The sequence below is a fragment of the Marmota flaviventris genome, chromosome 9, assembly GCF_047511675.1.
Source record: "Marmota flaviventris isolate mMarFla1 chromosome 9, mMarFla1.hap1, whole genome shotgun sequence".
Taxonomy (NCBI): domain Eukaryota; kingdom Metazoa; phylum Chordata; class Mammalia; order Rodentia; family Sciuridae; genus Marmota; species Marmota flaviventris.
The window spans coordinates 95,174,267-95,318,445 of record NC_092506.1 but is presented as its reverse complement, the minus strand read 5'-3'; the positions used below and the strand labels follow the sequence as shown (position 1 = coordinate 95,318,445).

General features: G+C 35.7%; 1 protein-coding gene and 1 pseudogene across 2 annotated transcripts; one reads left to right on the top strand and one right to left on the bottom strand.

Moving 5' to 3' along the window:
- The first annotated feature begins 51,247 nt into the window (after nucleotides 1–51,247).
- On the top strand, nucleotides 51,248–133,627 carry Rdx (radixin). 2 transcript variants are annotated; one of them, XM_071616686.1, is made up of 16 exons: nucleotides 51,248–51,434; nucleotides 67,338–67,413; nucleotides 75,657–75,740; nucleotides 79,976–80,071; nucleotides 80,617–80,891; nucleotides 87,734–87,817; nucleotides 88,021–88,167; nucleotides 90,698–90,794; nucleotides 91,508–91,671; nucleotides 96,840–96,970; nucleotides 108,471–108,631; nucleotides 109,527–109,619; nucleotides 112,479–112,721; nucleotides 113,344–113,504; nucleotides 131,157–131,246; nucleotides 133,082–133,627. In XM_071616686.1, the coding sequence occupies exons 2-15, from the start codon at nucleotides 67,402–67,404 to the stop codon at nucleotides 131,221–131,223; spliced, it is 1,815 nt and encodes a 604-aa protein (XP_071472787.1). In that variant the 5' UTR covers nucleotides 51,248–51,434; nucleotides 67,338–67,401; the 3' UTR covers nucleotides 131,224–131,246; nucleotides 133,082–133,627. The 2 variants fall into 2 exon arrangements, with proteins under 2 accessions (XP_071472787.1, XP_071472786.1); XM_071616685.1 differs by lacking the exons at nucleotides 131,157–131,246; nucleotides 133,082–133,627 and having other exon boundaries at nucleotides 51,249–51,434; nucleotides 113,344–115,844.
- Nucleotides 102,488–103,479, bottom strand: LOC114088784 (small acidic protein pseudogene; annotated as a pseudogene).
- Nucleotides 133,628–144,179: the final 10,552 nt, after the last annotated feature.

Here is a 144,179-nt window from a genome sequence, read left to right as displayed (position 1 = left end):
TTCCCACCACTTGCTCTAAACATTTTTCTAATTTTTTTTGTACTATATCATTAAGCCCAGTGGTATCTTACCACTGAGCCATATTTCTGGCTTTTTTATTTTTTATTTTTGAGACAGAGTTTATTTCTGGCCTAGATGAATTGCTGAGGCTGGTATAGATTTTGTGATCCTCTTGCATCAGCCTCATTGGGATTATAGGTGTGCACCACCAAACCCAGAAATTCTTTAAATATTCTTTTGTGAGATACTCTATTCCATGATTTGAGGGGGTTCTGAGGGTATACCCAAAAGCTCTCCATGGAACTAAATTCTCTAGCTCATATTTTGTTCCCCAGTCAGCATACTTTGGATGTTCAAACCATTGTAGAATTGTTGACTAGAAGTAGGTTTTATGGAGAGGTAAAAACCCTCCCTGTTTCTTTATTCATAGAGTAGTTGAGGGCAAATTTTTTAGAGTTATTTCTGGTGGCTAGCAAAAAGGGTATTCTTATCTTATGTAGAGACCACAAAAAAAAGTCCTCTTGTCCCCAGAAAGCTCTTGGGACAGGTAAGCAGATCCTGCCAGATCATCACATGGTACATTGGAAGTTGGCTGTGTGCTGGACTGAAGAAAAAGAATTTGACTCCCCTCTGAAAAGATGCATCAGCATATTTATCTGTAAAACTGAGAAGACAACAAATAAGACACATGGTATTTTAGTCAGCTTTTTTGCTGCTGTGACTGAAGGACCTGATCAGAACAACAGTAGAGGAGGAAAAGTTTATTTAGGGGCTCACTGTTTCAGAGGTCTCAATCCATAGACAGCAGGCTCCATTCCTTGGGGCCCCAGGTGAGGCTAAACAACATGGAGGAACAGTGTGGCAGAGGGAAGCAGCTCACATGATGATCAGAAAGCAGAGAGAGGTCTCCACTTGCCAGAAACAAATATATACCCCAAAGCCATTCCCCCAATTCCCACCTCCTCCAGCCACACCCTACTACTTCAGTTACCACTTAGTTAATCCATATGCCAGGGGATTAATTCATTGATTGAGTTAAGACTATCACAATCCAATAATTTCTTCTCTGAACCTTTTTGCATTGTCTTACAGGTGAACTTTTGGGGGACACCTTCCAACCTAACCAACACATGGTTTATAAATCCCTCACACAAAAATGCACAGAAATCCCAAACACAAAAATGCAAAACCAAATGAGAAGAATGAAACTTAAAAAAATAAGTCCTATATGATGTAGCAATTCTACTTCTGGATATGCACCATAAAGATGAAAACAGAGACTTGAACAAATATTTCTACACCCATGTTCATAGAAGCATCATTTACAATATTCACAATAGCCAAAGGTGGAAGCAACCAAGTACACGTGGGACGGATGACTGGAAAAGCAATATGTGGCATATTCATATAATGGAATATTATTCAGTCTTTAAAAATGAATGAAATTCTGACATATGCAAGAAGAATCTTGAAGACATTACACCAAGTGAAATAAGACTGTCACAATAGAACAAATACAATATGATTCCACATATATGAGTTATCTAGAGTAGGCAGATTCATAAAGACAGGAAGTAGAGTGGTGGCTGCCAGAGGCTGTGGGCAGGAAGAAACAGGGAGACATTGTTTAAAGGACACAGAGGTAGACAGTGGTGATGGTTGCACAACACTGTGAATGTATGTAATGTCGTTGAACTTTACACCTAAAAATGGTTAACGTGGTAAGTATTGTATGTATCTCACTACTATAAAAAGGGTGCCCCCAAAAGACTATCCAGATGGAACCAGGAAGAAAGGAACATTTCCCTTTGTTTTACCAATGTCTTAACAAGACAGGATTGGATGCTTATTCTAGAATCATTCTATAATATAGATGTTGATTACTTGTGTGCCGCAGTCCGGCTGCAGCAAAATAACCGGGGGGTGACGAACAACTTGTGTAGATTGATGCAGCAGGAATAGGAGCCATTTATTGTAGGACCGGAGTGGTATTTATACATTTCACACAGCTGATCTTAATTAGCATAAACTAGATACATCAGTCAACCAATAAGGAATCTCCACACTTAATGGCTCGCTGGCATTACTTCACAAACTACTCCCTCTGGCATTTTGCCAGGCACCATCCAGACTTGTTTACAGACTCTAACATTTCTCTGGCAAAATGCCAGGCACCATCCTGACTTGTTTACAGACTCTAACACTTGTGGATATTGATAATAATTTTAAACATCTCTTAAAGAGACCCTCACTATGTTCGAGAGACCGTGCTAAATTAATTTTCAGAACCATCCTATGAAATAGATATTATTATGGTCATTCTAAGGTTCAATAAACTGAGGCTTAAAACACATGTCCGAAGTTTGTGTGTGATTGAGCCCAATTTGTCTTGAGATTCATTTCAGAATTCAGTTCCTAAAAATTTTTGTGGTTGCTTTTTTGCCTTAAGCAAGATGCTTCTTTAAGGAATGTCTAATGATAGAAATCTGAATGAGAAGCATCTAAACGACACTTAGGAGCTAGGATATAGCTCAGTGATAGAGTTTGTGCTTAGCACAAGCAAGACCCTGCATCTAGATGTGAGTGATGGGCAGCATGTCTTACAAAATAGTGCCTAAAACAAGGCCTTGGCAGGTAGGCTTTCATATTTTCCTCTGGAATTGTGTTGCTCAAGTCTAAATCCCAAGGTAGAACAAGAAAAGTACTAGTAACAGTGACAAATCTTTCTTTTCATGTACAAATAATTATAAAACCTTTTTTTTTTCCTTTGCAGTACTAAGGATTGAATGCAGCGTGCTCTACCGCATTACCAGTCCTTTTTGTGTTTTATTTTGAGACAGGGCCTGGCTAAATTGCCCAGGCTAGCCTTGAATTTGGGATCCTCCGACCTCAGCTCCTTCAAGTAGCTGGGATTACAGGTATGAGCCACCACACCCAGCCCTATAAAATACTTTTAAGTGCCCACTTGAGATGACTTTATAATGCTAATTCCTGACATTGTCCAATATTTTTTAATAATCATAAACTGGGCAAAATACAGATTTATTGATAATTTACAGGAATCCATCTTCTCCCAAAACAATTAATGGTATGCATTATGGCATTTACATTTCAAATATGTGTGCACATGAATTTATATGCGTACACACAATCACACACACACACACACACACACCCCACAGATGGTGACTGAGCACATGCATTTACCTCTCCTGCCTCCCACACTCCCATCAAAGTGACACAAAATATTCTTTAAAGAAAATGAGATAAGAACAGCAATAGGAAATAAGAAAAAGTAACATCAGCACGCAAGAAGTTTTTGAGAAATTTCTGAAAGATACAAAGCACATGGATGGATGGATGTACAAATACAAAAGAAGCTGCAGGCCAGGGCACAAGAAGTGAGAGTGTGTCTCCCAAGGGAGCCCAGGAAGTCTCCACGCTCCATCTACAATGCAGTGATGAGCTGTGGGGCAATCATCAGTGGCCTCATTACAAACTGGATTCAGTGCCTTGGGACAGCTAGGGTCTCTTTCCTTTGACCTGTGTAAACAGAGCTTGGCAGCTGAGACTTTTGCCCTCAGGCTGAAAGCCAGGGCACTGCCCTTTAGAAAGCAAGCAATCCGTTCAGAGATGGTTCCCAGTGTAGGTCTTGTGGCCTAAGAGACTTTAAAGAAACTGAATTTCTACCATAAACTCAGAAGGAAAACAAACTCAAAATGCATGTTTACCTCTCCTACTTAGGAACCTCAGGGTTCCCCAGCCTGCTTGCCTGCTCTTTTTTTTTTTTTTTCCCTTTTCTTTTTAACTGACACATACTCGTTGTACATATTTATGGGGAACAGGGTGATGATCCCACTTTTGTAAACAGTGTACAATGAACAAATCAGGATAATTATCTAACCTCAGTCTATACTCCTTCCCCTATCCTTCCTACCCTCTAACAACCACTAATCTGCTCTCTTTGAGATGAATTTCTTTTTTTTTTTTTTATTCAGGGTGAAAACTGGATCTTTAATGTCTGTAATGCCTTTTTTTTTCTCTTTTTTTTATTGGTTGTTCAAAACATAACCCACTTGAATCTAATGTATGAATTATGATATGTCAAGAGTTTTGTAATGTTTTGAGATGAATTTCTTTTGCCCACAGGAAACCCTCCAGGGAAGCCTTTCTGTTCACAAGCCCCACCCACTTGTCAGTCATTCCATTCACAGAGAAGCTTCTGGGAGACACAGACCTAAACAACTGAAGAGGAAACCCACGGATCTACTTATGCTAAATTAAGTTATCTATTTAGTTTTCAATTCATTGATAGAGATGGACAACAGTGGACATGGATTTGTGAGAAAAAATACAAAAGTGAAAGCGTCAGACAAAATAACTTGATCATCCAAATATAGGAAGAAAACTATTTTGTAAAAAACCTAATCAACATACACAGAAATCAGTGACATGCCCAACATTTATACTAGCTCATTAAGAAAATGAACATTTAAAGTTATACAGTAAAATAAGGGCTAATTAGGATCATCAGAGGACTTTATAACTTACTACCTTCTTAAGACAATTACAGTGTACCATGAAAAGCAGCAATCATGGGAGAACACAAGAGTTCTTGGAAACTAAAAATAAAAAGATCAAAGGAATTGCTAAATAATAGTTTAGACACAACTGAAGATCTATTTGGTAACCTGGAAGACAAAGAAAAGGGAGTAAAATGACAGAAAATATGAGAGAAAATTAAGACTCATAGAAATTAGTTCTAATATTATAAAAACATGGTCTTAGAAGATATAAGGGACAAAGTAGGGGGAAAAAATCCAGAAATAATAAACTAAAATTTTCCTATGGCAAAGAGCCTCCAGATTGAATATTCCCACCAAATACTACGCAGGGAGAGAGGAAAAATAAACACACACACATGTATATATCTAAAGTCATCCAAAAGAATATCCTAGGGGATTAAAAAAGAACAATATTCACATTGCCATCCAATTATGTTTTAGCAACTCTAATCACTAAAAGACAATTCATTTATTAAACTAATATATATCAAATTTATGTTGTGTGCTAGACATTGTTTTAGGTCTTTGGAATACAAAAACAGAATATTCTGTGAATCAAACAGATAGAAAGCTTGCCCTCACATATCTTACATTCTTTTGTCAGAATGTCTTCAAAGTTTTGAGGGAAAAAAAAAAAACGGATCTTGGAATTCTAAGCCTGGTCAAACTAATAGTCAAATGTGAGGATGAAATAAAGACGTATTTAAACTTTCAAAAATTCAGAAAGTTCTTATACAAAAATAAAAGGGCCGGGTGTAGCTCAGTGGAAGAGCTCTTGCCTAGAATTTGTGAGGTCCTAAGTTCAATCCCCAGTATGGAAAAAAATTTTTCAAAGAAATAGTTCAACAAATTAAAAGCAATCTCAGAAAGCAAACAAGAAATTGCCATTTGAATATATCTCAGAAAAAGTCTAGAAATCCAGAAAAGGAGGATAAAAGGAAAAGTAGGAGACAGGGAAAGGTGGGAAGGAAGAAAAGAAGGGAAGAAAGAAAGGATACTTGACCTTGAAGCCTAGAAGAATCTCATTTGAGCTGCAAATTTCCAATTAAATAACAGTACATTTTCTTCCAAATGGGGTTTATCCACACCACTCATTCAATAATTACATCTGGCAGTTATAGAAGACATATGTGTGAAGCATTATGCTGAATTCTTTCTATGGATTATCAGTTTTAATTCTCAGAGGATGTGATTATAATGACAGCAGAATGTGAACACACAAATCATGAATATACATACATAAATGCACACACAGACATACATATGTAAAATTGAGAGGTGGACCCTCTTACGCAGATGGAAATCAACAGATTCTACTATGAGAAATAAATCCAGAAATAGAAGTTTTGGTGCCTTGTTTAAAGTTATAAAGAATAATTTATAAATTTTTTTAAAATTAAAACTAACAGATTAGAAGATGAAAGGGAACAGAGAAGTTGAGGGGAAGTACACACATAAGAAATTCTTTATCTTTTATAGATGGAAGTTAGTAGATGCTTTTTAAAGTTGATTGATTAAAAAATGGAGCTGTAGGCATATTATTTTAAATTATGATGGTAACTGCTACACCATCTAACAGCAGAAGCCACAGAAGTATATGTTTATGGAGAGTGGGCCTGGACTGGAATGGGATGGAAAATTTTCATTTTTAACCCTTCTGTACTGATAAATCTTCTCTATCATGTGCATATATAATATCTATAAAATAACAACAAAATAATAACAAACAACCTTAGTAGTAATAAATACATGTGTAAATTATGAATTTTAAATAATAATTAAAGAGTGAAGACAAGTCCAATGATCTTTCCCAGAAACATACTAATGTTGAAAAAGGTGAGTTGCTTGTTCATAGCTGTTACCCATCCTCAATATTTCGCCAAAGGCTCATGTGTTTTTTAGGAAATACATCTTAGATCAAAGAGAGTTTATTTAATGTATTAATTATTCTACATTTGAAACTAAAAAGACAATGTAAAGTTCTCCAGTTTTTCTGATTTAAAATTTGGGGAAAGCTGAAAATATTGTGTCCTAACCTTTTTGACTCTAAATGACTCAAAACGACTTAACTGAACACTTTGGACTTTTCAGAAAAGGAATTTATCGTTGAGGATTACTCATCTGTCAGACTAGAATAAAATGTAGTTTTGTAGCAGGCGACCTTCTTTAGCGGTTAATATTTATTGAGCCTGGGAAGGCACAGCACTGAGGACAGAGTGCGGGTCAGCAAGCCTTTCTGACCCAGCGCTGTCTCCAGCTAGCCGAGTGACCCAAGATTAATCACTGAATCTTTTAGTTCCTTCATTTGTAGAACAGGGATAAAGGAACTTCCCTCACCACTCCATGTTGTTTCTGAAGATCAGAAAGAATAAATCAAACCAAAGTCTTTTGAAATATTACAAAGCAGTATGAGATTACAGTGTACAATTATTTAGATCATAGATTTCAAAGTTGGAAGGAACTTAGAAACAGTCAAATTTCTTTAATTCACAGATTCTTTTTCCTAGTCTCTTTCTTACTAATTAGAGCTATTCCATGTACTATTTTTATTATAATTCTCACAATAGATATTGACTTAAAATTATATTCTTCAGGACTATGTTCTCTTCTAAAGTTACAAAGAATCACAGACTACTAATGCTGCAGGGGACTTTGCCAGACATTTCATCTAATCCCCTTGTTTCAAATATGAAGCAATAGCAGCGCAAAGAGGGTGACTGGCCTAAGATAAATACGGGACAATGAACTCAGACCTTGGATTAGAACCTGGATACTCAGGTCCCCAGGAAAATAATCCTTTGCCATGTCACTGCTGAAGTAAGAGAACAGCTGTTTGTAAATACACATACTCAATATTGCCCTGACAAGATTATACTAATTATTCCAACCATTTTTGTAATATTCAAAAGATCTTTCTTCCTTCTGAAAGCAATTATACAAGATCAACTAAACAAAAATATATTTTAAAAAGAAAAAACTTTTTAAATTAAAAAAGGAAAAAGGCTTGAAAATAAGTGTATACACACACTCCAATATATTCTCTAAGTAAAATTTCATCTTTAGTCAGTCAAATTAATTACCAATATTTTAGTAAAATGTAATATCATTTAGTCCTTAATACAAACCCTTGGAAGAGAGTCAGATGAGCATAAATGCTTAAAAATGCAGGATTTTAAATCAAATAGATTTGGGTTCAAATTCCAACTAGATATGTAAATTTTGAAAATGTATTCAACCTCCTAAACCTCAATTTCCTCAGCTATATTATGGGAATAGTAATAACAATTATTTCATACAGTTGTTAAAAAAATTAGAAAGTAATTCACATAATTCTATAAATGGGACGGCTCATTGTTATCACTTGGGGATTTTACTAATGGAGAAACTACCACCCATAGTGATTATTTAAGATTGCTCAGCTGATAAGTGGTAGAGCCAAAATTGGTATCCAGGTTTTCTGACTGTGCTATTTTCCCCTCTCTACATGACCTCCCTACCCAGCACTTCATTAGCTCATCTTCACCTTCACCACTCTTCACCCCCTCCAGGGGTAAGATGCAGCTCAGGTATAGATCACTTGCCTAGCTTGTGGGAAACCCTGGGTTCAATCCCCAAGACCACAAAAGAACAAAAAACAAAAAAGTAACCACGATCTCAGGAAAGATTAAAATATATAAAACAAATCCTCCCCTACCCTGCACCCAGCTTTATGAAAAGTTCTAGCTCTTTCCACTACCAAAAGAGAGAGATTCCTTACTAAGTTGGACATCAGGACAGCTCTTTCAGTTGGTTTCAGATGATATGTCCTCTAAAAGCCCATGTCTCTTTTGGCCTGCCAAAGGTAGTCACTTGACTCCTAAATGCACAGATCCCATCCCATGTGCTGGGCCCATGCTGAGGGGTGGCCACCTCTCTGTGCTACACAACCCTCTATTGTGCTCTTATCCCTCCTTGCTGCCCCTTAGGAGTCCCATGAGGAGGCACATGCCTTCCTTCCCTTCCCCCAGCTCAGCTTTTCTGGCCAGGACTGGGGAGGCCTTTATCTTTTTTTCATCCTGGTGTCTGAGTACTGACCCTTCATGACTCAAATCCTCCTCAAGAACCATTGATTTTTCCCTGAGAGGTATCATGCGAGTTTGATCCTGTCTTTTTTTGAATTCCTCAAAGCCAAGTATGAGTTGATATATTAGCAGTACTCCATAAATGTTTGCTGAAAAGAAGTGGTCAGGAAAGAAGGAAGGAAGCAAGCAAGAGAGGGAGAGAGGGAAAAAGGAGAGAGTAAGAGAGGAATTGATGGTTTTACTCATCATTGTAGAGTTCCTGAAACAGATCTAACAATGAGGTCAGCTCCAAAAACATCTCAACAGTATTCATACATTTATCTACCTATCGCTATCTGGAAGTTGGTCCCAGAAAACACATTTAAGATTTAGGATTAAGATTTAGGAGTGTGTGTGTGTGTGTGTGTGTGTGTATGTGTGTGAGAGAGAGAGAGAGACAGACAGACAGAGAGAGAGACAGACAGAGAGAGAGACAGATAGAGAGAGAGAGAGAGACAGAATGTATGTTGAGTTTGAACCACAAAAGTCAAATTGCAACATGAATGAAATCCAATATAGGGATATGGAAAATTTTTATTTTAAATGTTTTATGTCAACTTGACTGAGCCAAGGAATGCCCAAAAGGACTGATGAAACATTTCTGAGTGTATCTATGAGGGTGTTTCTGAAGGGATTAGCATTTGAATCAGAGGTTGAGTAAAGAAGGTTGCACTCAGCAATATATGTGGGCACCATCCAATTATTTGAGGGCAGAGATGTAACAAATAATCATAAAAATGTGAATTTGCTCTCTCCTGCTGTTGTGGGTCATTGGGGATCCTGGTTCCCAGGCTATCAGATTCACTGGACTTACCCCACTGGCTTTCCTGGTTCTCAGACTTATGGATGGTATATATGGTGAGACTTCTCAGCCTCCACAACCACATCAGTCAACCCCCATAATAAATCTCCTATATATATATCATATAGGCATCCCTTGGTGTTCATGGAGGACTGATTCCAGGACACTCCTCAACCCCCAAATGTTCAAGTCCTTTTTATAAAATGGCATAATATTTGCATATAAGCTATGCACATTTTTCTGTGAAGTTTTTTTTTTTGTTGTTGTTGTTGTTTAATAAAGCAAGGTTTATTTAAAAAGGGGTAACACAGACTTCTCCCAGGAGGGAGAAGGGGCCATAGCTGGTATCCTGATATTTTCCTGTGAAGTTTAAGTAATCTCTAGACTACTTATGATACCTCATACAATGCAAATAGTTGTCATACTGCCCGGTTAAGGGATGTCCATGTTCAGTACAGACACAAATTTTTTTCAAATATTTTACTTGGATGAATCTATAAATATGCAACTTCTGGATACAGGGCACTGACTATAAATGCTATTGGTTCTGTTTCTCTGGATAATCCTAACATGGAGATTAAAGTCCTAATTTTTTTAAATAGTGGTGTCCAAGTTGCTATGTGATCCTGGGTAAATTGCTCTTGGGACTGTCAAAGTGGAGGTAATTCTAAAGGTTGTCATTCTTAAAGGCGTTGTGGACAATAATTATAATGATGCATGTATGTATGTATGTATGTATGTATTTATGTTTGGCACTGAGGATTGAACCCACTGGTGCTTTATGACTGAGCGATGTCTTCAGTCCTTTTCATTTCATTTGGTTGTATGTTCGTTTGTTTTGTGATAGGGTTCTTGCTAAGTTGCTGAGACTGGCCTTGAACTTGCATTCCTCCTGCCTCAATTTATCAAGTGTCTGTGAACACGGATGTGGGCCACTCCACCTAACCATAATGCCTTTTAAATCATCAATTTCTTAAATGATCCCTAAAAGTGGCTGCTGTACTATCTGAATTTTCAAATTTTTACAAACTTTGAAATCCAAATTCTCTTATCATTTGAATTCTTTCTATTTGAACCTTCTTCCTTGCCTCAACTAGTATCTCCAGAATTCATAACTTTTAGTTATACGACCATCAATTACCAATATTTCTATTTCTGAAATGGCTTTGAATCTGTTCCTGGCTTCTCTGTTCCTACTGTGATGCCTATACATTCACTAATTCTCACTTAAGTTCAATAACCTTCTAACACTTAATGCTTACCTCTCCAGCCAATCATTCTCCATTATGTCTGCTGAATCCTCGGACACTGAAGTTCAGACTATCCATGTCATCTATTCATGAGAGTACTTAAAAGTTTAGTTTTGGGCTGCTATCTTGGCTATATTCAATGTTCTTTCATCTCCAATGTCTTGGCTTTCTATTCAATTCCTAATACCAGTTGCAGACTCACCTTGTTTTGATTACCTGTGTAGACAAGCAACTCTTTTATGCTCTGCATTCTCTCTGACTTAACAACATTCTTGTTCATAAACTCCCCATATCTGCAACTGTGGGTAAAAGATACCTTAAAAGAGGGATGGTTCCTGCAGGAATTAATTAGGAATAGAGTATTTTGCCTAGCATGCCTAAGTCCTGGATTTGCCTCATTCTGGCCAGGATTGACTTGATCTAGATTACTAGCCACTCACCATGAGGAGACTGAGCAAAATTTGTCATTAAAGAGATGGTTCCAAAACTCAAATTATAACATGGCAGCCTCTAATTCCAGTGCCAACAGCAAAATATCATTGTGGTTATTAAGATTTTGTGATTTGAGTGGGTATACAACATAGAGACTCTTCAGCAACAGAAAGCTAGTAGAAGGAAACCAAAAGCCTAGTCATTAAGAACATCCACCACTGGAATAAAAGGTGGGCTGGAAAGAATTGACCAAGCTATGTAAGCAGCAATGGAGAAGGTTATTTGGTGAGTCAAAGGCAGGAAGCCTCGACAGTCTCAATTGCTGGTCCAGAAGTTGCTGGTACTACCATGGAGGTAGCTGAGGTAGTAGAAAGCCAGGTTAGCAGCAAATTATATTCTTCAAGTTTTTACCTTAGGAAGCATGAATGCTCAGTGATAGAGTGCTTGCCTAGGATGCACAAGATCCTAGATTCCATTTCTAGCACATGCCCCCAACCCAAAGCATACATATATATCCTTGTTGACAACTCCATTTATTCCTTTAATAAATCATTAGGCATCAGCAATATGCCAGGCATAGTGTTAGTCACTGGGTACACAATGGAAAAGCAAAGCAGGCATGCCGACCTTCTCAGCAAGCTTTGTTAAATAACTTGGCATGTACCATTCTTCTTTATTGTCTTGTCAATATTAGAATAGGTTTTTAGACCAGCAGATGTGGCTTCTAGCCAGTGCTTTTATGCAAACAATTCTCAGATGTGCCATGAATATGCGGCCAAGAGAACATTATAGCCTCCTTTCCTGCTCAAGAATAATGACACAATTTTTCAATAAATGACATCCTTCAAAGGCAAATTGCACACATTGGTGGTTTCTGGATGCTTTAAATTTGATAAGCAGTGTTTTTTAAAAAAAATTTTTTCAACTAATCATCCTTATATAGTCAGTTCAAAACAGATTGGAGTGTCAATCACCACAACACAGTATTCAGAAATATACCCATGGATTTATACTGTTAAGAGTCTTTGGTGGCCCAAAATGAAGTGATTATATTTTGTTGTACTTGCTTCTCACAGCAGGATTAGTAACAAAAATGTCTCTGGAAAAAAAAAAAACTTGTTCTTATCGCTAAGAGTCAGTGTCCATCGAGACAGAACAATTACATAAATAAAAAGGCATGTCATTTTCTTGGCTTAGAAGACATGCATTGTTAATATGCCAGTTTTCCCTGAAACTAATTGGAAATTTATCACAGCTCAATAAAAATTCTCACAAAATTCTTTTGGAACTTGGAAAAAAGTTTAAAAGTTTGTCTGGAAGAATAAAAATATGCAATCGATAACCAAGGAGATACTAATATATAAGATTATGAGGGAGACCTTTGCCAGTTACTTAAAATGCACTATTTTCTGCTTGTACACTCCTGCAAGAGTAGGCAGATGATCAATAAAACAAAATATTGAATACAGAAGTAGCTCCAAATATGAATGGGATTGGATTATATAATAAAGTGTTAAAAATAAATGTGTTATTCAGACAACTGGCTAGTCACTTGGAAAAATAATAAAATTGGATGACTGACTACCCGAACTTCCAGATGGAGTAAAGATTTAAATATTTTGAAAAATCACATAGTACCAAAACCTTTTAGATGAATTTTTTTTATGATCTTTAAGTGAAGGAGGATTTGAAACCAGACAGTTGGCTATCCAGGCATAGGATCCTCTGCCTCCAATGGAAGGATTCCCACTGCAAGGGGTCTTGGTGTGACAGGGTGCACTGTATCCTACTCGGGAAGCTGCAGGAGATCCCTTCCCCACGCTGCCCGTCCCCCCCACCCCAGAGCCTACACTGATGGCCTTGTGGGGAGCTCCCATGAGACTTGCTAACTAAAGAAGAAAATGTTCCAGACTGGACTCTTCCCCCATATACAGACACTAGCGCAATCACAATAGGGACTACTGTTGCATGTTCCTCCCACTGAGGGGAGGCTGTCAAGGACAATTGAGAAGGAAATGCTTCCAAGAGGCAGAACTCTAAATATCTTTTTGTTTACTTTCCTGGAAGGAGAAACAACCTTCAGATTTAGAATTCAAGTTGGGGAAGGTTTCAGTCAAGGGACATGTTAAAGATCCCACTGAATTGGAACATGAAACACATACTTTGCTGTCTCTTGGCAAGTAGAAAACAAAGTTTGAGTGTAGGCTGAGTGATTCATTCTGACTATAAAAGAGCAAGAGGGGTATAGCAGCCTAACAGGGGCAGAGAGGTGATGCCCAGATGCATTTTACACTCCATGATGGTGTTCAAGTCAGTAGAAGACACTAGAGACAATGCAGGCAGTACCACTCAGGGCTCAGATCCCTTGGAAATGAAAATTTGGGTCACATCAGCAAATAAATAAGGCAGACCAGCAAAAGAACAAAGTGAGAGCCAAGAATCATTTTTGATGTGGCAAAGATAATAGCAATGTATTTTGGCTTACAAATCCCAGACTGGAATCAGGAAGCAGACTGACTAATTTTAACTTGCCAATGTATCCCCATTTTAAGCACAAAGTCTGTTCACATTTCAGAGAAAATAGATCTTCTTGCCTGCTAATAGTTATACAGAGAAAGTTTATATCATCTGCTTTTTTAAATTTTTTTTTTCAATCTTGTTCCCTCATCCTCTGCCTCTTGACTCTGAAAGGGAGAGTTCTCTCTGAAACTCCCTCTGCAACTCTAGGATACGCCATCCTCCTGTACCTGGAGCACTTCCTTTCCCACCTGCTTCCATGACTATTTACCTACTGCTATTTGAGATTCAGCCTAACATACTGTCTAAGCCTCAACAGCACATGCCCATCAAAGCTGACCATTTCCTCCTTACTTGCATCAGATGATAGCCAACTCTTCATATGCACAGAGTCAGTCAATGGGGAATCAAAAAATGTTTTTAATTGCATCTGTATTGATCATGTACAAGGTTTTTTCTTGTTATTATTCACTAAACAATACAACTATTTATATAGCTTTTATATCGTATTGGGTATTATAAGTAATCTAGAGGTGATTTAAAGTATATGGGAGAATATGTATCATATAGCACATCATTTTATATGAGAACTTGAACGTCCATGGATTTTGTTTCTGTAACCAGTCCTCCATGGATACAAAGGAATAACTGTACTTATAATATTAAATCCATAGTGGCAATGAAATATTTTTCATTTCATTCACATTCATCTCTGTTTAACAAATTTCCCTTTAGCATTTCAGAACTTAGCACATAGGAGGTATTCAGTGATGCCTGTGGACTAAACCAATGAATTACTAGTGTTAGAAGCAGCAATATGTTCAGAATGAGAAAACATTCAGTCATAAAACCAAATGAAACAAAGATTCCTCTAGTTTCATCTTATCCTAAAAGCTTATATTAACAAGTACTTAAAAGGAGCCAAGAGATAATTCTGTCCTTTGGAACATGTAAAATGTTTTTCAGACCCAATATTTAAGTAGGAAGGTCAGGTCAGCATCCAGGCGTGTGGGTTCATAAAGATCAGAATAACAACCAATCATCCCTTTTCTACCTTTGGCCCTGGTCCATCTGACTCTCCCTTTCCTGTTCAAAGGGCAAGAGGAAGATGTACGCACACACAGCAGTAGTTTCTAGTGCATTTTTCAGGATCTGTAGCTACAGCAATAATTAAGGCTTGGAGGAGTTCAGTACTACTGCTCTATTTCAGTTTCCATTTTTGGTATAAACTTCAGTCATTCACAGACCAAATTCTTCTTCTTTTCCCTAAGTATAGTAAGTTGCTTGGTAAATACACTATACATTAATAGCATGTAAACTTCTGGGAGATTTCCATTTCCCTTATTTTTCCTCAAAGTTACTTTTTATTAAGGAGGCCCATTTTTATTCACCACCATTATCAGGAGTATATTGAACTTGACAGGAGTTTTGTGACTACACAAGTAGGATCACTGAGGGCTCAGATCCCTTGGAAATTTAAGTTTGAGTAAAGAACCCCAGGAGCTAAAGAACAAGTCCCTATTTCAAATGGTCCTTAATTTGTCTATGTGTGATGGAAAAAGTGTATACCAATTATCTTTGTACTTCACTGGCCAAATTTTAATTATTATTCCACTGTGCTTGGGCCTACTCACATCTAGCTTTTTGTTCTATGTAGTTACTAATTGAACCAGATTTTCAATTCACATACTCAGGGAAACTCAGAGGTACTATTGGGAAGCTACATTAAAGCCTTTGGGATAGTGAAAGCTATTTTACGCACTAAAGAAGTAATGTTCCTTAGTGATCTGAGGAAAAAATGCCATATTTTTCATGGTATTTAATTTGATTCCAGGAAGTTAGGTAAAGGGAGGGCCAGAGCTAATGTGAACAAATAGGGAATCTTAGACCTTTACCTTTCCTAAAATCAATACTGTTGCCTAATTGAGCAAGCACAGGAAATGCACTCAAAGACAGAGAGACCCAGCTCTCAAAACCCTGAAATGCTTTATTTTCTCTCTCTCTCAAGGAAATAACCTACAAGGAAATTCTGTTTCCCCCTCATGGCTTCCTTCAAAGTTAATTCTTCTCACAACAAATAATAGTTATAACGTGCGTGTATTTCTAAATTTCAAATTACCCAATATCAGCTATTTCTTGTATATGTTTACATGGCAATTATGAAACACATTCACCATTTGAAATGGTAGTCATGAAACACATTTTGAATCTTGGAAAATTGATATTTATCAAAATGAAAGAGTGGTCCTTTAATGACTTTCTAAATCACTTTCTCATTCCCTCAAAATCACTATTAAATCCCCAGATATCTTACAACCTCAAGAGAAATCTTCGAAATAATACTTAATTTGAATAGAATGGAATATTCTACAACTATGGAGCATTTGCTATGTACAGGCTCTGGGCCAAACACAGAAAATGATGACTAAAAAAGACATCAACCTTACTCTTATGAAATTTACAACCCAGAAGAAGAGATTGGCATGCAAATCTTTACATCATACATGTCTGACTAAAACTCAGAGTTTGATCTCATTCTGTTCTGAATCCATTTTTGTCAAATTCCCTGCAGGCCTTCATATGGCTGAATTCAATGTGCAGTTTTGGGCCAATCTTAGTTCTCAAAATCACTTGATACAGTTTACCACACCCTCCTTTTCTAAGCATTTCTTCAACCGTTTTCACATTCTGTGATTTTCTAAATTCATATTGTTAACCCAGCCACTTTTCTAAATTTATCACTTCTGTATCAATCTCCCTACTATAACGTTCTCTCTCTGAGAGTTAATGGGCTCCTCAAATTAAACATGTCCCAAACCAAATCCTGAATTCTTGTTCCCACTTCTCACAAATCCACCTTCCTGCTAGTTTTCTATATTTTACTAAATGAGATTCCTATTAATTTAGTTGATCAGGCCAAAAATCTTGGAATTATCAATAATCTTTTTCTTTCTTTTGATAAGTACATTTGACATACCAGGAAATCCTTTTGGATTTACTTTCAACCTACATCACAAACTTACCATCTCCCATCATCTTCATCACGACTATGTCAGATCATGACACCATCTTCTACCATCAGGATCTCTCTCAATGGATCTTTTTGTTTCTACTCTTTTGTCCTATTCACTGTGTGGCAGAGAGCCTCATCCATCAGATCATGTCATTTCCTTATTTACACTTTTTCAGTGACTTTCCATAACACATAGAGTAAAATCTTCACTATGGCATACAAGATTCTACATGATCTGGTCTTTACCTGCTTCTCAGCTCAACTTCTCTTCTATTCATCGAACTATTTCTTGTATTTTCTCTGCATATTTCCATTTCAGGACCTTGGCATTTGTTTTCCTCTGCCCAGAGTGTTGTTCACTGTACATTATCATGGATTTCTTCTTCATTTCATGCATGTCTCTGATCAAATGTCAGCTTTTCAGAGAGGCCAGTCTGAAGCAGCATTCCCTCTCCATCGATCTATCCTCCTCATCTGCCTTGTTTTCTTTTTAGTTCTTATTGCCCCTTGACACTTTGTGTCGGGGGTTGTATAAATACGGTTATTTGTCCATTATGTGTCTCTCCTATAAGGATGTAAAATTCAAGAGCACGGGAAACTTTGCCTCATTCATTCTTGTGCCCCAGAGACTTTGGACAATGAGTGCCTGGTACATTGTAGATATTCATCAGATGTAATTTGCATAAACGAATGTAATAATAGTGTAAAGGGAAGTTGCAATAAGATACCACACATAGAACTAAATTGTATTGGTATCAGTAAGGGCAGTGAAGAACACCAACATGCACTGTGGTAAGTGTCTATAAATTAAGATGTCAGCTACACAAATATAGGTAAGAGAGTTCTGTAACACTTTCTGGACAGTTGCACACCACTCTCCCTGAGTTGACCATTGGTGATAGGCATAAAAGCTCTGTAGAAGAAAAATGTTTTTTCCATGGATGGCTTGGTTTGTTTTTTTCCCAGAGAAATGTGATCAGCAATATCTCATTTATCTGTGTAACAGATCTCTTAGGTAGTTGGACAAGAGAGATGAAAGGAGAAGGTAAAAGAAAGAAATAATACCAGTTTTGTCTCAGTAAAAAAGGCAATGAAACAGAGCAGTCTTGTGACAGATCCAGCATGATAGTGGTAGAGCTAGATATGTAATTGATCTTCCTAATTTATTACTGATCTCTGCTTCTGGGACCTGAGATGGGAGGAAAAAAAGAGAAGTGTCTGCACATAAGAAGTTTCTTTTATATCTCCTCAACCCTGACTACCGCCTATAATTTTGGTCATGGCTCAAAATCTGCAAGGTAAAGAGGAGGAAATATGTAGAAGGAAAGGGTCAGTGCTCTATAAGTATTTATTGAATGGATAAATTAGTTGGTAAGATAAAGGAGAACGAGAAAGGTTTTGTTGTGTGTGTGTGTATGTGTGTATGCATATATCACATGCACACACACGTACAATTCTAATAAGGGGCCATGTGAAAAAAAAAAGGAATTTAATGAGTAGCATAGAACTGGAATATGGACTTTAGTGGAGAATTTGTCTCCATTTCTTGGGTCTCTGTGACTTTATTCTCAGTGACATTTACCTCATACTGATTTATGTAAAGTATAGGTTTTTTTTCCCCCAAAAGTATAAAGAAATACAAATATCATCTCACTCCAGTCAGAATGGCAATCATCAAGAATACAAACAACAATAAGTGTTGGCGAGGATGTGGGGAAAAAGGTACACTCATACATTGCTGGTGGGACTGCAAACTGGTGCAGGTAATATGGAAAGCAGTATGGAGATTCCTTGGAAATCTGGGAATGGAACCACCATTTGAATCAGCTATCCCTCTCCTCAGACTATACCCAAAGGACTTAAAAACAGCATACTACAAGGACATAGCCACATCAATGTTTATAGCAGCACAATTCACCATAGCTAAACTGTGGAGCCAACCTAGATGCCCTTCAGTGGATGAATGGATAAAAAAAAATGAGGCATATATACACAATGGAATTTTACTCAGCAATAAAAGAGAATAAAATAATGGCATTTGCAGGTAAATGGATGGCGTTGGAGAAGATAATGCTAAGTGAAGTTAGCCAATCCCCAAAAAACAAATGCCGAATGTTTTCTCTGATATAAGGAGGATGACTCATAGTTGGGTAGGGAGGGAGAACATGGAAGAATAGATGAATTCTAGATAGGGCAGAGGGGTGGGAGGGGTAGGGAGGGAGCAGGGGATTAGCAAGGATGGTGGAATGTGATGGATATCATTATCCAAAGTACATGTATGAAGACTCGAATTGGGTGTCAACCTACTTTATATACAAACAGAGATATGAAAAATTGTGGTATATATGTGTAATAAGAATTGTAATGTAAAAAAACCCCAAAGTACATGTATAAAGACATGAATTGGCATGAACATACTTTATATACAAAGATATGAAAAATTGTGCTCTATATGTGTAATAAGAATTGTAATGCATTCCACAGTTGTGTATTTTTAAAAAATAAAAAGAAATACAAATATGGATATCATCAGATGCAATTGTGTAACTTGTGCTTTCCCACTCCAGTCCAGGCAGATGCTAAGACTAAACTGACAGAAACCAAGCAGCATCCATTTGACTTGGTCCTCATAATTCCTCAAATCCTGCCAGTTGGATGTGAGCAGTCTGCAGAGGATGTTCTTGGGTGTTCACAAATGTTGTGCCCTGGGCTGCAGCACTCTAGGAGTTTCTTCCCCTTTGCTAGGGAACTGGGTTCCGTGGGCCCTGGTGCTCAGGTTGTTGCTTGTTTATTCTTTTCTACCTCAGCCTCTCCATCATTCCTTCCAAGTTCACTCCCACCTCTTTCACCCTTCTGGTCCCCTGTCACTTTTCCCTATTTTTCATGCATAGCATGCCCTGCTTTCTCTTCAGTGACCTTTGGAAGTACTGTGGTTCTTTTCTGCAGTGTCTGGACATATTTATGTGATAAATTGCTATGACACAAGTACCAGGATATTGTGTCTGAAAAATTAACTTTGCCTTATTTTCTACTCATCGGGAAGGAATAAAGGATTGTGGAAGACAATGTGGAATGGCTATCAAAAGCTATTGCCAAATCTTTTATCCATTTATGCCCTCCCACTATTCAGCCTGAAAAGCAGAATACTTGTTTTTTTTTTTCATTTCCCTTGCATATAGAGATGTCCCTGGGACCCATTTCTGGCACACAGAACATAATTGAGACCTGTTGGTTGGGGAGAAGGAATCTGGAAAATCTCCTCTCCTCTGAAAAAAGAAAAAAATGTAAGGCTGCTTTTTCGTCTTCCCCTCTATTCCCATTTTTCTCTCTTAAATGTAGAATTGATGGCTGGATCTGCAGTGCCATTTTTTTTTAACCTTGAGAGAAAAGTCAGGAGAGAAACATATACATGGTCTCTAATACCAACAAATTAAAGAACCAAAACCAGCAACCATGTACAGACAGACTTCTTGTTAAATGAGAAAACATAAACTTCTATTTGTTCAAGCACTCAGAGGTGGCTTTTTCCTGTTATTTTTAGCTGTATTAACTGATGTATAGGTACATTCTTACCACCATACCACAGCTCAAAGAGAGAAGCCATAGCTTCCCAGGTTAGTAGAGCTTCTTGGTCTCTATTAGAGTGAAGATGCATTTATTTTTTAATTGAGACTAAGAGGAGGTTAGAGCTGATTTTCCTTTCCAGAGTATAAAATGCTGGAAAAGATGAGGAGTTATTTGATTCTACAAATAGTGGGGCTTTGAGTGGCTCCTATATAGTGCCATAGAGGGGCTAGGACCTCCGTTGGGTGTTACCTGTCATCAAATGCTTAGCCCTGAGCAATAGGAGGATTCTATAGCTGAGTCTATGATCAGTACAGGAAGTCATGGTAAAGGGCATCTCTCTACCTGAAAAGTGCACTAATGCTCAAAGACATCTGAGGAGCAATTAGGAAACAGTCTCATGGGCCAATGAAAGGAACAAGCGAGACTCTGGCAGGACTATGTGTCCTGCTTACTTGGATGCAATTTTGTGCAATCTAATCATGGATGGAGAAGGGATGGCAATAATTCTGAGATTGAATTTTTGTCTCTGCTAATAAATAACTGGTTACATTAGATTTAATTATTTAAATGTTTATGTTTTTATATTTAAAGTGTTTTTTTTTTCCCCAGTGCTGGGAATTCAACCCAGGGCCTCATGCATGCTAAGGCAAGCACTTTATCACTGAACTACATGCTAAATCCTTCAATTTTGTCATTTTCTTGTAAATAAAAATTTCTGTTACTTAATTGGTATATTTAAACTACTTTTTAATTATTGATGTAGATGAATTAAAATCTACCATCCTTTATACATATATAAATATTTATATATTTGTAGTTGGACACAATAACTTTATTTTTTTTATATTTATGTGGTGCTGAGGATCAAACCCAGGGCTTCACATGTGCTAGGCAAGCGCTCTACCCCTGAGCTACAACCCCAGCCCTAAAGTCTACCATCTTATATCTATGTTCTATTTGTTCCACCTTTCCTTTGATTCTTTTTTCTTCCATTCTGCATTCTTTTGGATTATTGAGAGTATTGTGACTCCATTTTATCTTCATTATTGGTTTGCTACTTAAGCCTCATTTCCAAAAATATTTAGTGGTTACCCTAGAGCTTAAAATATACAGTTAAGTCATCACAATCCTCCTTCAGATAACATTATTCCACTTCTTGTGTTGCACGAGGACTACGGAGTCATGCATTTCCAATTCTACCCTTCTGTTCTTTGTGCTGTGGTTAGCGCATATTTTATTTTTACATATGCTGTAAGTACAAAATACATAGATACAACTGACTTCTGTTTTAAATAATTAATTATCTTTTAGAGCAGTTAAAAATAAGGGGAAAAGAGCCCAGTATCATGGCACAGTTTTTTAACCCAAGAGACTTGGAGTCTGAGGCAGAAGGATTGCAAGTTCAAGGCTAGCCTCAGCAACTTAGCAAGATCCTGTCTTTAAAAAAAATGAAAATAAAAAGAGCTGGGGATGTAGGTCAGTGGTAGAATATTCCTGGGTTCAATTCCTGTACAAAAAAAAAGGAAAAAAGAATTAAAATTTACCATAATTCATGCCAGAGCTCTTTCTTTTCTTTATGTAATTCCAAATATGAGACAGTATAATTTTATAATTAATCAAAGTATTTTCTTAAAATTATATGATAAAAATTATTACATCATCCAAGGGATTCTATAAAAGATAAAAACTGATAATGAATTTTCTCCTTTTCAATGTATGCATATATTAAATGATAATGCATAATAGAGCATTTTTCTTCTTTAAAAAACTTGAATATTTTCACACCTGTAAATATATGCATGAAATTTATATGACATATTCATGGCATTTATAGTCAAGTATTTATATTAAATTATTAAGTTGTATTTTTTAAATATCATTTTTATTGTTGTTGTTTATTTTTTATGTGGTGATGGGAATTGAACTCAGGAACTCATGCGTGCTAGGCAGGCACTTTACCACTGAGCTATCTCCCCAGCCCCAATTGTATTTGTTTTTTGTTGTTGTTGTTGTTGTTGTTTTGGCACTAGGGATTAAACCCAAGGGCATTCTACCACCAAGCTATACCCCCAGCACTTTTTACTTTTTTGAGGCAGACTCTCTCTAAATTGCCAAGGTTAGCTTCAAATTTTGTAATCCTTTTGCCTCAGCCTCCTGAGTTGCTGGGATTACAGGTGTGTGCCACCACACCTGGCCATAAAGTTCAAATTTTAAGACCCCTTTGGATTGCATGTTATCACTAACACCAAATGAAAAAAAAATGATTCAAAACAAATTACTTTGCTGCTTTATATTGATTAGGCTCTTTAATTGTGGCCTACTTATATGGTATTATTAAATTCCACGAAAATAGCCTATGCATTAAACTAAGTCAGTTAAACTGTCAAAAGCATTTTAAGAATCCTGAACATCTGTAATTTCAGTGGCTCAGGAAACTGAGGTAGGAGGATCTCAAATTCAAGGCCAGCCTGGGAAATTTAAACCTGTCTCAAAATAAAATAAAAAAGGGCTGGGGATATGGCTCAGAGGTAGAGTGTGCCTGGGTTCAATATCTAATGCAGGGGGTAAGAGAGGGCTAAAAGTCTGAATAAGTGTTAAGACACTTGGCAAGTGAAATACTTTGACATTACTTCCAAATTTATAGCACTTGTTTTTTGAATTCCCAACAAGCCCAATGAGAAAAATGTGATGGTGCTTCTAAGGGAGGCCAGTGATCTGTCATGATTGATCTCTAATTTTTACATGACATACTTAGGAGGGCTCTATTTCAACTAATGAAATTCTGCAACCTAAGCTTTGTGTTTGATTTTCAACAACATCAGTTCCATGACTACAAAAACTGAGATTATTTTAAACATGCTAGAGAAGTTCTGTGATCCTAAGACCACGATTTTATCTAGGAGTTAAAGAACTTGAGCTTGTCATTTTTGTTTCTTTGTGTCAGTGCTCCCAAACACTTCGAAGAGTCTGTAAAGCTTGAGTGCAGCAGCTGCATGGACTCCCACAATATTTGCTTAATTGTCATTTAAATGCAATTAACCACAGGCGGGAATGTAATTGTAAAGCTGCTGCATGCATGAGTTATTAGCATCTAATTCCCATTGGCAAGGAGCTCAACATTTCACTCAATCCCCAAAACCCATCCGTTAGTGTCTGTTTCCAGGGGCAATTTTAGATACCAATTTTATAGCAGTCGGGGTCCAGTCAGGAAACAAAAATCACACCATCAATTTGAAGAGGAGAAATTCAAACATTCTGCCTGCTGCAAAGGGACTTGACACAGGGTCTAAGCCAGAGCCGGTCTACAAAAGAGGTTCACCAGTGCTGAAGAGCAGATGGAGCAGAGATGGTCTATAAAAAGAGGGCCAGGAAGAATAGATTTGGGGCTGAGACAATAAGTTGATGACTGTCACTTTTAAAAATAAATACATTCAACAGGCGTGGCACATGCCTGTTATCCCAGTGGCTCTGGAGCCTGAGGCAGGAGAATCCCAAGTTCAAAGCCAGCCTCAGCAATTTAGTGAGGCCCTAAGTAACTCAGTGAGACCCTGTCTCAAAATAAAAAATAAAATAAAATAAAACAGGCTGGGGATGTGGCTCAGTGGTTAAGTATCCCTGGGTTCAATCCCTGTTACAAAAATATTAAATAAATACATAAATAAATTCATGTATTCTTTTCCAAGTTCCTGGTGAGTTACAACATAAGCTGCAACCATTTTAAAATCAGTTTTTGCTATCACCTGGCCTTAAATTCAGGAATTCAGATTGGTCCAGTACCAATGACAAAACAACCCCACATGAGAGCTAAATGTGAGAGTGACCACCCTTAACTTACAGTAATTAATTTTTCCTTGTTATTCTTTCTCATAAGAAAACTGATAGTTAGATAACAAATGTGGGACATGGAAAATGTGTCTGCCTTGAAGAGGAAAAAAAAAATCATTGACCCAAAAGAGATATGAGGGAAAGTGTTTTATACAAATACTTGTAATGAGTATTGTGGTGGCTTTAAAGTATGTCATTAAATTATTCAACAATCTTCAAATGGTGGAGCCTAATTCCCTGATTTCTCATGTATGCTGGACTTCATTTTTTTTTTCAGAAATAGAACATGATAGAAGGCACAGTGTGTGACTTCCTATGTAAAGTCACAAAAGGCATTGCCACTTCTACCACTTGCTTTTTGGGCCACTCACTTTGAGAGAAGCCAGCCAGTATGTCATGAGGACACCTAAGAAGTTGGCGGAGAAGTCCATGTGAGAAGCTCCTGGGTTCAGTCCCTAGTACCACAAAAAAGAAAACAAAAACAAAAACAAAAGCACACCAAGGAAATTATCTACTGAAAGCTCTTAGATCACAAATGAAGCAGCTTGGGACAATAATTTTGATATAAATGATTTATTATCAATAGATTCTTGCAAAACATTGGCTCTTTCCAGTTAGGAAGATTTGAATTAGGCTATGCAAAAGTATCTGTCAATAATAGGACACCAGAGATCCAGTCTTGGGAAATGATGTTTCTTCATTCCCCTCTTCAGGGAATAAGAATGGCTGAGTAACACCCCAGAGTTCAGGATTTGGTCATCACTAAAATTAATAATCTTTTTCTTTAAACTCTTCAGACTTCCCAGCTACTCAGGATGCCAAGGCAACAGGATTGCAAGTTCAAGGCCAACGAGAGTAATTCAGCAAGACCCTGTCTCAAAATAAAAAGGGATGGCATGTAGCTTAGTAAAGAGCACACCTGGCTTTAATCCCCAGTGTACCCTGTACATAGACACACATACACACACACACACACACACACACACACAGAGAGAGAGAGAAAGAGAGAGACTTGATGAAGAATGAGTTCTAAAGAAATAGCTAATTAAAAGATTTACATGTAGCTGAAGGACTTCTCAATGGATGTGCCATATATTAGGTTGAGAAGGGGTGCAGTTTCTTCTTTGGGCAGCTTCCTTGATATATCAACATATAAATATCCTTTTTTGTTTTTCAGATGCTGATTAGTTTTGTAAGAAATCCTCCAATCTTTGGTCCAATGGTATATCATAAGCTCCCGTCGGAATTATGGGAGATCTCGCTATTTATCTTTTTAAAAAATTTATTTATTTATTCCCCACTATTTATCTTAAAGACTAATTTGATCTCCCCAACCCTTTCCAGCATGGTATTACCTCATCTCCACTATGCCTAGTATTCCAGAATTCAAAGCCTCTTTGGTTCAACTTCTCCAGAGAGTGAACTTTGCTCCGGGTTTCTGCAGAGATAAGTAAGGGAGAGGTCAGAGGATAGGGGAGGAAATCTATGCAGACCAACTGCTCCTGTTCTCAGCTCAGCCCTGTACCACATTCTTCAAAGGTTACTAAGGGCCATATACCTAAACCTGGAGCTTAGGACAGAAGCTTTTATCCTTCCTGTTACCTTCTCCTTGTAGGTGCTTAGGTAATTGTTTAAGGTAGGATTTAGGAAGAAGAAAAAGATAATGTATTCATTCAGCCTATCATATTTACACCAAATCTTTATTTTTTACATTTCATCTTTTGTGTATCAAATATTTTTTGGTGTGCAAAGAGAGATGAGAATTTAAGCTGCATCTCACTCTGTACCATATCTAACCAAAGACACACTATTTATTGAATGTGCTTTCTTTTCCCCCTGTTTTTGTGAATCAGAAATGGCATCACAAAAGTTAAAACATTTCCTCTGGGCCTAAGATGAGGCATGAAGATATCCACAGGGAAGTTATTGAGGCATTGGAAATGATATGTGGGAGTGTATGGAAACATGAAAATGGATGGGAAGTGGAAAATGAGGCTGATAAAAAAAAATACTGGGTCAGGTCTTAAAGGATATTTTACACCATATGGAAAAATCAGACCTTATGTGTAGGACAAACACATGATAATTATGACAAGTTAAGCCCAACATTTTAAAAGATACATATAAACCATGTCGTTACTAATTGATTAATCGACTTCCTTCTGGTACCCTTTACAGCATTTTTTTTTTCGCCTTTTGCTTTCCTAAGTACAGTTTTTTATGATTCCATCAATAATTCATGCTTCTATGGTTTTCATGTCTTTTTGCATCTGAATGTGACCCCATTAAAGAGTTACTCATCTAAGTTATGCTAAGTAAGTTCTGTTTACATCCCTGGCTAACTAAGAAACTAAGCAGACTCAAAAGAATATAATGGACATAAAGGTGAACCCTAGAGGCTGAAAAAAAAAGAATTAAAATATCAGAAGACACATCCATGGCGACATAATGCAGGGAAGACAGATTCTACACCTTAAAAAAGTTAAAATTTATGGGCTATGGATGCAGCTCAGGGGTCAAGCACTTGCTTAGGATGCGGGAATAGTGTTGATTCATGAAGCATGAAGGCGCTGGCTGAATCCCCAGCATCTCCCCCATGAAGAAAAGTTCAAGATGCCAAAACAACTCAGAAAAAATGTATAGCAGTTCATACTTACTACAATGTATTAGACACATGTCCTATTTTTGTAAATATGCAATGAAATAAGAAAGTATGACCCGTACTCAGGAGAAAAAAGTGGTTAATAAAAACTGACTTTCAGTGGGCCCAGATATTGGATTATTGGAAAAAAGACTTCAAAACAACTATTATAAATAAGTTAAAAGAATTAAAGAAAAGTATCATGAGAAATTAGAGAATATCAATGGAGAAATTGAAACTACATAATTTTTTTAAATTATTATTTTAATTGTACAAATTTATGGGGTACAGTGTGATTGTTCTATATAAAGTTCTATACATCATACAGTGTATAGTGGTTGAATCAGGGTAGGTGACATTCTGAGGTCTAAAACTAAAATCTATGAGATGGGCTCAAGATTTGAGATGCAGAAGGAGGCATCACTGAACTTGAAATAGAGCAATAGGAAACATTCAATGCAAACGACAGAGTGAAATAAGCAAGAAGAAAAAATAAACAGAGCTTCAAATATTAAAAGTATAAGCCTATAGATCCAAGAAGACAAAGAGAAAATCTTGAAAAGAGCAAGAAAAAATGGACAAGATTTTTTCTTGTCCTTATCTAAGTGTGCTTACTTTTCCGATGCACTGTAGATTCAAAAGCTCAGAATGAAGAAAGATATAAAGTGACTAGTAGCTGTATAGTGGTTTAAGTGACAAAATCAGTCAAAATAAACTTTTAAGAAAAAGATTTCTAAGGACAAAGGACAATCACAAATTGACACACATATAAAAAAACAGCCCCAAAATACATGAGGCACAAACTGACCCACTTGAAAAGAGAAAAAAATAATTAAACAATCACAGATGGAGATTTCGGTACTCCTCTCATAGAAATTGATAAAACAACTAGACAGAAAATAAGTGAGAATATAGAAGACATGAATAGAACCACCAACCAGGTTGGCCTTTTTAATATACAAAAACATTCTACGCCCAAATTACTAGAGTAAGTGGTATTTTCAAGCACGCCTGGAACATTCTCTAGTAGAAACTATAAAACAAGAATATAAAGCAAGTCTTGGGCTGGGGATGTAACTCAGTGGCAGAGTACTTACCTAGCATGTGTGAGGCACTGGGTTCCATCCTCAGCACCACATTAAAAAATAAATAAAATAAAATAAAATAAATTAAATAAAGGCATACTGTCCATCTACAACTATAAAAAAATTTTAAAAAAGAATATAAAGCAAGACTTAATAAACTGAAAATGAATTAAAATCATGCAAACTATATTCCCTTGCCCACAATGGAATCAAATTATAAATCAAAAACAAACAATAAAAGGACTCTCCAAATATTTGGAAATTAAACAACACATTTTAAATAATTATGACTCAAAGAAGAAATCACAAAAACATTAGAAAATATATTGAATTGAATAATGAAAATACAACATATTATGTAAATGCTTTTTATTTTTAGCACATTATAGTTATACATAATAGTGGAATTCATTTAACATATTCATAAATGCAAATAGCATAGTTTTCTCCCTTTCAATCCCCAGTGGTACTTCCCTCTCTCTACCCCTCCTTCTCTCTGATCACCTTCCTCTACTCTATTGGTCTTCCTTCTATTTTATTTATTTATTTTCAAATTGGTACATCATAGTTGCATATAAAATTGGAATGCATTGTGGTACATTCATATGTGCATCTAGTATAATTTGGTTCATTTTATTCCCTAGTTCTTCTAGTCTACTGATCTCCCTTATAATTACTTAAAAAAAAAAACAACTTTTATTGATGCTTATAATTGCACATAATAGTGGAATTTATTATGGAATATTTGTACATTCACTTATCATAATTGGATCTATCTCATTCCCCAGTTCTTCCATAGCTACGCCCTCCCCCTTTCCCCCTGATCTGCTTGCTCTGCTGTGCTGGTCTACTTTCCATTATGATTATTATTAATTCAATTAGTATGTTATAATTACATATAAAAACAGAATTCATTGAGGTATATTCATACATGGACATAGCATAATTTGGTAGATTTAATTCCCCAATACGTCCCTATTCACGCCCCTTTTCTCTCTCTCTCTCTTGATCTCCTTCCTTTACTCTATTGGTCTCTGTTATATTTTAATGAGATTAGATTCCCCTTTTAAAAATTCCTCCCCCACACCCCATCCCCGCCACCTCTTTCTATTACTTCCATGTATAAAACATTCAATGCTTAACTTTCTGAGTCTGGCTTATTTCACTTAGCATGACATTCTCCAGTTCCATCCACTTACCAGCATAATTTCATTCTTTATGGCCAAGTATTATGCATATATACCACATTTTCTTTATCCATTCATCTGTTTATGGGCATCCAGGCTGGTTCCATAACTTGTCTATTGTGAATTGAGCTGCTATAATCACTGTTATGAACAATATGTCAACATGTATGAGGTGCAGCTAAGATAGGTTTACAAGGTGATTTTATAGCTTTATATATGTCTATCAAAAAGGAAAGAAGGTCTAAACTTGGTAATGTAAGTATTCCCCTTAAGAAGCTAGAAAACTAAGGGCAAATCAAACCCAAAGTATAGAAGGAAGAAAATAATAAGGATCAAAGAGCAGAAATAAATGAAATAGAAAAATAAAAAGACAATAGGAAAAAGTCTATAAAATCAAAAGTGGTTTCTTTGAAAAGATCAACAAAATGAATAAATCTTCAGTTAGACTGGCCAAAAATAAAAGAGAGGACACAAATTACCTAAATTAGGAATTAGGAAAAACAAATCACAAATTATCATTATAACCCTACAAAAATTAAAAGAAATAGTTTAATTTCATGTCAATAAAACTGTTTCAAAAAAGAAACAGAATTTTAAAAAAATCTATAACATAGAGAAAAGTAACCAAGGAGTGGAAGTGAGGAGGGAGGGGGAGAGTGCTGGGGACTGATATTGGCCAAATTATTTTGTTATATTGTGTATGGTGTGCATGTACGAATATGTAACAACAAATCCCATCACAATAATGCACAAATAAAAACTATAATGATTATAATGCACAAATTAAAAAATCGGGGAAAAAATCTACATCAAGCAAAGAAATTGAATTTTCAATTAAAACCTTTTCAAACAGAAAATCCCAGACCCAGCAGGCTTCACTGATTAATACTAACAAATGTTATGGTAGAAATAATACTATTCCGACTGAAAATAGATAAGGAGGGAATATTCATTCCAATTATTATTATTGTTATTATTACTATTATTTCTTTTTAGTTGATGAACACAACACCTTTATTTATTTATTTTTATTTGATGCTGAGGATCAAACCCAGTGCCTCACGTGTTCAAGGCAAGTGCTCCCCACTGAGCTACAAACCCAGTCCTCCTTTCAATTATTTTACGAATAGTACTGATTTATCAATATTCCCCAATGCTAAATCTATATCATAAGAAAATTACAGACCAATATCCCTAATGAACATAGACACAAAAAGCCTTAATAGGATATTGGTAAACAGAATCCAGCAATGTAAAATTGTTTTAACATTCAGAAATCAATTACACAATGCTTCATATTAATAGAATAAAGGACAAAATTTATGCAATCCTTTCAATAGACACAAAAAAGCAACCAACTAAGCTCAGCACACTTCTAGTGATAAACTCCTGGACAAATTAGGACCAGAAGAGAATTGCCTTAATTTAAGGAAGAGCATTTATGAAGTACCTATAACTAACATGATAAATGGTGAAAGACTGAATACTTTGATCCTAAAATCCACAAGTTTATTAATATGAAAGAAGAAACAAGGGGAAAGAGGAAAGAATAAAAGAAACTTAAAAAGAACAGAAATGAAAGTGGGGATGGGGGCGGGGGCACAAAATCCTCTAGACAAATCTAATACCTTTTTTAAAAATGATGGTGAGTAAGGTGGCTTAAGGGGGTGAAACACCTTCAACATTTGTAACCCCAAGTTCTATGCTGAGGCTCTGGAAAATAGAGCAGGGTAAATATGAGGACAGAAGTCAATGAGCAAAAAACAAAACAAATGTTCATTTGCATACCACTTTTCCACATGGAAGCCTCATTTTATTGTTTGTATGTTTAAAGTAGTTTCTACAATGAGCAATGCTGTTATGTGTCTTTCACTACATTCTGGTTGGAATGTGTGTATTGGAACATGCACAGCACCATTATTAATTGCATTAGAGCATACTATACTAAGCCAGGACCTTTCTCATTTGGGTTTTGGTAATGACTGGTGTCTTACGAATAATCTTGATGAAGCATATATTTGGATTTGATTTGGAGGGAAGTAAGACTACCATCTGATCTATCCCATAAGAAGGGTTATTATTAGGCCTCTTATAATAGGTGTTCTTGGAACCTCTTAATCAACATTTTAATCAGGGCCCTAGGAGATATAATAGCCCAGCAACTTACAACCAGCTGATACTAAACAAGAGTCCTGTGCCATATGAGATGTCATCTGAATTCATAGCAAGCTTGGAGAATTGGAGAACTAGTCATAAACAGAAGTAACTTTGGTGAATACTTTCCTAGAGGGGTAAATACTAGCACAAATACAAAATGTGGCTAGAAGTGCTGGCTCATTTTTGTACCCTGTAGCAGAAACACATTGTTAACATTTCAAATAATGATCCTTTCTCATAGTCCATCTTGTTCATTGACCTTACTCAACCATTATTGCAGGGAGCATTGGAGTTATCTTTAATCTCTAAATTTTATTTCCAATCCTACTGCTAAAACCACTGCACCAACTTTTTAAATGTATTAATCCATGAGAAAGACAGGGATACAAAAAGGAATTGGAGTGCCAGTACTCAGTATGATTGCTTGAAGATCACCGTAGGATCCTTGCAGAGCAGAGAGGAAAACTTTTATTATTATTATTATTACTTAGAAATAAATTTGATTCAAAAAGAGTCACGAGTCTGTGGGAAGGAAATCAACTGAGTCCCCAGCTAGAACTGACAATCTGAGGGCTAATTCCAGAGAACAGACACATAAGTTCTAGAAGGAATGAAAAATCCTTCCTGAGATTCCACTAAAATCATTTGCTTCAAAGTAACATGGATCAGAAGTCTGAGGAGCTGAGTCTAGCTTCTGGCCCATCTGCCCAGACAGTGTGGAGGCCAAGAAAAATAATTGGAACTGGGTACTTCACAAACTGCCAATTTAACTAGGCTAAAACTAGATTTTGGTGATATTAGGATAAAAATTAAAAATCCGGGTTTTGTAAACCTATCCATTTCCAAGATCTCATATTTGCTCCCTTTTTTTTTTCAGTGTTTTATTTTATTTTATTCCAACCAAGTCCCAGCTGGATCAAGAGGAAAACCAATGTAACACACCTAAATTGGGATAAATAATGGAAATACTCCAGAGGCAGATAAGGTGGGATAGAGCCAAAGAATCTGAGGCTGAGAGAAAAGTGAGGAAGTAGGATGAGGCAGGGCTGTGAGCAGCAGGCCATGCTAACACCTTCCTTCCTAGGGATTCTTACCTTATCTTTATGCTCTTCCTTGAAGTTGTGCTTGCACAGTGGCCTTGGGTCAGAGGTGAAAGAGCTTTGTGATTTCCCATTGTCAGGGCAGGAGGAACAAATAAAGAATAGCCTCTGCGGAATTGTGGAATGTTTATTATCCTAAGAAAAGCATTTGTCTTCTCTCACAGGGGACATCCTGTCATCTTATCTTAGAACTGCCCATGAAATAGTCTCAATTGTCTTTAATATTAGAGAAAACCAGGAGCACAGGACCTAATCAGGCAACCTGTCTGTGGGCACTCATCCAGCAGCAGTGGCTAAGTTCAAAAATCAAACCCCACACTATTCAGGCAATTAAAATGACCCTGAAACCAAGCACTCTTACCTGATCCCAACCCCAGTTCCTGCCCTGTCCTTTCCTCCCCCACCCTTCCCAGGCAGCAGCATGTCAGATGCTACATCCTTGAAGAGTATCAGAGGTCAACTCCAGAGATGAGAAATGCAACTCATGGACTAATTTTTACTGTGAACTCCTAGTACGTTCAAGAGCTGGGAGAGGTCGGTACAACCCCACTTGCCTTAGAGTTCACTTTTTTTTTTTTTTTTGGTTTTGTTTTTCTGGCATCCAATGCCTGGATTCCCTTATGGAACACATAGCTGCTTCCACAACTCTGAAATTGCCAGTGATTGATGATCTTTGAAAAAAATCTGTTCTTATTTTTTTAAAAACTACACTTTCTTCCTTTGAGTTAGGATTTTAGCATTGTCTTTCTTTAACCTCTTCTGCAGAATCTGCAAATAATATGACATTAACAAAATTTCATTATTATTTTCTGTGACAAAGTAAATACTGTAAAATCATACTTCTTGTCTTTCTCTTCTTTTCTTCCAATTTTTGATACTTACTTTGCAAAATAGCTTTCCAAAATAGCTTTCTAAAATGAATTTGGAAACGAAATATATATTTTATGTCTTTATCTCCCTGTTTTCACTAGTTCTTTGCAGTCTTGTCTATAATAAACTCATGCTTTCAAACCGAAAGAAAACACACTCATAGAATTATATAGGATAATGTCTGAGCTGATGTTATCTTTATTTCATTAACTCATATTTGAAAGTTTGAAAGATGGCAATTTAATAGCTGTAGAGTCTAACTGACAAAATATTTTCCAGTTCACAAAGGACAGAACTAGAGGATTTTGTAATTAAAGTGCAAAAAAAAAAAAAAAAAAAAAAAAAAATCTGCAAAAGAACTTTTTAACCCTATGTGGATGGAAATTGGAAATTAAATAGTGAAAAGAAGTCCAAAAAACACAATGAAATCTTCATTTCTAGCACAGAAATTATATAAAAAAATTATTCTTAAATTATATCAGGTCTTTTTTTTTGGCTTTAAGGTTATGTAATTTTGTAACTCTCTCACTGTATGCAGGAGATCATTAGCATATGTTTTATCAAATATGATACAACATAATTTTATGCTTTAAATAAACAGAAGATTCCTATTTCAATGAGTTCTAAGAAGATTCATTGTTGGGGCTGGAGTTGTAGCTCAGCAGTGAAGTGCTTGCCTCCAACATGTGAGGCACTGGGTTGATTCTCAGCACCACATATAAACAAGTAAATAAAATAAAGGTCCATCAACAACTAAATATATATATATATTTAAGACTCATTGTTAAGTCAAAGACTAGGGAAGATGGCTACCATAAAAATCATTTTAGCTGATTGTGTCATTTTTCCTAACATAATATAGTTATACATACTTCTTTAATTTACAAATAGTGGAAGTTTTCCAATCACATGTGAACCTTGGAAATTCTGTCTAATGTGTGCATAATAAACAAACGAATTGTTGTTTTAGACAAATACAGGGAGACTTTTAAGCCTCAGACTTTTGATAAATGGCAGAAGCCCACATAACTGCCGAGGACCAGTTGGACAGGAATTGGCAGCGATAACAAACAGAACAATGAAGGTCCATTATCATAGAGTTCACAGAAGAATGACTTGGCACCGGGCCAGATGTATAATCAGTCTTTTTCAGTCTTTATCACACAAGCCAATGGGTTTTTCCAAATAATAGTAAATTAGGCGAGGCTCTTACCCTTTTTTTTTTTAAACTAAGAGGATTTCCTGACAATCTGTCTAGAAGTTCTGATAATATCTTTCTTTAAATGGTACATCGTGTATCTAAGATAAAATAATGATATTTGGTAGCAGCTTTTCAATTTGGGGATGTTTGGGGAATTTTATTTTCAATTGATTCTGTTGACTTTTTTGTTAGTCTACATTGAAGTTGACCTTACCTTAGTCCAAATTCCAAACGTGTGTGCTTTGTTCTAATAAATGAGAGCCATATTGTCATATGGCAGTCATCCATTCCATGATGACAACCACTGCTACCTAAATGTCACTTCCGCCTACAGCTCCAGGTAGGACACGTGTCTTTGTAACCAAATACCTCTATTTATTAACACACTGAAGTTATTGCTGATGTTTAATTAACACACCTCCAGTTTTAACTGTCCTAATTGTCATGATTTATCACAACTAAATTGGGAAAATAGTCCTCAAACTTAGATCATCTAAGGCTCTATTTATTATTAAATCTTATAAAGAAGTACATTTTTTATTTTTTATATTTATTTTTAGTTGTAGTTGGACACAATACCTTTATTTTATTTATTTATTTTTATGTGGTGCCGAGGATCAAACCCAGGGCCTCACATGTGCTAGGCAAGCGCTCTACTGCTGAGCCACAACCCCAGCCTATATTCTTTCATTTTTAACATTGCTAAAGAAATTATTTTTTAAAATAATTTTAACAGACATTTTACTTTTCCTTTTTTAATAACTTTATTTATTCATTTTTATGTGGTGTTGAGGATTGAACCCAGGGCCTTGCACGTGCGAGGCGAGTGCTCTACTGCTGAGCCATAAGTCCAGTCCCATAAAGAAATTCTTAATTTTTAATTCATTTTATATGTCCTTTGTAATTAAGAGTATAAAATATTTAGGAATGAATTTGTCAAAACATGTTAAGACTTACATGTTGAAAACTATAAAACATGTTGATAAAATTTTTTAAAAAAAATTAATGGAGACATGCAATGTGTTCAGAAGTTAGAAGACAGTGTTATTAGGAATGGGATATAGCTCCATGGTAGAGAGCCTGCCTAGCATGCATGAAGCTTGGATTTGAGCTCCAGTACCACAAAAATAAACAAAACCAGTGTTGTTTAAATTTCAGTTCTTCCCAAACCGATATATATCTATTCAGTAAAATTCCAATCAAAAGTTTAACATTCTTTTTTTCTGGGGTGATTCACTGGATTATTCTAGAATTCATATGAAAATGAAAAGTACCTGGGATAGTCAAAACAATTTTTAAAATGAAGAAAAAAATTGGAAGGCATATATTGTCTGATTCCAAAATTACTATAAATCTACAGTATTAAAATTGTGTGAAATAGGCATAAAATAGCATCTCAGATCAACGGAATTGAAGAGAAGTAGGCTTGAATAGTTTTCCATAAAAGCACCAAGGCATTTCTTTGGAGAAATAAATATCTTTTCAATAAATGGTGCTGGAAAAACTAGAAAGATGGACTGCCCCCCCAAACACACCCCTCTCCCCCCAAAAATAAAGAAACTCAACAATTACTTCACATCAGATGCAAAAATTAACTTCATCAGCTGAGGATGCATCTCAGTGGCAGAGTGCTTGCCTAGCATGCTCAAAACCCTGGATTCAAGCTCCAGCACTAAAAGAAAAGGAAAAAAGTTGAAATGTAGTATAGACTCAATGTAAAAGATAAAGTATAATAGCTCTAGAAAAAGACATAGAAGAAAATCTTAATGACTTTTGGTTTGTTAAAGAAGCCTTAAATAAGACATGAAAAGCATGAAGTAAAACAAACAAATAAATAAAAGGATCCAATAAATTGGACTTCATTGAGATTAAAACAAAAACAAAAAACAAAATTTGCTCCTTGAAAGACACTTAGGAAAATAAAATGTCAAGCAGGGCATGATGGTACACAATCCCAGCAACTCAGATGTTGAGGCAGGAGAATCTCAAGTTGGAGGCCAGCCTCAGCAGCTTAAGGAAACCCTAAATCAATCAATAAATAAATAGGCCTGGGGGTGTAACTTGGTGGTAGAACCCTCTTGGGTTTAGTCGCCAGTACTGGGTTGTGTGGGGTGGGGAGAAAAAAAATCTTTGCAATACTTTAATAGACAAAGTTTTTTTTCTTTCTCTTAGAATAGAAAAATACCTCTTATAAACCAATAATGAGGCCAGTCTTTACTGATATGGGCAAATAATTGAAAAAACCTTTTAGTAAAGAAAATATATGGGGGGGCTGGGGTTGTGGCTCAGTAGTAGAGTGCTTGCCTAGCATGTGCGAGGCCCTGGGTTCTATCCTCAGCACCACATGAAAATAAATAAATAAAATAAAGGTATTGTGTCCAACTACAACTAAAAAATAAATATTTTTAAAAAGATATATCAATGACAAATGAGCATATGAAAAGTTTGTCACTGGTTACTAGTGAAAAACAAATTAAAATTACAATGAGATATGACTCATCTTCCAGAATGGCTAGAATTAAAAAGAATGAAAATATCAAGTGTTGGTGAGGATATAAAGCAACTAGAATTCTTTATATGTTGCTGGTGTGTATATACAGTGGACCAATCATTTTGAAAACCAATTTGGCAGTTTCTTAAAGTTGAACTTAAAATTTGACCCAACCATTCCATTCCTGGGTATTTACTCCAGTTCAAGACCAACCTCAGAAACTTTGCAAGGACCTAAACAACTTGGGGAGACCCTATCTCAAAATAAAATACAAAGGGCTGGAAATAAGGCTCAATCGTAAAATACCCCTGGGTTCAATCCCCAGTATCAGAAAAAAAGTGTTTAAGTGTGGTTTAATAATATTTTATCATTAAAGCTTATTTTAGAGAATTGTGAAAAATAAAGAAAAATATTGAGCATGTTTCTTATCACTTGGGAACAACAGCTGTCACTTTCATTTTGAGACTTTTTCATGTAAATATAAACAAAATAACTTAAGATGGGATGATATTATATTTGTTTTATATCATGATTTTAATTCAACATTATATAATGAACATTTTTTCCCTTTTTCTTTGTATTTGTGTGTGTGTGTGTGTGTGTGCACCCATGCTGTGGACTGAACCCAGAATCTCATGTATATCAGGTAAGCACTCTGCCAGAAAATTGGTTCCAGGACACACCCTATACCAAAACCCACTAGTGCTCAAATCCTTTACATAGGATTGTGTGGTACTTGCATATAACATAGATGCATCCTTTGGTATGCTTTAAACCATACCTAATACAATATAAATAGTTGTTAGATTGTGTTAGTTAGGGAATGATGAAAAGAAAAAAGTCTGTCTGTGTTCAGTATAGATGAAATTTTACCCCCAATTATTTTCCATGTGTGGTTGGTTAAATCCACAGTTGTGAAACTCACAGAAACAGAGGGTCAACTGTAAATTGTAATCATAATTTATATAACATTTCTTGTTTGTGGATATTTAGGTTGTTCTCAAGTTTGCACTTATATGTAATGAACATCTTTGTAAATATGTATTAAACCATGTCTTCTTTTCTTTTTTTAAAAAAGTTTTTTTAGATGTTGATGAATATTTATTTTATTAATTTATTTATATGTTATCCCTAATTTTTCTAGAGTTTTGAACATAAAGGGATGCTGTATTTTGTCTTTATATGTGGTGCTGAGCATTGAACCCAGTGCCTCACACATGCTAGGCAAGCACTCTACCACTGAGCCCCAGCCCCAGCCCCCATGTCCTTATTTTCTTATGTATTCTTAGAAATGGACAGATGATCCAGGAGTATGAATATATTTAGGACTCCTAATTATATTCAGTTTGACACATGATTTGTCTAATTGTATTTTAGGATTATTTTACCAACTTAACAATGATTTTATTCAAAGTGTATAAAGGTATATGAGAGAAACTACCTTACTATATTCTCCAAAGTATTGAATGTCTTGGAACTTTTAAATTCTAATACCATTTTTCTTTTTGTTTAAGGAAATTGCTTGAAAGAAATTATTTTTTTTAGTGTGACATCTTATTCAAAAGATATGAGTCATCTTTTCAGAAAAATGAAAACCAAAGTATCACTTTTATGAGACAAGTAATGCCATAGTCATTAACATTGCATTAAACCTTAAGTCATATATTTCTTTTCTATTCTCATGAGCATGTTAATAATACGTTTATCTTTTGCTAATATACAAATTCTCTAGTGTAAATAGTCTCTGATTCTGATACACAAACAAGTAAAAACTTTGTAAGATTTTGAAGGCATAGTGTGTGAAATAATCTATTCATTTTTTAGTTTAATATTTTAAGCTCAAAAGTTAAAAAATATTAAGGTTTGAAGGTTTCTAGTAAAAAATGTCACTTGATTCAAAGTAGTAATTACTTAGCCACATATCAAGTATGATTTTATATAAATGAACAGTTAAAACTATGAAGAGTCACTCTGTCTAGAATCTAGATAGTTTTCTTGTTTTCAATTTTATTATATCAGAGCTAAAACTGAGACACTGTTTGAGTATATCTTCATTTTTATGTGTATCCTTCAGAATACTGAATCTTCTGGTTCTTTGATGATTCTGACCTCTTGCAAGGAATGGGATATGTCCCTGCTGGTCAAAAGCCATTGAGTATTTAATTTCATATAGTCTGTGATGCTGGAGAGCCCTTGATTCTTAAGAGAATTCAAGTAGGAACAAGGTCCATGAGTCCAATTTCAGATCAGCTTTCAATGGGGATAGTTGGAAAAATAAATAGTAAAGAAGTAGACAAGAAGTTACAATATTTGAAGTGTCTAGAGGCACCTGGTCAGAAAGAAATAACCCAAAATGTGATTTAGAAGTAAATGATGTAACTATGGCATTTACAGGTAAATGGATGGAGCTAGGGAATATCATGCTAAGAGAAATAAGCCAATCCTCCCCCAAATAAAGAATGAATGTTTTTTTTTTTTTTTTTTTTTTTTTTGATATGTGGACACTAATTCACAATGGGGGGTGGCTAGGGAAAAATAGAAATACTTTGGATTAGGCAGAGGGGCGTGGAGGGAGGGGAGGGGGTATGGGAGTAGGAAGGTTAGTAGAATGAATTGGATGTTATTACCCTATGTGCATATGGTTACATGACTGGTGTGTTTCTACTCATGTACAACTAGACAAATGAAAAGTTATACTCCATTTATGTGTGATATGTTAAAATGCATTCTACTGTCATGTATAACTAATTAGAACCAATTTTTTAAAAAAGGGACGTTAATGATGTAGCCAGGCATGGTAACGGTAACACACATTATAATCACAGTGACTAAGGAGACTATGGCATAAGATCACAAATTCAAGGCCAGCCTCATCAACTTAGTGAGAACCTGTCACAAAATAAAAAATAAAATGGGCTAGAGATGTGGTTCAGTGATAGAGCACTCCTGGATTCTCCCCAGTCCTGAAAACTAAAAAAAAGAAAAGAAAGGAAGAAAGAAAGAAAAGGAGGAAGAGGTAGTGATGGAGGAAAAGCAGGTAGTTGGTATATAGCTCAGTGGTATAGTGCTTGCCTAATATGCTCAAGGCCCTAGGTTCAGTCCTCAGTACTGCATTAAAAAAGAAGCAGCAAATGATATATGTATTTATTAGATATAACAATTTTTTATATAATTGTGTTGAAGTTGGGAGTGGTAGCGCACTCCCAGTGACTTGGGAGGCTGAGGCAGGAGGATCACAACTTGGAGGCCAGGCTCAACAACTTAGCAAGGTAGTCAACAACTTAGAATGACCTGTCTTCAAATTAAAAATTAAATAAATGGGCTGGGACTGTAGCTCAGTGGTAAGTTGCCCCTGGGCTCAATAGTAAATAAATAAACAGAAATGATAGCTGTAGGAATCTTCCTCTGATGCCTTATGTGCTTCTTGGTGCTTTTCAAACGCTCAGTAAATGTTTGCTGAGTGAACAAATGATGATCTTAGGGGGAAAATGTATATTTAAATATATATATGTATGTATGTGTGTATGAATATAAATGTTTGTGAATATACATATATTTGTAATAAATATGTATATATTTAAAGTGGAAAATAAAAGAACTTCAAAAAAGGAGAGAGACCTTGGATTTGGATGTTACTCTCAGCACAACCTTAGGTGAGATTTCTGTGTGATGAATGAGGAAATGAACGTGAAGATGATCAGGCTGAGTTTCCCTTGAAATTTAATCCACTGAAGCCTTTTTTGGTCTACTTCCTCTCCTTCTCCTGTTCTTTCCCATGCAGAGTTCTGGGGGGAGGCTGGAAGGGTGGGAAGAAGAATGATGCCTCCCTTCTCAGAGGAAGTAGGCTTCAGAGGCTACAGTCCTGAGACTCAATGAAAGGTCAAGGAATTGGATTGCCTGGATCTAATTTTTACCAAATGAGGGGCCAGAGAAAAGAAAGAAAATTCAAAAAGGCTGACCTAGTTCCATTTTCATTCCAAGAAAAAATGAATGAGTATTACAACTATCAAGCTTTTAAGTCAAAAAAGGTGCCTTCAGGCCAGGCACCAAGGGTAGTTTAGAAGAAAGTTAGAGTTAGATTTGTATCCTCTGGGAGGAAAGAAAGAAAATAGGGGCCAGGCTAGAGATGACTCACATCCTCAGAAGTTTACATCAGCACAGAACTAAGACATCAAAGGCAGGACTAGTTTCTCCGTAAAACTAGATGGGTGTACTCTATTATTTTTCCATCCCTAAGATCATAAAATTACCTTTCCTGAGAATATCTTCTCATGATTGCACACTGCATTTGCAACCTTCTCATTATTAATTCCCGCAGTAACACAGCATGCGTGGGTGTAAATTCTGGCCCCACCGATTACCAGCCCTGTTCATATCTTCCACCATTTATTTCTTCAGAGGTAAAATTTAAATTAAAAAAAGAGAAAGACAAAAGAAAGGAAAAAGGAAGGAAGGAAACTAAGAGAAAGAATACCTTCCACCTGGGTTTGTTGTGAGGATTAAATGAAATAGTGCTCAGAAAGCTGTTAGAAAACAACCTGGCCTATAGCTGGAGGTTGCTAAATCTTGTTGTCACTAATTTGTTTGTGCAAGTGTTTTCGATATTGGGCAGGTCATATGTAGGGGCTCACTGGCTTTCTCAGTGACAGATTAGCCTAGATTTAGAATACTATGACAGAGACTGCTGAAGGTCTACTGCATCCAATGTCTCTAAGGTGCCACTTTGGATCTTTCAGTCTCATTTGTTTCTGGGGCTTCAGCCTCTTGTTCTGGCCTAGGTGTTGCTGAAGCTGGCCAGTTCTGCACCTGCTCCGATTTCATACAGATGCCATGTGATGACGATTCCTCTCATGCCCATGTCATATGCCTGTTGATTCCCTCTCTGAGGCGTCTCTGCTGGGCTGAGGCATGAGATGCCACAGGAGCTGTTCAGTGCCTGCGCACATACAATCGGAATTGCCAGGAAGCCTATAGGGTGACCTCGACAGAAGGGAGACCATGGTTGAATTTCTCCTGTCACCACACATTGACAGACTTCTGAAGTATAATCATTGACACTTCCATTTGAGGACTGTCCTATCAAATTAAGCAGCCAGTTGTGTTTGACTCATTTGCAACCTTCAATAAAGACTCTAGTATTGGCTCCATCTCCTCCCCTGTCTCACCAGCTCCCTCCCCATTTCTGTTTCCCTGGGTTTTTATTTCCTGATAAATGTCAACCTGTACACATTTACTGCTATCGGTGGAAGCCAGGTTAAGATATTTATCACATCTATTCTCCCCTTTTTCTATGTAAGGTAGTACTTTCAATTTTTACTAAGCACATGCCTACTCAGAAAACAGTATAATTTCAAACTTCCAACCTCTCTTGCAGTTAGATTTGGTGATATATATATATATATATATATATATATATATATATATATACACACACACACATATATATATCATACATACACACATATATATATATAATCAACTATATTATTATATATAATTATAGAGGGAAGCAATCTGGGAAATGTCCTTATCTCTCCCCCCTTTTATTCTTTTGCAGTACTGGAAATTGAACTTGGGACCTCCTGCATGCTCCCAAGTGCTCTACCACTGAGGTAAATCTTCAGTTCCTTTTTAAATTTTTATTTTGAGGCCTGGTCTTGTTAAATTTCCCAGTCTGGCCTTGAACTTTGTGATCCTCTTGCCTGAGTCTCCGAAGGAGCTGGGTTTAGAGGTCTGTGTCACCCTGACTTTTAAAAAATTTATTTCTCTTGGCTTTAATGTGAACACGATGGCTGGAGCTGGGCAGCGTTTTCTACCATGAGGTGGAAGCCACATGTTGGGGATGATGGAGCACAGGGATGGTGCTCCTGATGATTAGGCCTATACTGTATCAGCTCTAGAATGCCTATCTGGATATAATTTTAAGGGAGAAAAAAAAATCTATCTTTTTAAAGACACTATTATTTTGGGCTTTCTGTCACTTTTTGCTGAGCTTAATCTTAACTGTTCAAGTAGAAAATTGGCTTTCTATATGAAAAAAATGAGGACAATGGAAGAAAAAATAGCATCAAGTAGCATTTTATATGGCTTGTTATATAGCAGCACTGGATTTAGAATGCTAGTCTGTCTGAATCTAAAGGTCAATGCTTTTATCATTTCATTATACTATTTCTTACAGATTTATACTGTATGAGCCAGATATCCTGTGGTCTGATCACCCTTGAGTTAAAGAATATTGATATTGCAGATTAGCATGGCAAAAACAAACACAGTGTTCACTGGTCAGGAGCCTGGCCTGTCAGTGCTTTACATCCACATTAATACATGTTGCTAATTACAATAGCATTTACTGTGGGTTAGGCCTTGTGCTAAGCTCTCCAAGTAGACCTCTCAAAGCCCTACAGAAATAGCATCATAAGAAGGATGGGTTACAGAGGGCCCCCACACTGGTCTGGGATTCTAGTTAGGAGGCTTACTAGCATTCAGGATTAAAATAATGATAAATAGGAGAATTAGGAAGGAATGGCTTAAAAGATTCATGATTAGATAAGATTAATAGAATTTGATAACTGAGGTAAGTGGGACCTGAACAAGTTCAGGGATACTTGCAATTTTCTGGGATGGATGATTGTTTAGAAGATGGTTTCACAAATTGAGATGTTTGTATACAGCAGAAAGGGGAAGATGAGGATGAGGTGGAGGATGAGGATGAGGTGGGAGGGGAGGACTGCTATGAACACCTATGTAGCAGTATCTCTATAGTACGCTCTTTTAAGGTCTTCAGGGAATAGTCTGAGAAGGGCAATAGCTGGGTCAAATGGTGGTTCCATTCCCAGCTTTCCCAGGAATCTCCATACTGCTTTCCAAATTGGCCGCACCAATTTGCAGTCCCACCAGCAATATACAAGTGCACCCTTTTCCCCACATCCTCTCTAGCACTTGTTGTTGTTTGACTTCATAATGGCTGCCAATCTTACTGGAGTGAGATGGTATCTTAGGGTGGTTTTGATTTGCATTTCTCTGACTGCTAGAGATGGTGAGCATTTTTTCATGTACTTGTTGATTGATTGTATATCCTCCTCTGAGAAGTGTCTGTTCAGGTCCTTGGGCCATTTGTTGATTAGGTTGTTTGTTTTCTTATTGCTTAATTTTTTGAGTTCTTTGTATACTCTGGATATTAGGGCTCTATGTGAAGTGTGAGGAGTAAAGATTTGTTCCCAGGATGTAGGTTCCCTATTTACCTCTCTTATTGTTTCTCTTGCTGAGAAAAAACTTTTTAGTTTGAGTAAGTCCCATTTGTTGATTCTTGTTTGTAACTCTTGTGCTATGGGTGTCCTATTAAGGAATTTGGAGCCCGACCCAACAATATGTAGATCGGAGCCAACTTTTTCTTCTTCTATCAGACACAGAGTCTCTGGTTTGATATCAAGCTCCTTGATCCATTTTGAGTTAACTTTTGTGCATGGTGAGAGAAAGGGATTCAGTTTCATTTTGTTGCATATGGATTTCCAGTTTTCCCAGCACCATTTGTTGAAGATGCTATCCTTCCTCCATTGCATGCTTTTAGCCCCTTTATCGAATATAAGATAGTTGTAATTTTGTGGATTGGTTTCTGTGTCCTCTATTCTGTACCATTGGTCCACCCACCTGTTTTGGTACCAGTACCATGCTGTTTTTGTTACTATTGCTCTGTAGTACAGTTTGAAATCTGGTATCGATATACCTCCTGATTCACACTTCCTGCTTAGAATTGCTTTTGCTATTCTGGGTCTTTTATTTTTCCATATGAATTTCATGGTTTCTTTATCTATTTCTACAAGAAATGCCGTTGGGATTTTGATTGGCATTGCATTGAACCTATAGAGAACTTTTGGTAATATCGCCATTTTGATGATGTTAGTTCTGCCTATCCATGAACAGGGTATATTTTTCCATCTTCTAAGATCTTCTTCTATTTCTCTCTTTAGGGTTCTGTAGTTTTCATTGTATAAATCTTTCACCTCTTTTGTTAGGTTGATTCCCAAGTATTTTATTTTTTTTGAGGATATTGTGAATGGGGTGGTTTTCCTCATTTCCAATTCAGAAGATTTGTTGCTAATATACAGGAATGCCTTTGATTTATGCATGTTGATTTTATATCCTGCTACTTTGCTGAATTCATTTATTAGCTCTAGTAGTTTCTTTGTAAACCTTTTTGGGTCTTCTAGGTATAGGATCATATCATCCGCAAATAGTGATAATTTAAGTTCTTCTTTTCCTATCTTAATGCCTTTAATTTCTTTTGTCTGTCTAATTGCTCTGGCCAGTATTTCGAGAACTATATTGAATAGAAGTGGTGAGAGAGGGCATCCCTGTCTTGTTCCAGATTTTAGAGGGAATGCCTTCAGTTTTTCTCCATTTAGGATGATGCTAGCCTGAGGCTTAGCATATATAGCTTTTACAATGTTGAGGTATGTTTCTGTTATCCCTAGTTTTTCTAGTGTTTTGAACATAAAGGGATGCTGTACTTTGTCGAATGCTTTTTCTGTGTCTATCGAGATGATCATATGGTTCTTATCTTTAAGTCTATTGATGTGGTGAATAACGTTTATTGATTTCCATATATTGAACCAGACTTGCATCCCAGGGATGAATCCTACTTGATCATGGTGCACGATCTTTTTGATATGTTTTTGTATCCAATTTGCCAGAATTTTATTGAGGATTTTTGCATCTAAATTCATTAGGGATATTGGTCTGTAGTTTTCTTTCTTTGAGGTGTCTTTATCTGGTTTGGGAATCAGGGTGATATTGGCCTCATAGAATGAATTTGGAAGTTCTCCCTCTTTTTCTATCTCCTGCCTGTGTTATAAAATATATAATGAATTCTACAAATTCCACATTGCTCTGTATGAGAATCAAATATTTTACATTTAAATTAGATAGGTGAAGAATTTTAGAGCTTGAAGAAAACTTACAGCTGGTATAGTCCAGCTCCCTTATTTACTCGATGAGAAGACTAATAAAAGTGGGAGTGCAGGCAGGAGCACACATACACACAGACTTTTTTCTCCTAGAGTTCTCAGTTTGTCACAGAAAGCTACTGTTGATGAGCCGGTCATTTGGTAGCAATGTTGGAGAGGTGATTCAATGCTCTTTGAGGTTGTCTTCTCGTCCTGAAAATCTATGATGTTTTTTAACAATATGTGGGAAAGGTAAAATATAGGTAACATTCTCTCTTTTAACACTGCTTGTAAGTATGTTACAGAATAGTCCATAAAATCTTTCATTGTCATTTTGTAAATTGTTGGAAAGAACTGGGAATAAAAACTAGTTTAATAAGATTCCCTTATTGAGTCTGTCTCTGCTTTGCTTATTACATACTTCTGAAATTTTATTGCTATTTTTTTTAACAAATGAAACTGTCTTTATTATGTAAACAGAATTAAGTCATAACTTTTACTCTATCTTTGTTGAAGACTAATATGGTCATATCTGTGGACACATGAATTATGTGCTTATCTAATCTGAACCTAGATAGGGAGAGAATAAAAGTAGGAATAAACCTGTGGTTTCCTGACTTGGGTTAGGTACATTAGCCAAAAGATCTCTATTGACTGTACTGAAATTTTATAGCTTATATCAGCAATTAAATGTGTATGGTTTACTAGGCATACAAAGTAAATGATAAGATAGTTGTATTGACTTTGTCTAATTTTACTGAGGGCTATTATGAACATAATGTGAATATGTACTTAAATGTGCAAGATAATATGCATAGTATAAAATATCCTGGTTTCTAATGGAAAATTCTCTTGCATTTCTTTCTATGTATAAAAGTTTTTAAAAATAGTTGTAATTTTGCCTTGTTATAGCAATTTTTTTTTGGGGGGGGCGTACCAGGGATTGAACTCAGGGGCACTCGACCACTAAGCCATATCTTCAGCCCTATTTTGTATTTTTATTTAGAGACAGGGTCTTACTGAATTGCTTAGTGCCTTGTTGTTGCTGAGACTGTCTTTGAACTTGTAAACCTCTGCCTCAGCCTCCGTAGCTGCTGGGATTATAGGCTTGCACCACTGTGCTCTGCTTAGTGTATAATTTTTGATGGAAAAAGATTTTAGTATATTAAGATGCTTTAGACTAATTTAATATCTAACACTGTTTAAAGAACCTTGGCTTATACAAAACTGTATTTTCCAAGAAACAGGTACAGACAGGGGCTGAGGTTGTGGCTCAGCGGTAGAATGCTTGCCTAGCACGTTCGAGGACCTGGGTTCAATCCTTAGCACCACATAAAAATAAATAAAATAAATGTATTAAAAAAAAGAAATAGGTACAAAAGAAAAACCCATTTTAGTATGTTACCTATGTTTGTTTATTTAATGAGTATTTATAGGATGTCTCATTTGCCATAGTTCTTACAGTTCATGGATTTACAGCCACTGCACATATACATTTATCCCTAGATTATCCATATACACTTAAAGTCAGCATGTTCCCCACCTGCCTTTTTTTTTAAAGAAATTAAAGTTGTTGATATAACTTTATTTTTATTTATTTGTAGTAGTGCTGAGAATCAAACCCAGTGCCTCACACGTGCTAAGAAATTAGTTCACTACCACTGAGCTACAACCCCAGCCCCCCACCTGCCTATCTTGATCTCTTCAGTTCCCCTCTGTTCTGTACATACTCCCTGTTTACCTTACTGAAACCCACTGGAAACCCTGAAATCATTTCCACTTCTCCTTCTATAGTACAAAGTCTATCTCCAAATATTTTAACAGACTCTCTCTTTTCTTCACCTTCAACCTCCCAAGTTCAGACCTCATTTTCTCTTGCATGGGCTTTTGTAGCCAAGCTATCTACCTGAGGTGTCCCTGATGACCTCACTATCTACTCTCATTGTCCTTGAATCAAGAATTCCAGCTGGATGCCAGTTACTTACTAAAAATATAAACTATTCATTAATACCTCTATGGTGTTAATTAATACCTCATCCTTTTTCCTCAAGGTTGAAGGGCAAATTCTGCATTGCCCAAATGGATCTCAACTTACCTCTCTGGAACCTCTGGAAATAACACACTTACAACCAAGCATCAACTTCATCTTATTACTCAGTGTCCAAGGCTGGTTGCCTTTCCTCTGCTTCTCCTCTCATGGAACTTTCTAACATGCCTTCCTCTTATCACCTCCCGTGCTGTGGTATTCTCTTCTCTAGGCAGTTAATTGCCTTTTTTTTCTATCTTCCTGGATGCTCTGTATCTGACTTCACTATAGCTAGATTGACAGCAATGTTTGTATTTCCAATTACTGTACAAGAGGACAGGAACCCAGTCTTATTCAAACTAACAAGGGGCCTGCAAACTAATGTTTGTGCTAGGTCAAAAACCTTCCATTTATAAACCATTCTTGCAAAAATGAAATATATATATATATATATATATATATATATATATATATATATATATATATATATTTTTTTTTTTTTCCCCTTGGAGGAATGGTGTGTGTGCTGGGCATTGGACCTAGGGCCTTGAGAATGCTAGGCAAGTGCTCTACCATTGAGTATATCTCCAGCCTTCAAGGAATACTTTTATATGTGTTGGTGAGGCAAATGCTTTTTTGTTTTTTCCTTAAAGTTTACTTTTTAGTTTTAGCTGGACACAATATCTTTATTTTACATTTTATGTGCTGCTGAGGCTCGAACCTAGTGCCTCATGCATGCTAGGCAAGCACTCTACCACTTAGCCACAATCCCAGCCCGGAGGCAAATGCTTTTATAACTATCAGTGGAATTCCAGAATTCAGAATAAACCAATATATTGTGGTGAAGTACAAACAGGATTATAACAGACATATTTAATAGACTGATTTGAGTCTTTCTTTTAAAAACATATTATGGGCTTCATAAGTAGACTTCTTGTAATTACTGATTAATACCAGATTTTTTTTTTCTGAAACACAATAGTTTTAGCAAATGTGATTCTTTTCCACTTTGAAATTTGAACTGTTAGAATGACAACGGGAAAGATAATTGTCAATTAAATCTCCAATATTTCATTAAAAGTGCATATACTTGATATAAGGAACAGTACAGAACAATAATGATGTGTGTAGATGACATCTGAATCCATGGTAAACATGATCTTGACCATAAAATTCCACTAGCTCAGTTCACCACAATTATTATTAGAAAAGAGTGGCTTTGTTGCTTTTGTGTAATCAGATAAAAATATTTTTAACACTATAAAATGCAGAAAAAAAAAAGAGATGGAAATAGGAAATAAAAATGCCCATAGAAACATCACCCAAAGACAACTATGAGGTTCAAGTTTTCTTTTTGCTGATACTTCATGAATTTTTGAACATAATGGTGGTCATAATGCATGCATAGTTTCATAATTTATTTTTCCCCCACTTAAAATGTTGCTATGTTGTTATATACATTCATATTTAAAATTGTTACTTAAAATGCTATAGAGTAAATCCAGCTATTTAGAAACTTAGTTTCCATATATTTTTGATCTTATAAAATATTGTGATATGGAATTTATGAATTAAAGTTTTTGCTCTACTTCAGATTATTTCTGGAAGAATCCCAGACATGGGATTGTGGGTGGTAAGATTTATGAATTTACTTAAAGATTGAATCACAATGCCAAATTGCTTTCTAAAGAGGTTATTTCAGTTTACATTCCCACTCACACTGTCTGAGATTACCATTTTTATCTCACCAGCCTTGAATATTTACTAATACCATCATCAACTGAAATGTTACAACTTCTGTTCTATTTGCTGTTACAGAGGACAGAAGAAAATCAAGTCTTTGGATGCAAATATTTATTTGGGTTTGGTCATAGTTCAGCCACTTCCTAGCAGGTTTACTTTGGATAAATTACTTAATGCTTTTGAGGATCTCTTTATTCATTTATTTTTTAAAAGTTGACACTAGTTTTCATCCCAAACACAGGGTTGTTATAATCATTAAGAGTCCTGTGAAAGCTTTTCTCACTTGTACCTGATACATGCCCAACAAGAGTGAATCCTTCATTTTCAGTTGCAAAAGGGTGTTACAGACTTTTGATTGGTGTACTACTTACGAATTTTCATAATACTTTGACCATCTTAATGCGTGTAACCTGATGTAGAAGGCTGAACAATTCCCTAGATAATTTTTGAGTCTCCGGAGACAAAGGAGTTATCTTTTGGTGGTCTCTAAGAACCACATAAACCTGTTTGATTACAAAGCACACACCTGGTTCCCATCCTGGAGGAATTTGCAATCTAAAGGCCTTTGAGTGTAACCCTGGAGTCTCTTGGGGCTTTTAATTGTTCAGAAAGGTCTCCAAAGGGCAATGGTGGAAACTCACTGAAGAGGAAACTTAGTGAAAGTGATCTGGAGAGAGTTCCTGGAAAAGCTACTGTCTCAATGAAGGCAAATGCAAAGGCAGGAAGGATATGAATTACTTGTCCTATAAAAGTTAAATACACTCTTGAGTTTTATTGGAATTTAAGGTTTATTTACAAAAGATAAACTAAAGCATTGCAAACCGGTTAAGCCAGGCTAATCTGATTTTGTGCACTTGCTGTAGCACGTTTTACTCTGAATCCCAGTGGAAATACTGAAGGGAGGCAGCTTGGAGAGTATAACACTGTTCCAGAAGTGAGAAGAGGCTCTATGTAGTCTGTTACTAACTGAAATGAGTGGACTAGAGTTAAGGCTCTCTCCAAACCTAAATAATTTAGCTTTAGCTGCTCTTTTGAGTTTCTACTTCCAACTTTTTCTTCTCAACCCGCTCCTTTTAAGGGCCAAGGAATGTCATTGATAATAAAAATGATCACACATCCTGGCTTGGATCAAAACTCGCACTTCTGATTGGTGTCATATCCACTGAGGTTTTGGGTGAATTTACAAATTGCCTCCGAAAAAAAGCAAGCTTTTCCAGTAGGTTAAAACCTACCAAAATAATTTAAACGTTATTTTTTGCAAAGACAAGTTCCTCTCAGGTAGGCCCATTTCTGTCTCCTACTCCAGGATTTTCAAGCAGAGCGGCCAAGTAACGCGCTCCACCGGCTGCCGGATTCCCCCTGGGAAGAACGCCTCCCCGGGGGCGCTGGAAAAGCCCTCAGTGAGTTCGCTGGCAACAGCGGGAGTTTCAAGTTTCCACTCGCGGGGGAGGCGGCGGGCGCACTCCAAGCTGGGCGGCTCCTCTACCCTTTGCCGCAGGCTTCTCTCACGCCCGGGGCTTCCTGCAAGGATTTGCCCCTCTTGACGTGTGCCCAGATTCCCCAGGGACCCCGGGCCCGCAGCCTCTTTCCCGCCTTGGCTGCCTCAGACCGCGGCCTGCGGCTGAAAGGCCCCGGGCGGGGCGGCCCTCACGGCTGCCGCTGGGTTGGCGCTCAGGCCGCCGCGCGAGGCCCGCTGGCCGGGAGGGGGAGGCGGGGGGCGCGGGGCAGCCCCGCCTTTCCCCCGAGGAGGCGCCGGGCGGCCATATTGCGGAGCTGTCTGCGGTGTCGGCGGCGCCTCTTCTCTCCAGCTGCCCGGCGCTCTCACCACCACCTCTCCCTCCCTGCCGCAGCCCCAACGCCTCGCGCCGCTGCGCAGCGCCCCAGCCAGTCGGCGCGCGGGCAGGAACCGCTCGCTCTCGGGTAAGCCACCGGCGCCCTCCCTTTCCTCTCCCGGGCTTCGCCGCAGACGTTGAGGTGACGGCGAGAAGTTGCGGGGCCCTTGCTGCCCGGCGGTGGCGCCGGCGCCCGGGCCTGGCGCGCCTTAGCTCGCGCCCCGCGGGCCGAGGCGCCGCCGCCTTGTCGACCCAGCCAGGCCGCTCCCGGAGCTGGCGGGAGCCGCGAGGCCCGGCCGAGTCGTGGCGGGCCGCGGCCCCACAGTGCCCAGTTCGGGCCGAAGTCCCCGGCAGCCGCGCGTTTCTCCTCCGGGCGCGGCGTGGGATCCGCCCTTAGCGTCGGCCTCGCACCCCCAGACCCGGGGAGGTCGGACTGGGCCGCGGGCTTGGGCCAGCACGTCCATGGGGGTATTTGAAAAATACTGATAATAAGGGCATGTAGGATTCTGTTTTGCCATGTAGGGAAGGCATTGATCAGAACTTCTCCCCGACCTCCAGTCTGAAAGTAAGGGTGTTGAATTACTAGACAGCGTGCGTTCCTCCCTAGTGGCAAAAAGCTTGTTGCATTACAGGCTTTGGGGCGCCAGTTGCTCCCGCCGCCTGCACCCGCGAGGCCAGGCCCGCCTTCCCGCCGCCGCTGTACCTGCTGCTGCTGCTGCTACTGCTGCGGGGCGCTAGGAGCCCTTTAACTTTCTTGAGCCCTTAAGCCGCCCAGTTTATTAGCTCAGCCCCCACCAGAAAAGTTGAGTGCATCACAGTCCCCTTTCCTTTACCGGGTTCTGAGCTCAATTCCCTAGCTAACTTTGAAAGGGGGCAGTACGTTAGTTATTTCAGTTTAAATGGAGCACATCAGTTGCTACACAGATGTCATTTTTCTTTAAAAATCCCCAGGATTTGTTTTTCCTCAAAGAGTGGTTATTAATGAGGTTGAAAATATGTTAAAAAATCAATTTCATCAAAAAATAGATTTTAATATAGTTGAGATTTTACAGAAGACATGTTTAGGAGCTCCACAGCAGTCCTGTGTAAGACTGGCATGATGTAAATGTAAAAGTCCAAGATAATGAGGGTTTATTTGATAAGCGAGTACTTGGACATAGACATTGCAATCTATTGTTGACGGAGCATACAGTTTTTAGAACACTAAATACTCTTTCATATGATGGACGGGCTTAGAATGAACAATTGTCCCGTTCATTTTGCTGGATAAATAATGGCTTAGACCATTTGCCAAAACAGCATCATTAGATTTGAGGAAAGAGACTAATATTTAGGATTGCAGGGTTTTTTTGAGGAGGGGTTGTTTTGTTTTGTTTTCAGTATTTGCTTTTACCAGTATATCTTCTAGAGAAGATGATAATTAAAATATGACAATGTAGAGCACTTCTTTTGAGAAATTGTATGCTGTTTAAAGGATTGCAGTTTCTTAATCATTTTTAAACTGTAGTTTGGAATTTAATAAGCAGATGATAGTGAGGAATGAATAACATTGGAATTGAGACAAAATTTGATTATGACACTTAAAAATGTTAAATTCTTGCTATCATGGATCATATACATTGTTTTGTTCACTTCTTTATCCATACACATGAAGAACGTGTAGGAGGGGTTCAGACATGTCATTTATTTGGTGTGGGTAAAATATGTTGAGTCTGTCCTACTTTTTGGAAATTGTGATTACTTAACTGGAAATTAAATTGATTATTGTTTTCCTTGTGATGGTAAGAAATGACACACTTTGCAGTTCTTTCTCTCTTGCTAATTGTCAGTAGTCTCAGGGATTGGAACAAAGGTTTTTTTTTTGTTGTTGTTGTTGTTTATTGCTTCACCATTCCCAACAACAGAATTGGACTTTTTTAATATTCATATTTATCTTTGGCAGGCTGTTGAAGTGAGAGTCTTTGTATATTTTGCTTTCAGTTCACCGTCTTTTAATATAATCAACAACAACATATTCTACAGTAGTAGAATCTGAAATGTTGAATGATGGTGGAAATATTGTTTTTTTTTTTTTAAATTTATTTTTAACTTACCGAATTTTAACTTAAACCATTTAAAGATGAGGGCCAATTTTAACCATTATCTCTCGAAGACCAATAAGATTGTGAGGACTGGCTGGGTGTGGTGGTGTATGCCTATAATCTCAGCTACAACGGAGGGCTGAGGCAGGGGGATTGCAAGTTTGAGGGCAGCCTCAATAATTTAGCTGGACCCTGTCTCAAAGTAAAAAAAATAAATGGTCTCTGAATATAGCTCAGAGGTAAAGCGCCACTGGGTTCAATCCCCAGTGCTACAAAAAACAACTGAAAAAAAAAATTATGAAGACCCAAGCAGTACTGATGAAACATGTCTCTGTAGAGAATAGCTAATAGTCTTATCTTTTTTTTTTTTTTTTGTAATGCTGAGGTTCATACCTGGAGCCTTGTGCATGCTAGGTAAGCACTATCACTGAGTCACATCTTCAGCCCTTAGAGTATGGCTGGTAGAAGTTCATGTTACTGCTGTGCACCTGGGAAGTCTAGGAAGTCACCCTTTCTTGGATGGTTTGGACCCTCCTGTAGACCAAAAGCTGGTGGGCACTACTTGATCCTATTGCTGGGTACAGGATCCAGTAGAGCTGGATTGGGTTGCTATAGACTCTACCTTTACAGGTTACTTTAAGGTTCTTGGTATTTATTGATCAGTAGAGGCTGTTCTAGGAACTTCTCAGACTTCTATAGCCAGAGTATGTTCATCTGTTTGGTGTTAAAGGTGTTCACTCTGATCTCAGATGGTTCCTCCATCTCTAGGCTGTTTTAGAGAAATCCTGCCTGTTCTATTCATTCAAGTTCCTGGTATTTTTATTAAAATTTATATTAAATGTATATCTTAATGTTCACAACTATAAATTAATTTATTTTTATGGCAAAGTTAAAAAACCCAGAGAGATGTAAAGGGAAAGTTAAAAGTTCTCTTCACTCTCCAAACTCCCCAACGCTTCCAACCCCTTTTCCAGTCCTGTTTTTCATAGTTAACAATTGTTAGTAATTCTTGTATATATAGAAAATACCAATTCTTATGCAAGGATAAACATTCTTGATATCCCTTGTGATTTTAAAGTTTGTTAAAATAAGATTATATTGTAAAAACACTAAAATAGTGTTTATTAATTATGTTAAATACTAAATCGTTTCTCACATTTTCATCATTTGAATGAATTCATGAAATAGAATTTGCTGTACTCGGAAGTGTTTGTGTAAGTGCATATGCAAATTTTCTTGACTAATGATTAAAGGTGAAATTCACTTTGTTTTTTTTCTAGAGTATGACTAATAGTGAACAACAACAACAACAAAAACCACATGGTGTCCTTTTAAAACAAGGGTCGTAGCCAGGCATGGTGGCATATGCTTGTAATCCCAGCAGCTCAGGAGGCTGAGGCAGGAGGACTGTAAATTCAAAGCCAGCTCATCAACTTAGTGAGGCTCTCCGCAATTAATGAGATCTGTCTCAAAATATAAAAAGGGATGGGGTTGTGGTTCAGTGGTTAAATATCTCTGGGTTCAATCCCTGGTACTGAATAAAATAAAATAAAGATTCATGATTTGGGTTAGTGAAATGTCCATGTAATATGTGGTTGTGGTTGTTTTTGTCTGAAAACTATTAAGAATAATGATCTATGTGATTCACTATTTATTCATTCCATTTAATAGAGAACTCTAGTGTCAACTTCCTTCAAGAAATGGTTCTTTTGGATTGGGAGTTGTGTAGTGACCCCTCACCCCCCACTAAATAGCTGTTATATATAGCAATCCTTATAAATTCACTAACTTAAAATGCTTAGTTATACTTCATAGATATTCTAAATTTGTGTATGAGTAAGTTTTGCATTTTTTCCTTCTGTAATATATTGGTGACTTTTTCACAGTTTAATTCTAAATTACACGTACTAAATCAGATCCCGCACCTTGAGTACAGGGGGATTGAACCCAGTGGCACTTTACCACTGAGCTGTATCACCATTTCCAACCTATTTTATTTCTTGAGACAAGGTCTCACTAAGTTGTGGAGGCTGCCTTGAACATGTGATGCTTCTGCCTCTGCTTCCTGAATTGCTGGTATTACAGGTGTGCTTCTGTGCCCAACTGTACTAAGTTTTAATTTATGTGTATAAACAAGGCAAATAAACTTTTTACATCGAGTAATCTAATGATCAAGAAATGCTGGTTACTTTTCTTCATAATTTATATACATTTGAAATAAGCTATTTTTGAGTTCTAGTAAAGTTGATTTGTTTGAAAGAGAATTCTTGCTAGTAGCCATTTTAGAGCAGGGGCCAGCAAACTATGGCCAGTGTACCAAATCCAACCTACTTGTCTCTTGTTGTAACTGAAGTTTTATTGAAACATACATGCCTTTTCTTTACATACTGTCTGTGGCTGCTTTTGAGCCACAAAGGCAGAAACTATATAGCTCACAAAACCTGAAATATTTACTATCTTTTCCTTTATAGAAAAACTTTGCTAACTCCTGAGTTAGAGTAAAAAATATCATTTTGAAAGACTATTTTAGATACAGTATCAAAAAAGAAGTTACTGTTTTCTCCAAGATTATAGAGTATATAAAGTTAGTACCTTCTAATTGATACAAGATACTTTCCCTCTATGTTTTAGGTGATCTCTAAGGGCTTTCTGGACCTTACATTCTTTTTTCATGTGTGAAAAGTTGAAGTTAAATAGGATCGACTACAGGTGAATTTGTGAACAGTTTTTGGTTTTTAGCCCTTACAACATTTAAGATGCTTTGGATACAAATAATAACATTTTCAAATTGCCTTAAACAATAAGGAAATCTAATATCTTATATGAGAAAGTCCAGAGGCTCAAGAATGGCTCAGTATTCTTGATAATTGCCAATCTGAGATGAAATCTTAGTTTTGATTTGCATTTCTCTAATTGCTAAAGATGTTGAACATTTTTTCATATCTTTGTCGATTGACTATTTATTCTTCTGTGAAGTGTCTGTTTAGTTCCTTAGCCCATTTGTTGATTGAGTTATTTGGTTTTTTTTGTGTGTGTTAAATTTTTTTGAGTTCTTTATATATCCTGGATATTAATGCTTTATCGAGGCACATGTGGTAAAGATTATGGAACCAATCTAGGTGCCCTTGAAGAGATGAATGGATTAAAAAAATGTGGTATGTACATATATGATGGAATATTACTTAGCCTTAAAGAAGAATGAAATTATGGCATTTGCCAGTAAATAGATTGAGCTGGAGAATATCATGCTAAGTGAAATAAACCAATCCCCAAAACCCAAACGCCGAATGTTTTCTCTGATATGGGGATGCTAATTCACAATGGCAGGGGTATTAGGGAAGAATAGCATTACTACCGTAGATTAATTAAGTAGAGGGGAGTGAAGTGGGGGAGGGGATGTGGAGGTAGGAAGGATAGTAGGTACAATGGATCAGACATTATTCCCTATGTACATATATAACTATATGACTGGTGTGATTCTACATCGTGTATATCCAGAAGAATGAGAAATTATACTCCACTATATGTGAGGCATCAAAGTGCATTCTACTGTCAGTGTAACTAATTAAAACAAATCAAAAATAAAAAAGAATGGCTCAGCAATATCACCAAAGCCCAGTTTTCCTTCTAGTTCCAGCCTGTGTTCTTACCTGCTGACTTCACACTAAGGCCGCTTTTCCCTTGTCCCATATGGCTGTTGTAAGGACTAGTGTCTTATTCAGATACAATAATAAAATGAATGAAGGGGACTGTATCTTTTCCAGAAGTGCCTGCAAAAGATAATTCTTCAACTTATTGACCAGGATTGGGGCATATACCATATCTAACAAGTGATTGACAAGGGAAATGGAATTGCCCTTTCTTCTAACTCTGTTTCCATTAGACTGTTTTCCTTAGTCATATACTACCTGTCTTGAATTCTTTCTTGCCGCCAACCAAAATCAGATCCAAGATTGACCTGTCATACATAATCATACATAATTAAGTATGAACATGTGCGCTCACATCTTCTTGGACACAAAATGTAGTTAAATTATGGAATGAAAAACATTGACTACTGTTTAAGTACTTGACAAATTATAGTTCATGAACTAAACCCCTCCTGCCTATTTTTGTGAACAACGTTTTATTTGAACACACTATGCTCATTTGTTTACTAATGTATGGCTGCTTCTTGCTTTACCAGCTACTTGAAAACAGAGATGATATGGCTTACAAAAGCTAAAATGTTTGTTTACCTGACCTTTTACAAAAAAGTTTGATGACTCTTGCTTTAAGGTATTAATCATACATTGAGATAGAATCATGTGCCAAAAAATTCTTTGCATTTTAGGCTGGAAAAATGAATAAGATATTAAGGAGTTCCACTCCCTAGAGGGAATATAGATATGCCATATTGTATGTCTTTTTAAAATTTTTTTTTGTATATGTAGATGGACAGAATGCCTTTATTTTATTTGTTTATTTTTATGTGGTGCTGAGGATCGAACCCAGTGCCTCACGCAAGCTAGGCAAGCACTCTGCTACTGAGCTATAGACCCAGCCCTTGTGTGTCTTAAAGTGTGTTACATGCTATGGTAGTGGTTTGTATAAAGTAGAATATTCATTGTAATAATGTTGCAACCATTCTTCTGTGATATGAGTTCTGGATATTTCTTCCTACTTAATTTTTTTTTTTTTAAAGTCTTCCCATTGTTTGTGTAAATTGGTTGTCTTTCAGTAAGCTAACCAGAGTGGATGTATTTGTCATGAAAAATCTCCCTTACAGGAGAAGTCTCAGCTATGGTTAATTGACTCAAGAACCCCTGGGTCTTTAGGGAGTGTGTGAGATGGATTAAATTTTGATAGCTACCACGAGGACTCTTGATATTTAAGCTGTTTATAGGTTCTACACTTAGAAAAACTATATAAAGTTAGTTTGTCAGTTAAGCAAAGGTAGTTTATATTCAGAAGACTTACTACTTATATCTAATCAATATACAGCATGATAATTATAGTTCTTGTTAAATGTGTCCAGTTAACTAGCCTTTAAATTTATTTTCGTTGTTGAATTAAGTGGAATTATTTAAACAGTTTTGGATAGAGATAATATAGACTTGAATTTGGGAAAACTAGTTGTGAAAACCTTTTCTTTTCTTTTTTTTTTTGTGGTTCTGGGAATTGAACCCAGGGCCTTGCACCTCCTAGGCAAGAGCTTTATCACTATGCTACTTCCCCAATCCTGTTTTAAAGTTTTACTCTGAGTCAGGTCTTGCTAAATTGCCTAGGCTGGCCTCAGATTTGGCCCTCATTTTCCAGAATAGCTGGAATTAATAGGTTTGTGCCACAGCCTCTGGCTTAAAGCTTTTTCTTATGTTGTCTCAGTGTTTATTAGCTTCATCATTTTATAACGTTAAAATAAGAGGAAAATATTGCCCTTGACACCAATCAGCAGAAAAAAATGATCATTTTTTTTTTTTTTTGTAAGCTTAATTCAACAAAAGCAGCAAATATTGAGGACTTATTGTGAGACAGGAACCATTCCAGCTTCTTAAAATGGAGGTTAAGGGTATTCATGATAGTAGAATTACCCTGTAGAAATGCTGTATACTTTTAATAATATTTAATAAATTAATTAATGTTCTGTTTAGAAAAATCAGTTGTATCTGTATACAGTTGGTTTTTTTAGAACATATAAAGTGTAGAATTATTTGTGAGAATTTCTTCAATTTGTGTGCTGCTTTCCTGCTACATATGACTTCATGAACCTGTTTTTATTTTACTATTTTTAAACACTTATTATATGAATTTTTAATGTTTTTATAAATGTAGAATGATTGCCTTTTGGCATTTGAAACTAATAATTACAAGTGTATTATTTGCCTTTCTGTTCACCTAAAGAACAACACAGATATATTTTAAATTTATAAGACTCTTTTAGAGGAGAACCTAAATTCAGTGTAAAATTGTGTTTTAACTATCGTAGTTCTGCTATATATTTGAGTTTTAGAAATTTGCTCTGTATTTTCATTTTTTCAAAAATGTTGAATATTTGGTTTCCTTGAAAATACTCTTAAAGCAGATACCATGTCTATATTAGCTAGTACTTAATGTCTTACTTAGAATTGTAAAACACCCTTACAGGAAATCAAATGATAGAAGTGATTATACCACTTAATCATATGCCCTTAACGACAAATTTAGAAGTAGTCTTTCTACTTGATACTAGTAAAGGAGAAAGCTTGAACAGCCTGCTTTTTGAAAAGTGTTATTGTTTAAAATGAGCTTGTCTAGAATGATATTTTAGAAAAGCAGACGAGGATGGTCAAAATCCCCAATACTAGGATTTTAGGACTCTGACTCTGTTAACTCACCTCATGACTTTGGGCAAGTCACTTATGTGAATCTTAATTTCTTAATAGAAGGATGAAATATTGGAATACCTGTATAGGGCAGGAAGAGGAAGGGCAGTTATTAAGAAGATTAGGTAATATAGGTCAAGAATCTATAGAATGAGCACTACCCTTCTTGCTCTTGGTATTACTTTTTTAACTTGGAAATGGGGCTAAATTTTTCTCTTTGCTTTATCTTGGGATCACATGGCATTTCATAGGCCAAAATGCACTATTATTGGATTCAGTATTAACACTGAGATAAAAATATAATAAACATAGTCCTTTATATATTTTTTGGATCTGGGATATGTGAGCTTGGTAGGGGGGCATTGTATCTCTACGCATTTTCTTCCATAATGATTGTAGGCAATGGTAGCATTAGTAGTACCAGAGACTCTTTTCATTAGAAATTGCAGATATTTTTTATAATACACTAAAATTCTCTCAAGATGACATTTATATTCATCTTTACTTACAAATTTGGTTACTAGATGCATTTGTAGATACTGTTGTTTAAAGCATTAATAAAGAAGCACATACATTACTATGGCCTAAATTTGTGTTTTTTGTATTTCAATGTAACTGGTTTCTTTTGTAACTTAATGCATTATTTCCTGCACTTAAAAATAATTTTCTAAGAGGAGATCCATAGGCTTCCCTAGAGTGTCCCATGCAGGGAAAAATACCCAAATGATAAAGAACTTCTTTTGCTAATGATGTTCCTATGTTGCTTTGACTGCCAGAGTTACCGTATTAGTTCAGTTTATGTTTGTCTTTATAGTACTGCTTTCCTCAATAAATGGCCAGAGTTCTTCTGAAAGTTTAAGGAGAGAGCATTTGATCAGAGATCATTTGAATCTCAAAAGGCGGAAAAAAGGTTTTGGGAAAAGAATATCTTAAAGGTAAAATTAGGCACTCTGCTGTAAATTATTGAAGCTTCATTGTAAGCTATGTGTTTAGGAGCCTTAACAACACCTGCTTTACCACCTGGAGTCTGTTGTGCCTCTCCCTTGTGAACATGAGGCTGTTTTTCCATTGCATGAAGTACAGAGGAGGCTGTTTTAGGGTCACCCTCAGAATTGAAGGACGAAAGAGAGAATGTTTTAAATGAATGATTTGTTTTTAACATGCAGCATTGTGTTTAAGTACATATTCATATGGGTACTTCTCTGGAAATGGAAAATGTGCTTGGCAGCATCTGTTAAGACTACTTCCTATGTTGCTACCAAGATTGCACTTCATTGCTTTTTGGAGAGTCATTGTGGAAAAAAGGTAGGGTAAGATCATGCTAAGAAATTTAGGAGTGGGAAAGATTAAGAAAATTAAGAGTGAGTAGGAGTAAATTTTTTTCTTGATAATGTTATGAGGAAAGGTACAAATATACAAATATTTGATATGCAAATATAGATCTTTAGAATATAATAGTTTACATATTAGTACTAGTATTATTAATTAGAGAGTAAAAGAAGACACTGAAAGATGTCTTCTTAATTAGAGTGAAAGAAGACGGTGAAAGTATTTTTTGAAATTCTCATCTCTGTTATTTTAAATTAGGATTTAAAAGACCCTGATTAATATTAAATGTGGGGTTTCTGTACTTCCAGATGTACTTTGTTAACAGTACCTGTGTTTTTATTTGGTGGTGATGAGTGGCTAGTTACATGTTCTTACTTACCCTTATGTAAATATTGACACAGTCCTAGTATATAAAAACAAGCCCCTCTCCTCACAACAACAAAACCCTAGAGTAGCTATCTTGTTGTCACATAGTTTCCACATTACTTTGTGATTTTAATCACTGGCTATTGTGCTGCTGAGAATATTTTGGTAGAGATTGCTTTCTTTTGTGTTATTTTCTTAGAGGTTTATGCTAGGAGCAGAATTTCCTGTTCAAAAAAGCTCTTTTAATATATTAGCAACGAACTTTCTAGAAAAATGGAGTCAATTATGGTACTGCTAGTAATATTTATCTATTTATTTACCAATATAGTTTCCATAATATTATCATGTATAATTAACACAATTTGATAGTTTAATGAGTACATAATCAGTAATACCTTAAAGCCATTTTGATTTGTAGTTTTAGTCAATAGCACAGTTGTTCAGTTTTTAAAGTAAGATTTGTTTGTACTTAAGTGTTTACTGAGTGAAGTGTGTTTTACAAGCAACTTTATTATGGCTGTTGCATATTTTCCTATTAATTTTGATATTTCTTTTATCCTACCTATGTAGGTTTTTAAAGTAAGAATATATTCATCTATTTTTATCATAATCTATATACCTCTTTAGGTATTTTTCTTCAAAATTAGAATTGGTATTTCTTGTGTTTTTGAAAAGTGATTAACATACTTAGATAATATTAAATAGTATTGTAAAGTTATAAGTCCAACTTCATTCAGTTTATTCACTTAGAATAATTTGTTCTTTCATTTTAAGAAATTTTATTTAAAAAGTTTTACATTTTAATTGTAGAAATTTACAAACTCATTCTAATCCCCAGAGATTCAATATTTTGCAGTGTGTTCATTTTGGTCTCTTTCTCATACTTTTTTAAAAAAGTGACAATATGCTATGGATGTTTTTATTTATTTATTTGCAGTACTGGGGATTGAACCTAGGCCCTCACATGTGCTAGGCAAATGGTCTAGCATTGAACTACATCCCTATCCCTTATTTTGAGACAGGATCTTACTAAATTCCTCAGACTGACCTTGAACTTGTGATCCTCCTGCCTTAGCCTCTTGAGTAGCTGGGATTGCAGGTGTATGTAACCACTGAACCACATCCCCCACCCTTTTTTGAGTTGCTTAGGGCCTTGTGAAATTGCTGAGGCTGCCTTTGAACTTGTGATAATCCTGCCTCAGCCTCCTGAGCTGCTGAGATTATAGGCATGTGCCCCCATGCCCAGCATAACCTGCCTTTTTCCTCAGAGGTTTGTGCGTATTTTCCCTAGCCATTGAATATTTTCTGTAACACCTTGATTAGCTGCATTTTGATCTAGTGTAGTGTATACCGTGATTCACTTAACTAAAGTCCCATATGACATCTACTTTTTAAACTTGCACTATAATTAGAATCTTTGTAGTTAAACCATTATACACATTTTAAAATATTTTCCTTGGTTATATTTCCATAAATGAGATTATTTTTCACTTTTTTTAATATCAGAAAGAGGAAGACAGGCTGGTATATGATAGAGTTGTGGATTTTAGGCGTCCGAAGGATTGTAGCTTGTCCATTTATTGTCCATGTGACTTTTGGACAAGTTACTTTAAGAATGGACCTTGTGCTGGGCATAGTAGCATATACCTGTAACCTCAGCGGCCCAGAAAGCTGAGGCAGGAGGATGGCAAGTTCAAAACCAGCCTTAGCAATTTAGCAAGGCCCTAAGCCACTTGGTGAGACTCTGTCTTAAAATATAAAAAAGGGCTGGGGATGTTGTCCTGTGGTTAAGCACCCCTGGCTTCAATCCCCATTACATAAAAACAAAACAACAAAAAAGTGGACCTTGTTTTGTTTCTTCAATTATAAGGTAGCCATAATGTAATCTATCTTACTTTCTTCCTGTTTTTTTGTTAGTAAAAAAATCAAAGTGTAAGAACATGAAACTATGGTTTATAAATATAAGGCATTGTTCTTAGTCACTTTATGTTCAATTGGCAAAGAGAGCCTCATTTTTCTTCAGATAATTTATGATAAACTGAAATAAAATGGGGAAGTGAAATAAAACAGGAAAGCCTAACATGATTTTTAAGAATGAACACAGAAGCTGGGTGTGGTCGTGCATGCCTGTAATTCCAGGGAGGCTGAGGCAGGGGGATTGCAAATTCAAAGCCAGCCTCAGCAACTTAATGAGGGCCTATGCAATTTAGTAAGACCCTGTCTCAAAAGAGAAAAAGAACTAGAGATGTGGGTCAGTTGTTAAGCATCCCTGGGTTCAATCCCTGGTTACCGCCCCACCCCCCCAACACTAATCTGAAAGTAGACATTTTTAGAAGCTTCATTTAGAAGATTCCATATTTGTGATGGCTTTTACTAGCCCTCCCCCCATTTCACAGTTTGTATAGATCAAGTACACTTGTAGGAGATTTTGTACGCTTAATTAGCTTGTGTAAGACCCTGGTTCTGTGTTTGTTGGCCTGTCGTGTATACTTTTATGTTAGATGAGCTCTCTTATTAAGATTAAAACTTTAGTGTGGAGTATTTTGTTTGGAAGATCCTTTCCTGTAGAGTATAACATGAAGTAACTCTAACATCAAAAACCTGGATAAATTATTTCAATATTTACTTGCCTAGCTGTTTTAGAAATACCTTTTCTATAATCTGACTACTCTTAGTTTATAGAATCTGGCATATAATTAAATGTTTGCTTTCTTTATTCTTCCTTACTAATGAAATACTGCATTGGAGAGAGACACCAACCATATGGTTTAGAAAGTAGTATGATAGATGTGAAGCTCATTTGAATACCTGCTAACTTGCCCAGGGTGTGGTGGTAGGGAATGAGGTGGTAAGGGAATGTTGAGAAAAGAAATAAATGTAAAAATTGTTCTAGGATAGATTAAAGCAAAGGAATGAGTTAGATTGACCTCAGACTCCTCATCAGTGGTAACAGATGCCAGAATAAACTAGTGTCTTCCAAATGCTGAGGGAATAATGGTCAATTTAGAATTATATTTGTAAGAAAAGAAGAAAAGGAACTATTCACTGGGAAGATAGAACAATTCTAAACCTAGATTCACTTAAAATAGCCTAAAACATAAATTAAAAGCTGGTATTTTAGAAGAAGAAATTAAGATCCATATTCATTAGTTGAGAAAACTTGATATGTTTCTACCAAATTTGATTAAATAGACTAAAATGAGTAGTAATAGACTATTAAGAAAATTTTAAAAACTTGGTTTAGCTTGACTTAATTTACCAAATGCATACAATACAATATTTATACTTGGAACAGTCTAGAAAGAAAGACACTGACCATGTACTAAACATAAAATATCCTAATGAATTATTTGACTATAGAAGAATAAACTTAAAAGTAATGAAAAAAATCAGCATTCTACCTAAAGTCCTCTAACCCTTCTATTTGAAAACTAAAAAACAAAATATTTCTCAGTAGTGATTAGAAATCATGGTTGAAATTGGAAACATTTAGGCAGGACACTTAGAACTGTATAAAAACCTAAGCCACTGAAGTGCTACTTAGAAAAAATGCTATAGTTTCAAGTAAGAGGCAAGGTTTTTTTCCTCAAATATTCCCCAGAAAAGAATTATATTTGTGTTCTTAAGAAGTCTTTCATTATAAGATGCAGTCTTCTTTTTGAGCATGAAACTTCAAGAAAGGCACATTGATTTGAAATTCCATTAGTTCACTTGAGTTTGGAAAGCTCACAGGGCTCATCTAGTGAGTGATTTAAACATGGGAAAAGGCAGAGGAATCATCAGTTAAAAAAATAATAGTAATAATAAATGAAAACAAGAAAAAAAAAGTAGTTACAATGTAAATATATTAAAAATTTTTCCTATAGTACAAATGAGAGTGTCCTATGTATAATTGTGACTTGAAATAAAAGTTTGATCATATGATACACTGATTCAAAAATACTAATGTAATCTAGAAAATTATTGATTCAAAAAGTAGTCCAAGTTTTATACAGATACTTTTATCTCATGTATGTATAAAATTAGAATAAAATTATTCTGTGAAGTTTGAGATGAAGCAAACAATATTTCTGAATCAGTATTTCATAGATCATGTTTTTAACATTTAAGTATACTAATAAATGTTATAGATGCACATTTAATTTAATATTCAAATCATAAAATTATTTTTGAATTTCTCACTGGTAAATTAGGGAAATCACTTTATATTTGGAGTTTTTCTATAGTTGGACATACTTAGTTGATGACTTAAATGCATGAACTAGTAAAGAAACAATATTGGAAATTACTTAGGTAAACTTGCAGTTGCAGGAAATAGAAAGTCAGCCCTCTGAGTAAAGCCAAAGTAACTAATGAGAAGAAAATGAGAAAAATTAATAGAAATTAACAAAATTAATAAAAGGTCAACGAAACTAAAAAAGTGACTTTTAGACCAACTCTTGACTTCTGGCAAGACTAATCAAACAAAAGCAGGCAAAATTAACAGGAATGAAAAGAAGGTCACAAATTTAGATCTAGTAGATAAAAAAAATCCTAAGAGAATACTATGAATAGATTTCTAGAAATACATAATTCATTCAGCTTTGAAGAAAAGTAGATTTGGCTCTGGGATAGGGATTGAAGTGTTTGGCCAAGTCTTTTTTGAGATAAGCCAATTCGCCAAGAAACCCTGGAGATAGAGATTTGGGGACTAGTAGCTAATAGATTATGAAAAGCAAGTCCTTTTGGAGGCTGTTTTAATCAAGACCTGAGATGGTAAGGTGAAGGACTTGTGAAAACAGACTGTAGAAAAATTTGACTGAAATACATTTAGGTTATAAAAGTAGGGGAGTATAGATAGGGGATAGGTTAAGAACAAGTTAAGAGGTGAGGGTTGTGTGCTTCCAACTGAATTTCATTGCCCAGTGACTGATAAAATATACACTCTGAGCGTGCACACGTGCACATGCACCCCCCACACTAAAGGAGAAAGTTATCCCTAAAAAGAGGTTTATTGGCCTGTGCTTGAATAAAATTTAGGAAAATGACCTTATTTCAGTGTATATTTAGTTGGTTCTTGTGTAACAAAGTTTCTTGCCAGAGACATTACCTAGATAAGCTTATTCTCAAATAATGTATCTAATAGAACACTTCTGTAGTTTTCAAATTAAAATGATAATTTTTGGACAATTAATAATGATTAAGAATTAGATATTTTAACAGATTTGCAAGGAGGGGAAACTTGGTTTTGTTAGATATTTCTTAGAACATTTACCCTAAGATAATGTCATAATTCTTGATAAGATTTGTTGCCTTAGGGGGAGAAGATACAATTTACCATTGGTCTTTAGGGCAATTCTAAATTTCATTGAATGCTGCTAGCTTGCTGGTGAGCAGCATGAAAATTTTTAGTGTGCAAAGCTATGACTGTTTAATATGTATAGGTGGATAAGCTACATATATACTTTATTGAGATTTTAAAACTTTCAAGAATAATTTAAAAATTTGTAGCTACATTAGAATTTCCTTTTGTCTTTGAAAGTACAAAAAATGGTTGAAAAAATTCTTGACTTAATTCTTTAGAATCTGAATCTACTCATCCTCACTTTTACTGTCCTTTTCTCTGTTAGTCTTATGTAGGAATGAACCCAACACTGAGAAAGGCCCTTAGCAAACATGTTTCTTTGCTGTGTTGTCTGTAAATTAAAACTTTTAATAGATTAGCAAGTATCAGGTTTTAATCTTTCTAGGAAACGTGAAATATTAGTAGAAGACATTAAAAATTAGAATAAATAAGAACTGTTACTTCTGGTGCTCTAATGTTTATCTTTTATATAAGTGTTAGTTAAAAACCTTATGTGAAAAAGATAATAAATTATTCTTTTTCTTTAACAGAAGGTGACAATAGAATTTATAGATGTGAAGAATTTTTAAAGAAAGTAACAAAAAGAGAAAGAAAATGCCGAAACCAGTAAGTGAATTTTATTACTTTTGATATAGTTTACTTAAAAAGATATTATTAGCAGTAAGTTTTTTTGTTTGTTTTTTGTTTTTGAACTAGGCAAAATATCAAGGGAAAGTTGTTAGAAGAAAATGTTCTGTTACTATTACTTGTTTTAGATTAGTGTGGCTATAGCATAGTATTATGGGCAGTGAAGAACTGGTATGGATAACATTGCAGTTAAGGTTAAAATTCATGGGTCTTGGGGTAAAACTGACCTACTGTCATTTAATCTGGGTAATTTGTTAATTTAATTCAACCTATCCATGTTTTAATTTCCTTTTTATATAAAATGGGGTATACATAATTAGTTAACTTAAGGAGTATGATGAGGATTGAAAGAATCTGGTACATAGTGCAAAAAAAATGGTAACTTATTGTTAAGAGAAAATAATGAGAGGTTGGGAGGACCCATGCTTATTAAATTTTTTTTTTTTTTAATACTGGGGATTGAACCCAGTGGTGTTTTACTAGTAATGAGCAATATTCCCAGCCCTTTTTATTTTTTGAGACAGGATTTTTCTAAATTGCTGAGGCTGGGTTGGAACTTGTTTGATAAAATTTCTTCAGCCTCCTGAGTCACACAAAGGCATGTGCCATTGTGCCCGGCTGCATGTTTTTTTTTCCTCAAGTGTTCTCACACACTAGTTTTTGATGCTGGTGATACTTACACTGACATTAGATATTCTTAGTTGTATATCTTTGATCATTTTACTTGATTTTAGAATTATATGGTTCTTGATTAAGGTGTATGTATTCTTTTTGTCCTAGAGTAACTGTTCTTTCACCTAAAAAAAAAAAATGGGGTATATATATATATATATATATATATATATATATATATATATATATATATTTTAATAGTGTTCCTTTTGGTCAGTTAGCTTTTTAGAGAAATTGTTGGTTATAGTTACTAGATTTTCACGAATATTGCTTTAAAGACTCAGCAGGTAACAGTGTGTTGTTGGTAGAAAAGAATAAAAGAAAATAAAAGGTGTAAAGATCAGAATTAAGAAATAAAATTTTCTATTTGCACATGACATGATTGTTTATAAACAGTTCTTATGAATCTATAAAACAACTGATAGACCTAGTAATTTAATTTAGCAAGATTGTTAGACAAAAAGTTATAGTAAAAATAATAATAAAAATACAATCAATGTTTTTAAAAATATATATAATGACAGCAGAGTTTGAAAAATGTAGTGAGAGCATAAAAAACATAAAGTACTTAGGAATAAACATACAGAGGCAAAACAAAGTCTCTATACTGAAAACTTTATAAGAAATTAAAGATCTGAATATATGGAGAAGTAGATAATTTTTACAGTTTTGTTTATAAATAACTATTAAGGTGTCAGTTCTTCCCAGATATATTGGTAGTTTTAATTGAATTCTATTCAGTTGAAACCCTGAAGACTTCTTTGGATAAATTGATCAAATTGCTAAAGCAGTTTTAAGAAGGAACAAAACTGGAAAACTTACATACCTTCATTTCAAGACTTACTCTCAAGCTACAAAAACAAGACATTGTGGTAATTGTGAAAGGGTAGATAATAGAATCAGAGAAATAGAAACACACCCACACACATTACATATTATAATCATAAGATTTTTGACAAAAGTGTTACACAGTTCAATGGGGAATTTTAATTATTTTCAACAAATGTTGATGGAACAAAGAGTTATCTGTACAGAAAAAACATGAACATTAAACTCTTGTCTCATAATTTACTCAAAAATTTACTCTAGATGGATTGTAGACCTAAATGCAAAAACCTAAAGTATAAAACTTTCAGAAGGAAATAAAGGAAAAAAATTTTGTCATCTTGGATAGGGGAAAGTTTCTTGGATAATACACAGAAAGTTTGAACCATTAAGGAAAAAATTGGACTTTATCAAAGTTAAAGCCATTTGTAGTCCCAGTGACTCGGGAAACTGAGTCAGGATCATTGTAAGTTCAAAGCCAGCCTCAGCAACTCAGTAAGACCCTGTCTCTAAATAGAATACAAAATATGACTGGACATTCCGTGGTACCCCACCCCCCAAAAACAAACAAATAAACAAACAAACAAAAAAACACCAAAAACCATTTGCTCTGTGAAAAAAAGAGCAATAAGAAAACAGCAAGACAGAATGAGAGAAAATAATTGCAATGTGAAGTTCTATAGTTCAATTACTCAGTTTAAAAAAAAAATTGGGCAAAAACTCTGAACATATACTTTATATAAAGAAGCTATGTTAATTGGCCAATAAACACAAAAATATTCTAAATATTTTTAGTTATCAGCAAAATACAAATTAAAGGTTCAGTGAAATAACATTTTATGCACTAGAAGGGGAGTAATTATATACTGATAATATTAAGTGTAGATAAGGATGTGGAACATCTGTTACCCTTAATGTATTTCAGTAGGAATGTGAATGTTGATAAGAACTTTGGAAAACTCTTTGCTAATGTAATTATGCAGAGAACATTTATTTATTGTTCCTTAGAGTGAAGAGTCAGATTTATTATTCAACTGGATATCAGATCTGTGGTTGGTACATTAAAATATCTGGAAGATAATATTTTAATATATTAATAATCAGTGATTTTTTTTTCCTCAAACTTTTTAGGTCAAAATATAACTGACTTTTTTCTCCCCTCTCACCCTAATAAAAAATATGTGTATTTTTTCCCCCAAACACAAAAGTTGGAGAAAGTTAATTTCGTTTTTGTGTTTTACCCCAATCTTGTTGGCCCAGCTTTATACTTAGTAGATATGTAACCTTGGTGAAGCATAACTTCTGCAAACTTGATTCATTTGTAAAATTGATTCGATAACAAGTGCTTTGATTACCTCCAAGAATTGATGTTAAGATCAAATGAAAAGGATTTAAAAGCTGTCATATTGTACTTTTTAAAATTAAATAGTATTGTCGCACTTTTTAAAATTAAATAGTATATTTATAGGTAGCCATTTTTATATGTTACAATATTATTATGTTAACATGTATTAAGTTTATTAGCATTATACTTAAATGAGTTAATATTTAAAAATTTATCTGCTTTAATGTAGTAAATACTGATATGTATATAACCCATATAACAAAAACTTTTTGAGTGCTTTGTAGTTTTCAAGAGTGTAAAAGGATCCTGAGCCCAAGAAGTTTGAGCCTTAGCCTTTTAGGTATTATTATAGTATTTATAGTTGAAGCTGCCTCCAGCTAGCAGGAAGGGACAATAAAGCACGGGCAAGCATGCCCCCACTGTTTTATGCTTATGCAGAGGAATAATCTGCCTCTGTAGTGCTCATGTTCTATCGGTGACAGCTTAGTCACAAGGGCATACCTAGTTCCAAGAGACATTATAGCTTAGTAACTCTGTGTCATGCCATTAGTTTAAAGGAGAAAAATCGTGATACATTCAGAAAGATCAGTTGCTACAACTGAACAACCACTTATGGTTTAAAAAATAAAAATGGAGAAGGAATGTAAAGTAAAAACTGTTCTAAATATGTTAATGGTAGAAACAGTCTTAAAATCAAGAACAAGATAGGAGATACATGTTATCATGGCTACTATTCAACTTTGAATAGCAAAACCTGTTGTACAAAAATAGAAAAGCTTAAGTATATATAGGAAAGGAAGAAATGCTATTTGAGAATTTTAGGATTACTGAAATTTACTAACCTGTTCTTTACTGCCTATGAGCTAAGAATGATTTTTTTTTTTTTTTTTTTTTTACATTTTCAGTGGTTGAAAAAAAGGTTGTTTTGTAACACCTGAAAACTATATGAAATTAGATTTCAGGATCCATAATAAAGTTTTATTGGAACACAGTATGCTCAGTTGTTTATTACCTATGGTTGCTTTGTTGCCCTAGGTTCAGAGTTAAGTGACTGCAACAGAGACTGTATGATCTTCAAAGTGAAAATATTTACCGTTTAGCTCTTTATAGAAAAGCTTGCTAATTCTTGCTTTATAGAAACACAAAGATTTATAGACTCATTATAACAATTGACAAGTGAAATAATAGGATCAATATAAAATCAGTTTTATTCCTTAAAATTCCAAACAGAACAATTTGAAGAGATATTTCATCAGATTTCACAGTCCTGCCTTTGAAACCCTTGAAACTAGCTGAGTTTCAGAATTTGGAATTTTTAGTATTTTAGAAGGGTGACTATGTATTATAATGTATATTACATTATGTCCTGAAACTTTTATTAGTTCTATGGCATCATTAACATTTCTATAGAGAAATGTGTGAATGTCCATATGAAATGGAATAAATTAATTCACCGTGAGTGATAGTTCACATTACTTCATATCAAATTTTTGCCCAAAATAAACTAAAACTTCATTCTTGAATGCTTTTAGGATGTCAAAATTATGGATTAAGGACTGTGGACCCATATTTACAATTGCTACAAAACTTTAATGTCCAGGGGATAAAAGTAGTATTATCTTTATGGAGAAACTATAAGTAGTCTCTTTCAAAAAAGAGACTAAAAAACATTGAAGATGTCCTAAATCATTGCACACAAGAACCATAGTTGTGGGTAGAATTAATATTGGAAAGATGTCAGTTCTTACCCTGAAAGACTGATTAATATAGTGTAGTTCTAAATTATAAATGTGGGGTTTTGAAAATTTACTATTTTATTTGGAGGCAGGAACTAAAATACAGAACCAAGAATAGCCAGAACAGTTCTGTAGAATAATGAGGGGAGACTTGCCCTACCAAATATCAAGACTTATTTGAAGATATAGTAATTAAAACAGCATGATATTAGCAGAATAGTTAAATTGGCTGATATAACAAAGATCCATGCCTGTACAGATGCTTGGTTTGTGACAGTCTTTGGGGAGTAAATAAATTATGTTGAGATTTAAAAAATTTTCATAATATTATCCAATGGGGATTAAAAATGAAATCAGATCTCTTTCATCATAAGCAAAAATCAAAGAGATATAATCCAAAACCTTTTAAGATGTAGATTAAGAAATATAAGAATATCTTTGTGACTCTATAGACAAGGAAGAGTCTGTAGAGTCAGTTAACAAATGGCAAAAAAGTGACATCTGTATTTAAAACATTAAAATCAAGAATATGTGTTTATTAAAAAGAAGGACACCATAAAGAATACAGAATGACAAACAGGGAGATTTTTTTTGACACAAATAACTGAGAAAAGATTAATATACAAAGACCTCCTATTATAAGCATGAGAAAGAAACAAAACACAATAGGAAAATAAGACATAGATGTGAACAGACATTTCAAAGGTGAGACTGAGTGGTTAGTAATTAGCTTAGGCTTACCTAGATAACCTTTTATCATTTTTTGCAGTGCTGGTGATTGAACACAGGACCTCATATAGGCTAGGCAAGGGCTCTACCACTGAGCAACATCCACTCCCACTTTTAATTAAAAATTTTTGAAACAGAGTCTAAGTTGCCCAGACTGGCTTGAATTTGTGATCTTCCTGCCTCAGCCTCCTGAGTAGCTGGGATTATAGGCATATGCCCCACACCTGGCCAGATAATCTCTCTTAGGGTTAACTGATTGTGAACCTTAAGAGTATCTACAAAATTCTTTTTTATCATGTAGTGCAATATAATCATGGGTGAAACACTAGGGCACAGGGATTATGGGGATCATTTTAGAATTCTGTATGCCACATATACAAACAGGTTTTCAACTTCATCAGGAATCAGGGATGCATATTTTAAGACCATATTGATATATCATTTCATATCTACTAGGTTATCATTAAAGAAATCTGCTGATACCCACTGTTAGTGAAAATGCAATCAATAAGAATTCTTAGGCACTATTTTTTTTTTAAAGTTTATTCTTTTTTTTTTTTCCAATGGAATTTTTTTTTCTTTTTTTAAAGAGAGAGAGAGAGAGAGAATTTTAATATTTATTTTTTAGTTTTTGGCAGACATAACATCTTTGTTTGTATGTGGTGCTGAGGATTGAACCTGGGCCGCACGCATGCCAGGCGAGTGCGCTACCGCTTGAGCCACATCCCCAGCCCCCTCTTAGGCACTATTGTAAGACTGTTTCTCATTACATGGTTAAAATAAGAGGTATGCATATTTTATCATCTGGGAGTTCTCTTTCTGTGTAAATACCTGTAGAGGAATTCTGATGCATATGTACTAGGAGAGTGTATAAGACTTCATAACAATGGAAACAATGTCCATTGATAGAAAAATGGGTACATAAATTGTTTAATCACTTGTAGAAGATGGTATAGCTGTGAAAATGACTTGTAACTACTCACAGAAATGTCAATCTTAGAAATATAATTGAAAAATCAAAGTATAGTGTACAATTTAAAATGTTTTAATTGAAGTAGAATCTGCAAATCAAAAGACTACATCATAGTGAATCCCAGTAATTTGTACAATTAACATGTTTATTATAATTGAACTTTTCTAAAGTGAATATATCCATGTAACCATTGTCCATACTAAGAAAGAAGACTTACGTTAGCAAGTGCTTGCAATTATAGTATAGCTGAAAAAAATCAACTTTTTAATTGATTATATATATATGTGTGTACACAAACATGCATACACACACCTGTGAGTGATATAACTAGTTTTTAAAGATGAGAATGACAGCCAGGTGTGGTGGTGCATACCTGTAATCCCAGTGACTTGGCAGGCTGAGATTTTGTCATATGAACAAAACCAGCCTAGGCAATTTAGTGCCACCCTCTCTCAAAATAAATAAAAAAGGCTTGGGTGTAGCTCAGTGGTAGAATACTCCTGGGCTTAATCCCCAGTACCAAAACCAAAAAGGAAAAAAAAAAAAAAGAAAGAGAATGACAAAAAAAAAAAAAAAAAAATTCAGATTATTATTTACCTGTATGTGTTGGGGGTAGGGATGAGGAAAAGTAAATTGGCAAAGAAATACAGTGATGTATGTAACAAGTTGTCATTTCTAGTTAAGTTGGATGTTAAATTTATGGACTTCATTTTTCTTTGTTTACGTATGTTTTACATGTATTTTTATATCAATATTTTTAATAAGATATTTTAAAGAAAAATACAAATAAGATTATTTTAAGAAGGATGAATTTATATGATTTGTTTAGAGAAGGCATTCAGGTAAAAGCCACACCACATATGGTGTTAAAGTGATTAAGACATGCAAAGGGGTATGAGGAATCTGATCAAAAGTTCTTATAATGTGAATTAAAGTTATAAGAGAGTTTTGAAACACATGAGGAATTTCAGGTGAAGATAGTATTCTGGGGTAAAAATGTGGTAAGTAATGTTAAGTTTTGAGATCAATTAGAACAGTATTTATACAAAAAATAGTATTTAGAATGGAGTCCCGTAATAAGAATTGTAATGCATTCCGCTGTCATATATAAATAAAAATAATTAATTAAAAAAAGAATGGAGTCCTGTACATAAAGTGCTGTAGAAAATAAATGTCTTTTATAAAGTCAAGAAAATGTTTGTCATATGAACAAAAATAAGTATGTGATTTTTATGTTGAAAGAAATGTGGCATAGTGAATAACAAAGAATTAGGAATTATACCTCAGTTTAAATACCTACTCTGCTTTTTCATCTCCATGTGTGCTTGGGCAAGTAATGGGAACCTTTTGAGTTTCCATAGATGTGAAATAATATCTTCCAGTATTGTTGCAGGGGCTAAATGAGAATATAGAAAGTTCATGGCTTATTGTCCCAGTGCATGTTAAGTATTGAGATGTGTTTATTTTTTCTTGGTAGCGTTTTGATGACCCCTTTTCCTTGACTCCTGCTCTCTCTGAACTGCTTAACCTTGGGAGAGCACATTAGTTTAAAGCAAAGGAGCTATGCGACTTTTTATTTTATTTATTTGTTCTTTTTAGTTATACATGACAGTAGAGTCAATTTTGACATATTTATACAAACATGGAGTATATCTTATTCTAATTCTCATAAATAAACATGATATGGAGGTTCACTGTGGTATATTCATATATATACATAGGAAAGTTATGTCAGACTGAAGGAGATGTTTTTAAATAAGGACTTCAGAAGCTCTTTTTTTCCCCCCAAATTGATTTGAATCACAGAAAATCTTAAGTCTAATTATATCATTTTAATAAAGGAAATATTATAAATCAGATAAAAGATTTTTCTCATGCCTACTAAATAAGTAATTAAATATATTGTCTTTCCTAATGATTTTCTCTTCTGTTTTTATTATAGATCAATGTAAGAGTAACTACAATGGATGCTGAGCTGGAATTTGCCATTCAGCCCAATACAACTGGCAAACAGCTTTTTGACCAGGTATCATTTAATCACATGAAGCATGCAACTTTGATACCACATGTATGCCACTACATACTATTTTTATGTGTGTGGTGCTGAGAATTGAACCCAGGCCTTCATGCATGTGAGGCAAACACTCTACCACTGAGCCACATCCCCATCCCACTAGTTTATACATCTGTATTTTCCTGTACCATTATTGATAGTCCAACAGTGTAGTACCAGGAATTTTTCTCAATACCTATTCATATAATTTGAACAGCTATAGAGATATTCTTTATTCTTATTACTACATTTGTGTGATAGTACTTTTTAAAAAATTTAGATATTAAAACATACATAAAACCTAAAAATTGTATATAATGTGATGTCTAATTGAGTTTTATGTATATATACAATGTGAGATATACATTGTATAATGTTTAAGTCAGTTACACTCTCTGTCTCCTCAAACATTTATCATTCCTTTATGGTGAAAGCATTCAAAATCCTTTCTTCTAGCTTCAGGTAAGACCAGGAGCAGACTGGGTCCTCTCAAGAGTGCATAGCTGCATGGGTCAACATGCAGCAAAATCCCATTTTTAATTATTAGATTGAGGCTGGCTTCTTGGGGGTACTTATATTGAGTGCATGCAGTTCTTTCGTTTGCTCCTGGAGGCTGACTCTTCCTCTCCTAGCCTCCTTGTTTAGCTTCTACTTGTGGGATTAAAATATTCATGTGCCCAAGGAATACTCAGAAATCTCTTATTAAAATTTTTGTTTATATTTTTTTCTTTTTCTAATTCTTTAAAAATATAGTCTTTATTAATATAATAGTATATTTTATTTAAAAAATACCTGTTGTAGTTATGCCCCCAGCATTTTAAAATTTTTAGGTATGTGATCAAAAGTTTCTGATCATACCTCCAGAAGAAGTAGGGAAAGAGCTTCTTGTGAGATTGGGCATACTAGGGAATTTCACAACTAAACTCTTCCCGATTGTCTTGAATATTAGTTGTGTAAAGTTAGTTAAAGTACTATGCCTTGTGCCCACTGTGGCACATCCCCTTTTAATCAGCCAGCATTGTGAATCTCACAAAGCATGGAGGCAAAAGCTGAGGCCATCTGTTTAGGTTCACGTTTCTCTGCTACTTTTGCCCCATACCTTTCCTATTCTTACTACCCTGAGCTTGAACATTTTCTGTGGCTTTGCTGGATAGCTTCTCTCTTGTCAAAGTTATTTGGGATCTCCTTTTATCTGCATTAAATTTTTCATTGTTTGGCATTATTAGCTTTTGCAACATTAGTATGAGTCTTTATATTCCATATGTTCCAAAAATGTGTTTGTTATGATAACCTTTAATATATTCTTAGCACAACTGAATTGTTTTTATTTTAAACATTCTTTTTTTTTATTTCTTTAATATATAATTTATTTTTGGTTATAGAAACAAATGTTAAGAAGAGAAAACTTCTCCACCCTCATAAAACAATTTAATAGATGAGAGAACAGATAAATGAAAAACAAAAAATAGAAATTTTAGATTTTGTTATAGTTTTAAAACTACAATATTTAATATAATTTAAATATTTGATATAATTTGAAATCATTCAAATTTCAAAGTTTGAAAACTTCAAAAAAAATTATGACTCTGTGATAAAATAAAAATACTGTATCCTGTATGAAATGAAAACCCTTGTTGGGTTACTTTTGATGTGGGTCTGTTAGTTTTTCTGATTCTAGCACCTGCATCTGCCCATGGAGCTGGTGTGTGGATGCCACCCTAGGTGACAACTTCACCCACTGACATGGGACACATCCCAGGTTCCAGAATCAGAATCCTACTTTACTGACTACTACTGTGTTTTAAAACACCGAATATTAAACATACTGTGAAAATATTTTAGACAACCACTGCAAAACAAAACAGCCACACTGAGTCACACATACACACTCCCTGAACAATACTGCCTCTTCCCCCTCCAGAATTGTTTTTAAGGTGAATTATAGTTCAGGTAAGGAAAAACAATTTCAGTATTGAAATTATAACCCCTCCCTAGCATATGATGAGTGGCCAGCCTTCAGGTATGCAACAAAGTCAAAAAAGAGAATCTTTTCCTTAGAAAGACCTGGAACTCCTCTTGCCTCTCATTTTTCCTCTGCCACCTTTTTTCTGAAACAGGAGTCAGGCTTCATAAGTTAAGGTATATGAGGAATCCAAAATGCCTCCCTCAAAAGAAAGTTAGAAAGGGAAAGAAGGGCAAACAAAAGATTTGATTTTAAATCCCCATTTTTACTCTTTTAACACAAACAAAAAGCCTGGACCAGCTATCCCAGAAATTAGGAGGCCACAGGCACAGTTGGAATTCACATAGGCCAGAGAAGTTCGCATAGAGGAAAAAAAAATCTACTTCAAAGTCACTGGGTTCATTTGGGCTCCATGCCTGCATATCTGTAAGTTCGGGATTGGTGCTAGACACTGAGGCCTGCAAGTGCTTTTACTGCAGGGAGAAAACCCTACTGTTAGCATGTGCTCAGCACAGGGAGCTGTCCTGATTCAGGCAGTCTTCTTGGGCAGCCTCTTTCTTGCTGTGTTGTGAGTATTTGATGAATTGAAAGAGCAAACCATTCCAGGAGCAAGATTCCCAGGTAAAGAATAAAAAGCAGGACTCGTCTAATTCTCCTCTGACTCTGTCATGGGAAGTGGGCAAGGCATGAAGCACAAGTTGCAGCCTTTGAAAACAGAAAGATGCAGATAAACATTCCACTGGCTTGCCAGGCCTGAGACCAGGGAGCCAGTGATTGGCTACTTTGGCCACTTGGCTGCTTAACCTAAGCTCAGAAATGCATCTGCTGCTTCTCACCACCCCAGGGCTTTCTTTTCACTACATTTTCTCTGTTGCTACAATGACAAGCAGGTGCAGAGAGGGAATAAAATTCTGAGAGTGGTATTTCTCCCTGGAGAGAAACTATTTTTTGTATGTAACATTTTAGTGAAAAATTCAAGTGAGAGTAAACTGAAGGATCAATTTGCTGTATTGAAACCAAAAGCCTGGAATATTTTAAGATTAGTTTTAAAAAATGAACAATGTTTATCATTTAAGAGCTGAAGTTAAATCTTCTTAAGTTTTTAAAATGTTAGTGACCCCTCACTTCCCTTCATTTTAAGTATTTTATTTTATTTGAAGTATGTTTTAATATTCTTTTGTTAAGTGTGGGTATAATCTTGGGTGTATATGCTAGCTGCACCACTTTAGTATTCTATTCCAGTATTTCTGAGTACCTGCAATAGGATAATTATTCTGTGAGAGGACCTGGATGTTAAAATAAAATTTAAAAAAAAAATAGTAATCTCTGTCCTTAAGTGTTAGTGAAGGAGAGTAAATAGACACAGTACTAAAAACACATTTAATAATGGTAGGATAGAATAAGTGTTCTGATAGCAGAATAAAGTAATCAGAAACAAGTGATTAATTTATCTAAAAATTGAGAGAGCTTTCTGCACAGAAGGCATGTTAGTTGAGCTGAGCCTTGAATAATAAATTATTCAACAGGTGACAAAAGGACAGAAGAAACATTCTAGCAGAGAGTTAAAAAGCATGAGCAAAGGTGTAGAAGGGTGAAAGTTATGGCATGTTCCAAGAATGGTTTAATGCTTAGTGATTGTAGAACATAGACTATATCAGACTCTTTTCTAAGCACAAAAATCAAACTATTTGCCCTGAATACCAATAGGGTAATTCTAAGAGTAAGTTGGAATAGAAATGTAGGATTATGACAATTGCATATTTGTTCTCTGGACTTGTTATTTGTTGAGGTTGTAATGGGAGATGAGGAAAAGAAAATACAAACAGGTGAATCAAGTATGAAGACTGAAGTGATAGTACAAAATCGAGTATATAGAAAATCCAAATTTAGGGCTGGGGATATGGCTCAAGCAGTAGCGCGCTCGCCTGGCATGTGCGGGGCGCTGGGTTCGATCCTCAGCACCACATAAAAATAAAATAAAGATGTTGTGTCCACCGAAAACTAAAAAATAAATATTAAAAAATTCTCTCTCTTTCTTAAAAAAAAAAAAAAAAGAAAAGAAAATCCAAATGTAAGTTTTCAGACATGTTCTGTGAATATGTTCAATTTTTCCTTAGGAAATGCCTTTTTTTTAATGGCAAAGGAATATATCTATAGCTCTCTAGTTTTGTTCTATTAAAGTCTAGTTTCTAGTGTCATCTAGTTGCCATGTGAATGAATTTTCTTTCTTTTTTTTTTTTTTTAGGTGGTGAAAACAGTTGGTTTGCGTGAGGTCTGGTTTTTTGGGCTGCAGTATGTAGACAGCAAAGGTTATTCTACGTGGCTTAAACTAAATAAAAAGGTAAAATGTGCATGATAAAATTAAGCTAGTAATTAAGTTAATTTGAAATTATTGTGAATTTGCTGGTAAATTTAAGTGTCTGATTCTGAGTCGCTTTTATAGTTATCTCTGTTCATCATTGCAAGATGTCATATTTTTAAATTAAGCACCATCAACTTCATTTGAGTAAAAAGATACGCTCACTTCCTAGTTGAAAACTAGTATCTGTGAATTATTATCATAAGGCAGATATTACATATTGTATAACTACATATTTGGACCTTAATTGGAACATCTGCAGGATAAGTGTCTCCAGAATATGAAAAGAAGTTTTCAATTTAGTTATTAAATCAGATCTGTGAGTTACAAGCAGCCTTCATAACTGAGCATAGCATTGCTTTTCTCACATTTATTTGTTTACACATTTAAAATCTTACATAGTATTACTTGAAGGTTTGGAAACTTTTATTTCACTTCCTCTTTTTTCCAGAAAGAATTTGATGTGACTGGACTCAGTTGTGTTGAATTTGAGATTTTTATTGATTATACTTGAATTACTGTTCTAGGTGACACAGCAAGATGTTAAAAAAGAGAATCCTTTACAGTTCAAGTTTAGAGCTAAATTCTTTCCTGAAGATGTTTCTGAGGAATTAATTCAAGAAATAACCCAGAGACTTTTCTTCTTGCAAGTTAAAGAAGCCATATTAAATGATGAGATATATTGCCCACCAGAAACTGCAGTTCTTTTGGCCTCCTATGCTGTCCAAGCCAAGTATGGAGATTATAATAAAGAGGTTCATAAACCAGGCTACCTGGCTAATGATAGACTCCTACCCCAACGGTAAGTGAAACAAGCCTTTCTGTTATATTTTTTGAAAATTATATTCCAGAAATTTAAATTAAAATAATTGAGATTTTTAAGTTGCCAGCTGGATCAGAAAGTATACTTTTAAAAGTTCTGACTCAGCCTCTCTGTAGATTTATGTGCTCTATAATTGCTTAAAGTTGATCTACCTCTTCTGCCATCATTTCTATAGGATAAGCAGTAAAGTGATATGTTAATTTAGGCTTAAGGGAAGGATATAAACTGTTGCTGATTAGTAAATGTTCTTAAAATAAGCATATAGATGTTTAGTAAATGCTTTTGAGAATGATAAGTGGCACACTATGTTTCCTCCAACTTTTTAAAAAGGCTTTTTCAACTAGGCTTTCAGATTCATAGGTTGGTGCTCTATTTCTCTACAATATAGTGCTATTATCTTTTTTTAAAAAATGATACTTTTTAGAATATATAATATTATATATATCTTATATATATTAGTAAATATATTAGATATAATAGACATATATTTTAATTGTTGATGGACCTTTATTTTATTCATTTATTTATATGTGATTCTGAGAATTGAACCCAGTGCCTTACACATATGATTCAAGTGCTCTACCACTGTGCCACAATCCTAGTCTTGTCTTTTTAATAGTAATTTTAAAATATGGCTTAGGAAGAAATCATTAGGTTTTGACAGATTTTGAGAACTGATCATACCTTTTGCTAGTTATGTGACAGTAGATTCATAATCTAAAATATCTTGAGTCTCAGTATCCAAATTGGTAAAATGAAGATAAATAATGCTGTTCTGTTCAACTCCAGTTTATGAATACAGTTCATGAATTGTACAGTTTTAATTGTAAAGTGTTATACTGTTATCTGGTAAGATTATTTATGAAATCTAGAAAACATAGTATCAAATGTTATATTTAAATATCACAGTTCTCCTTCCAAACTCATTTGATGAAGCTAGTATCACCCTGATTTTAAAACCAGACAAAGACACATCAAGGAAAGAAAGCTTCATGCCAACATCCCTGATGAACACATATGTAAAAATTCTTAATAAAATACTGGCAAATTTCATACAGAAATACATTAAAAAGTACACCATGATCAACTGGTTTCATTCCAGGTTTGCAAGTTTGGTTCAACATATGGAAATCAATAAACATAATTTACCATATCAATAGATATAAAGACAAGAATCACATAATTATCTCAATAGATGCAGAAAAAGCATTTGACAAAATACAGCATTAATTCATGTTCAAAACACTAGAACAGGAGGGATAGTAGGAACATTCCTCAATATTGTAAAAGCTATATATGCTAAACCCAAGACCAATATTATTCTAAATGGAGAAAAATTGAAAGCATTCCCGCTAAAAACTAGAATAAGACAGGGATGCCCTCCTTCACAACTTTTATTCAACACAGTCCTTGAAACTCTAGTCAGAGCAATTAGGCAAAAGAAGAAATTAAAGGGATACAAATAGGAAAAGAAGAGCTATGCCTATTTGCTGTCAACATAATCCTATATTTAGAAGACCCAAAAAACTCCACCAGAAAACTTTTAGAACTCATAAATTAATTCAGCAAAGTAGCAGGATATAAAATTATACCCATAAATCGATTGTGTTCCTATACACCAATGATGAATCAGCTGAAACAGAAATTAAGAAAACTATCCCAAAAGTACTGTATAGACTTAATGCAATTCCTATTTAAAATTCCAGTGCCATTCTTCATAGAAATAGAAAAAGCAGTCATGAAATTCATTTGGAAAAGAAACTCAGAATAGCCAAAGCAATGCTTAGCAAGAAAAGTGAAGCTGGAGGCATCACAATACCAGACCTTAAATTATACTACAGAGCTATAGTAACAAAAACAGCATGGTATTGGCACCAAAACAGAAATGAGGACCAATGGAACAAAATAGAAGACACAGAGACAAACTCACATAAATACAGTTATCTCATACTAGACAAATGTACCATAAACATACATTGGGGAAAAGATAGCCTTTTCAACAAATGGTGCTGGGAAAACTGGAAATCTCTATGTAACAATGAAATTTATTCCCTATCTCTTACCCTGCACAAAACTAGTGGATCAAAGACCTAGATATTAGACCATAAAACCTATACCTATTAGAAGAAAATATAGGCCTAGCATTCCATCATGTTGGCTTAGGAACTGACTTCCTTAACAATACTCCTAAAATGCAAGAAATAAAATCCAGAATCAATAAATGGGATGGTATCAAGTTAAAAAACTTCTTCACAGCAAAGGAAATAATCAAGAGCACAAAGAGAGAGCCTACATACAGAATGGGAAAAAAAATCTTTGCCACCTGTACCTCAGCATTACTCTCTGGGATATATAAAGAGCTCAAAAAAACATTTAAAAAACCAAATAATCCAATTAATAAATGGGCAAAGGAACTGAACAGACACTTCATAGAAGAAGAAATAATGAATGGTCAACAAATATATGAAATTATGTTCAACATTTCTAGCAATTAAGAGAAATGCAAATTAAAACTACACTGAGATCACATCTCAAGTCAGAATGTCAATAATCAAGAATACAAGTAACAATAAATGTTGGCAAGGATGTGGGGATAAAAATACTCTCATACATTGCTGGTGGGACTGCAACTTGGTGCAACCACTCTGGAAAGCAGTATGGAAATTTCTCAGAAAACTTGGAATGGAACCACCATTTGGCCAGTTATCCCACTCCTTGGTATATACCCAAAGGACTTAAAAAAAAAAAAAAGCATACTACAGTGATGTAGCCCCATCAGTGTTTATAGCAGCTCAGCTCATAATAGCTAAGTTATGAAACCAACAGATGAATGGATAAAGAAAATGTGGTATATATGTACAATAGAATGTAAGCTATAAAAAGAATGCTTTATGACATTTGCCAGAAATTGAATAGATATGGAGACTCTTATGCTAACTGAAATTAGCCAATCCCCCAAAACCAAAGGTTGAATGTTTTCTCTGATATGTGAATGCTAACACACAACATTGGGGGCAGAGGAAGAATAGAAATTCTGTAGATTAGCCAAAGAGGAATGAAATAAGGGAGGCGAGACAGGAAATGGGAAAGACAGTGGAATGAATGTTACTTAACTTTCATATGTACGTAAATATACCACAGTGAGTCTTTATATCACATACAACCACAAGATTGCCATCCTAATTAGGAATAAGATGTACTCCATGAGTGTATGAATATGTCAAAATATACTCTGTCATGTATAACTAAAAAGAAAAATGAATATCTTTTTAATTTTGGTATCACACATATCCCCAATGTTAGAAAGTAGATCGAGATCTTTCTTTTAGAGCTCCGAAAGAGGTTTTTACTTTTTGTAAATGAAAAACAGTATATTATTATTATTGACTTAAAATTTGTTTTGTACCATTTCCTCAAAGTACTGAAGCTCATTTTCATAGCTACTAAATATAAAGACAAAACGACTTTGTCCACATTTGTTAATTTTCTTTGACTATAGGCATTGGTGTTTATTTTTGGCTAATGTATAATTATTGATATATGCTTTATAATGTACCACCAAGTACAGCACCTTTAAAATTTGGTTGTTACTGTGTTCTGCCTTTTAATATTATAGAAATAATCTTAGAAAAAAGAATGATGCATATTCATCAGGAGAATCAGGAATATAACATTTTTAAGTCTCTATGTAAATGAAATATTTGTAAGTCTTTGTTTTTGTTATATTGAAATACTGGAGATTGTGTAATTTGTAAAGAAAAGGGTGTTAATTTGGCCCCAGTTCTGAAGGTTCCCAAGATCAGGCTATCACATCAGGGTGGCCTCTGTTATAGACCTCATGGCAGGAAAGTGAAAGGGAGGTGGGCTTCTCCAGAAAAGAGAAGGGTCCAGTGTCCTAGAGATGTAACTCAGTGGCAGAGTACTTGCCTAGCATGCACCAATCCCCAGTACCACACACAATCAAGAGAGGAGGGGCCAAAGGGGCTAAATGCTTTATAACAAAGTGTTCTTTGGGAACTTACAGTCTCTGGAGAAAGACGTATAAATCCCTCTTAACCCACCACCAATCAACATGGTTGAAAACTCAGTAAGAGTTTTGGTGAGGGCAAGCTGTAGCAATGTTCTTCTGGTTTTAATAATTATTCCAACCCCCCAATCCTCTCAGATATTTTTTTCCTCTTTTCTTTTTCTTTCTTTGAGATGGGTTCTTGCTATACTGTCCAGGCTAGACTCCAACTAACTCCTGGGCTTGAGTGGTCCTTCTGCCTCAGCTTCCTAAGTCCTAGAACTAGAGGTGTACAACACTGAAATTGCTGGTCTCAGATTTTTTAAGGCAGTGAATTAAGTAATAACTAATACCGAATTTCATTTCAGAAAGGATTAGTTTTTACTTTTGAGATATAATTTATATATTAAAAACAGATTAGGTTTGAAGTCAGTACATAGGTTGAATTTTACAATAAAATTACCCTTAGAATTTCTCAAATGTTTATAAAACAGTGAACATGCTTTATTTCAATAAGTACAACACAGGTAGTTGTTTTTTCATTGTTAGGTCAGTTTCCTGTTTGGTTGAATAATTGTCTTATATATAATAGTCTTGTGATTTAAATAATCTTTTAAATACTAAAATGCACTTATAATTTATTTAAATGCATGTGTGCTATAACTCATTCTGTTTAAATAAGAAGAAAGATAGCTGAACAACTTTGGATAGGATTGTTTACCATTGTTAGTGCAGATGTTCTTCAAGATTTTTAGGTCCGTTGTTATTCCAGAATTGATAGTTTATGGAGGACTAATTCAAGATTTAAGCTTACAAGAGACTTGGGCATAAATTTTTAGATTATTGGGTTTTTTTTTTTTTTTTGGTTTTGAATGAAAAAAATACCTTCATAGTGATTGGCTTATTCCATGTATGATGTATAATCCATTTGTTATTATCTAAGTATATGAGGAGGAAATGAGAAATCACAGGGTTATTTGGTGACAATAAACAAATAATTTGATTCTGGTGGATTTTTAATTCTTATATTGAAAAAATCCAAATAAGTAGTCTAGTCTATCACAGTAGTTTAAATTTTGGTGATATGGATAATCAGCTACCAGACAGTATCAATTTCCTTTGAAATTTTTCCATGGTAGGTTTCTGTCTTGGATAGCTAGGTGTTTGGTAGTGACTTTTATGAAAATAAGGGGAAGAAAAAGTAAATTTGGGAGGAGGGTAAATTCAGTTTGATGTTACTGAATTTGAAATGTGGGTAGTATAACCCAAACATTGTTGAACCTGAATTTTTAAGTACAGAAGAAGAAGCCCCTCTAGAAGATACTGAGAAAAAATGGGCAGAGATACAAGAATATTAGAGGAGTGTTATACCATAGAAACTCTAGTAAAAGAATGGTTTAAGGAGAGAAAGGTCAGGCACTGCCAGATAGTACAAAGTGGTCAAGTATGAAGAGAAATTGTCTGCTGGTAATAGAAATTGGTAGGGACTTTAGTTAAGAATAGTTTCAGGGGGCTGGGGTTAGCTCAGTTGGTAGAGCATTTGACTTGCACGTGTGAGACACTGGGTTTGATCGTTAGCATCATATAAAAACAAATAATAAATAAAATAAAGGTATTGTGTCTGTCTATAACTAAAAAAAAAAAAAAAACCCAAAACAAAGAATAGTTTCAGTATAGTGTTCTAGATTGAAGCAGGTGGTGGTAGATTGGGGGCAATGCCTGTTGGGTATGGAAATTAAAGCTAATAAATGTGGACAGTCCTTAAAAGAAGTTTACCTCTGAAAAAGAAAAATATACTCTCTAGGGCTAGGAGAGCATGGGTTTCTAGACTTGTTCCTTTAAAGGAGGGAAAATGATTATTTCATTTGTATGTTCTACAAATTTTTAGTACCTCTTCAGTGTTCTTACTAGGCATATGATAGTGAACAATTATTACAGTAGGTTAAGCCTCTGAGGCTGACTGCATGCTTCATGGTGAGCCCAGAGTCCAGACAGCAAGAGAAAATGTGGAAATGTAAGTGCTCTGATGAGTGACAAAACTGTTCTCCCCAAAAACAAGAGCTTGAAAGAGGATTCATAGAGAATATAATAGACTCCATCAAGAAATCTATTCTTAGGTTGCACCTGACTTGTCCAGGGAAGATTTTATACCCTATATTACTTTATATTGCCAAGAAATCCCTGGGTTTAATGAAAAATTTTTACATCATAAAACAATAGTGTTTTAATACTACAGTTTTTGTAATTCTCATATAGATATTTTAAAGACTGCATTTAAGATAATTTAAACTATCTTAAAAATTTCATATTATTGTAGATTCAAATGTAATGTTAATTTAAAAAATTTCTGTGTGTCCTCTCAGCCTTCTCTAGTGGTAACATCTTGAAAAATTATAGTGTGGTACCAAGATACTGACATTGACACACTCTACCTTATTTAGATTTCATCAACTTTACATGCTCTTATTTGTGTATATATTTAGTTATGTGTAGTTTTTATTCACATATATTAATTTATATGACTGCTACCATGGTCAAAGTACTGAAAGGATTTTAGACTTTTTTTGGAGGGGGGCTACCAGAGATTGAACTCAGGGACACTCAATCACTGAGCCACATCTCCAGCCCTATTTTGTATTTTATTTAAAGAGAGGGTCTCACTGAGTTGCTTAGTGCCTCACTGTTGCTGAGGCTGGCTTTAAACTCTCAATCCTCCTGCCTCAGCCTCCCCAGCCACTGGGATTACAGGTGTGTGCTACCTCACTACTGGGCCAGAAATCACAAAAGTATTAAAATAGTTTTTTCCCCCCCACAGTGTTTTGGAACAACATAAACTGACAAAAGAACAATGGGAAGAAAGAATACAGAACTGGCATGAAGAACATAGAGGAATGCTAAGGTATTTTGGTGACTATGTTTTCCTTCAATTAAAGTATTTTTATTTCATTTAAAAATTTTCAACACTGTTATATATTATGCCCCCCCCCATCATTTGAGTTTTATGAAAAAACATTAAATTTCAATCCAATGTATTTTTGTAGTTTTAATCTGATATTTAGATTCTTCCACTTAAATATATTACATTTAGCTTTATTTCAACAGGGAAGATTCAATGATGGAATACTTGAAGATTGCGCAAGATCTAGAAATGTACGGCGTCAACTATTTTGAAATAAAAAATAAAAAGGGTACCGAATTGTGGCTAGGCGTTGATGCTTTGGGTCTGAATATTTATGAGCATGATGACAAGTAAGTAAATCAACTGCATAATGAGCTAGTTGTTAGTTGGTGGTGTAAATGTCTATCAAATTATGTTCTGTTTGTAAAAGTGGTTTCTTGTCTTGGTTACCCTTACTGTTTGTTTTGTTTTGGTTTTAGTACCAGAGATTGAAACTAGGGATGCTTAAGAACTGAGCCAAATCCCCAGCCCTTTTTCATTTTGAGATAGGGTCTTGCTAAGTTGCTGAGGCTGGTTTTGAATTTGTGATCCTTCTGCCCTGGCTTCTCAAGCTACCAGGCTTATAGGCATTTGTATTTCCATTTTCTTAGCACCTTGCAGTTTCAAAGGTTCTACTTCTTGGTGTTTATCAAATGGGGTGACTTTTATTTGAGTTGTAGTTTATCTCATTTTGAGTTATGTCTTCTTATCAGACATAACTAAAATCTCAATAGGTTAAGGATAATTCCTTAGATGTTATGATACTGACAAATAGGTTAAAGTTAACATGTATAAGAAATCATAAGCAATGAGAGAAGTTATAATAGAAATATATATATTGGGTTTTGAAACATTTTTTAAATGTTTATAGGAATTGTTTTGAATATTTTGGACATGAATAGAATGTTAAGCATAATAGACAGTCTGATTATATTTTAAAAGTGACTAGCTTGTCAGTACTGCATTATACATAAATATATACACACACACACTATATATGGGCATATATCTGTATATATACTATATTGACATATATATATATTTATATATGTGTACATGTATGTAATACCATATAAATATATCAGATTCTGGTAGAACTTTTGGGGAATAATTGCTACAATTATACATTATTACCAAACCACATAAGCATTGAAGTCTGTGTCAGTATTGCCTTCTCCTAAGGCATTGTTTTTTATTCTGGGTTGGCTCCAGAATTTTAGTTTTCAGATTATACCTGTCTAATAAAGTATGTATTTCAAAGTCTATAATTATGACTCCAGAAAAGGAATTTTGCAATTTTTACTCTATACAAAGCAAGTTAGAATGCTAGCTATATAATTCACTACAGGAAATTTAGCAGGTTTTTCAAAGGCAGAAATTACCTTAAGACTAATTATGGATGGATTTTTATTTTTTCTCCTTTTAAAAAAATCTTTGAGCCAGGTGTGGTGGTGTATGCCTGTAATTCCAATGACTTGGGAGGCTGAGGCAGGATAATCTTGAGTTCAAAGCTAGCCATAGCAACTTAGCAAGGCCCTAAGCAACTCAATGAGACCCTATCTCAAAATATAAAAAAAAGGGCTGGGGATATGACTCATGGTAAAGGGCCACCGGGTTCAATCCCTAATGCCAAAAGAAAGGGAAGAAAATTTTTCTACTTGTTTCCAGGCTCCCAATATAATTCTCACAATTATATTCTTGTAATTTTTTAAAAGTAGCAAATAAATGTAGCAAAGTTTTACCTTAAAAGTATTGTGTTCCATCTGGATGCTGTGGTTCATGCCTGTAAGTCCCAGCTTTGAGGAGGCTGAGACAGGAAGATCACAAGTTTGATGCCAGTCTAGGCAGCTTAGTGAGATACTGTCTCAACATAAAAAGGACTGGAGGCAGGGAACAGTGGATGTGGCTCAGTTGTAGAGTTGTGGTTGTGTTTCTGTCACTTCCTTTTCAAGCAGCTTACTTTGATTTAGTGGGCATTAGAGGCTAGAATAACACATGCATATTGTGTAAAGAATGTTTTATGTAGAAAAAAACAATTTGCTATGCTGTAGTACCTATGTGCTTAAGTATTAAAGGTAGTACAAATAGCTAGAAATTCTTAGTTATGAGTAGCCTGGATGACTTCTTGGCTAGTGTAAGAGTCAGTCATTTCTCACTTATATGATTTGATTGATAGTCTGAAAAAGTAAAATATATGAAAAAGCAGAAACAAAATTACTTACTCTAATCAGATTCCCTGTATTTTTATATGTAGGGTGATAAAAAGGGACAACTGTCATATAGAGTTTGAATTTTAGTTCTACCACTTATCCAGCCATTTGTGAACACTTTAGAATTTTAAAAAATTGAGATATAATTCATATACCATTAAATTAATTCTTTCCAAGTATACTGAAAATCCAATGTTTTTAATATATTCATATATCTAAACATTTAACAAGAAGGAAATAATAGTAATTGATGTTCATAATCCACATGAGAAGTTATAAAAACCTAATTTTTGCCCTTTCCTTCTTAAACATATTTAACTGAAAGTTGTAGTAGCTTAAAAACGGAATAAAAATCTAAAATAATATAGACTCCAAGAGACTTATTTCTATACTCTGATTACCAGATATTTTTTCTTACATAATTTTAGGAAAATAACTCTAATGCTTTTAAGGTTCATGACACATTTATAAACTCTTTGAGAGGTTATTATGTGATTCAATATGTCAAATTTCTATTAAAAATACATTTTGAAAACATAACTCTTTAAGATTGCCAAACGGCCCCCAAGAATTGATTAACTTTTTCTGTTGTTTCCTGCCTTTAATTAAAGGGATGCTCTTACTTTTTAAGGTTAACACCTAAAATTGGCTTTCCCTGGAGTGAAATCAGAAATATTTCATTTAATGACAAAAAATTTGTTATAAAACCAATCGACAAAAAGGCACCTGTAAGTAAATTTATGTTTTAACTCTTTAAATTTCTGCTACTTCCCTATGATGTCACTTGAAGAATGGCATTAATCATTTATTGAATTGCTTTTGAGGTACATTCTCTATTTTTTAGTTTTAACTTTCCCAGTGGTAAAGTAACAAATGTTTCACCATTTTTAAGAAACAATTTAAAAATTATTTGGTGACTGGAATATAGTAGAGATAGTTAACTCTGTTTATAGAGTTTTATATTATAAATTTTTTTTTTCTTTCGCTTGGAGCCTTGGATCTTTAAACAGATTTTTAACATTTAGCTAATGTCAGGGATACTCTAGCATTCTATCTCTGCTTGTTATTGAAAACAAAAAGATATGGAGGACATTTCTAGGTTGAAAACAGCCACAAACAAGGACTGATTTTTGACATTAATTGTGAAAAGCTAAACAAAATAATCTCCTCTTCTATGGTGGTAAGGAACAGGTGGTCATAGTTATTTGGAAAAGAAAAAAGAATGACATTTAAAGTAATGAGAGAATAAGATATTAATCTCTGTATAAAACTGGTTAGGCATGCAGAGGTAAGGAACTAGTAATTAGGAATTAGGAAATTTAATGATTTCTAAACTATGTATATATATTGACATTAGAATTCATACCTCATGTTGAAATTTAATGGATATGAAAGACACTATATTTCAGAAAGGTTTTAAATCAGAATATTTTATGTTCAGGATTTTGTTTTTTATGCACCGCGTCTAAGAATCAATAAGCGGATTTTGGCCTTATGTATGGGAAACCATGAACTGTACATGCGACGAAGAAAGCCTGATACTATTGAAGTACAACAGATGAAAGCTCAGGCTAGGGAGGAGAAACATCAGAAGCAGTTGGAAAGGTATGAATTTATAGCCTTTCATTTTTAATTGGTACAATAAACTATCTAAAACTTAAGACTTGTCAGTTTTATTACTGTACTCTAATTTTAGATTTTTATATTATTTGTCATTGTATTAAAATAGATAGCATTATCACATTGTCCTTTTTATTTTTATTTTTTTAAACCTTTTTTAATATTTAATATTTTTTAGTTGGACACATTATCTTTATTTCATTCTTATGTGGTGCTGAGGATAGAACCCAGGGCCTCACACGTGCTAGGCAAGTGCTCTACCACTGAGCCACAGCCCCAGCCCCTCACATTGTCCTTTTTAAAAATGAATATGTATAATTTTCAAGGTAAAATATATGTGACAAATATTTCTTGGAAAATAGCTTTTCATGACTTCAAAGATGTGTATTTTTATTTTTTTTTTTAATCAGTCATGCTTTTCACCTATATTGTTTGGGGCAGAGTAGTTTAAAAATTTTCAAATGTGTTTTGCTTTTGACATATTTCTTAAGTTTTTAAGGGTAAGAATGTGCTCAATGTTTAACTTTGAAATAATGTTAGTAACATCGTAGAACTCAAGTTATTGTAGAATAGAAAAACACCAGTAATTCCTACCAAAGACCCTGATCTTTTTGACTGTTTCTCTTAGTCTTGAAAGATACTATTAAATGCACATTAAAACTGAGAAATATTGAATAAAACCCTTATTGAACCTGGAACTACATTACTCATTCCAGCAACATAATTCCCATATCTGATTCTAGATTTAAACTGTATATTTTATTTGAAAAAAATTTAGTGGCCAAACTGAAGCTAACCCTTTATTGTGGAAATCTTTATGGAAAATGTGATCATGTAAGAAATAGAGGTCTTAAGAAAATCAAAAACTCCAAATTGAGGAAATCTAGACATACATTTTAAACATTGGACATAATATAGTTTGTGTCTAGTAATTAAATGGCCCCTCTTCCAGATGTCACTGTGCTATTATAGTTCTGCTATTTGTATTTAATGATTTTTTAAAAATGTTGTAAGTAATTCAGATGTTTTATTATTTTTACTTATTTTATAATATTAACTTAAATTGTATGCCCTACAGAATCTGACTTTGTTAGATTTTGTGTGGACATGGACCTTAATAATTCCTGATTCCATTAACAAGGATACTAAATTATATTGTTACTTTGGGCTTTGTCCTTTTTTCCTGCTGTCATGTGCCTTTGGATTACATTGTGTTTCTAGTCTTACTTTTTAAAAAGTTCTTTATATATATTCTTATATTTTAAAAAATCATCATAAAACTTTTACTCTCTTCTCCAAAGTTTTCTATGCTGGATTAAGTGAAAAGTTACTTTATGTGCAGTTCCTGTATCTTATAGTCACCCCTCCATATGATGTCTAGTTGTTCTGCTGTCCTATTATTTACCTTATTCCTCAGCACATAGAAGTGGGCTATATGGAATCTTATTAGTATCATTTGGTGATAGTTACTCTAAAACCTAGAAGGAAGTGGAACACTTAAGTTTCTTTTTTGGCATTGTAATTCATGTTTCCTTTTTGGAATACATTTTATAGCTTTTCATTAGTAATTGTTTATTGACTGCTTTATGCACAGTGAGAGTTTATAACTTTATTATTCTAGTCATTTAAGGATTGATAGACTTTCAGAAATGGCATGCTAAGTCTTCATTTATTCCCTGCTTTACAGGGAGAGAGAAATGGCAGCTGTATATGTGGAAACAATTTTGGTCAAGCCCACTGGTAAAGTAGCCAGCAGACATAACTTTGGGGAATGCTCAGAGGTGTGCTGTCTGTGCTGCTAGAATCACTTGGGCAAAAACAGTAGATGGGAAAGGGCAGCCAGTAGACCTCTTACCCTACAATATCTTTGTTTTTGTGGCTGAATATTTTCCCCATAATTCTTTTATTGGCAATGAAAATGGTCTTGTTATTTATGTCCAAATTGAATGACTCATTCTGTCATACCTGAACATAATTTTCTATAGCCAAGATGGTTACTAAATTTAAAAACTGAAAACCTTAAGTTTACAATTTGGAATCAGATATCCATATGCCAATTGTAGGTTAGCTGTGGAAGCTTCTGTGTCATGGCTGGCTGCTTATGTCACGAGAACATAGCTGGTGTCATACAAAGAGCATAAGCTTTGAAACTAAATAGATCTTGCTTTGAATCCTCTTCTAATTCTTGTTTAATAAGACTTTTTTGAGCCTGTGTTCCCTTGCTTTTATTAGGAAAGTAATAATCTTACCTTCAAAGGTTTTTTTTTAAGAAATAATGACACCTATATATAGGCATTTAGCAAAGTATTTGGTGTTTCTTAAATAGTAGCTGTTATAGTAATTCTCAATATTTTAACATATTCTAAGTTGAATGTAAATTTAATATTCATTTAGGAAAAATGTTAGTGGGCCCATTTGATAATCTTTGAAAAATATTCTAAAATAATTTATTTTTGTATGTTAATATATAGAATACGTAGTTTACTAATGTTATTTATGACCTTGAAATAGAACTGGGTCAAAATGAGTATTTTCAACCCAGACTCTGAATAAAATATCTACATCCATAGTTGGAGTAACCACAAGAAGTTTTGTAGAGAAGGTGGGGTCTTGAAGGTTAGAGAATAGAGAAGACGTGAATAAATACATGTGTGAAGATAAGAATATGCATGCTATGTTAAGGGACCAGTGAGTGGATCAAGTTAATTCTCCCTAGTAAATGGTGTGCAGCAGAGAAGCAAAATTTCCCTGTTATTTATAAAGGAGACAGGCCTTCAAAAACTAGGTGTTTTGAAGTGTTAGCTGGTAATGGCTCTAATCAGGAGAGAGAAGATGTGAGAAATGAACCTCATAAGAGTGCAGAGTAAATTAAAGAATGTTTAATGTTTTATAATTGGATTAAATGTGTGCTTGTGCTGCACAGTTATTTTTTTTTTTTTCAGTAGGAAAATGATACTTACCCCCACTTTACTTATAGCCAGGTACAGTCCTTTTTATTTACTTCCCTGTCTCTTTCACCTTCATCCCTAAAGAAGAGCAAATGAAACATCAATAGAGAAAAGCTAAATAAAACCAGCACTTTTCCCCAGAAGGGACTCTAAATGAGACAGCTGGACCTGAAAGATTTTGATGGTGAAATATCATTGTAGCTTTCAGATCTTGAGATGGGGTTTGCACTGTGAGTCCTCAAGCAATGTTGTAGGGCCTAAAGGAAGAAAGAAGAGAACTGTCTTGGGGACTTGTGGTAGCAGCAGACATGACTGTGCAGAGGCTCGCAAGTGGTTGGGGTAAGCAGTGGACATCCTCAGGAAGAGGACAAACATGAGTAGTTCTTGCCCATATTAGCAGTTATTTGAAAACTGCTGTGCCTTTGTTTTCACGGAAAGCTTGATACTTCCGCTGTCTGAAGATCACAGAAAGAGCAGCAACCTCTAGAGTTGGGCAGCATCACACCCTTCTTTTCTCTAGGAATGGGCTGCATCCACACTCTTCTTTTCCTCAAGGAAATTAGGAAGCTTAAATATGCCCTTAAGCCTTCATCATTCAGACGTCTAGAAGGGTAGTAACCCCTATCTCTTTGAATCTCTTTGCCTGTTATATGCTTCATAGAAATGAATGTTTTGTAGAGTGAACACAAGTCCTGGAGTATAGTTATTGATTCTTTCTCCTAGGTTTTGAGAAAGTACCTGTAGGGACCTCAAAACTAAAGTGGAGTTCCCCTTGCCTGAATGAGCCTCAGGCCCTTAGTTCCTAAGTGGTATGAGGATTTATTAAGCCAGCAGGGGTTCTAGTGACTCTTCAACTTCATGAGTTGGCTTGGTGTAACTTGGGGTATGGCAACTGGGGTATGGCAACTGTGCAGTTAACTCTTATTATGCCTGACCACCATCATTGCCTGCCTTGCCCCTAACTGACTTGGGACAATATTATTTGCTCCCAAGTTGGACTCTTTCTCTTGGGGGAACATGATATTTGGAATCTGTAGGAATTTCAAAATTTATGTTTGTAGTTTAAAGGAAGAATACTTTAATAGTAAGACTTTGCTGAGAAATGTGGTTTTGTTGTGAAATTCAGAATTGACACTAGATGGCAGTGATGACTTTTTATGGAACATTAAAAAATGTTACAGATGAAATCATTTGTTTTTAATTAACAAAAAGAAAATTATTCTCATTGAAATAATGATTTGAATATTGATGGAACTTGTTAAGATATAATTTTCTCATCTGACTTTTATTCATCCTTTTGTTTTTGGTCTTCAGCATGGAGTCTGACCCAGAGTAGACTCTTCATGGATGTTTGATGAATGAATTTGGCCGTATTTTAAAGAATGTCTCATCAGTCCATGAGAGATGCAATTAAACAATTAAGGCATGCTTTCCCACCGGCAAGCTCTGATGATGATCTTTTTTTACAGCATTAAACACCTAGTATCATTCTAATGGCATTGTCAAAGGAAATAAAACTGATTTATCATCTTGGATGTAGGCATATATGGGTACTACCCCAGAAATTAAACTTGCATTAATTGATTTATAATTAATTATTTTAAAAATAGCCTCCCCAGTTTAAGAAGGGCTTGTGCTAAAGAAGACATTTTCTTGGGGTAAGGCAACTGAGCAAAATAAACTCCATGATGCTGATGTAGGTTGCCAGAATTGACCCAATGAAGATGGTAACTCTCCTAATCTTTTTCCCTGACTCAAACCTGCCTTAAAAACATGATTTATGGGCTGGGGCTATAGCTCAGTTGGTAGAGTACTTACCTTCCATTCATAAGGCCCTGGGTTCTATCCCCCAGCACCACACAAAAACAAAACAAAACAAAACATGATTTATACACAATACTTTCTAGCAGTTTTGTAGTTAAGAATCCTCCTATGATGTCTAAAGCCTTTAATGTTTTTCATAATGGTCATTGATCATCTTTATTATGATCCAACAATAAGAAGTACACTGAAACCCAGCACATGTATATATGAATGGGCATGAGTAACAGCACAGGCCAATATTTTTAACCCTACCATATTTGAAGATAAGTTAATATAATGAAAAATTTTTAAATATTTATGCTGTAGTTTCTTATATGTTCAATATTAGGTTTCACACTATTTCTATTGATTTATAACATGGGAATTGCAATTCCTTCTAAGGGCACAGTTAGAGAATGAAAAGAAGAAAAGAGAAATAGCAGAAAAAGAAAAAGAAAGAATAGAACGTGAAAAGGAAGAACTAATGGAACGTCTAAGGCAAATTGAAGAACAGACATTGAAAGCCCAAAAAGGTAAGTTTCTGTTTAACGCTGTATTCAAAATTATTACTTTACTAACAGGAGTATTTTCTGACTGTTTTTATATGTTTTTTATGTTATTTAGGACAGTTACATTTAATTGACAATGCTTATGGGAATTGGATCATAAAGACATTTTAACTAAAGGCACATTGAGTTCTACAGTGCTCATGTTCTCTTTAATATACTTAATCACAAATATTTTTCACGTGTTACAGATGAATAGCTATTTACTATAGTAAATAACTATTAATTTATAACAATAACTGTTCAGGGTTCCATAAGTAAAACCATATGTTCAGTCCTTTAAACAAAAGCATTTATGCAGTGCTTCAAAGCATTTTCAGCTGTTCTGACTATATACATTTTTAGAACTCACTCCTAAAAAGATTTTAGTGTGTTAGAAAACACAGCACACATTGTGGATATAGCTCAGTGATAAGAGCACTTGCCTTGCTATGTGTGAGACCCTGGTTCCAAATCCCCAAAACTACATTAACAACAACAACAAAAGAAAAATCCACCATACATGTAAGATGTGTTATCTGTTTTTGGTAGTACAAGTTTTGGAAGAACTTAACTTACTTCCTAGGCAGCATGTAACCAAAATACTACAATATGGAAATGATACAAGGTTTTTTTGATATGTGATTTATATTAAGTAATTGTAGAATTACTACTTTCATACAGCAAATAGTAGAAAGAGCAAAAGAAAAAAGATATTGAGCACAATCCAGTGTTTTCCTCCTTCCTAAACAGTAGGATTTCAGAGGGGAACATGAAATCTATACTATTTATAAAACCAAATTTAATAACTTGCTTTCCTAACAACTAGTAGCCATTGAGTTCTACTGGAAATAACCAGTAGTCTTATATAAGGCTTATTTTCATTCCTTATAGCAGCCTCCTATTGGAAGGAAATGCTTTTCGGGAGTATGTAGAATAATTTGCAAGGAGATAGAGTGGAGAGTCACAAAGATAACTCTTAAGTCTTTAAGATGATTAATCATTCCAATTCCAAGAGAATTGGAAATAATAATAGAAAAAAATAGGGTTTTATTCTAACCAGTAGAAACATTATTTCTCAGATTTACAGAAGACCTGGAAACTAAATTATTCGAAGCCCAAAAGTAGTAAAGTATTTGTTTGCAGACCACAGCTCAGGGGTATAGCTGAGCAGTAGAGCATCTGCCTAGCATGCACGGCGGCCCTGGGTTCAATCCATAGCACTGCAAAAGGAAAAAAAAGTGTGCAGTGTACTAAAAGATGTTAAAAATGGAAAGTTTATAAACATTTATTGTACCTGATTTGAAAGATTGAACCAGCACTTTTTTATTTACATAACACCTTTTTTGAGAGAACTACTAAATATTTCAAACTCATTTATTTAGGACGTGTAATAAAAATATTAATTTATATATAAAAAAAGCAAAGAAGCACTGAAGAATATAAGCGAGATAGAACATAAAGAATATAGAACATCCTATCAAGACAATTTCAAATCAGTCATCTTAAGGCAAAAGACACCCAATTTGGTTTTTGTTTTTCTAATGAAGCTTTTCCAGGCTGTCCTAAAATCTACATGATTGTCTTGTAATTTATATTAAAATCTCATTCAAATGCAGTAACTTCGGCCATCTCTAAGTCATGGTATTTAGTAAATTGACCTATGATTTTTTTGTGTGTGAGAAGAAACTTTTTATTTCATTATTTCTTTTTGTTTTTATTGATGTTATTTTTTTAGATGAATCATTAAATAGAAGCATTGTTCCACATGTAACATTTTAAAAATTATTTATCATTTTTAATTATTTTGAGGATATAATGGCAAATGATATTTGAATATAATACAGCCAGACCTGCATTCAGTTACTGTTCAAGCAAATATCAAGGTGAATTTTTCTTCTTCAGTAAGACAAACTATAGAAAAGAGTTGACATGTAATGATTGCATTTGGTCTGGATACTTTTTAAATCCCTTGCGTGTATTATACACAGTTCTAGGCATTAGGATACAGTACTGAACAGAAAAGGTCCTTGCTCTAATGGAGTCTATGTTTTACTGAAAGAAGAGGATGAAATGGTAAAATCATTTTTATATAGTTTTTAAGTGCCAGGAGGGAAGTAAGCATGATGTGATTAAAAGGAGTAGTTGTGGGTAGGCAAGGTGATATTCACTTTGGATATACATTGTTTACAATTAGGAGCAAAGTTTAATTCTGTTGTTAACTTATAATATGATCATAAGGAAGTCATTTCAACCTCTTGGTTTCCTTAGGTTCCTAAATTCATATTTTAAAAAATCAAAGCACTTTTCTGATAGATTCCTTAGGTGTTGTACAGATACTTTTTTTTTGTGGGAGCAGGGAATAATCAGGGATTGAACTCATGGACACTTACTCTACCACTGAGCTACATCCCCAGTCCTATTTTTTTATATCTTTATTTTTATTTTATTTTATATATTTATTTTATTTTTAATGTGGTGCATGCCTCATGCATGCTAGGCGAGCGCTCCACCACTAAGCCAAAACCCCAGCCCCCCCCAGCCCTATTTTATATTTTATTTAGAGACAGGGTCTCACTAAATTGCTTAGGTCTTTGCTAACAAAACTTACTTGCTTTCCTTTAAGGTAGTATTCTTTTCCAAGGTTTTTTTTTTTTTTTTTTTTAAAAAGCGATCCTTGATGAAACATTGCCTTAGAAAAGGGAAGTGTAAATCAAAACTGTGAGACACCATTTCAAATTTGTAGAGTGACTACAATCCAGAAAACAAATATTAAGAAATGTTGGACACAGGGTTCAGTGGCTCACACCTGTAATCTCAGTGACTTGAGAATCTGAGATAGGAGGTTCATGAATTCAAAGCCAGCCTCAGCAATAGCGAGGAGCTAAACAACCTAGTGAGACCCTGTCTCTTAAAAAAAAAAAAAAAGAACTAAATAGGGTTGGGGATGTGGCTCAGTGGTTGAGAGTGCCCTTGAGTGTAATCCCAGGTACCAAAAAAACAAACACAACAACAACAACAAAAAAACGTTGATGAGAATGTAGAGTAATCATCATACATTGCTGATTGGAATATAATATAGTATAGCCACTCTTGTAACTACTGTGGCAGTCCTCAAAACCAAAAGAGTTAATATAGTCTAGGAATTTCTCACCTTAAGTTTGTACCCAAAAGAAATGAAATCTTACAACACAAAAACCATATACACATATATTAACATTATTTACAATAGTTAGTAGAACAAGGGAAACAACACAGGTGTTCATCAGTTAATGAATGAAAAGATGAACATAGATATGAAAATTATTAATAAAATATTGACAAATTACCTGAAAAAACACATTTAAAAGATAGTGTACTGGGCTAGGTTTGTGGGTCAAGTGGTAGAGTGCTCTCTTAGCACATGTGAGGCACTGGGTTCGATCCTCAGCACCACATAAAAATAAAATAAAAAGATTTTATCCACCTAAAACTAAAAAATAAATATTTTTTAAAAAAGAGTACCATAATCAATTGGTTATCAGCCCAGAGATACAATCACTAAATGTAGTTCACCACAATAAAACAGACTTACAGACAAGAATCACATCATTATCTCATTAGATGCAGAAAAAGCATTTAACAAAGTTTAGTACTCACTGATGTTTAAAACAGTAGAAAAACTAGGAATAGAAGACACTTAGCTCAACATTGTACAGGCTATATATGACAAACCCAAGGCAAACATTATTCTGAATAGAGAAAAACAAAGTATTTGCTTTAAAAACAGGAACAAGGAGAGGAATGAACTATTTCATGCAAATGGACACCAAAAGAAAGCAGGAGTAGCCATACTAATATCAGATAAAATGACTTTAAATCAAAACCAGTAAAAAGAGACAATGAGGGTTATTATATAATGATTAAGGTGTCAATTCCGCAAGAGCAAATCTTTAAAAATATATGTGTGTGTATATGTATATATATCCAATATTATAACACTCAAATAAAGCAACTATTAACAGACCTAAAGGTCAAACCAATACAATCCATAGCTAGGGACTTTAACATTGGACAAATTATCCAGACAGAAAATCAACGAAGAAACGGTTAAATTGCACCCAGTACCAAAGAGACCTAACAGAACATGCTATCCAACAGTTAGAGAATGCAAAACTTTCTTATTAGCATATGGAACATTTTTCAGGATAGATCATATGGCAGTCCACAAAACAAGTTGCAGCAAATTTTTAAAAAAATGAAATCATATTGAGTGTCTTTTCTGATCACAATGCAATAAATATAAAAATCAATAACAGAAAAATCTTTGGAAACTATATAAATACATGGAAGAACTCAAAAAAGAAATTTAAAAATAATTTTTGCCAGTGTAGTTAGTTCAGAACATGCTTGTGTTTGTGTATCAGAATCAAGACTCATAAGCAACCCAGCATATTTAAACCATGAAATGATGAAAATACTTTTTGAAACATAACACTGGTCTCTCTCCCTCTTACATTTTTAAATATAAGCCCTGATTTTCTATTTAAATCAACTTCAATGTGCAGTTCTACAGGCTAGATATTTGAAAATCAGTGGTCAAGCTAAAATGCTTTGAATGGAATAAACTAAATTTCTGTAAACCATGTATCTGTTAAATGTTTTACACATTGTCTTTTATAATGTTTATTTTGGGGGATATTGGTGGTTGAACCCATGGCACTTAACCACTGAGTCACATCTCCAGCCCTTTTTATTTTTTGAGACAGTGTCTCGCTGAATTGCCGAGGCTGTTCTTGAACTTTTGATCCTCCTGTCTCATCCTCCTGAGCTGCTGGGATCACAGGCATGCGCCACCATTCCTGGCAGACTCATTATTTTAAATATATATAGGGTGGAACCTGTTTTAAAACAATGTGAAAAGTTAAAAAAGCAAAAACAAAATAATAAATAAATTTTTGGGGCCAGATATATGAAAAGTAATGCAAGACATAATCTGTAGCCAGAAATCACCTGTTTTAATTGCTGTACTCTTAACAAATTGTAAATTGCAAAATGATAAGAGTACTTGGGGGTAAAAAGGTCCAGTGCATCAAACATATACTTAAGTATCTAGATAAATAATAGTTTGGCTCACAAACAGGTTTGATTCTCATCTTTGAACCTGTTACTTGGAAACATTCAGATTTTGGAAACAATTATTCAGAGATCCACTGACTAGCCCATAATGCAGTTGTGTTAATCCATTATAAAAATCATTCACATAAAAGCATTCTAATCTTCAACAGAAGCAATAAAATTAAAAGGTAATACTTCTTTTTAGTAATTAGATAATCAAATAACCACACTGGAATAAAATAAAGACAATTTCTTATTTCTGCTTATTCAATAAACCCCTTCCTCTTTTTTAGATAATGAAAATAAATGTATCACAACCAAATATGGGAAACTGCTTAGTCTTTATTTAGACCTGAAGGGAAAAATGAACTTTGGTCACATTTCCTTTTAAAAAAATAAAAATCCAGGTTTACATATTTCTAAATAGTCAGAACTAAATGAGCAGAAAAATAATTTCATATGTAAAACTTGGCCAAATTTTATCAAAATCCTAACATGCAATGTGATACAAGTTGTATGAAGGCTGGAATTACAACATGCTAAATGTGACAGTTTTATTCTGTTCTAATATGTATTAATCTATCATGTCCCATCATTCTATATAGAATTGGAATCCTGGAGCTTAATGGGTTGATGTACTTGTGCTTGTGTTGTTTTGGTCCAAAAGAGCAGAGCTGAATCAGTAAGAGTGTTACTGATTTTCTACAAGTGTTACTCTTTACAAAATAATAGTCATGGCCATAAAAGTGTATTGAATGGCATTTGAAAGCAATCGCTTTATAATTATTTAAAAGGACCTTTTTAAAAAATTGTAATATTCCATAATCAGTCCTCCATTGTGCATTATAACAATAAGGCTTACTTTTAATCAAAGACTAAGTGGGAATTAACAAACTAGATTTAACAAATATTTTATAATTGCTTTTTTGCATCTTTTTGTTTTGGGGATCTTCCATTTCATCAGGGTGCTCAGTAGCTTCAAGTTCTTCAGATTCTTCTTTCTCTAATTCTGAATCACTTTCAGAATCATCTAGACTTTCAAAATAAGGTGAATATCATCATTGTCTCCAGCCACGTCATCTTCTCCATCATGATCTTCTATCTCATTGAAGCCAAGTCCACAGTGTTGATAGTGTCCTGATAAATATTTGCTGATATTGAGACTCCAATTCTTCATTATTTTCTTATCTTCTTCCCCTTTTTGAAAATGAGATGTTGTTTTGTGATCTTCTGTAACAAGACAACCAATATGTGCTTTCTTGCCTGTACCTGATAAGTCTCAAGAATTTTTGTTTCCTCATTGCCCAAGTCTTCTGCCTCCAAATTGCTAGATCCAAGATCATTTCTTGGGGAGGCTGAATGATTCACCTGTGTGTGGGAGATTGCCTGGCAGCACTCATTGTTGTGTTGATCCTGACATGAAATGCCCAACACACTCACAGTTTTCTTAAGGCAGACACCAGTAGCTTGCAATCTGCCACTGGCTCAAACAGGGTCACTTTGAGGCCTGGGCACAGTGGCATATGCCTGTAATCTCAGTGGCTCAGGAGGCTGAGACATGAGAATCCGGAATTCAAAGCTGGCCTCAGCAATGGCAAGGCCCTACGCAACTCTGTGAGACCCTGTCTCTAAATAAAATGCAGAACAGATCTGGGGATATCGTTCAGTGGCCACGTGCCTCTGAGTTTAGTCCCCAGTAACCACCCCCATCTCCAAAACAAAAACCAGCATCACTTTGAAACTGAAAGCCCCCTCTGGGCTTTCACCACCATCATCACCACTTTAAAAATTCTCAAAGTCAAAATAGAGACACAACATACCCAAACTAATCAGATACAGCAAAAGTAGTACCAAAAAGGAAGTTTATAGCAATCAACGCCCACATCAAAAAAAGGAGAGATTTTAAAGAACCTATCACTGCATTTCATGGAACTAGAAAAATAATTAAAAGCTTATTAAAAGGAAAGAAACAGTAATGATCAAAGCAGAAATAAATGAAGCCTAAAAAGCAATACAAAAGATCAATGAAACAAAGAACTGGTTCTTCAAAATATATGAAATAGAGAAGCCTTAGCTAGACTGAGGACAGAAGAGTCAAATCAGAGATAGAAATGGAAGCATTACAACTGACACCATAGAAATACAAAAATCATTAGAGATTGTTATAAAGTATGTACCAACATGTTTGATAATTTAGGAAAAATGAACAAATTCGTAGACACACACCTTCTCAAGACAGAATCATGAATAGAAAACCTAATCAGACCAGTAACAAATGAGATTGATGGAAAGTTTATTAGTAATTCAAAGAAAATCCTAGGACCAGAGGGCTTCACTGCTGAATTTATCAAACATTTAATCTGAATCTCCTTAAGCTATTCCAAAACAGGAAGGAACTCTTCCAAACACATTCTAAGAGGACATTACTCTGATGCCAAAAAACAGATAAGGACATAATAAAAACAGGAAAACTACAGAGCAGTTTGATGAACAAAGACTGCAAAAATCCTCAACAGAATTTTTGCCAGCCAGATACAATAGCAAATTTAAAAGATTATTTAGCACAATCAAGTAGGATTCATCCCAGTGATGCAAGGCTGAAAAGTGATACACCACACCAACAGAATGAAGGACAAAAACCACACCATTATCTCAATTGAGGGAGAAAAGGAATCTGACAAAATTCAACATTGTTCTAATACCTTCTAATAAAAATGCTGAACAAATATATAAGGAACATACCTCAACAAAATAAAGATCATTTATATTAAGCGAACAGTGAATATATTGTATGGGGAAAAGCTTTCTCTCTCAGATCTGATACAAGATAAGGATGCCCATTTTTTTACATTTTTATTCAAGATAGTGCTAGAAGTCCTAGCTGGAGCAGTTAGGAAAGAGAAGGAAATGCAGGGCACCCAGATTGAATAAGAAGAAATCAAATTGTCACCATTTGCAGATGACATAATCTCCTGTACAGAAACCTCAAAGACTCTACCAAAAACTACTAAAATTAATGAATTCAGGGAAGTTGCATGATATAAAATTAACATATAAAATCACTAGCATTGGGACTGGGGATATAGCTCAGTTGGTAGAGTGCTTGCCTCATATGCACAAGGCCCTAGGTTCAATCTCCAGCAACACACACACACACACACACATACACACATGCATCACTATGTGCTATATGCCAATAGTGAATTACCCGAAATAGAAATCAAGAAAGCAGTCCTATTCATAATAGCTACAAAAGATAAAATACCTAGAAATAAATTTAACCAAAGAGATGAAATTATTTCTACAGTAAAAATTTTAAAGAAATTGAAGAGAACCAAAACTAATGGGAAAAACATCCCATGTTCTATATTATATATATATATATATATATATATATATATATATATATATATATATATATATTCTATATAACAATATAGAAGAATCAATATTGTTAAAATGTTCATTCTTCCCAAAGCAATTTACAGATTAATTGCAATTCCTATTAAAATACCAGTGGTATACTTCACAGGACTAGGAAAAACAATTCTAAAATGTATATGAAACACACACACACACACACACACAGAGACACACACACAGACACCCCTGAATAGCCAAGGTTACTGTGAGAACAAAGAACAAGAGACATTACACTATCTGAATTCAAAACATATTATAGATTTGCAGTAATCAAAATGGCATGGTATTGTCATTAAAATAGAATAGCCTAGAAGTTAACCCACATATCTACAGCTAACTGATTTTCAACGTAGGTACTAAAAATATGAATTAGAGGTAGTCTTTTTAATAAACAATGTTGGGAATATTGGAAACCCACATGCAGAATTAAACTGGACTTCCATTTCTCACTGATTAAAAACTCAACCCAAAATGGATTAAAATCTTAAATGGAACACTCGAAGCAAATTTCGAGAAGAAAACCAATGGGAAATACTTCAGTCCATTGGAATGGGCAGGAACTTTATGGACAAGATGCCAAAAGTTCAGGAAACGAGCAAAAGTAGACAAATGGGATTTTATAAAAGTTTCTGCACAGCAACACTCAACAGAATGCAGACAACATACAGAATGGGAGACAATATTTACAACATATACATTTGACAAGAGGTAGATACATAGAATATATAACAAACTCCAAATAATACAACCAGATTTTAAAAATAGGCAGTAGATCTAAATAGACATTTTTCAAAAAAAAAAAACAAAAAACCAACAAATGGCCAACAGGTACATGCAGAAATGCTCAACATCACTAATCATCAGGGGAATACAGATCAAAACCACAATGAAGTATCACCTCCAGTAAGAATGGCTGGTATAAAAAAGACTAAAGATACCATGTGGTAACATGTTTGTGGAGGAAAGGGCACCTTGCACACTGTTGGTGGCAATGTAAATTAGTATAGCTGTTACGGAAAACAGTATGAAGCTTCCTCATAAATATTAAAAATAGAACTATGATGATGATGTTCCAACAATTCTACTACTGGGAATATATTTGAAGGAAATGAAATTGGTATGTAAAAGAACTATCTATCCTACTACGTACATTGCTGGATTCTTCACAGTAGCAGAGAAGTGGAAATAAGATTATCTAAGTGTTCATGAACTGATTAATGGATGAAGAAAATGTGGTATGTAACATGCACAATCACATCTTTTGCAACAACATCAATGGAACTGTTTCATTTTGTGAAATGAAACAAGTCAGGTACAAAAAGACAAGTACCACATGATCTCACTCATGTGGAATATAAAAAAAACATTTATTTCATAGATGTGAGTAGAATGGTAGTTACCAGAGGTCAGGGACAGTGTGGAGGAAGGGATGAGGAAAGTTCCAACAGTGGGTACTAAGTTATAGTTAGATTGGAGCAAAAAACTCTGGACTATTTTTGTAAAGTATTATGACTTATAGATAACAGTTATGAACTGCACATTTCAGAAGCTAGAACAAAGGATTTTGAAAACTTTTAACAAAGAATTGTGCTTAGAGAAATAGGTGTATTTACTAATTTAAATACTATGTGCAGTGTACACGAATTGAACATTATGTTTTTGTGTATCAAAAATAAAAACTTAAAAAATGAATAATTCTAGAATTTAGCTGTGGCAACATCCAGTGTTGTACACTTTTCATCTTTATAGCAAAATAGCCACATAGAATTTTTATATTCCTTTATCAAGAATTTAGAACCTAACTGAAGAGTAATTTTTCTTTTCCATAACTCCAAAGTCTTAATTACAGTTACTTAAGCTAATTCTGACCATGAACAACAAAATTAAGAACAGTAGGTAAAAGCTCTTACATTACATACATTTGACAAGAGGTAGTTACATAGAATATATAACAAACTCCAAATAATACAACCAGATTTTAAAAATAGGCAGTAGATCTAAATAGACATTTTTAAAACAAAACATACAAATGGCCAACAGGTACATGCAGAAATGCTCAACATCACTAATCATCAGGGGAATACAGATCAAAACCACAAACCTCCGGGCATATAGATTTTCAACTTCTCCTCTTTTCTAATGTATTCAGTAAGGAAAAGTGATTCTTTCTAGACCATTGCACTCTCTTAGATAGCATTCTGTTATCTCTTTCATACAATGTACTTATTCAACAAGAATTGTTAATAATGTTTAAAGTTAGTAATTTTAAAATCATTTAAAAGCTTCCTGGTTTTGTGTCAGCAGTATTTTCCTTTCCTGTTCAACTCACTGGGATAAGAAAATTTTGTGGTCTTAACTGTTCAAGATTAAAATTTCAGTCAGTCATCTCCAAATAGCACTTGCTTTCACATGCCTTAAGAATTGTGGATACCAGTAACACAATTTTCAATAATTTGTAGTTCATGTAAGAACTTTTACATTAGGTCAAATTCCTTGGGTTTACTTATCTAATAGATGTTGCTGATCCTGAATCCAGGGCCTTGTGCCTACTATGCAAGTGCTCTACAACCGGTATAATTTAGTACCCCCTTTAAAAAAAAAAAATTTCATCCCCCTTAAGGTCAAACTTTAAGTGAAAGGATTTTTAGAAAGTAAAGGTATGTGCTTCTAGCCTCATGACATAACTTGAATTAAAAAGAATTTTCATGTCTTTGCATTTTTGAATTGCATCATAGATCTCTAAAAATTATTAATATTTCACTAAGATAAAAATGAAGTCTATGTGATTGCTATATATTTATATATATGTGTGTGTGTGTGTGTGTGTGTGAGTGTGTGTATTGATATATGTACTGATTTTTAGAAACTAAACACATGAGATTCTGTGTTACTATTTTAGTTTCTTTGGTAATGAAATAATTGGAATTAATCATTATTTGGGGGGCATGGAAATACATGTATTTGACAGAACTAGAAGAACAGACTCGGAAAGCTCTAGAACTGGATCAGGAACGAAAACGAGCAAGAGAAGAAGCTGAACGGCTAGAAAAGGAGCGTCAAGCTGCTGAAGAGGCCAAGTCTGCTATAGCAAAACAAGCTGCTGACCAGATGAAGAATCAGGAACAGCTAGTAAGGAATTATATTAGATCTTAGAGAAAAAGAAAAAATTAAGTAAATGCGTGGCATGAACTTTTTAAAAACCATACCTGTGAAATGCAAACCAAAGGTATAGGGAACTTAATGAAGTGTGAAAATAAACCTAAAACTTATTTCTGCCTTAAAGAAAGCCTAGAAATAAAACAAATAAATACCTTTACTGCCAATAAGATTCTCATTTGCTTACACTTTTGACAGGCTCTGCAGTAAGCCATCTGGCATCTTTTGTTCTAGATCGATTGATGCAGTATGTTCTGGTCTGTACATAACTATGGGCCATATTTCATTAGATTTTTTTTTTTGTTGTTGTTTAATGGACTTCCAAATAATGAGGGGCATAACACTTAAAAGATCTATGGATTTAAGTATTAGTTCAGGTAATTACTTGCTATTTGCCTTTATGGCTTGTTTAGCCCCCCTGTCCCTCCCTGTGAAAAGGGGAATGATATACTTAAGAGAATTGTTGGGGAATCAGATGAGATTATTTGACAAAGTACTCTTTAAATTATAAAGTGTTATATAAACAATGTAGTATTTTTCTTTTGTAGGCTTTAGTGAAAGTTTGCTGATAAAAATTTTTTAAAATAGCTAAGTTACAAATTTTAAGTTCCTATTACTAAATCAGGATTAACTACTCATCTATAAAAACTCATTCTATAGAATAACACTTAGTTTTGTCTCATTAGCTTATTATCTCAAGAGCTTAGTATAAATAAGCCACTTAGGATCTTCAAGAAATATTGCCTTTTTAAAAACAGAAGAATATACTTGAATATTTTTTGACTGAACATGTAAGATTATTCAAAATATATTAGGATTTTTTTTTCTTTTTTTTTTTTAGTATTGGTAATTATGTTGTTCTTTATAGGCAGCAGAACTTGCCGAATTTACTGCCAAGATTGCCCTTCTAGAAGAAGCCAAAAAGAAAAAGGAAGAGGAAGCAACCGAGTGGCAACACAAAGTAATCTATTCTTTGTCCACTAATAAGTCAGCAATATACTAACTTTATAGAGATGAATATAAGATTAACATATGTTCAGTACTTTGGGAACACAGAAGAGGTGATTAATTTCCAGGAACGAGCCAGTTTATTGGGGAAACTCATATACATTTAAGCTGGATATTGAGCAATAAATTTTGGGAAAAGAAAAGATTGAGTACAGTTAGTGACTGAAGAGGTGGTCATTCTAGATAGAAGGGAATTGAATGAGTATAGGAAGTATGGGCAAAAATAATGAATTTGAGGACAGTCAATAAATGACCAAAACATAGAGCGTAGATTTGGAAGTGTTGGTGATGTGCCTGGCAAATTGTATAGTTGAATTGTGGAAGGCTTTACATAAATGGCCATGCTAAGACAAAGTCATGGGGAATATCTGTAGACACCAGGCTCTCAAAATTTCAAAACATAATTGTAGCATGATCAGGTAAGATTTTATAACAGTAACAACAATAATATAAAGGATGTATTGAATATTGGATACTTAAAGAGGTAAAGACCAAAGGTTGTGGCGGTGAAGAAAAAGAGAAATGGAGAGCTGACATTTTGTGGTGCACTGAAAAGGGCAGGATAACCAATTCTTGGATGTTGAGTAGAATTAGAGAGTTACAGTGATGGTGCTGCTGAGATTTCTAATGAGAGTTCTTTGTAGAGGAATCCATCATTGTCAAAAGTGAAAATCAAGCTTCAGTTGAATGTGGGACATATGAGAGTTTAATGTAAACTTTAAAAGACAACTATAATGATTTTTTTACACCCCCAAATACAGTTATATATCATAAAGTACAAAAGGAATTACTCACCAGAGTAATTTTTCTTGCCCAGGAGGGATAAGCCATCTGAGAAAATAGTGAAGAAATAAAAGACAAAGTCAGAAAAATGGTTTTAAATGCAGAGCTCCTGATAGGTCCAGCCTACACAGGAACTGGAGCTGACTGACGAGAAAATTGCTCTGTTGGTTTTATTTAAGGGGATACGTCAAAGGTAGGGATATGGTTTCAGATGTAGAGTCTTGCAGTCAACAGGTTGATTGGCATCTTGATAGGCTATACCCATCTCTGAGGTGGTGTGGCTACAACAGGTCACCCCATCTCCAGTGCTGTGTAGGACTTGGCAGAGCTGAATAGGACTGACATGTATCTGGGCGATTTTATCAGCCAGATTGTCACTGGAAGTTTCCAAATATCAGATTTTCCTATTCAATGGGCTTCCATGCTGATTTAGTCTACATATAGTCCAGGGATGGCTCTCAACAGTTACATTTGATGATGTTCTGTAATAAAATGTACTTATTATAGAAAATGTTTTTCTTTAATTTTCTTTGTAGCAGTTTATATTTCATTGGGAAGTTTTTGATACATTTAAATTTACATATAGGGGCTGGGGATGTGGCTCAAGTGGTAGTGCGCTCGCCTGGCGTGTGTGCGGCCCGGGTTCGATCCTCAGCACCACATACAAACAAAGATGTTGTGTCCACCGAAAACTAAAAAATAAATATTAAAAAATTTTCTCTCTTTCTCTCTTAAAAAAATAAATAAAATAAATTTACATATAATAGTACAAAAGGAATAAAATTGTTTTATCTTCTTCTTATACTACTTCATTATTACAATTTTATCGTTCCCATTTAGGGATGATTTATGAACTTCAGAGACATAGCTTTTAAAAATCTCATATTGCAGATACAAGTCCTTTGAACTGTAGAAACTTAGAAAATGTACACAAGAAATTGCATTCCCACAGATTAGGACAACATTATAAAGCATTAGTGCATATTTTCCTCTTTGTGTGTGTGTGTATGTGTGTGTGAGTGTGTGTTTGTGTGTGTGTGTGTGTATATATATATATACACACACACACACATACCCATTTATATATTTGAAATGAGATCTTATCATACCTGTAATTTCATTTTAGTGAATTTTTATCTCATCTAAACAGAATTTTTCAGTTTACCCAAAAAATCTTTTAGAGGTAATTTGCTGTGCCAGTGTTCAATTAGGACTTTGCACGCCTGCAGTACTTTTTTGCTCTAAGGCTGTTTTAATGTTGGACAGTCCTTTGTTTTTGATATTGATTTATAGAAGGAACCTGAAGAAATTGCTTCCTCTTGGTGTCATCCAATTTGTCCTTTTATACCCACTATTTCCCATAACTGAAAGTTAGATCTAGAAGCTTGAGGAATTAAATGCTTTTTGTATAATATATCATAGGTGAGACTTCCATATAACATAGCACACAAGAAGATCACAAAAGTGAGTAAAAGGGGGGTTATTAATAATTATATAAGATAGCAGTGTAAAGAGGGCTTTTCTAGACAAATCATGACAATAGAATCAATCAAATCATTGGTGATATTGGGTATTTTATGTTGTTTCATGTCAAAAGATTCTTACTATTTAGTTAACTCACCATTAGTGATTTTAATTGATCATTGGATTAGAGTAATGACAGATTCCTCCATTTTACTCCCATGTGGCTCAAATGTAATCTATTAGCCCTCTGCAAACAAAATAGTCAAACATTTGCATAATAATTTCAGCAGCAGTGGATAATCCTTGCCAGAATTAATGATTTTATTAGGGATTTTAAAACTTTTATTAGGGCTTTTAAAAATTTTTTATTAGAGGTTTGTAAAATAATGTTTTAAAAATTTTATCTCTTCTACCTGCTGGTATACTGTAAAAATAGAGTGTTCATCAGTAAGGACTATTTTCATTACGCTGAGATACAGTTTTTGCTAGAAAGGCAAGATAACTTGATTCTCTTAATTACCACTTTTCAAAGTAAGTTGCTCATGAATTTATTTTTAATGTTTAGGCTTTTGCAGCCCAGGAAGACTTGGAAAAAACCAAAGAAGAGTTAAAAACTGTGATGTCTGCTCCCCCTCCCCCTCCACCACCACCCGTCATTCCTCCAACAGAAAATGAACATGATGAACATGATGAGAACAATGCTGAGGCTAGTGCCGAATTATCGAATGAAGGGGTAATGAACCATAGAAGTGAGGAAGAACGTGTAACGGAAACACAGAAAAATGAGCGCGTAAAGAAACAACTTCAGGTAATTTGTAATTCTATGTACATGTAAAATGTAGTTTATATTTTGTCTATCTTAGATGAATGTATCGAAAAGAACTTAAGATTTTTAGCAATCTTATTAGTGGCCAGTCTTATAATTGGTTGTTTGGCCAATTATTTCATTTCTTCCTTTGTATGTCTCTATTAACAAATGTTTGTTAACTAGTTTGTTAGCTTGACCCATTTTAAAAGGTAGAAAATATTCTATTGCTGTGTTGAAAATCAAATGAATATAGTTTTTAAATAGTAAAGTGCACATTGACAAGCATGTCCCAATTAATTCCACTATTATGGACCAATAAAAATATTTTTAAAGTGTACATTGACTATAATATTTAATAAACTACCTTTAAGGTATTATATAATCTGAATTAAAAGTTAAGGAAATTTAGAATAAAAAAATATCATGGTTGTAAGTGTGAAAATGAAAGGCCATGAATATTCCTCCCCAAGTACTACCATCACCGTTACAAAAAGTAGAGAAAATGATTTCACAGTGGAAATTTTAACATATTAAAAAGTCAGACTTGGTATATATGTATTTTTGCATCTTTAAACCATTTCCATACATTTTTTAATAGTCTTTTTTTTTTTTTTAAATGTAGGCATTGAGTTCAGAATTAGCCCAAGCCAGAGATGAAACCAAGAAAACACAAAATGACGTTCTTCATGCTGAGAATGTTAAAGCAGGCCGTGATAAATACAAGACTCTTCGACAAATTCGGCAAGGCAATACAAAGCAGCGTATTGATGAGTTTGAAGCAATGTGAGAGCTGTTATTTTGCATACATGTTCTTCATAAGCTGAACCACCAACAGAGAAAAGCAGGCCTTTGCAGATGTGATGGAATGCATCCCACCTTGCCAAAGCACTTATACCAGTTTGACTGTGGTGGCTGAAAGACAAATTTAAGGAGAGCTCTTCAACATTAAGGCAGTGTGATATCATGCTCGGTTTTCTTTTTTGTTTGGGCCAGGGGATGGAGAACCACGTTCCATCAATTCTTTTACATTTTTCAGTTTTCATTTTTCTGTTGAACATTCAACACTAATTATCATGACTGACAAATGTATATGTGTGGCTTGATCACTTTGTGCATTTAAAATAATGGTGAACCTTTCAATAAGTGTTTAGATGGAGCACTCAGTTTTCCCTTGCCTTTTTTGTGTTTAACCTATATACATTTCTTCATTCTCTTACATTTTCTCAGTGTGCCCTTCTCATATCCTGCCATTCCCATAGCCATAATTCTGCTATCATACAGGTCATTGGTAGTGTTTAAAATTATGGCAGGGTGAAGAAGTGTTTGGTCACTGTGTAGATGATGACTACAAATCATGAAAAGGATTAGTACATTTAATAGTATAGTGTGTAGCTGATGATAAGGTTTTTAAAATAAAGTCCCAATTTAATTACATTATTGGATATTTGTTATTTGCTTACTTAATTACAGTCATTTTTGACAGCTAAATTGATTGGTGTTTCATCTCCTGTAATTTTTGGTGGTTTTCTTTGCTAGTCACTTCACAGAGGTGTAGTTAGTTCCTAGGAGAGGTTATTGATGAAACACTACCTACAAATAAGTTGTCTCAAAAACTTGAAAAGTTTTGTTCTTTCATGAGTTGATTTAGAAAAAAGGATGTCTAATAAAAGAAAGTAAACATTTGTTGGTAATTAATTTTAATCACTAAAAGGAAAATGACCTTTCTGGAAGGGCAGTATATAAAAACATCAGTCCCAGGAAGGGGACAGTAATACTACCTCACTATTACACCTACAATGACTGGTTTCCAACACATGAAATGTGTAAGCTGTATGTTTATTATACATTAAGACAGTCTCAATTATGAAGGAATATTTTTGAGACTTCATTTTCCTTTAGAATATGTGAATGCTAATTTTTTAACTGACTTTTTGTTAAGTTGAACCGTGGGTTCTGATTTGTGTTAAAATTTTAAGATGTCACTGGTATACTATCTTCCTAGAGGGGTGTTATGTCTGAGGAAATGTGTGTCTTTGTGTGTGAGAGAAAGAGATGTTACCTTTGTAGCATATAAAGAATGTCTATACCTTCATTTCTTGATATGATAGTTACATGATCATTTTAGCATTTTTGGTTTCTAAATCACTGTGCTTATTTTTTAAATCTATAACTTAAAAATTAAATTTGGTAATCTTATTTTAGAAATTATAATATTTAGGCTGTTAATTTTAATTATCTTACTAAATAAATTTTCCCAGTTAGAGATATTCTAATATTTTCTTTATTATTAAATGCCTGGATTTGAAGATATGGAAAGCCTTGTTTTCTCTGTGTGGTTCAGCTACTCTGCATTTGGTATTGTGCACTCAAATTTACATTTATTAAAATTGCCATTTTATTAAACATTTTTCATGCACAGTAGATTCAAGTTATGTCTGAAAATATCTCTTGTGCTTTTTTATTTTGCTAATTTTAAAAGGATTAATCTGGGCAGACATTATGAAAAGGAAAGGTTTTGCTTAATATATTTTGAACTTGTAGGACAAAAGATAACTGGTTAACCTTGAAGTGACTGTTGTACAGTGGTGTGCACATGCTTCAAAATCCTATGAAAGAGAATGTTTCTACTTGGTACACTAGAGGAGTAAATGGTAGACCCTACTGTTCATGCTTTGAAAAAATTTTTACTTTTCCAAAGCATTAAAGGAATTGCCATAATAGTAAAAACCTGGATTTCCATTAATTTTTCTAATTTTGAATTGTATGCACTATCATTGCTACATCAGTTTGTTACAGTGTTGAAAAATTACCAGTTACATTTGCTGTTTATAATCTATTTGTAGATTAGGATTAAAATGGATTTAATCCATTTTTAAAGCTGTGTGGATTTTTTAAAACAGGAACAGCCATTTGCAATATGGATTTTCATAGTGATTAAACCAATATAACTTATCATTAGCAGTTGAGCACATGTTCATATAGTAATGTAAAATACACTAATGAGTATTTGGTAAATTCCAATAGGCTTTTACCATTAGTATATTTTTGTGTTGTACAACTAAGTTACATCTCTAATTTTGGATAATATTCATTGGTTAACAATAAAGTAACAAAAGCTCATGACTTCAAGGTCCACTGTTGTTATTTAACATGAATTTCTTCTATATTTCCTGAAAATCTTAATCCCTATCAGAGCTCTGAATCATTGCATCTTAAAAGTGATAAGTGGACAGGAAGAAGTTTTAAAATCCTTGTAGATTTACTCATTCCCCCAGATTATACTGATATTACTATAGAAATAATTGTGTTTATTCTGTGGAAAAATTAAATTGACTTCTGACAACAAAAGATTATTTAGGATTTTCTGTCATTGGCTTTTAATGTAGAGATTTTTTTTTTTTCCTTGAGGAAGACAGTTTCTTTGTCAACAATTCATCTCATTATTAAACTTTTGATGTTCTTTAAAGAACTGGATGCTAAGTGTATTTATTTAAGCACATTCTTATTTTAAAGCCATATTACAGAGCAGATAACATAAATGTTTAAGTTACTTGCCTTTTTAAAAGCACCTTACTAATTTTTAACAAATATTTTTTTAAATAAACAATTGGTAAATCTACTCTAAAAAAAACCAGGTGTCTTCTCAATTCATAGTAGTACTTAATTGTACTTTATGTTCTCAAGGGCTGGCAGTGATTTCTTTACTCTGATCTTGTAAGAAAAGAAATTTTTTATGCTTTACACCTTCTTGGTTTTTATTTTTTTTTTAAATACTGGGCATTGAACCCAGGGGCACTTTGCTACTGAGTTACATCCCAGTCTTTTTTTTTTCTTCCTAATTTTTTGAGACAGGGTCTCACTGAGTTGCCGAGGGTGGCCTTGAACTTGTGCTTTGCCTGCCTCAGCGTCCAGAGTTGCTGGGATTACAGGCATATACCACTGAACCCAGTGAAACTTACTCTTTTTTGATAAGAAAAGTATCTTAATATTAGTGTCATGTATAAAAGAATTCCCCACTTGTGATGTCCCAATTTTGATTACCTTGTACGTTCGGGATGTTTTTAGAAATAAAAACAAGATGAACTTTTTAAATTCAAAAGCATCTCGTTGTGTATATGCACAATGAAAACTCACCTTTTTAAAAGTTAGTTTGAATCTGAAGTATGAGGAATTACTAACTATAGCATTAACTGATTTGTAAATCAAAGTGTAGTATTAATAATAAAAATAAGGGAATACATTTCAATGCAGAGATACATTTATAGGCAAATTCCTCTCAAATTTGTTCTAAATGAGCAGAAGAACTTTAACATTTTATATTTTCTTCTTTTTTTTTTAAAGTATCAGAGATAGAACCCATGGGCTTAACCACTGAGCCACATTCCAGTCCTTTTTATTTTTTATTTTGAGACAGGGTCTTGCTAAGTTACTTAGGGCCTCTATAAGTTCCCAAGACTGGCCTGGAACTTGCAATCCTCCTTTCTCAGCCGCCCAAGTTGCTGGGAATACAGGTGTATATCATCATGCCTGGCTCTCTTTATTCTTTTAAACTAATGTACCTATCAAATATTCTAATGTAGTTTAACATTTAGATTGAAGGTGTCCTAGCAGATTTTGGAAGCTCAATAGTTTCTGCATATGTTTTGATTACTGCAAAAATATGTCCAGGCAGTTTTGATTTCTTGCATTCTACACTGGTAGGTAGGAAGAATTGGCTTATAACAATGTTCCATGTCAAAGCTCACTATATTCTCATCCTTGGCTTTTCCAACTAAATAATTTTAACTCCCTATTTTTTTCCTAAGAGGACATACTTCTCAATAATATGTCTTCTTTTGAGAATTTAAGAACTGCCATTTTCCCTCTGAAAAAGTTATGACTTCCTGCTTGGTACTTCCTGCTCAGTATTTTGACTTCTTTTAAGCCCCGTAATACAGAGTTTCCTGATTTGGGGAGATATATGTTATATATATTCACACACACGTTTATAAATACATACATACACACATGAATGATATATAATTAAGATCTATGTACAATTATATACTATAGATTATGCTTATGTTTAATGTATAAAAATATACATACGCTATATATATTATACATAAACTGCTTTACAAGTTCAAATGTTCCATCATTTCCTGCAAAATTTTAATGTTAAAAGAGTATAACTAAGATAATTACCCCATGACACATCCTTTGAATCCAGTTTTATGTTTGGTTCTGGAGTTCCCTATCTACTCAGTTCCATATTCTTATTTGATAATAACCTTCATTTAAAATATTTTTATTAATAGTCTGCTACATTTGCCAACTTAGAAGCAAGATTAAAATGACTATTTTGGAAATCTTAAATTAATATTTCAATTTTGATTATATGTATTTATTACAATTTCAAAACAGCAGTGCCACATGTTGATTCATGTTATTTGTATGCCCAGATTCCTCCATGCTTATAGCTAGATAGTTGCTTCCATTTGTGAAATTTATTTTTATTACTCTATTCTAATTATTTTTTATTTTTATTTAGTCATTTACAAAATCGGATTAATTTTGATATTTATGCATGTCATAAAGTTTGCTCCTAAAAACAGTGATATTGGCTTTAGTTTCTCATCTTTACTAAAGCAGTACAGACAAACGCCCATCTTCCTAGGGGAAATATGGCATCAAAATTTCTGTGGTTATTCATGTTACTGTCTTCAGAAAAATTCCTCCTGAAAAATTGTGGAATTGTTCTTGTACTCATGTCATGATATTCCTTTTAGTTTTTTTCAACTTAAATGTTTTGTCTTGTTTTACATCTAGAAATGCATGTATCTTAAAATTATAAAGCAATGTTAATTTAATTATTTTAAACTTTAGCTGCTTTGGATAAAAATTAGAGTTGTGTCATTATTAAGGAAACAATAACATGAGGAAGATCAACTGCAGAAAAGATAATGACTAATAGATAACATAAATAGTATAGGTTTCTCTAGCTTGCCTGTTCTCTGATAAGTTATTTTTAGAGGTCAAATTTTAAACCTGGATTAATAAAGATATTTTTAAAGATAGAAGACCCTAATTTTAAAAGTTTCTTTAACTTTATAGGAAGATTCATTTTATACCCACACTGAAATCTGGTCTAGTAACTAGTAACATCTGTATTAAATATTGAAAAGATAGAGTTAAGAGTTTTCAGTTGAATCTTTATGGGTTTGTTGTTTTACAAAATATGTGTTATATAAAATTTACCATTTTAACCGTTTTTCAAGTATTCATTGGCATTTAGTACATTCATAGTACGTTGTGTAATCATCACCACCATCCAGAATTTTTTCATCATTTCAACCTGAAACTCTGTACCCGTTAAACAACTCCCCATTTTTTCCTCCTCCCTAGCCCCTGGTAACCACTGTTATGTATTTTCTGTCTCTATGAATTTGAGGTTTCTGAGTACCTCATAAAAGTGATCTCATGTAATATTTGCCCTTTTGTGTCTGGCTTATCTCAATTAACATATTTTCACTTAGCATAATATCCAAGTTGCATGTATCTGAATTTTTTTGAGGCTGAATTGTATACATATATCACATTTTGTTTATCCATTCATCAGTCAGTGGATATTTAGATTGTTTCCATACTTTGACTATTCTAATGCTGCTATGAACATTGGTCTACAAATATCTGTTAAATTCCCTGCTTTCAGATCTTTTGGGTAGATATCTTTTGGGTAGATATGATTGCTGGATCATATGATAAATCTGTGATAATTTTTTGAGGGCCTGCCATGCTGTCTTCCACTGCTGTCTACACTATTTTACACTCACACTGGAATGCACAAGTGTTCTAACTTTTCATATCCCCATCAACACTTGTTATTTCTGAATATTTGTTTGCTTGCTTTTGATGTAGTTATCCCATTTTGATTTGCATTTCCATGTGGCACATTTCCCAAAGCATATAAGATGTTAGGTATCTTTTCATGTGCTTATTGGTCATTTGTATGTATTTGTAGCTGGGATTACAGGTGTGTGCTACCTTGCCTGGATGTCATGTTCTTTAATGAGGGAAAACAGTTTGATTAAGTTATTACTGAAGACAGAGGCAAGGTAGCAGAGATGTTATAGACAGAGGTTAGAGTGTGTAGAACAGAAAATGTGAGTCACTGTGTACTGTTTTAGGATGATAAAACTAGAGTGTGTTGGGCCAGGAATTTGTGGAGCCTTGAATTCTGTGCTGTGGTGGTTTGGTCTGATTTAAGGACAACTGGTGGCTTTGAGAAAGCACAGCTACAGAAAGGAAAAATAACACAATCTTACTTGAAATTCTTTCTGTGTAAGATATACTAGAAAATACAGAGGATAAAGAAAGCCTATAGAACAACTGTATATATTATAATTAGCCCAAAGAAAGGCTGTGGCCAAGGAGATGAATATTACCACCCTTGAGAACTGAAAGGAAATATCTACAAGGAATTTATTATGTTTGCTACATGTATTATTAGTTTTTCTTCTGCTTATTTTCCAAATGACCCCTTTTGGAACACTGTTTCTGTTTATCCATGACCTTTTAGGGATGGGTTCTTGGTGAACTAGAAATAGAGACATCTAGGAACAAATGGATTTTATTCTGGATTCTAATTCTCTTTTTTTCTTATATTCTTCTAGTTTTGATAACTGATTTCAGAGTTGTGAATCTGATGGTCTTTTTCAGAGCATTTCTCTGGAATCAGATATGGATGCTTTGATTCCAGATCTTGTCTTTACAGAAAATACATATAATAATATACTACCTGGGCTGGGGTTGTGGCTCAGTGGTAGAGTGCTTGACTGACATGTGTGAGGCACTGGGTTCTATTCTCAGCACCACATATAGATTAAATAAAATAAAGGTCCATTGACAACTAAACATATTTTAAAAAATACACTGCCTAACTATGGTTAATATCTATGAACTTTTGAATTACTAATTCTTATTTGTAGTTGAAAAGCTGTTTCCTCTGTGGTGCATGTAACTATAGTTCTGTCAATCTTTGTGCTCCCAGATGATCCTAACAATGTGACTAGAAGAAACTTGAAGTTGTTTTGTTGTTGTTGTTGTTACCACCAATTCTCTCAAGTTGCTGCTATGTACCACTGTGCCCAGCTTGAAGGTTTTTTTTTTCCAAGAGGTTTTTAGGGTTTAGAAAACCAGTTCTTTCAGATTATTATAAAAGGGGTTTAATCAACTAAACACAGTGAAGATTATCTTAGAACACACATACACAGTTATTTACTGGCTGCAACAACTTTGAACAGCTCATTTTGTCTGAATTTCTATGGGATTTTTAAAAGTTGAGAACTGTGTTTGATTCTGCTCATCAACTTAGCTTTTATGCTACAGGAATGATGTGGTTCATCTGCTTATGTCTAAATGATATTGCAAACTTTTTCCTTCCTTTTGCTTGTTTTCCTCAGTTTTAAATGTAGACTAGTTCTCAACTTTTAGACTATAAAGGCTTTTGAATCTGGGTGGATATAATCTTTGGATAATCTAAGTTACAAACAGATAGTTCATTCTCATTAACTTTGAAATATAATGTCTTACTTTAGTATCTAGAGTAAATGTAGAATTTGCAACATCCTCCCCCATGCTCCACCAGCTCACCATGTTCTACCCACAGGAGTGTCTGGATTATCATAGCCTCCATTCCATTTTCTTGATTTCTTCTCTTGCTCTTTTATAGTTTTTTTTTTTTTTTAAAAACACAGCTTTAAGCACGTAAATCAGATCATATGTTTTCTGCTATATATCCTCCAGAAATTTCCAATCTCAGAGTAAAAGCATATCTTTCTTAATAACCATTCATAGTCTAATATAGTTTGGTCCCCTGTTGTAGCTCTTGGATCTCATCTGCTGATTTCCCCTTCTTTGTTAAGTAGAAGTCACACTCTTGTTATGCTTTAAACCAGTCAATCTAACTTCTGTCACCTCCAGGATTTTGCCTGAATGTTACCTCAGTGAGGCCTTCTCTTACTATCTGAGTTAATGTGGTGACTTCCCTCATATCCTACCCATTTCTTTTCTGTTGTTACCACATGCACCATCTGACTACAGAGTACCTGCCCTGTTATTGTTTGTTGTCTGTTTCCTCTGTGGCGGGGGAGGGGGGGTGGGGGTGGGGGGTGGAGGTAAGCTCCAGGAGGCCGGCACTGTACTCTGGGACAGTGATATACACTCAGTGCCTAGAACAGTGTGTGTTATAGACAGCTTCTCACTGTTGGTTAAATGAACAGTTAGTTACATGATTAGGCACTCAGAGGGAAGGCACCTAGACTTGCTGAGGGCCCCAGGAAGACTTCCTGGAAGAGAATATCCCTAAGACAGTCTTTGAGGATGAACTCTTCTTAATCAGGGGGTTAAAGACAGGAAAACTGTCCAGGTAGGAGGAACTACGTATGCACCCAAATCAAGGCACAAGAAGACGGGAGTGTCCTGGAATGCCCAATTTGTATTGAAAATGTATGAGTTCTGAAGGTGGTGTCATAAAACACTAGAAGATCATGAGGGGAGGAGGCCTGTGTTAGTTCTTTTTGGATAATTGAGCTTGGATACAGATGGAATGTCATATTGGGTTTCCCCAAAGAAAGAGTAAGTAAAGAAGCAGTGAGTTCAGTCCAGAACCTTGGTGAGCACCAGCACCGAAGTACTGTCAGGGCCGAGAGGGCATTCCAGGGAGAACCAAAGACAGGCCAGAGGCTCAATAGCCTGTGACCACCAGAGCCATGGGAAAAGCTGTCATGATATTTAAAATGCACACAGGTTTGGGAAACAAGAAAATCATTGGAATTAAAACAGTTATCACTTCACTGTACAGTGTCTCCTGAAATGTGTTTTCCCCAAACCTACACATGAATTCTTATATCCCAAAGAACAGAAAAATGCTCTGTCTAGCAGAGCCCTCTGTCAGCTCCAGATGCCCAAAGCTGGTATGCTTTGGTACAAGTCTTATTCTGCACCCCTGCCCAAGTCCACAGGATTATTCCTAATGAAATGAATCTGTTTCCTTATTTACCTTATAGGTTAAATATGCTCCATATGACATTTGAATGATTTAATACATTCAAATAATTTCTTTGATTAAAGATTTATTATATGTTTGAAGTTAGGCTTTAGAGATTCATAGATAAGTTAAAACATCATCCTTAGTGTAGCTGAGGAGACAGAAGAGAAATAATTGTGACAAAAACAAACAAACAAGAGATACAAAGAGCTAGGGATCAATCAGCCTCTTGCTAACATGGGCAAGGCTGGAGAGGTTAGTGCAGTGGTAAGTTGTTATTCCCACTTCAACCTCGATGTCAGGCTGAGGGAACATCTCAGTTGGATGTACAATTTGGGAGTAACTTCCAGTGCTAGAACCCAGAACTCCAGGTGGTGGAGACTGGTAGGTTTTAGGACCAAAGCCAGCTCTACCACTGTGTATAAGGTGCTACTGAATAATACAGCATGATTGCCTGGAGCTGTGGGTTAGGAAGTTAATTTATAATCTGGGCTACTTTCAGAGACCTCAGGAGAGGTTAATATGAATTTTGGGTGTGCTCTGGCCCTAACCAACCTTGGTGCGGGGGTGGGGGGTGAGGGGGTAAGGGAGGTCCTTCCATTTATTTATCTAAACATTTTAGTACCTAGAGCCTACCAGGTGCGGAGTATTAGTCATCCAGGACATCACAGTGACTAGGCCTTTGCCCTAATGAACTGACCTTCAGAAGGAAAGACACAAAACACCAGCAAACAAAATAATAAGTCGCAAATTGTAGTATTAGGTCGAATCGTGAAATTGCCAATATTCAACCATCTTATCAAAGTGATTTTTATATCCATTTAATGCTATGAACAGGAAATAAGACGTAGGAAAAAAGTAAGGATGAAAATCAGGGATCGAAGGTCAGGAAAAGCCTCTGCGAGATAGAGGTATGTATGTCTAAGTTGCCACATGAAGGGAAAGAAGGCTATCTCCTCTTCTTCCTCTGTTTAAAACAAGACGGTAGATGCAAATGCCAGAGGGGTAATGCGAGGTGCGACTGGCTGGGAGTACTTTCTACCCAGGAGTCTCAGACCCCGTCCAAGGGGACGTGCTGTTAGCTCTTACGATGCGGAAGGCCCAGTGTTGCCATACCCTCCGGCCTTCCAAGATAAGCCAGAAAACAGCTTTCAAAGAAAAGCATTCACAGATATTAAGTTGAAACATAACTTTGTATGAAATCTGCCAAATTTAACATGTCAACTATTTTGAAAAATTTTAAAAAAGCTTTGCGAGCCTGACCAGACACATCTGCTTGCCAGAAGAGGCCCATTAGATACCTTTACAATCTGTTGTGAAGTATTCCAGGCAGAGAGAATGGCATCAGCAAAGACCGTCAGGGCTGGGCTTGTTCAAGGAAAAGAAAGGAGCATGTCCAGAGGCAAGTGAACCCAGAGGAGAGTAGTGCAGAAGATGAATTTGGAAGGGGCCAGACCACAAGGAGCTTCCTAAGTCCTGGTAAGACACCTCTAGGGTCTAGGCCAGATGTCTGCTGAGTAGTGTGACCCTGGGAGACAAAAATATTGCTGCCAGAGTTAAGCTAAGAAAAGGTAAATTCAAAGAAGATCGTGGGACAGATGGTGCAGATGTGTAAGGATAGAAGTACAAACTTAGTTGGTCCAGTACTCTTCAGCCATGTACCCTAGAGCCAGACAGGGCTGCATGTACCTGGAAGAAGGAGCACCTTTTCCTAATCCACACAAAGATGTCACAAATCTGCTGGTATCCTTGAAGGTAGGCGTATCCTTTCATTTCACAGTTCAGGTAAACAGCCTAAAGACAACCATGGTGGCAGAGTCTGCATTTGGATTCTGGTTTCCTTTGAGGTAGAAGAGTGCATGTCTATGCATGTGTGTGTGTGTGTGTGTGTGTGTGTGTGTGTGCAAAACCAACCACATTTCTAATTTAAAGCCAAAGGAGACATGTTTCCATGCTCTTTGCAAGCTTTCAGTGTCTGCAAAACTCAAAGTGAATGTATCCATTAATTAGAGGCCAAGATGAATATGTCATATCTTAAGTTTAAATTGAATGGAGAGCAAGCAGTGAGCCCAAGACCAGACCTGTCAGGTGGAACACGGGTCTCATTCAGCTCTTATTGGCTGGGGCTAGTCGGGGGCTCTGCACTGCACAAGGGCAGGGGGACATAGCTCAGATACAAAGTTGAAATGTGTGGTTTATTCTTGCAGGGGAGAGACAGCATCTTTTTATTATCTGTTAAATGCCCCCAAATCCAAAGAAGGATCTGTGCTCAAGAGATCTTAGAAACCTAGAGAAGTGAAGATGGTTGTGGAAAGAAGTAGGCTTTTGGGGGGCACAAAGAAAATGTATTAGTAATGACGCGAAGTCAACTGAGTCTGGAGGAAATTCAAGAGGTTGTAGATGAGAGGGAAGAAGGCTCTTGTCTGGCAAGTTGAAGCACAAGAAAGGGAGCCAAGAGGAAGGTGGCCTCTGGCTGAGGTCCAAGAGATGAGGTTGGTGTGCCGCACTTTCAGCCAGGATTCCAGTCAGGAAAATGCATTTTTGCCTGTGGAATTAAAATTAACATTTTTAAGAGGAAAGTCACCATAGTTGCCTATATTTTGCTTTTCTAGATTGGTTGATTCTTTGTTATCAAAGTAGAGAAGGATTAGCAAACTACTTATGAAAGGTCCAATTCTAAGTATTTTTTACTTGGTACCAAATCGTTTCTGCCTCAGCTGCATAACTCTGCAGCTACAGCATAACGGCAGCTACAGGCTGTGTGAACAGGTGAGCAGGCCAGTGCTCCAATGCAACTTCATCTGCAGACACTTACATCTGAATTTCACACGATTTCATTGTCATGAAAGTCTTGATTTGGGGGGAAAAAGTAAAAAATATTCTTAAATCATTGTCAGTACCCAAACAGGTGGGAAGCCAGATGTGATTGATAAGACAGTTTGCTGACCCCTAAATTCAAGGATTAAAGAAGCAGTCTTGTTCCTCCTAGGGCAGTGGCATGGTTTTCTCAGCTATTTAGAGGTTTGATGTGATCATAGTAGGGTCTTATTTTCTTGCAATGAGGGGATTTTTTGTACACTTTGAAAAAATTTTCAGCAGAAATTTAAACTAGCATGCATCACAATTAGTTAGAGGGCTTTGTTATTTTTTAATTTGTTCTAATTTGTTACATATGACAGTAGAATACATTTTGACACATCATATGTAAATGGAATATAACTCCTCATTCATCTGGTTGTACATGATATGTAATCCTATATGCACATAGGGTAATAACATCCAATTTATTCTACTATCCTTCTTACCCCCATTCCCCCTCCCTCCCTTCACTCCCCTCTGTCTAGTCCAATACATCTCTATTCTTCCCTCCCTCTTACTGTGAATTAGCATCCACATATCAGAAAAAATATTCAGCATTTGGTTCTTTGGGATTGGCTTCTTTCACTTAGCATAATATTCTCCAATTCCGTCTATTTACTGTCAAATGCCATAATTTCATTCTTCTTTAAGGCTGAGTAATATTCCATACAGTCAATAGTTACTGTTGAATACCACAGTTTCTTATTCACTCATCTGTTGAAGGACACTTAGGTTGGTTCCACAGTATAGCTATTGTGAATTGAGCTGTTATAAACATTGATATGGCTGTGTTACTATAGTATGTTGATTTTAAGTTCTTTGGGTATAAATCAGGCAGTGGGATAGCTGGGTCAATGGTAGTTCCATTCCAAGTTTTCTTAGGAATCTCTGTACTGCTTTTCAGAGTGGTTGCACATGGAGGGCTTTTTAAACACAGACTTCAGGATAAATTTCTCATTCAGGAAGTGTTGGTGGGGGGCCACAAATTAGTATTTCTGACAGGTGAAGCAATGCTGCCATCTTGGGACCTCACTATGAGAGTCATGATTTAGAGAGATGCGAGCACCCCCTGCCACGAGATGGCACAGCTACTCCTTTTAATCAGTGTCCTACAGTGACTATTGATTTTTCTACAAAGATGGTGTAAGACTTGAAATTCGAATGGTTCAAAGACCAAAGCTCATTGGAACCAAATTCATAACTGCTCCACCTATTAAGTATTTTCCCATCATTTTTTTGTTTGTTTTAAACATTTAAAAAAATAAAGATTGGTTTACAACAGTGTTAGAGAAAGAAATGTGCCTAGGAGAAATAGAAAGGATTATACTATATATACAAAAGAGATACCAATGTATCAGTTTTAAAAATACTCCATTGCCAGTAGCTTTGGTGTTCTTGATTACGTCATCCTTTGCTTTTTTTTTTTTTTTTACTGTGTTTGTATTCACAAGCAATATAATTTCCAGTCTTGCACACACATGAACCTAACAACTTCATTACACACATACACATATTTTGATGTCTGTAGCTGTGGTTAATTCATTTTCACTGCTGTACATTTACTTATGAATGTACTAAAATTTATCCATTCCCCTAATAGATGTGGATTTTTTTATCTTTTATTTTTATTTTTTGCTACCAGGTATTGGACCCAGGGGCCCTTAACCACTAAGCCACATCTCCAGCCCTTTTTTATTTTTTATTTTGAGACAAGATCTTGCTAAGTTACTTGGGGCCTTGCTAAGTTGCTGCAGTTGGCTTTGAAGTTTTGATCCTCCTGCCTCAGCCTCTGAGGGGCTGGGATTCCACATGCATGTACCACCATGCTCCATCTGTTTTCAGTATTTTAAAGAAATTTATAAACAATAAGATCATAAATACCATTGTCTTTTATTCATATCTACTCCTGCATGTGAGCAATACTATTTCTATGGCAGAGCCCAAGGGAGGGGAATTGTCAAGTAGACAATCTTTACTAAATAACTATCTCCATCTTTACTAAATAACTATCCAAATATTTCCCAAAGTAAGGATTTACCCACACCTTTACCAGTCAATAGTTACTGTTGAATACCACTTGCATTTTCCTGATTGCTGATGTAGTTGAAAACTTTTCTTATATTTATGAGACTTTCATTGTCTTTGGAATGACTTTTGTTTTTTTGCCTGATTTCTAGTAGCAAATAGCATATTTCTACTGCTTGTTTACCTCTAATTGATCAGTTCAGATAATTTCCTCCTGTTCTGGTTACTAATCTTTTGACATTTAAGTGTTTTATAGATGTTTCCTTCCATGTCTTGTCTTTTTGCTTTTTTTAAACCATATCAGGGATTGAATCCAGGGGCACATCCCAGCCCCGCCCCCCGCTTTTTTTTTTTTTTTCCTTTTAAGACAGGGTCCAAGTTTCTTAGGTCCTCACTGAGTTGCTCCAGGTTGGCTTTGAATCCTCCTGCCTCATCTGCCTGAGCTGCTGGGATTACAGGTGTGCGCCACTTATGATTTTTTTGATGGATGAAAATTTTAAATTTTCTTTTAGCTTAATTTGTAAATCTGTCTCCATATATTTATGGGGATTAACCCCCATGTGTCTTTAAGACATTCCTCTTCCTCTAGAGATCATAAAGATATTCTCCTATATTTTTATATAAAAGTGTTTGGCTTTTTTCCTAAAAGTTTGGTTATTTTTACATCTAACTCTTTAGCTCAGAAGAACTTTTGTGTATGGTTGATGTACTGATGGCTGCTTTTACCGCTGTCCTCTCCCTATGGGCTGCATCCACTTGGCTCCTTTTCTCTGTTCTGTGACTCCTAGGCATGTGTCCAGCCTGGGGTCAATACCTTTCTGTCTTAGCTACTACTGCCTTAGCTTTTATAGATTTTAAGGGGTTAGTATCTGGTTGAGCTCTCTATAGAAGTTTGTCCACTTTATTTTGATAATAAGCTCCTAACTGGTTTTGGCTCATTGTTCTACATAAATTTTAGACCTAGTTTATATTGTATGAGAAAAAATTTGGAGACTTCTGGTAGAAAATGAACAGATTAGTTGGGAAGAAATTATATCTGTACAATATTAATCATAGTTCTCTCTCTCTCCATTTATTGATGTCTTCCTTAATGCCTTTAAATTGTTATTTTGCTATCTTTTTAGGAGTTATATTTGAAAACTATTTCGTGACTAATGTAGAGAAATTTAATTTCTTTTTGTTTTCTTAGCTTAAATTAAGAAAATTTGCGCATTTTTGAAGGTGGTGGTGATGGGGACTCTGGGGATTGAACCCAGGAGAGGATTACCACTGAGCTATGTGCCTACATTTCAGTCCTTATTTTCTAGTTTGAGACAGGGTCTTGCTAAGTTGCTGAAGCTGGCCTCAAATTTGCCATCCTCCTGCATCAGTCTCCTGAGTTGCTGGGATTATAGGCATGTGCCATTATCCTTGGCTCAAATTCTAATTTCTTTTCTAATAACTTATAAGTTCTCTTGGGCTTTTCACCCAGTCATCTTCTGCAATAATGAGTTTTCAATCTTTCTTCCCTTACTTAAGCTTTTCATTCTTTTTCTTATTGAGTTGACTGGCTGGGACTTCCAGTATAATGTTGAACACAGGTGCTGTCTCACTTCTGACTTAACAGGTATGCTTCTAACATTATGCCACTAATTACGTTTGTTCTGGGTTTTTGGCACATGACCCTTATCAGATTAATGAAACGTTCTTTTATAAGTATATACTTATTTTTCTAAGAGTTTTTTTTTTTAGTTATTAAGGGAGGTTTTAAAACTTATTAAATGTAACTGCTATGTATATTGAGATAATTGGGTGCTTTAAAAATTTTGTTAACATCCTGATCTGGATATATTTTCTAATGTTAAGCCAAGTTTATGTTCCTGGAATAACTTGATACAACCATGCGCAGCACTCCACAAATCCGGAGCCCTGGGTACTGGGAATATTTTGCCCTCTGGTGTCTATATGTCTCCCCACCTCAATCCCCATCAGTTGTTGCTGTTGAGTAGCTTAATCTCATAGCACCACCTGGTGGCAATCTTTGGAAATTTCTGTCTTGACCTTGTTTTTCTCTTTCAGGGAAATGTATACATGCAGCTTCCTCTTATCACTGCTAACTTCTTTAATTTTGTTTTCTTTCTTGTGCCTTTTATCCACTGTGCTCCCTCATCCTCCTTTATTTTACTCTTCTACGTTTTCTCAGTATATTCATGAAAATCACTTCTTTTTTCCTTTCTTAGCTCTTCCTCTCACAATTTGTCCCTTTATGAATCTAAATCTACTTCAGTAGTGGTTAATCATGGTGAGAGTAGAACTGGCAACTAAAGAAAAAATACAACTGTATAATTTGATGTAGAATAAAGGGTCCGCTCTGCTAATTTCCCAAATCCTTGAAAATACTTCCCTTTAAAATGTTCTTAAATTTCAAATACTACTTAATCATCTTCTAATTAATTCTACCCAGTTGAACATCAAGCTCAAGTATTCAATTAAAGTTATAAAACTATTAATAAGTCTCATTGTATCTTTGTTCCTTTATTACCAGCTTTCACAAATTTGAGGTTTCTAAAGTATTTTACTACGCAGACTCAGTTTTTCATTATAGGTTAAACTACTTGGAAACAGAGCCACCATCTGTGACAGTTTTCAGAGGAAAACAAGCCAGCCCAGACATGCTTTTGGTACATAATCTATGCAGAAGACAGAGACTGACTAACTGACTTCTGATTGTTTACCTACTAGTATGGAAAACACTGTAAGCATGATTCTCCCCAGTCCAGGAACTGACAAACCAGTTGGCCAGTCCAGCAGCTTCTTTGTTGCCTTAGTCTTACTTTTGTTTTCTGGTTGGTCTCTCTAAGGGCTGCATCTGAGAGCGGCAGATGAATCGACTAAGGAAGACAGAGTGGAGAAAGTGGGGCTCAAATTGTTCTCTGTGGCCCCTGGGATGCCAATGTGGCTACCTGGGAGGTCATTTTGTTTGTCTTAACCCACCCCAGTCCTGTGGCAGGCAGATAGTATATATATTCAAATATAGCAACTACTAATTTCAAAGTAGGCACCATAAAGTACTTTCTTCTGTAAGCCTAGTTGTTACCTGAAGGAAATTCCAGAAGTGCCTTCATTAATCAAGAGAGAACTCGAAATAACATATAAAATCTACTAAAGCACAATACCCTGAAGTTCTGATATTTATGGCTTTGAGACCTGTTCATCTTGTGAAACTGATTGTGAGAGTTGCTACAACTCTTAGGGATATTCTAGCACCTATTTTAAGGAGCAATTTAGTTACTCTTATTTCTATATTCTAATAGTGTAGTTTCAAATGTGAATTTATTTATTTTTTTTTTAAAAAAAAGAGGCTAAAGATTAGGAAAGAGTCTAGTCTGGCAATTTAGTTACCCAGTGGCTTGATGATACTCAGAGGTGTTCCTGGCATTCCAGACTACAGGGCAGGCAGTCCATTACCCACCCCTCCCCTGTTTTATTTTCTTCTGTGTTCTTTTTCCAAATGCTTTCTAACTTTTTGATGTCTCTTTTGAAAGGTGGGGACCCAAGTTGTATGCCTTGTTCCAGATGCGATCTTGCCAAAGCAGTATAAAGCAAATGTAATAGGACGAAGGCTCCCTGACCAGGTAAGTACAACTGGTAGCTGTTGCCAGGACTAGCCCACCCTCCCAGTAGACCTGCCAGGACACTGGGTCACTCTAGCTAAATGTGATATATTTGCAATAATACTTCAAGATTTGGAATAAGTGTCCATTCCTACAATACTATTTTTTAGATGTTTTTCATGTGACAGGAAAAAAAATGGTTATATGTGTTCACATAATATGGGGGATTTTTAGAAATAATTTGCTTCTTTGGCCTTGAATTTTGGATTGCTCTGAAATGAGGCGAAGGTCATGTTAGAATCTTTGGCATCTCTTAGCACCACCAGCACTTTTTTAAAATCCACTCAAAGGGCTGTGAAAGGCTCATTTTGAAAGGGGTGTAGTTGATTATGAATTTATAATTCAGGTAGTATTTGAACTAAAATCCTTAGTTAAAAGACATTTAAATTTTTTTAGTTGTACATGGACACAATACCTTTATTTTATTTATTTACTTTTAACTTTTTATTCTATTTATCTTTATAAATGCTGAGGATCGAACCTAACGCTTCACATGTGTGAAGTGAGTGCTCTACCACTAAGCCACAACCCCAGCCCTAAAACACATTCTTAACGTTTCATAGATTGCTATGAACAGATTAGCTTCTAATCTTTAAATCTTTATTTCAATGAGGAAATTTCATTTATGTAACACACTCCATTTTGTTTGATTAGAAAAATTCCCCAAATTAAAATTCACCTAATGTTTTATAATCGTCCCTCATTGACTTTCATCTGTTATGTTTTTCCTTTTTAGAGTCAATCCTTTGAGTGAGTCTGATTCTGAGCTAGTGTCATCATAAGTAGGAAAAGACAATTTCTGCATGACTCACCAGGAAAGTCAAGCTCAAATGACAGATTTCGAATTATACAGAGATGAATTTATGAAGAGAGCGAGGGAGTTGGCAATTGTCACATCCTTCAGCCTGAAATGTCATGTAGTTGTCAGCCTTGGAAGGGTTACCGGGCTCCTCCATGGTTGATTATAATGTTACTGACCCAAGGAAAAGAAAGGGACTTCTGAGTGTTCTTCTAGTCCTCCTGCCACCCTTAGGCCTTTCCCACGGTGCTGTCATCCTGAGTGGGCCTGTGGGATCATGGTGGTGAGGAATTAGAGGTGACATCTAAAGCCACAGACAAGATAGAGCTGACTGGTTTCTTCAGGATAGCACCCCCTCAGGTCCAGGACCAGATGGTATCCAAATTATTAATCAGCCCTGAGGCTGGTGCAGCCAGTATATTCAGACACAGACTTCTGGCTCTCAACCTTCAGGCCTGTCTTTTTTCAGAGGCTTTAGGCTGATTTTAGTTTACAAGGCCAGGTAGACCTGACCTGTGTGTCCTTTCTCCTGGATTCTTGAAATGTGAAGTAGCCTGAGGCAGGATGGGGAGCTGATATAAAAGGGTAAGCTCATTCTTGGGCACACATACCCACAGGCTGCTCAACTACTTCTCTTAGGATTCATGTCACAAAGGTTTGTGACTGTGATGTGAACATGTTTATGCTACAACCTTACACCTGCCTCTAATTCTGAAACAATACAAAGTCCACTAGGCTAGACTCTTTTTGAGCCCAAAAGTCATCCTTGCTGGGTGGAGGCCCAAGTGAGGAGTCTGTGGAGTCACCCTTATTCTGTTGCAGCCTGTGGTCATTCCATTCCCCTTCATAGCTCACTGACCAACACCCCTGGGGCCAAATGTTAACTGACAGAACATGGAGAAGGCATTCAGGATCATGCATTTTGCGGTCCCATTCTGGTAATGACTGAGTTTTCTTCTTAGTGACTTTGCTGTTGACTTTCTGTGTCTTCATGCAGGTCCCTGGCAGCTCACACATGGCAAGCGTTAGGATAAGGACATACCAAGACAGCCCTGTTCTGAATGTGTACATTCCTCAAAGTCTGTAATCTCAGCTGGAACTCGATGGACCAGTATTCCCTCAACCAGGATTCTTGCTGATGGTTCTTCTCCTCATCCCTATTGCTGTTGGTTTTCCCTTTCTTGCTCTTTCCAAACCTGTCTTGATTGCCTTTCCTAGGGACAGACCTGAGGAAATGGGCCCGGACTTGGGACTTCTGCCTTGCACCCTGCAGTCCCAAGCCAGCATCCATGGCACCCGTCTTCAAGGCACTGTCCCCCAAATGCCTTCAGACATCAGCTTCTGAGAACCCACTGTTTCTGCATGATTAGCTTGTAAGGAGGAATCTATGGGGAGAATTTTCCAAAATTTTCCACTTAAAAAAAAAATGTGTGTGACTTTTTGGCTTTGATCTGAGAGTTAACTCAGTGGTGCACGGCTCTGTTTCCATGTGCACTGTGTGGAATCTGAAGAAATTGATGCAACACACCCTTTCCTGTCTGGGCTGTTTGTATAATTGTATATAAATGTAGCAATAAATACAGTCTAACATCAATGTGCATCTTACTTTCCATTTGACTCTTCATCCTCATGGTAGGCAGTGACAATTATACTCTCAAGGAATTGGCCTCCTGACCAGTGGGGCCTGCCTGCCCAATCTTAGGTTCTAATCTCCTCTGATTTCACAGTGTTAGTCTGGAGTTGGGCAGTGGTCGGAGAAAGGGTTAAGGAGACTACAGTGGAAGGCCTGGGACATGAAGTGGCATTATTAATTCAAGAGATGGCACTGATCCTGGCATTTCAGGTTTGAAAGCCCGAGAACTGAAGCTTAGAGGATTGGGTGAGAGTTTGATATGAGTCAGCTATTTTGATAGTCACTCATGTTCTTTAAGAATGTTTTCTGCTGCAGGTACTCACACAGATATGACAACATGAAACAGAATTTTCCATCTGTCACTAAAGGTTTTCAAGGGTACTAAGTCTGGTTGTTTTAAGGACAATCTCCTCCTACAGGGGACCTATAAGAAGATAATGCTTTATTTGGCAGATATAATACTGTTTGTCTAAAGTCAAGGGATATTTATTCAAACTGGTCTCTCACAATTCATTTGAAATCTCTGGTTATCATCATTTGTGTGACTTAAGACCACAATCACATACTCTGTTATGGTTTCTTACCAGACCTTTCCTTAATCATAAGCAAATTTGGCATAAAATTATTCAGTCATGAAGCAGGAAATGCAATGTAGCTGAAAGCTGGAAAGTCCTTCAGCAAGGGTTTGCAGCACTTGAAAGAGTACTTTTTGTGTATTAAATACACACCCACACACTGGAAGAGACTTAAGGAAATCATCTGGTTGAGCCCTCTGAGCCACTGAGCAGACAGTCACCTCTGTTCTTACTTCCACCTGTTAATAGATTCTTCGGAGAACTTGAGCCTCTGGGTCAAAGGATAAAGTCTGTCTTCCACAGCAGAGTCCCACAGGAGGCCACTTTTGAAAACCCTTTCTATGCGTAGCTTTTTCTGGCTGGGACTAGTGATACAAGAAGAAATTATTAGGAAAGAGAAGGGGAAACATATCCGTGGCTTCTGGTTATAGTGTCATAAGAGATAAGCCTAATTAGCGGTAATGCTGAATAATCCACAGTGGCAGGAGATTGAGGATTCTCAGCCTGTGGGTGTTAAAGCTGGGTGTGGGGTGTGGGCTCTGTTACTAATGAGTGGCTGGAACTTGGCTCAGTCACTCCAATTCTTGGGCCTCTGATTCCTCTACTGTAAAATGATATGTTTGGACTGATTTCTACATCTAAATTTACTTCTATTCATAAAGTCCTCCTTTGGGAAGGGTAGCCTATTTTTAATGCTAAAGAGCAAGTCATGAGACAGCAAGAATGGGCAATGAGAAGCAGAAGGGAGTGATAAAAAGACTGCTCATGTTCAGATACTTAAAAATGAATTGTCAAAATAATGACAAGTACCAGGTTGAACTTCTTCCAAGGAAAGAGGACATAGTCAGCTCTCACTTTTCACATCCTGCTGGCTGGCTGTCTTTGTGTCTCGCTTCTGCCCAGGACAGAAGGACTTCAGTCTATGCTCGTCATTGGGACAGACAGGTGGAAAGCTGAAGCCTCAGAACAGGAAGCCACTTTCTTCACTCACAAACCACCAGAGCCACCAGACCAGGTGGGGCCATGCAGAGCATCCTTGGCCCTTAAAACTGCTAGGCTTATGTCCTTGTCAAACTGTCTCCAATTGTCTATGAGCAAAGCTGATCCATATCACAACCAAAGGGGAGGAAAGCTATTCACTTAAATCACAAATAGTCCACATCTGCCCTTAAGGAACACATTCCCCAGCCAGTTTCCCTCCAGTGTAGGTCTGACACTTACCAGCACAACAGCCCTGCCCTGGTGGTTCACTCCTCCCTTTCCAGGGAGATGGGATTTTGGTGAATTTGAAGAGGAGCCTGTACAGCACTTTCCTTCTCTTGAATTTTCCTTTTGGAAGCCAGCTGTCTGCAGGAAGCCCACAGCTCCTCCATGCCATTGTCATACAGAGGCAGGCCAGGCTCCTACAGGGTCAGTATTAGGGAAGAAGCCCGGTTGCTACAAAGCCCACATTTTCCAGCGTGAGTTTTAGCAACGCTCAAGGGGATAGCCTTCACTTGCTTACTCTTTTGCTCTATTTCTCAGTTGACCTAGCACAGTGGTTCTCACTTTCATGTGCATTCGAATCACATGGAAGATTTGTTAAAGAAAAAACAACAACAAAAAACAGATGGTTGGGCTCCGTGCCCAAAGATTCTGATTGAGCAGGTCAGGGATGGGGCTCCAGAATCTGCATTTCTAGGGGCTGGGGCTGTAGCTCAGGGGTAGAGCACTTGCCTAGCACATGTGAGGCACTGGGTTCGATCATCAGCACCACATATAAATAAAATAAAGGTACTGTGTCCATCTACAACTAAAAAAACAATCTACATTTCTAGCAAGTTCCCAGGTAAAACTGAGGCTGCTCTATTGGGTACTCCACTTATGATCCAGGAGCACTTGGCTGAGGGAAGGAGTTTTATTTCTTGTTCCCCTCAAACTCCAGAAGCACCAAATGTTCTCAAGGCTGGATGAGTCAGCTGGATGGCCTTTGCTAAACTGGGGCTGGCAAACATTCCTTGGTCGGAATGAGTAACTCTTACAAATCAATATCCTTTTCTAGTTCACAGCCTTGGGGAGAAAGAAATGGTTATGGATTATAGTCATTTTGGTTCTAAGAAGAACACAAGATAAATCAATGCCAGCTGTATGTCAGTCTTGAAATGGTGATTTTATAAAGAGAATCCAAAAGGCACATGAAGCTCTCCTTTGATAAAACCTTACAGAACACAAAGCACAAATAAACATTTAACTGGACTTTTTAATAAAGATGGAGTCAGAGAATTGTATAAATTTTTCTTAGAAATGTAAAAGACAAACATTTGTAGACCAGGGAACAGCATGGGAAATCCTAATAAGTTGTACGTATATCTGTGTAATCAGCAAAAGACAACCAGAGCAGCAAGCCCCCAACTGTCCCCTGGTGTTCTCTCTCAGGCCCTGGGCCCCCCTCCAAGAGTCAGCACCAGTCTGAATCCTAATGGGGTAGGTGTGTTTCATCTGGTTTGTACTTTATATAAGTAATCAAGTTGTTCAGCATGTACTCTTCAGTTCTGCTTCTTTTGCTCAACAAACAAGAATTCCTAAAATTTGCTGTCACCCAATCTGCCTTGTGGCAGACCACATCACACCTTTCTCTGGTCTTTGACATCAGACTGGACGGTGGCGACCCAGCTAGTCCTCTCCACTTCCCAGCCCAGTGTGTCCCAGTGAGGCCACCCTGTGTCTGCACCTGGGTTCCAGCCCCCATGGGAAATGCCTTTCTTCCCTCTCTCCCTTTCTGTCAATCAGAGGTGAGGCTGCATGCCCAGGCTGATGCTGGCCCACCCACCTGAGGCCCTTTCTTTGCTCTCGTTAGTTTGGGGGAATCTTGCCCCCCATTTCCTGAGAGACTTCATGCTCACCTCCTCCCTTGGCTCCACAGTGGCACTGTCCTTTCAGCTCATATTTCAAGGTTAGAACTAGTCACACAATTCCTCCTAGCTTTGAGGCAGTTGGGAAACAGGGAATATTCCATGAGTGTCTGAGTCCATTTCGTGTAGTGTTAGCAGACTAACTGACCTGGGTACGTCATAAAAGTAAAGAGGTTTATTTGGCTTATGCTTGTGGTGGCTGGAGGGTTGAAACATCATGGCTCCAGCTTCCTCATCAGGGTCCCCCAGCTGGGACCCTGACAGAGAAACCAAAAGGGAGTAACTGACACTTTGGGTGGGTGAAACCTACTCTTGCGAGAGCTACATCACTACTTTCCTTAGATGGTGTCCTTATCACTTTCCACTAGGCCCAACCTTTTAAAGCGACACCACCTCAACACTGTCAAATCAAGCCTTAGCACAACCAACATTGGGGGGACAAACTCAAACCATATGCAAACCTTGGCACTGAGCATTTGTGACTCTGCTACAGTGATCAAACTGACTTATCCGTGAGTTTGGGAGTGCCAGATTGTCCCTCTTGTACTTCTGCTCTTAGACACCCATGCACTCTGGTCCCTCTCCATTATCCTACAGTATGTGCTTTCTGTACACCCAGAGACCGCCCCCCCCACCCCCCCGCCCCCAGGAGACAAGTCTGGAGGACATTTTTGATTGTTAAGATGGTGTGATTCTGGCATCTAGCTGGTAAAATCCAGGGATGTTGGGAAACATCCTACAATGCAAGGATAGTCTCCCATCATAAAGAATTACCCAGCCCTAAACACCAATAGCAGCGTGGTTGGGAGCCCTGAGCGCCATTGTCCAGAGAACAGTTTTACCTATGCACAGGTCTTGCCTTGGCTCCATCTAGATTGCACCTGCAGGTGAATACAGTCATGGTGGACCAGGCCAGGCTGCACTATGGACTGTGGCCTGCAGCCCTGGCCCCTTCAGTGTGACAGATGACTAGAAGAAATGAAGTGCAGAAATGACCAGACGAGGGGTGGCAGAGAAAGAAAGAAACCTGAGTGATATTTGCAAACACTTCCCCAGGCTCAAAATACAGAAGGCAGCAGCCAGCTTAGATTCTCACCTAGAGGATTCCTTCCTTCACCCCTGCTGTGGCTGGGTCGCAGGGTGCCTGGAAGAGAAACTGGCAGGCCCCAGTGGGTGTGCTCAGGACTGCATACCCTGAAGTCCATGTGTTTCTTTGTCACTGCTTTTTATCTGGTTGGTGATTGAGCCAAGCTGAAGGTGACCTATATTAGCTTCTGTCATTATTTTTCACTGTCCTCACAGTGGACTGTGCTTATGGTCCAAGGGTTGTGCCCAGTATTGGTCTGATGGGCATTCTAAGTTTATTGTTTTTCTGCTGTTTGACTTTGGGCCAGTCATTACTCTCTGGACTTTAATTTCTATACCTGTGAAAGAATAAATTGATCTCTATAACATATGTGTTCAATTTTTATTTTGTTTTTCTCCCTAAGTAAAATCTATAGGGCTCAGAACTCATTTTCAGTTCCTTTTGGTTTAAAACAGCAATGTTGCTCAGGTGTCCTGGTACCATGGGGCAGCATGCTCCCCTAGCCCCAAGGGATAGTTATCAGAAAGTGTCCTAAAGGCAGAAATGAAGAGACTTGATACAAATTCTAAGAAACAACTGTGCATGGCAGGGTTAGTGGAGGGAATACCAAATGCTATCCATTTACTCTGAAAACATTTATGACCACCCCCTGGGGCCTGGGCACTGCTCTTTGTGCCAACTATGCTGGATGAGCAGTTTACAGGGGTCCCTGCCCTTCCTGAGTGCCTCGTGTACCTCCTACTGCACCCAGCACTGAGGCAAGGGTCATGTGGCACCCAGCAGCCTTCACTGGCTGATAACTCCAGGGAGGATGGGTAGATTGGAAGTTGCAGTTTTTTCTTCCAAGCAAGCTGCTAGAGTAGTGAGTCTAGCAGCTGGGTGTCTCTCCCACCCCTTGCCTTCTCTCACACTCTGCCTAAGTTCAGGAGCACGGCAGGATGGTAGAAGGCAGGCTGGGGAAGGACAAGTAGGGGGTGTAAAGTACAGATGCCTGGGATGGAATACTTGTCTCCAAATTATCAGGAGTTGACTGGGCTCTCAACTCCCAAGGCTGCCTCCATCTGAGTCCAAGGTGACTAACTATGTTTGTTTAGGCTGCTGCTAAAACAGGAGCCAGTTTTCTTTTTTCTTTTTACTGGAGCCAGTATACATCTGCCTATACATTTGGCCTTGTGTTTTGCACCTTGATAACTTTCTTAGAGAATAAAATCCAGAGCAGTGCAGAGATTAAGCTAAAAAGATTAAGCATTCTATGGGAATCCGTGGGATTCTTTTTGAAAGAATAAATTCTGGTTGCTTATTGGAGAATGTATTTGGGGACTTGGAACTGGGAAGATGAGGCCTTAATGTTCCAGAGATAAAAGTCAGGGTGGTGACAGGAATAAATACTTGCTGGGCAGCAGCTCTGGACCAGGTGTGGTACTTCTTAGTGGGGTATTAGTTGTCACTCTGCCACCGGGGTGGCATGTGGTGGATGGCCATGTGGTAAGATCCTTGCATTGCATCGCCCAAGACAAAAACCTAGTTTGATTCTACTTCTGAACTGTCTCTGATTTCTTGCCCCAGTCGGTCCTGCTGTGGGTGGGTCATTGCAGCAACCTCCCTACTGCTGACCCTCCCCTAGTTTGACCATCTTCCTTAAAATTGTGACCCACCATTTGCTTCTTATTTAACATCTTTCATATATTTTGCTGGCCCCAATATTACTTGTTTTCCTGGCCTGATGAAATTAGTGAGGCTGATGCTAGAGGCCAAATTAGAGGGTACACATGTGGTCAGAGCCATCCAATGGAAAATGAAACAATTGTGCTGGCCACAGTAGATGCATCTGGCCCCAGATCAGGCTCATGTGAGACCTTTGTAAAATCTTAGTTACAGATCCCAAATCTAAGCTTTACATGTAGGGGTTGCCTGGCCTCAATGTACCTACAGCCTCTGCTTTGTGAACATCATAATAAGGTCACTCTGAACCTCTCTGTACTCAGAAGATGCTCTATCAATGCCTCCTAGCTTCTGGGCCTGATTTCTTCTGACTTGTATGTTTTTCTGACCCTCAAAAGTAATCAACCTCTTTCCCTATCTGCCCAGAGCCACTGCCAACTGGATGATTTCAGTGTCTCTGAAAACTGCTGCCTGGGAAGAATGAGACAGAATTGAGAATGCTTACTTTTCCAGGTAACTCCCAACCAGGAAGAGAGGGTAGGGTGAAGGAAGGAATGGGCCACAGGGAGGACAACTGCTTGGAGGGGGGCTCTGGGGTTTTTAAGAACCTGTCCCTCACATGCATCCCTGCCCCAGGGGCCAAGAGTCCTCCAGTCCCCACTCACATCTCCCACTGCTCTCGACACAGGCAATAAAGTTGAACTTGAACTAGAGCATGCATTTCGCTCTGCTCCTCTCTTGGCAGTCTTTAACATGTCTAATATGACACAATGTGCTTTGTTCTTATCTTGTTAATTTGGTAACATACATAGCAAACCCATAAATCTCCTCTGGACTTTATTGAATAGCTTTTCACGTAGTTACCAAATTATATTTGCCATCTCCCTTAATCTTTTCACATGCATATTTGCAATAATTATTCAAATGAATGATAATTACATCCTTGAAAAGTACAGAGCAAGAGAGCTTTGAAGGCTGAGACAGTGAGAAAGCCTGAGCCCTGGTGGGCCCCCAATCCCTGAAAGGAGGAAGGGGAGCCCTCTGTGCACTGAGACTGGCTCATTTAAGCCTCTGGACAAGAGAGGGAAATGCATTTAAGCCTTGTATTTCCTATTCTTTCAATGTTCTGTCCCTCATTGAGCTCTCCTGGGGAACTGGGAAGGGAATCTATTTGGTCACCTAATTAAATATTCCTATTTCTAATCTCATGCTGAATTTGTGCAAAGAGAAAGCATGGGGAAATGCAAATGGCAGCTGCTTCAACATAAAAGGTGCTGTTTGCAGTGGCTATTGTCAGGAGATTGAAAGCTAAATGGGCCTTCTCAAAAGACCCGCTGGAAGGGCTCTATGTATGATTGGAAACATTAGAAATAAATGTTCTGCCTTTTACTCTCTGGAACTACAAAGAATTCTCAGACAAGGTCCCAGACTCTAAAAACAACCCTCTATCACAGCAGAGAGCCAATCCATCTTGCTTACTGGAAGCACTAAGTGGGGCTTAGCTTTTCCTTGGATCCTGAACACTGTGCCTAGTCAGCGGGCCATCATCAAAGGCTTGGGTCAGGTAGATCTCTGGGTAACCTTTCCTCTAATACAAGTGACATCTGTGTCATGACTGTCCACACATGAAAGCAGAGTGTTAAAAGTATGGATTACTAAAGAAGAGAAATAATACTTCTAATTTTACATTTTATTCAGTCTTCCTCTGCTCCCATGTAAAATTATAGCATTTTTAAGTACGTGCAACTATGATATAACTACATTTTTGTAGAACTCATACTGAGGATAGTCAGGGATCAGTTCTCAGTACTCCAGCTTTGGAAGGTTATGGAGAGAGAATCAACCATGGGTCATCCTTGAGCAAGTGCTTTACCCTTTCTGAGTCACAATTTTCTCATTTGTAAACTAGGGATAATGTTTGTTGCACAGGCTTTGATTTAAATTATGTAACAATATAATACTGGACCTCCGGATATGAGTGGCTTACCTGACAGCTTAATGTCTCCAACTTGGAGAGTGGAAGTTATAAAATAGGAGGAAGTGGTTAAAGACAAAAACAGCTACCCTATGTAAGCTGCTATCTTCCCAGAAATGTGCACTGTCCCCCTGCTCCTTGGCTCTGTGGGTTCTTAGGCTAAGGGACTGACATGCTTTTCTAGAGTTTGTGTGATGTAGGAGTGCAGACAGGTTTGCTGGAATAAAAGTAGAATTCAGAAGGATGTCAGTAATGAAGTCTAGGAATTACTTAGCTGCAAGACTTCTTTTCTGAAATCATTATTGTTATTCCATTTTCTCCTATTATGATACATAGAAAAACTCTTAAACCAAGAAGACCCTGGTGACAGGGTAGCAGGGAAATAGATTCCAAGAATTCCTTGAGCTGGGTGTGGTAGCACAAGCCTGTAATCCTAGTGGCTTGGGAGGCTGAGGAAGGAGGATTCCAAGTTCAAAGCCAGCCTCAGCAACTCAGCAAAGCCCTGAGCAACTTTGTGAGACCAGTTCTCAAACAAATAAAAATAAAAGAAAGAAATTCCTTGAAGGTTAAAATGTTACTCTTTGAAATCCTAAAATCACTTCATTATTAAATATATCAAATTACACTGATTGTCAGAATTCATATTTTACCAGTAATATGAACTTATGAAAATTGTTATGCATTTAGACATCCTTTCATTTACATGACAATGGCTATCATGTAAAAAATATCCCATTACTTATGGAACACACACTATGGATTTGCATGTAAAAGGATTTTAGTAGTTTCAACTCATTTAGTCTTAACAACCCTAGGAGAGGTGGTGAGGGTTTCATTACCCTGTTGAGTGATTTGCCAACTTGCTGACATCAATGGAAGTGGGGTTCCTACTCTGAACTCTTAGGCTGATGATTGTATCTAGAAAGGAATACATTTTTTTTTTTTAAAAAGAGAGAGAGAGAGAGAGAGAGAGAGAGAGAGAGAGAGAGGGAGGGAGGGAGGAGAGAGAGAGAATTTCAATATTTATTTTTCGGTGGACACAACATCTTTGTATGTGGTGCTGAGGATCGAACCCAGGCCGCATGCATGCCAGGCGAGCGCGCTACCGCTTGAGCCATATCCCCAGCCCAGGAATACATTTTTAAAAGGTTACTTTAAAAATTTTAAGGGAAACCTTTAAAATGTTAAAAGATTAAGAAAATTCTTTACGTCTTTTCAAACACTAAAGTGAAAACATGAACTCTATAAGGGTACCTGAGGTTGTAGTACAAATGCTAGTAAGTACTTAACTCAAGAAAGGTTCAGGTACAGGTGTTTTGCTTTGAATAAATTCATCATTATAGTTGTGTTTTACAATACTCCTCAAATATTACTTAACTCGTCAATATGTAGTAACCTTTTCTCTTCGGACAACAGTACTAGATGGGGAAGAATAAAGTACTAGCTCTAGTTAACACTGCAACCCAATCTAATGTTATCTTGGATTCTCAGCTCAGCCTCCCAAGTACTTGGAGAGCCTCCCTACCTAACACTTATTTTGGATACGTTGAGTTCTCTGACAAGTCAACATCAATAATCAAGTCTTCTGACAAAGTCAAAATACACTGTATAAATCCATAAGAACCCAGTTAAACAGGTTAAGCTAAGACAATGAAGAAGGAAGAAAAGAGTATCTGATAACGGAAAATAGCAATTTCAGGGAAAAGACAACAAGAAAAGCAAAGGTCTAAAAAGCAATATAGGAGGAAAAAATCTGCTATCTGAAATAAGAAAAGCAAAGGTCTAAAAAGCAATATAGGAGGAAAAAATCTGCTATCTGAAATAATATCTTATGCATTGATAGAACGAGTATATTAAATCATGGAGATCCTTGGAACATCTCATTACTTACTTTGACTGTAACTGAAATAGAGTGTCTTTTCACTGACAGAAAATTATTAGAACAGTTGGGTAAGGAACATACAGTTTCTGAAATAGCTGGGAGAAAGTGAAAATCCCAGTTTCACTTCAGCAAGAATGGGATAGATGCAGCATTGTATACATTTGCATCTGTTCTTCAATTATCCTCATGCCTACTGCCATCACCATCATCCCATTGGTGACAATAAGCCTGTCAGACAGGCATGAACATCATTTTACAATTGAGTTTCAAAAAGACTATGAAAGATGATTTGCCCTGATTCTACCTATTGTGTGTGATATAGACATTACCATAGCAACGGGTGCAGGACTGGAATTGGAACACAATCCCAGCAACTGTCTGAAATCTTTT

Bases quoted from the DNA above. Each gene is read 5' to 3' on its own strand.
- Rdx (XM_071616686.1), top strand. The intron at 90,795-91,507 runs GTAAGTAAATTT...TTTTATGTTCAG, and splicing joins CAATCGACAAAAAGGCACCT to GATTTTGTTTTTTATGCACC. The intron at 96,971-108,470 runs GTAAGTTTCTGT...TGTATTTGACAG, and splicing joins GACATTGAAAGCCCAAAAAG to AACTAGAAGAACAGACTCGG.